At 51.1% G+C, this 116,363-nt stretch overlaps 7 protein-coding genes, 2 long non-coding RNA genes and 1 other non-coding gene across 18 annotated transcripts in view; 7 read left to right on the top strand and 3 right to left on the bottom strand.

Moving 5' to 3' along the window:
* The first annotated feature begins 4,956 nt into the window (after positions 1 to 4,956).
* Positions 4,957 to 8,095, top strand: MRPL11 (mitochondrial ribosomal protein L11). The gene is made up of 6 exons (XM_008533293.2): positions 4,957 to 4,998; positions 5,120 to 5,395; positions 5,760 to 5,855; positions 6,291 to 6,384; positions 6,470 to 6,629; positions 7,800 to 8,095. The coding sequence occupies exons 2-6, from the start codon at positions 5,273 to 5,275 to the stop codon at positions 7,903 to 7,905; spliced, it is 579 nt and encodes a 192-aa protein (XP_008531515.2). The 5' UTR covers positions 4,957 to 4,998; positions 5,120 to 5,272; the 3' UTR covers positions 7,906 to 8,095.
* Positions 8,096 to 17,872: 9,777 nt separating this feature from the next.
* On the bottom strand, positions 17,873 to 24,283 carry NPAS4 (neuronal PAS domain protein 4). Its single transcript, XM_008533283.2, has 8 exons — positions 23,195 to 24,283; positions 22,334 to 22,485; positions 22,059 to 22,161; positions 21,680 to 21,947; positions 21,390 to 21,499; positions 20,910 to 21,045; positions 19,353 to 20,788; positions 17,873 to 18,627 (listed from the first exon to the last, which is right to left on the bottom strand). The coding sequence occupies exons 1-8, from the start codon at positions 23,367 to 23,369 to the stop codon at positions 18,599 to 18,601; spliced, it is 2,409 nt and encodes an 802-aa protein (XP_008531505.1). The 5' UTR covers positions 23,370 to 24,283; the 3' UTR covers positions 17,873 to 18,598.
* Positions 24,284 to 24,989: 706 nt separating this feature from the next.
* LOC139074519 (uncharacterized) lies at positions 24,990 to 34,587 on the bottom strand. Its single transcript, XR_011524185.1, has 2 exons — positions 33,037 to 34,587; positions 24,990 to 25,804 (listed from the first exon to the last, which is right to left on the bottom strand). It is a non-coding gene; the product is annotated as an uncharacterized lncRNA (long non-coding RNA).
* LOC139074518 (uncharacterized) lies at positions 34,140 to 57,885 on the top strand. 2 transcript variants are annotated; one of them, XR_011524183.1, is made up of 3 exons: positions 34,140 to 34,237; positions 55,683 to 55,816; positions 57,289 to 57,736. It is a non-coding gene; the product is annotated as an uncharacterized lncRNA (long non-coding RNA). The 2 variants fall into 2 exon arrangements; XR_011524184.1 differs by having other exon boundaries at positions 34,150 to 34,237; positions 57,076 to 57,885.
* A 13,487-nt stretch (positions 57,886 to 71,372) lies between these two features.
* Positions 71,373 to 80,329, top strand: SLC29A2 (solute carrier family 29 member 2). 2 transcript variants are annotated; one of them, XM_070564282.1, is made up of 12 exons: positions 71,373 to 72,303; positions 72,555 to 72,636; positions 74,061 to 74,221; positions 74,449 to 74,588; positions 74,950 to 75,084; positions 75,741 to 75,838; positions 76,060 to 76,144; positions 76,891 to 77,015; positions 77,268 to 77,373; positions 77,472 to 77,557; positions 78,336 to 78,535; positions 79,230 to 80,329. In XM_070564282.1, exons 1-12 carry the CDS (start codon positions 72,275 to 72,277, stop codon positions 79,339 to 79,341), a joined length of 1,359 nt encoding a protein of 452 aa, XP_070420383.1. In that variant the 5' UTR covers positions 71,373 to 72,274; the 3' UTR covers positions 79,342 to 80,329. The 2 variants fall into 2 exon arrangements, with proteins under 2 accessions (XP_070420383.1, XP_008531489.2); XM_008533267.2 differs by lacking the exons at positions 71,373 to 72,303; positions 72,555 to 72,636; positions 74,061 to 74,221 and having other exon boundaries at positions 74,449 to 74,717; positions 74,802 to 75,084.
* Positions 80,330 to 86,555: 6,226 nt separating this feature from the next.
* B4GAT1 (beta-1,4-glucuronyltransferase 1) lies at positions 86,556 to 89,582 on the top strand. The gene is made up of 2 exons (XM_008533248.2): positions 86,556 to 88,438; positions 88,687 to 89,582. Exons 1-2 carry the CDS (start codon positions 87,383 to 87,385, stop codon positions 88,876 to 88,878), a joined length of 1,248 nt encoding a protein of 415 aa, XP_008531470.1. The 5' UTR covers positions 86,556 to 87,382; the 3' UTR covers positions 88,879 to 89,582.
* On the bottom strand, positions 86,723 to 86,804 carry TRNAS-GCU (transfer RNA serine (anticodon GCU)). Its single transcript has one exon. It is a non-coding gene; the product is annotated as a tRNA-Ser (tRNA).
* A 238-nt stretch (positions 89,583 to 89,820) lies between the features above and the next one.
* BRMS1 (BRMS1 transcriptional repressor and anoikis regulator) lies at positions 89,821 to 96,975 on the top strand. 4 transcript variants are annotated; one of them, XM_070564281.1, is made up of 12 exons: positions 89,879 to 89,984; positions 90,372 to 90,431; positions 91,157 to 91,575; positions 92,575 to 92,720; positions 92,792 to 92,882; positions 93,044 to 93,171; positions 93,347 to 93,426; positions 93,513 to 93,609; positions 94,196 to 94,288; positions 95,472 to 95,536; positions 96,029 to 96,068; positions 96,412 to 96,975. In XM_070564281.1, the coding sequence occupies exons 4-12, from the start codon at positions 92,582 to 92,584 to the stop codon at positions 96,417 to 96,419; spliced, it is 741 nt and encodes a 246-aa protein (XP_070420382.1). In that variant the 5' UTR covers positions 89,879 to 89,984; positions 90,372 to 90,431; positions 91,157 to 91,575; positions 92,575 to 92,581; the 3' UTR covers positions 96,420 to 96,975. The 4 variants fall into 4 exon arrangements, with proteins under 4 accessions (XP_008531457.2, XP_070420381.1, XP_070420380.1 ...); XM_070564280.1 differs by lacking the exon at positions 90,372 to 90,431 and having other exon boundaries at positions 89,843 to 89,984; XM_070564279.1 differs by lacking the exon at positions 91,157 to 91,575 and having other exon boundaries at positions 89,843 to 89,984.
* Positions 96,976 to 97,795: 820 nt separating this feature from the next.
* On the top strand, positions 97,796 to 104,414 carry RIN1 (Ras and Rab interactor 1). Of its 4 annotated transcripts, XM_070564278.1 has the most exons (11): positions 97,860 to 98,074; positions 98,204 to 98,384; positions 98,484 to 98,598; positions 98,693 to 98,765; positions 98,910 to 99,001; positions 99,149 to 99,886; positions 100,184 to 100,489; positions 100,812 to 100,943; positions 101,087 to 101,238; positions 102,217 to 102,333; positions 103,439 to 104,414. In XM_070564278.1, exons 1-11 carry the CDS (start codon positions 97,989 to 97,991, stop codon positions 103,445 to 103,447), a joined length of 2,001 nt encoding a protein of 666 aa, XP_070420379.1. In that variant the 5' UTR covers positions 97,860 to 97,988; the 3' UTR covers positions 103,448 to 104,414. The 4 variants fall into 4 exon arrangements, with proteins under 4 accessions (XP_070420377.1, XP_070420379.1, XP_070420378.1 ...); XM_070564277.1 differs by lacking the exon at positions 101,087 to 101,238; XM_008533227.2 differs by having other exon boundaries at positions 97,861 to 98,074; positions 102,217 to 104,414.
* A 9,935-nt stretch (positions 104,415 to 114,349) lies between these two features.
* Positions 114,350 to 116,363, top strand: part of CD248 (CD248 molecule) — a 2,675-nt gene continuing 661 nt past the window's right edge. Inside the window, exon 1 of the mRNA XM_070564275.1 lies at positions 114,350 to 116,363. This exon is cut by the window's right edge and continues 661 nt beyond it. Coding sequence (XP_070420376.1) covers positions 114,429 to 116,363 — 1,935 coding nt within the window. The 5' untranslated portion in view covers positions 114,350 to 114,428.

Here is a 116,363-nt window from a genome sequence, read left to right as displayed (position 1 = left end):
TCAAAGAGTACAAATGAACAGCCAGATGGAAGAGATGCAGAGAGGAAGGTATGGGGAAGGGGCATGGAGTTTCCAAGCCCACTTTGGGAGTATCACCCTCCCAGCACTTCCACAGGTTCACCAACCAGGAAGCTCTCAGAACCTTGCCCTTTTGGGTTTCTAAGAAGGATTCAGGGGCTGGCCCGGTGGTGCAGTGGTTAAGTTCGCACATTCCACTTTGGTGGCCCAGGGTTCGCCAGTTCGGATCCCGGGTGCGGACACTGCACCACTTGGCACGCCATGCTGTGGTAGGCGTCCCACATATAAAGTAGAGGAAGATGGGCACGGATGTTAGCTCAGGGCCAGTCTTCCTCAGCAAAAAGAGGAGGATTGGCAGCAGTTATCTCAGGGCTAATCTTCCTCAAAAGAAAAAGATTCATTAAGGAGGCATGATTGATTAAATTATTGGTCACTGGTGATTAATTCAATCTTCAGCTCCCTCTCCATTCCCTGGAGGTCAGGGAGTGGGGACTAAAAGTTCCAACCCTCTGTTCACATAGTTGGTTCCCGTGGCAACCAGTCCCATCCTTTGGTTATCTAGAGGCTTTCCAAAAACCACCATATTCACATAAACTCAAATGTGATCAAAAAGAGCTCGCTGTGAATAACAAGAGACTCCCCTTTCAGCTTTATGGCTCTTATCATTTAGGAAATTCCAAGGGTTTTAGGAGCTCTGTGCCAGGAACCAGGACAAAGACCAAATATATACTTCTTATTATAAATCACAATACCACACCAACTAAGGAGGTCATTGTGGCTGGAGTGGAATGAGGGAGGGAGGAGAAGGAGTGGTGGGCGGAGGAGGATGGGGAGGGGGCCAGATCATATCAGGCCTTGTCAGGCAGGATAAGCAATTATGAGTTTACTTGGGTTCCAGTGGGAAGTCATTGGAGCAGGTGAGTGACAAATTCTGACTTATGCTTTAGAAAGATCCCTCTTGGCTGCTGGAGAAGGGTCTGTAGAGGAGCCAATGTGGAAGCAAACCTCTGTTAGTGATGAAGTCAAGGCTGCCCCAGGGAGAAAAAGCCCAAGGCGTCCTGCCCTACATATGGATCTACGTCATTCTCCGGGAAGCATAAGACGTCCTGACCCGATCCAATCTGATTCTTATCTAAAGTTATAGGACCACCCAATAACCAGACCCCACCTACACTGATACCATTTTAATGACTTTTTTACGTCATCTTTCCTTTGCCTTGTAAAGAGATAACTCACATACCTATGCCTTATAAATTTAGCCCTACACTCAACCCACGTTTGCAGCTCTTCACCGCCCATGGGTCCTGTCCTCATGCTATTCTCTGAATAAAGGAGCACTACTACCTTGGGAGTCCAAGAAATCTTTCTTTCGACTCCTCGGCTCCCCAAGCTCGCATCATTAGGAAGCTGTTGTCATCCAGGTGAAAGATTTTGGTTCTGAGACTAGGCTCACAGAAGTGGAAGTCGAGGAGATAATATATGCAAGGATCAGATATTTACAAAGACCCACTGCACGCCAGGTCCTAGGTCAGGCACTGAACATGCAGAAATGACAGAGGTGTGACATCATTTCTTAGGGTCACACGGGCCACTGCCATGCCTTTCTATTGTTTTTGGCTATGAGCATTAGTAAGAAACACATTCACTGTGGCCCACAACACGCACACAATGGAAGCACGAGTTTCATAAGACAATACATATCTTTACCCCATGTAATGTATTCTGCTATCTTCTATTTTATTCCGTTCTATTTTCATTAAAAATGCTGGTTAAACTCACAAAATCAATTTCACAATCCACTGACAGGTTACAACTCTAGTTTGAAAAAAGCCATGTCTAAAATCAGGGTGTCGGCATGTCTGGTTTCTCCTGAGGCCTCTCCTTCTCCAGGCGCCACCTTCTCGCTGTGTCCTCACGTGGTCTTTCCTCTGGGCACTCAAACCCCTGCTGTCTCTCTGCATGTCCAAATTTCCTCTTCTTATAAAGAAGATTGAGTGTCAGTCAGATTGGATTAGGGCCCAACCTAACAGCCTCATTTTAACTTAATCACCGCTTTAAAGGCCCTATCTCCAAATACAGTCACACTCAGAGGTACTGGGGGTTAGGGTTTCAAGATATTACTCCTTGAGGGGAGATAATTCAGCCCATAACAGGCACTTTCCTGAGAGATAGGGAGGCAGAGGGAGCTGGGAAGAAAAGGGGGGGAAAGAGTGTCCAGGTCTGCACATGCACAGACAGGAGAGCGCAGGGTGGCAGGGATGTGTAGTGCTCTGGTGTGGCTGGAGGGTACGGTGTGAGGTAGGGAGTAGCAGATTGGAGGGGTTAGCAGGACTAGATCCAGGGCTTTGAATCCCAGACCAGCAAGTGTAGACTTTAGCTTGTAGAGCAATGGGTCTTGGCAGGATCCCCTGGGGCACCCTGAAAAGTACAGATATCCCTGCATTTTAACAAGTGTCTCCAATGGCTCAAGACCCACACGCTGGGAAGAGAAACTGTAGGTGCCATTGACAAGCTTTAGACAGGGGCCTGACTCTGGCCGAGTTGGAGAGGATGGATTGGAGGGGCAAGAATGGAGGCAGAGGGGCCACAAAGGGGGCTGTCCTGCACGTTTAGCCAAGAAAAGATGAAGTATGAATGGACAATAGTAATAGTTAACCTTTATAGAGTGCCTGCCATATGCCACGAGCCCAGCCTGAGCTAAGCACCCTACCTGGGTAGTCACTTTGAATTCTCTCAACAGTCCTGTGTAGTAGGTATCTTTATTATTCTTACTTCACAGTTGAGAAAACTGAGGCCCAGAGAGGTGACGGGACTTGCCCCAAGTCACACAGCTAGGGAGAAGTGTGTATGTTTTGGGAGAGCCAGAACTTGGATGTCAGCCCTGCTCTCTGGGCAGTCACAGAGGGGATGGCAGAATGGGCAGGAGCTGTGGGGACATAAGTGGGTAAGACTTAGGGAAAGGTTGAATGTAGGGGCAGAGGGAGAGGGGTGAGCTATATATGGGTAGTTCTAGGTCCCTAACTCCCCATGACTGCAATCAAAGTTTGAAAGGAGCCCAGTTTGCAAGGCAGACTAGGGACTGGTTAAGTGCATGGATCCTAGAGCCAAATGGTCTGGGTTCAAATCCCGACTCTCCCACTTTCTAGCAGTGTAACTTTGGACAAGTGATTTAACCTCTCTGTGCTTTAGTTTCCTCATCTATAAAGTGGGAATAATAATGGCACCCATACCTCATAGGGTTGTAATGAGGTACTCATAAAGATGGACACAGTTCACACTGCACAAGCATCTGTTGACTAAGATAAATTCTAAGCATCTCTTGAATTGGCCCCAAGCCACCATCATCTCTCCACCATCTTCCTTCCCTGGCCTAATGGGTCTCCCTGCATCCAATCCTTGTCCTCCTCCAATCCCTCTACATACCCAAGCCAGGGTGACTTTTTCAAGGTGAAAATACGATGCAAATGCTTAGCTCTTCAAGGGGATTCCTACTGCATAGCCCACAGGGCTGGCAAGGCCTGCATAACCCGGCTCCCACTCACCTGTCCGGCCTCATCTTCGCCACTGAACATTCTCACCTCATACGTTTCCAAAGGCAGATGAGGGAGTTGTTTCCTTATAATCTGTAAGAGCTAGAATAATAAAAACTGTCCTTTCTTTGCTAGGAAGTGGAGATTGCACCCAATAGAGCCTAGTTTGTCCCAGGCTGCATTCTTGGCTCCCTGAGCACCTGCCATGCCCATCTGCTTCCTGATTCCTTCCTTCAGGAAGGATTTATTTCATTATTTGTAAATAAAGTCTGGGTGGTGTGGGGCACCCCGAGATAAATCATATCCAGCGTGGTTTGCTCTGGGCCAGACCTGCTTCTACGTGCTTTACCCGAATTAACTAATTTCCTATGATGTAGGTACCATTATTAGCCCTATTTTATTAGTGAGGAAATCGAAGCACAGGGAAGTGAATTATCATGCCCAAGGTTTTACAGCTGGTAAATCAAAGAGTCAGCTTGGTTCCAGAGCCTTGATAAGGCTAATGAGGCTGAATGTTATAAAGAACTTGACGGACTGCAGAGGCAGGAACAATCGCGTTTAATTAGTGGGGGTCCAACACCAATTCATAACAAAAAATGTATGTGTCTCATGGTTTAGTGTGGTCTGACATGGATTATCTCATTTCACTAGATGAGGAGGTCTAGAGTCGTGGTAAACAGCACAAGGTCTTGAATCAGATAATCTCGATATTTGCTTCCCAGCCCTGTCACTTACAGAGTAGGTCCCCTATTTATGTCTCGAATTTTTCATTTGTCAGCGAGGTTTAACAAAACAATTTACCTCGTGCCGTTTTGAGGACTAAGCAAGCTAAGAATGCCCTGGAAACACTTATCAGAGTGCCTGGCATATAGCAAGTGCTCAAAAAAAAAAAAAAAAAAGTTAAATGATATAATAAGATGCTGACTTATCTTATTGGACGCAGATGATGTGTCAAACATGTTCCTGGCGTGTTAAGCCTCACAACAACTCTGTGAGGCTTTTGTCTTCGTTGTACAGTCACTAACACATGTTTCCCCGGTGCCAGGCATGGTTCTAAAGCATTTTGCTAACTCAGTCCTCACAACAAGCCCCAGGAGTAGGTGCCGCATATCGTAATCCCCATCGTACGCGGAGGAAACCGAGCGCAAATTAACTCGATCAAGCTCACAGCCAGCAAGTGGAGGAACCGGGCAGTACGCTTCCAGGGTCTGTACTTTTATCCATACTGCCTTTCAACAACAGGGGAGGAAAGAGGCTCAGAGGAGAGACTCCCACGCCTAAGAACAAGCTGTGCGTTCATTTCAAACCGAAGGATTATCATTGTGCCCAGCAGATGGCGCCCCAGCGTATAACGATTTGCGGGATTTTTTCCGTAAGCGGTCAAACTACCATACCCACAATGCTATGCGGGCCTTAAGGACCGCCCCCTCCTCCAGTTTAGCTGTTCGAGGTACTGCCTGTGTGCTCTCCAGGAGGAATATGCAGAGTCGAGCCATTCGGATCCTTCCCCTATCTTCAGATGGCAAGTTAAAAGTTTTCTCTTCTTTTTCTCACACTCCTCGTCTTACTAGTTGGAGGACAGAAGGATTGAAACAACGCTGTTTGCTGGCTTCACCTACCCTAACCTAACGTGAGGACCCTTGACCTCTGACCCAAGATGGCGGCGTCCAGTATTATCGGTTTGCTTTTGCCCTGAGGTGAACTAAGGCCGGGAAGCCAGCATCATGTCGAAGCTAAGCCGGGCTACTCGGGCCCTCAGGAAGCCCGAGGCCGGCGGCGTGATCCGGACCATCGTACGGGCAGGCCAGGCCATGCCCGGGCCCCCACTGGGCCCCATCCTGGGTCAGGTGCAGCCGCGGCTGGAACTCGGCTTGGGAGGCATCGGAGGGTGGGAGCTCGTATGCGGGTGGTGGGCGCGGGCTCTGGAGCCAGGGAGGCCTCGGTTCAAAGCTCAGCTCTGCTCACGCGCTTTATGTCGTTGCGTGAGTTACATAGCCTCTGCGAGCCTCAGCTTCCTCACCGGGCTGTTGTGAGGATGAAGAGGGAGGTGCATACAGATCATCTGGCACATAAAGTGGGAGTGGAATCTGGGTAGAGGAAAGAGGGTGGGAACGTAGAGAAGTGAAGACAGAGGAGAAAACGGACGGAGCCTCCCGGGTGGTAGGAAGCCATCCTTTCCTCGCCACGCTAACCCCCGTGCCTCCCTCGCAGCGAGGCGTTTCCATCAACCAGTTCTGCAAGGAGTTCAACGAGAAGACAAAGGACATCAAAGAAGGCATTCCTCTGCCTACAAAGATTTTTGTGAAGGTGCGGAGTCTCGACTTTGATCCCCAGTTTCCTTCTCATCCCCCCTCTTCTCCCGTAGGTCCTGGGGCTGGTCACCTGGGACTGCTCCGCTGCTCCTAACTTGGGACAAGTCTCTTCCTGTTACTGGGCCCCGGTTTCCCCATTTACACGGTGGACAGTAGCCCGTGTCTTTTCTGAGCCCGCCCTGCCATGGTGCAGTCCCTCCCTTTGCCTCTGCGTCTCACCGGGGTTTCCAGAGCAGAGTTGGGCCCGGAATAGAAGTGACAGGGATGTTTGCTGCAGATTTACTTTCCCGGTGGTTTTGTGGTCGGTTAGAGGGACACTGTCGAAAGGTGAGTCAAGAGAAAGGGGTCAGGAAGTTAGTTCCCAGGGCTGGGGCAGCAGGGGTTGGGGGAGGCAGGAAGAGATAGTCTCATATTTCTTTTTTCCGTTAAGCCTGACAGGACATTTGAAATCAAGATTGGACAACCTACCGTTTCCTACTTCCTGAAGGCAGCTGCTGGGATTGAGAAGGGGGCCCGGCAGACAGGTAAGGGCCAGGGTTAGCACTTGGGATTCTGGTGCTCTGGAAGGAAGCAGTGACACCTGAAGGGTTACTTGTGCCTTCCTCCTAGGGAAGGAGGTGGCAGGCCTGGTGACCTTGAAACATGTATATGAGATCGCCCGCATCAAAGCTCAGGATGATGCCTTCGCCCTGCAGGACGTGCCCCTGTCCTCTGTTGTCCGCTCCATCCTTGGCTCTGCGCGTTCCATGGGCATTCGTGTGGTGAAGGAGTGAGTGTCCTGGGGAGACATGGTGTAAGGGGAGGGCCTGGAAAGTTCTTGACTCTAGCACAAAGCCTAGAGGGCCCATTCTGGTGGGAAAGCCAGCTTCTGAGTCTAAGGACCTTAGATTCTTGGGGGTGGGGAGCCTCATTCATTCATTTGGAATGTATTCATTAAGCACCCATTATGTATTAGACATTGGATGCAGCTAGGAAGGAGGTAGCCGTACTTGGCCCTGCTCCTAACGAGCTCACAGTCCAGACATGGAGGGAGATCCATAAATGGAGCATTAGACTGCCGGCTGGTCACTGTTGGTAAAAGGGACCACAGGTGTCTTGAGGACAGAGAATACGGCTCCTGGTTTTGCCCAGTGTGTCAGTAAGGCTTGTAGGGGAGGTGATATCTAAACAGAGACCTGGAAAAGGAGGTCAAGGACTTGGGGCAAGCGTTCTAAGAGTGGAAAAGTCCCTGTGAAGGATGGGAGGCGAAAGAGTGAGGGAAGGAAGTTCAGGTGATCTGGGTGTACAGGACTAGAGGCAGAGTGGGAAACAGTGTGAGGGAGGCAAGGTAAACAGGGACCAGTCGGGTCTCAAGTTCAGACTTGACCCCAAGACCAACAAGGGCCCCTTCATGGGGCTTTGGATGACCTCAGTTTCCTTGAAATGAGGTGTTGGGTGGGAGAGCATCTGGCCCAGACACCAGCAGGGGCAGCACTCAGCCCTTTACTGGCCTCTTGCTGCTGGTGTCACACCTCATGCCAAGGCTGATGGTTGGTGGTTTCCCAAGAGGGGTGGGGTTAAGCATGGAACAGGGATGGACTTTACTTTTCTCAGGTAAAGAACTGAGGGTACAGAGGGGAGTAAATCTGATCCCTGCTCTGAGGGAGACACACATGCACAGCCCGGTGACTTCCTTGTACAAATGTTTTGGAATACAGAGGAAGGGCTGTTAATCTATATCCCAATACAGCTGAGGCCTCAAAGGACGAGTAGAGCTTTAAGAAGGGACTAAAAGGTGGGGTGGTGGGCTGGCATTCCTGGCAGAGGAAGCAGATGAGCAAAGGAATGGAGGCTGGGAAGTCCAGAAAGGGAGAAAGGGTCTGAGACAGTGACATGGGCACTGTGAGCTCCCTACCACAGGCCAGCCATTCACTTTCTGTCTGTTTTTCTGCACCTGCAGCCTCAGTTCCGAAGAGCTGGCAGCTTTCCAGAAGGAGCGAGCCATCTTCCTGGCTGCTCAGAAAGAGGCAGATTTGGCAGCCCAGGCAGAAGCTGCCAAGAAGTGACCCTTGTGCCCCACACTCCAGGATTTTGAAGGGAGTAGCTGGGAAGGGGGCCAGTTGGGAAGACTGTGCCAAAGGGGAGGAAGGGAGGTCACACTGGTCTGGTCCTTATTTCCCTGACTTTAAAGTATATATTTTTACACGTATGGCTGTATCAAGGGATCAAGCCTGAATAAACATCCTTTGTCACCGATTCTCGACTTCTGCTTTGGGACACCAGGGGGAGGCACCAGTACTGACAGTAGCCACCGTGGACAGACATTAGCTGCCCCAGGAAGTAGGAGCCTTCATGCCGCTTCTCAGATGTGTGATCCAAGGCTCAGCCAAGCAGAACAACTTGCTCAGGTTCTGAATTGGCAGAGGTGGAATAGGATCCTGGCCTTCCGATTTGAAATCCTGTGTTTTTTCCCTCTCTCCAGGGATGAGAGAACAGGCAGGCTGGGTAGGGGCCGTGGATGCTGGGGTTTGGGGGTACAGAAGCAGCAGCTTGCTTTTGCTTCCATCAGAAATATCTTTTATCTCTTGAGGACTTGCCTCCTCAACGGAAACAACCCCCTGTGGCCACGTCAGGTCAGGCGACTTCAGTAGCCCCAAGCAGGGTTAGTACGCAGAGTGCCCTGGACCCTGGGGCTACTTCGGGCCCCTCCATTAAGCTGGCCCTGGCCTTGGGTCAAGTATTAGCTGAATGTGAACTATGGTAGGGCTCATGGCTACAGACCTGGGTAGGTACCTGCCCAAGGCGGGAGAAGTCCTTGGGAAGCCCCTGGCCTGTTGTTTTCCCGTTATTCAGGACATCAGGGACCCTTGTCCTCTCAGAGAGGAGAGGAGGGGTTGGGGGGAATGGGATTCATATTTACCGAGCACCTTTTATGTACCAGGCACTTCGCTTTACACTGAGAAGATTTGAAAAGCATAGAAAATCACAAGAAAATTAAAACCTCACATAATCCCATCAACCAGATGAGACTCCTGCCAATATTTTGGTGCATATCTTTGCTGCTCTTTTTTTTTCCTCCAACAATTTTTAGTGACTACTTTGTATTCTGTCTTATGGGTGGACCATGATTTGTTTAACCAAGTCTTCAGCTGTTGGGTACTTTGTTGTTTGCATTAAAAAAAAAAAATACACACAACCCTGTGATGATCCTTTAGTTCTCTGCTTCAGGGCCTCCAAAGCTTCAATCAAGGTGTCAGCGGGGACCGTGGTCTCATCAGATCACTGACTGGGGAAGGATCCACCTCCAAACTCAAGCGGTTGTTGGCAACATTTAGTTCTTTCTGGGTAGTCAGAGGGCCTCAGTTTCTTGTCGGTTGTTGGCCAGAGACCCCCCTTCAGTTGTATGCTCCCTAGCTTTGTGGTCTTGGGCAAGTTACTTAACTACTCTGTGCTAAAACTTCTCATCTATGAGATAGAGAAAATAGTGCTTATCTCAAAAGGTTGTTATAGCCCAGAAATAAACCCACACGTATATAGTCAATTAATTTACAACAAAGGAGCCAAGAATATACAGTGGGAAAAGGGCAGTCTCTTTAATAAATGGTGTTGGGAAAACAACAACCACGTGCAAAAGAGCAAAACAGGGCAACTATTTTACACCAGACACAAAAGTTAACTCAAGGTGGATTAAAGACTTGAACGTAAGACCTGAAACCATAAAACTCCTAGAACAACTAGAAGAAAACATGGTCTCCTTGACATCAGTCTTGGCAATGATTTTTTGGATTTGACACCAACATCAAAGGCAACAAAAGCAAAAATAAACAAATGGGACTACAAGAAACTAAAAAGCTGCTGCATAGTGATGGAAAGCATCAAAAAAAAAAAAAAAAGGCAACCTACCAAATGGGAGAAAATACTTGCAAATCATGTATCTAATAAGGGGTTAATAGCCAAAATATACAAAGAACTCCTACAACTCAATAGAAAAAAAATAGTTAAAAAATGGGCAGAGGATCAGAATGGACGTTTATCCAAAGAAGACACACTCATGGCCAACAGGTGCTCAACATCACTAGTGATCAGGGAAATGCAAATCCAATCCACAATGAGAGAGCACCTCACATCTGTTAGAATGGCTATTGTCAAAAAGACAAGAAATAACAAATGTTGGAGAGGATGTGGAGAAAAGGAAACCCTTATGCACTGTTGGTGGGAATGTAAATTGGTGCAGCCACCATGGAAAACAGTGTGGAGGTTCCTCAAAATAGAACTGCTGTACGATCCAGCTGTCTCACTTCTGGATATTTATCCACAGAAAATGAAAACACTAAGTCAAAAAGATATATGCACCCCCATGTTCAGTGCAGCATTTTTTACAATAGCCAAGATATAGAAACTACCTAAGTGTCCACTGATGAATGAATGGATAAAGAAAATGTGCTGTATATATTGCGATAGAATATTCAGCCATAAAAAAAAGGAAATCTTGCCATTCATGACAACATGGCTGGAACTTGAGGGCATTATGCTAAGTGAAATAAGTCAGACAAAGAAAGACAAATACCATATGATCTCACTAATATGTGGAGCCTAAAAACAAACAAGCAAAAAACCCAAAAAACCAAAAACCTGAACTCATAGATACAGAGAACAGATGGGTGGTTACCAGAGGTGGGGGTGGGGGGTGGGTGAGATGGGTGGAGGGGGTCAAAAGGTACAAATTTCCAGTTATAAAATGGATAAGTCATAGGGATATGATGTAAGAAAAAGGGGAGGGGGTTGTGGTAAAGATTAAATGAATTAATGCATAGAAAGTATTCGAACAATGACTGGCATATTGCGAGGCCTCGATAAACGGCAGCTATTATTGTTTCCGGGTTATTTTCTTGAGCACACATGCATACTCTAGTATCATTTTTTAAAAAGCAGCTTCTTTGACAGCTCATCTCCCTTTAGCCACTGCTCCATTTCTCTGTTTTCTTTTGCTGTGAAACCTAAAAGAATTGTCTAAACATACTGTCTATACCTCTTCATCTCCCACTCACTCTTTGCCTTGTAACGCTTTAGTCTTAAAGTCTCTTGTGTTTGTTACTATAAATACCTATACCAATCTCTCTTTTGTTTAGATTTAGTATGATATATCTTTTTTACATCCTCTCAACTTTTCTCTCTCCTTATGTTTCAGATGTTCTTGTAAGAGCGTCAGTTGGTGTGGTAGCCACCCTCCAAAATGGTCCTAAAGATCCCCACCTCCTAGTAATGAACACCCTCCCACGTTGTTCCAGGGTCGGTCTATGTCATCAATAGACTATGCAGAAGTGATGTTATGTCATTTCTGAGATTAGGTTATAAAAGACCCCCACAGCTCCATTTGATTGCTTTTTCTCCTTTATAGTCATACCCATCCCCTCGCCCCCACTGTCTCTAATCCCAGGCATCCACTAATCTGCTCTCCACCTCTATAAGAGGGAAGTCTTTGTTCTCATTTCTAGAATGTCATATGGACTCATGCAATATGTGTCCCTTTCAGATTGTCTTTATCTCAGCAAAATGCCTTTGAGATCCATCCAAGTTGCTTGTGTCAAGAGTTCATTCCTTTCCATTGCTGTAGCATCCCAAGTGTGGATGGACCACAAGTCTGTTTAACCATTCATCTGTTGAAGGACATTTTGTTGTTTCCACTTTTTGGCTGTTACAGATAAAGCTGGTGGGAAGATTCTTGAAAGACTTTTCATTCCTCTGGGATGGATGCCCAGGAGTGTAATTGCTGGGTTGTATGGTAAGTGTACGTTTAGTTTTTTAAGGGATTGCAGAAATCTTTTCCAGAGTAACTGCACCAGTTTATGTTCTCACCAGCAATTATGAGCGATCCAGTTTCCCTGCATCCTCACTAGCCTTGAAATTGTCATTATTATTGTGCTTATTTAATTGTTCTAATAGGTGGGTGGTCATATCTCATTCTGGTCTTAATTTGAGTTTCCCTAATGGCTAGTGCTGTTGAGCACCTTACCATGTGCTTATTTGCTATGCATATGTGTTCTTTGGTGAAATATTTCTTCATGTCTTTTGTCCATTTTCTAATGGATTGTTTGGGGTTTTTTACTGCTGTCTTTTGAGAGTTTTAGATAGGAGTCCTTTGTCAGATAGGTAGTTTCCAAATATTTTCTCCCACCATGTAGCTTGTCTACTCACCCTCTTAAGAAGGTCTTTCACAGAGCAAAAGTTTTCAATTTCAATGAAGTCCAATTTATCAATCTTTCTTTTATAGATCCTTCTTTTGGTGTCATGCTTAAGAACTCTTTACCAAGCCCTTGGTACCTAAGATTTTCTCCTATTTTTTCGTCTAAAAGTTTTATATTTATAGGGTTTTTTTCTAGCTCTCTGTCCACACCATCAAAACTTTTATTTACTATAGCCATGTCCTCTTAAACCATATCCAGAGTACATTACATTTTACATTTGAATCTGTGACCCATTTTGAGTTAATTTTTTTTTTTTGAGGAAGATTAGCCCTGAGCTAACATCTGCTGCCAATCCTCCTCTTTTTGCTGAGGAAGACTGGCCCTGAGCTAACATCTATGCCCATCTTCCTCTGCTTTATATATGGTATGGGATACCTACCACAGCATGGCCTGCCAAGCAGTGCCATGTCTGCACCCGGGATCCGGACCAGCGAACCCTGGGCCACCAAAGTGGAACGTGCGCACTTAACTGCTGCGCCACTGGGCCGGCCCCTTGAGTTAATTTTTGTATAAGACATGAGGTTCTTTTTTTTCCCCCTAAGGATATCTAGTTACTACCCCAGTACCATTTGTTGAAAAGATTATCCTTCCTCCATTGAATTGCTTTTGCAATGTGAAAGGCCTATTTTCTTGCTCTGAAAAACTGGGGGAATTCAGTTCTGCCCCTCAGACATTTTGAGTTTAGCATTCCTCGGCATACGGGTTTGAAATGTGCAAATGTCTTGATGGGGAGACGGGTCAGGAGTTTGCCGCAGGTTCTCTTCTTCTTAAGGGTCCCTTCCCTTTAGCACCATGAGACTATGGGAGGTTCTATTTCGCCTTTCAGCTTTTATCTCAGCCTCCCAGTCTCCCCCATCATTTCAGAATTAGCAAATATCCCACGGGGAAAACAGGCCATGCATCAGCCCCTCATGACCACCCAAAAGCTCACTCCCGGTGGATTCCCTCTGTGTGGACTAAACCCAATCAGCCTGAACCTAGAATAATGAAACGTCTCCAGGGAAGAAGATGACTAATGATCATCAGCTCACACATGAAGGGCTCTTTCCTCTCTGGAATTTTAGTTCATCTGGTTCTCGTTGTTTCTACAGTTCTGTGATGTCTTTGGCAACATGAATTTTACAACTTATTAATGTTTTTATAGCTGTCACAATGAAACATTGTATAATAAACCATCGTACATAAGTATCTGCCACTGCGTATGACACAATTATACTCCATATGCAGTGTAGGTCAACAATTTTGTCTTCAAATACTGATTTTTAATTACGTGTTTTCATTGAATCAATAGAGTGATTTTCTCTCCTTCAAGGTGCTCAAATAACTGAAATAGAAAATAATATTTTAGATTATGTACTTCCCCTAAAACTTGGCCTAGTATAGATTATAGTAGCCTATAATACATTAAATTACCCAGATCACAGGCAGTTGGTTTTCAGACAGTGTACACATGGGCCACTCAGCACATTGTTTTATCATCTTTGGTCAAAAAAACCCGATGCATGACATGGTTCTAAGACTTGCTGGCTCTTCCAATTTTCCATTTCCAGTTGTTCTCCAATTGAGTTTTAAATTTTACTTTTCACATTTTTCACTTCTGGAAGTTCTATTGGTTCTTTTTCAAGTCTGGTTTATTACCTTTATTGTTTCATGTTCCCTGCAAATGTTCTTGACTTTGTAATTTTTTCTTTAAACATGAAAAGTATAGTTGTTTTAAATCAATGACTGATTATTTCAATATATGACGTCTGGGCAAGTCTGTGGTTGCTGATTCTTGCTCATATTGTCTTGCTTCCTTGTGTGTCTGGTTGTCTATGATTGTGTCCTGCTCAATGCCTGTGACAAATTATTTATAAAAGCTCCTTGAGGCCTAAGATGGATGTGCCCTCATCCAGGGAGGTTTTGAATTGTCCTGCCAGGCACCAGAGGACACTACAAAATTCCTGATATCCATCTCATTTCAATCTAAATGAACCACAACTCCTCACCCAGGACAAAAGTCAGAGACACAAGACTCCTCTCTTTTCCTCATCCCTACTTTAAACCCATTAACAAATCATTCTAGTTCTGTCTCCATAATATTCCAGACCCAGCCACCTACCTCCATGTGTGTCTGGTGAAAACTCTCACCCCATTTTGCCTGGATCTCTGCAGAAGCCTGACTGGTCTCTCTGCTTCCACTCCTGCCTCCTCTGATCCATTCTCCACACAAGTGTCAGAGGGCTGGCTTAGACACGCAAATCCCAGCATGTCATTCCCCTGCTTAAATCTCCCCAATGGATTCCTATTACACATGAAATAAAATCTAAGTTTCTTATCATGGTCAAAAGGCCCTAAAATAATCTTTTTCCTTCTCTCCAACCACTCTTCTTCTTGCTGGCCTTGATCCAGCCATACTGATTTTCTCGCTATTCCTTAAACAGGTTAAATCCTCCCCCCATCTAAATAGGTCCACTCTCGCCTTCCTTTGGCCCAGAACATTCTTATTCCTGTCTCTCATCTTTTAGGTCTGAGCGCAATGTCACCTCCTTAGAAAGGACTTTCTCTCTTCCCACTCTAAAGCAGACCTGTGGTTCTCTATCACAGCGCCTGGCTCTTTTCCTTATTGTACACACTGTATGCTCCTTATTTTTTTTTTTTAAAGATTTTATTTTTTTCCTTTTTCTCCCCAAAGCCCCCCAGTACATAGCTGTATACTCTCCGTTGTGGGTCCCCCCAGTTGTGACATGTGGGACGCTGCCCCAGTGCGGTTCGATGAGCAGTGCCATGTCCGCGCCCAGGATCCGAACCAATGAAACACTGGGCCGCCTGCAGCAGAGCGCGCGAACTTAACCACTCGGCCACGGGGCCAGCCCCACTGTATGCTCCTTTTTGACTGTTTGTTTCCTCTTTGTTATGTCTCCCCACAACTACAATGTGAGCTCTGTGTGCCCAGGGACCTTGTCTGTCTTGTTCACTGCTGCAGCCCCAGCACCCAGAACGGTTTCTGACACGGTAGATATTGTGAATATTCATCACATGAACAATGAGGCTGCGGGGCCAGCACTTGAGCTCAGTCTTTATGACCCCAAAACTTGAGCCCTTTCTCCTACATTCTGCTCCAAGGGCAGAGTCTGGTATTGGTGGACAGGGAACTGGCTGTGAGTCAGACCTGGCTTTGCAGCGACTCTGGCAGTGCCATTGGGCAAGTCCTTCCCTTCCGCCAATCTCAGTTTAACCATCTGTTCTAAGCCCCCTCTGAGCTACAGGGACCTTGCCCGAGAGGAACAGAAGCAAATACTTCTCTGTCCAGCAGGTGGAGCCATTGGCCCTTCTCATTTTTTCTCTCTGCTGGACTTGGCTGCCGGCATCTCTGGTTCTGACTGTCAGGGTCTCTTCTCATCAAAACGCACACGCTCTGCTATCACCTACCACCACCACCAAACACAAGTGAGGTGTTTATTTTTTCTCACATATTTTTTATTTTAATTTTTGGTGAGGAAGATTGACCCTGAGCTAACACCTGTTGCCAATCTTCCTTTTTTTACTCTAGGAAGAGTGGCCTGAGCTAACATCCATCCCAGTCTTCCTCTATTTTGTTTGCGGGTCACCACCACAACATGGCTTGACGAGTGGTGTATGTCCTCGCCCGGGATCCAAACCTGCAAACCCAGGCCGCCGAAGTGGAGCGTGCCACTTTAACCACTACGCCACCAGGCTAGCCCTGCATGTTTTTTATTTTTTTAATTTTAATTTATTTAGTTTTGCTTTTTACAGGAACTTTCTATTTCAGAATAGATTTAGATTTACAGAAACTTTATGAAAATAGTACAGAGAGTTCCCATATACTCCGTACCTATTATTTCCTCTATTATTTGCATCTTATACTTATATGGTACATTTGTCACAGTTAATCAGCCAATGTTGATACACTAGTATTAACTAAAACCCATACTTTGTTCAGATTTCCTTAGTTTTTAATCTACGTCCTTATTCTGTTCCAGGATCCTATCTAGAATACCGTATTTCATTATCATGTTTCCTGGGGCTCCTCCTGGCTGTTACAGCTTCCCAGAGTTCCCCTGTTTTTGATGACCACCAGTGATGTTTTTGGATGGGACTCTAATATCTGTCTTGAGCTTTTGGTCACTTAAGAGTCAAAGCTGAGAGTTACAACCCTTTGCTCTCTGGGGAACTCAGGAACAAATTTTTGCGCTAGAAATTGGTGACTTTCTGCTCAAATCCTTGGGCTGATCTTTAGAAATGGTCCTCTCAACAAAATATTTCTAGTGTGCCTGCTATGTGCCTGACCCTGTGCTCGGTGCCAGTGAGGGAGTGGAGCTAAGACAGGGTCCTCGTGGGGCTTACAATCCAGTTCTTTTGTCCAGGTTGGAGAGTGGATGCCCAGGAAGGTGGAGCACAAGACTTCACCTTTCTGTTTCACCCAAGGATCCGTCCAAGGTGGAAAAGGGGTGACAGTTCCCTGGAATGTCTTCCTTCCCGTGGGACCTTCTGAAGGGCATGGCCCCAGAGCTAGAGGGTTTGGAATGTGAGGAGCTTTAGGGGAGTCCTCGGCATTGTGCTCTCAGCTCCTGGAACCCAGCCTCCATATTTCATTGTGGGAAAGATCTGGCTTGGTGTTTCTTTCCTCTCCTTGAGAAAGAAACTTCCTCTAAGCCTCTGCAATCGCCATTGCCTTCTAATTCACCATAATAACTTAAGTCTGCTCTGTTCTCCTCAGCTTATAAAGAGACCCTGTCAAGTCCTAGCAGCATCTTTTGGAGGTAAGTGTCATTTTTTTTTCAACTTCATTTTACCTGTGAGGAAACTGAGGCTCAGGGACCACTCAGCAAACAGTTGATGGAGGTGGCATTTGAATCCAGGTCTTTCTGTCTCCTAATTTTCAATATTTCCCCAACCATACCCTGCAGCTGTTGGGTCCAAAGCTTGGAGGAAAACAGTATTTTTGGAACTTTTTGTCTGGACCAACTAGGTTATATTCTGCTCAGAAGTTGGGAGTCTGCTCTAGCAATTTGGACCTGGAGGGGAAGTGGCCCCTCCTCCAGCCCAAATCTACCCCTCTCAGGTAATCTGAGATGAGACCATTTGAGATGGTGGTCTGCTGGCTTTGGGGGCAGAGGAGACAGCCCAGGGCTTGGATGGAGATGATGTGGGCATGTTGCCCACCTGTGCCTCTCACCAACTGTGGGGCAAATCGCTCTTTACCTGTGATCCTGTTTCTTCATCAGTGAAATGGTACTAATATGACTGTCCAGAGGCTTTACTGCAGTGAATAAAGGATACGAAACTGTTTGTCATCTGAAAGCCCCATGCAAGGATAACAGGGGTGGTTATCATTTCCAATGAGAAGATCCAAGACCCCAAAGGGAAGCTGCTTTCCTGCAGAACCAGGCTGAAGAGAGAAACTCATGTCCTGAAACTTCAAACCCCTGTCCAGGAAAATGCCAAGCAGAATCCCCAGCTCACTCCCAGCCCCTTCTTCTCCCTCCCACATTGTGAGCACCGCAAGCTTGGAGCAGGGAGCCGACTCCGATACCCTCCAGTATGGGACACCAAAGCCTCTTGAAGGCGAGATGTAGTATCTGTTTCAGCTCCACACTCTCTGTCTTCTAGCACAGCGTGGGCTGCACACTGTACTCCCAGATGTTGAGTGAACACGTGAATGAGTGCATGAGTGAATGAAGAAATGCCAGGGCTGTCAGCAGGTCCAGACTTTACCTCCTGTCTGGGCCTCCCCCCCTTCTCGTCCCCACCCTTCCCTTTTCACGGTAGTGCATGACACCAGGGGTACCAAAAAGGCAAACTGGACTTTATTATAAAGTTGGCTACAAAGTCACCACAGCACCACGAGGTGGCCGCCTGGGCAGGCCCAGGCAGTCTGGTGGCCGGGTGAGTCCCGCACCAGGTACACGCACTCGTGCAAGCACACGTGTGACGGCGGCAGGTCTGCCTTCCTCCATCGGAAAGGAACGTAGCGTCTCTTCGCGCCCCCCACTCCAGGCGCGGGGCGCAAAAGTCACAAGAAGGGCTGCCAGGGTGGCAGAGTCCATCGGAATTGAAATCCCGTTACTGGTGTGTAGAGAATTCTACGTGGGTGTCAAGAGCCCCTCAGGGCACAGGCTGGCCCAGGTGGGCGCTGCCTTTCCCCCACCAAGGCCCAGGGGTGGCTTGGCCCCCAGGGGTGGAGAACTGGCCCAGGCCCATGGGGCAGCGCGGGGAGGGGGAAGTGAGACTCCCCCATTCTCCGCTTGAAATCCCATTCAAGGAAACTCACTACGAGTGAATACAGATTGAAATGGAAACTGGGATCGCTCGAAGTCTCTAAATTTTAAAAAGAAGTTCCCCTCCCTTGCCCTCCCACCTCCCCCCCCCCCCAATTCCTACAGGGCCTGGGGAATCAGATATATCCCCCTCTGGCCCCCAGAATCCCCCCAACAGTCCCGGGGGGGTGGAGAGCGGCTCCACGTCTTGATGACAATATGCCATACTTGACGACGTTAAGTCACAGACTTATTCAAAACGTTGGTTCCCCTCCACTTCCATCTGCAGAGAGAGAGAGAGAGAGGAAGGGGGGACAGTCAGTAAGGCCTATTAGGAAAGAGGGTCCCCGAGCTGAGGCTGTGGTGCACTGTTGGCACCTAGTATGGGCCTCATACATGTTGGCCCAATGACTGAATAATCACAGAGGCTCAGCAGATAAGGGAGCAATTTGGACGGATGGAGTGAAACTATGGCTGTAGTTTTGGAAATGATGGACCCATAAGCAGAAAGCCTCTGTTGGGGCCAGGGGCTGCGTCCTACTCTCTTTCTTTCCTGGACTCCTATTAAACTCTTGCTCTGTCTTCCCTTTAGGGGACAATAATACTGAGATAGAGCTCTATCTAAGAGATAGATCCCTCTTCCATCAATTTTTTGTGTGACTTTGGGCAAATTTCTTTAATTCTGGGACCTTGATTGTCTTCATCTGTAAAATGAGGTGGTGATCACTGATCTAGGTCCCTCACAGAGTTAAGAAGCACAAACTATGACCTGAGGATTCTCTGGCACTTTATCCCACAGCCCACACCCTTGCCCTCCAGACCTACTTGTCCAGAATTTGCATATTAAGACTTTCATTAGTTCTTATCCCCACTCTACCCCCGGCAGCAGGTGATTTCATCCCATTAATAAAATTGAGGTCCAGAAGGGGAATTTACTCATCTAATTCCACCCAACATCTTATTGGCAGGCCAGGGACTTGAGTTCTTAGACATTTTGGCTGGACTCACCATCATGGAAGCTGTCTTGAACTTGGCTCTGGAGTTGATACAACTCATCAGGAAACCCATCGTAGGGGAATGCTGAGACACCTGTCTCAAAGGCGGTTTCATATGTGGCCAGGTCCTCCAGGAAGCTATGGTCTTCTGGGGACAGGTTGTTGCAAGGCGATGGGGCCCCTCCTGGGACCGCTGCCTCAGGATCCCCTGAACTCCATTCCCCACTGGGGTCTGGAGTAGAGAGATCCATGAAGATGTCTTCCACGGGCGTCTCTTCCAGGAATATAGTATCAGGGTCAGCCAGGAAATCCAGCTCCTGGCATTTCCAGGGTTTCAGGTCCAGGCTGAGCACAGGGGGACCAGCCCCCGACAGGGACAGGTTGGAGTCCAGGGGCTCCAGCCCCCCAAGCGGCTCCAGCCCACCCGTGCTGGCCTCAGCTGAGAAGGGCCTGTCCATGCCCTGAGCCAACTGGCTGATCTGCTGGATGAGACGATCTATCTCATTCTGCTCCTTCTCAGAGTAGTGAAAGAAACTCTGCTTGACTGGAGAGGCCTCAGGTGTAAGTAGGCCTTCGGGCATCAGGGGGACGTCCACAGAGAGGGGGCCCCGGAGCTGGGCTAGGGCCAGGAGTGTGCAGTCCCCATTACCAGGGCTGCTAGGACTTGGGGGCAACTTCTCATAGAGAAAACTGCATCCCTCCTGGGCGAAGTAAGTCTTGGTGTGACTGGGGCTCAGTTGCTCTGGGAAAGTTTGGCTGGGGCTGTTCAGATGTGCTTGGAATGCCGTGCTAGGAGGAGTCAGCTGCTCCTGGGCAGGGCTGCCCAGAGGCTCTGGGAAGGTGGCAGTGCTGGGAAGCAGCTGATCTGGGAAGGTGGAGGTGCAGGGATTCAACTGATCTTCATAGCTTCTGGTTGAAGTTTCAGTCAGCTGGCCTTGTAGTGGACTAGTCAGTGGATCTGGGAAGGTTGCACTGCTGGGTGTCAATTGATCAGAGAAGGTTGCGGTGCTTGGAGTCATCTGTTCTTGGAGAGAGCTGGATGGAGTGGGCAAGTGGGTCTGGAAGGGCTCATGGAGGCTGAAGAGGAAGGCACAGCCTCCCGGCTGGTGGGGCGTGTAGGGTGGGGTGCACACAAGATCCTTGCTCAGGTCTGCTTGAAGAGAAGGCTCAGGGCCAGATGAGAACGTCATGTAACTGAAGCCCAGCTCTTTGGGGGGTCGAGGAAGCTCTTCTGATGTTGAGACAGCACCCAGCTCAGGAGCACTGGGGAAACTGGTGCTTCTGGGAGCCCCCAGGGCAGGGTTGAAGAGTGGGTTAGAGCTGGAGCACTGCTCCTGGGAGAGGATGTTCTCAGGGAATGAGGGCAGCACGGCTGGGGTGCCGAGGATATATGCTGCCTGGGTGTCTTCAGAGTTCAGCTGCTGGCGGAGGCTCCAGGCTTCCGTGTCACTGGAGAGGAGAGAAGAGGCAGCCGGTAAGGGTTTGGTGTCCATTCTCAGAGCAGTTCCCTGATTTGTGTCTCTTCCATGTCCAGCTCAGCTGCCCCCCAGGCCCCTGCCTTGCAGCTCACCTGATTGGGTAGTTATTGGCAGTAATGGGGCTCTCTGGACCTTCTGAGTATAACAGGCAATAAATCCATGCCCAGCCTCCAGGCTTGGCCTGCAGTCTCACCACCATCTCTGCCTGAATATCTCCACTCTCAGCCACTGAATGGAAAGAAGAGATGCAGAGTTAGTATGCCCATCGGTCAACACCACCTAAACTCCCCCTTTACTGACCTCTCCACTGAATTAGGGTATCAATGACATCCTCTTTTCTGACTACCCTAACCTGCCACACAGTTCCCCACCTTGACCTCACCAGTTGCAGTCCCCAAGTTCTGATTCTATTCTCTCCTTGACTCCTCACCCTAAAGTTCACCCTATAGCATCCAAAACTGTTGGCCTCTGGTAGCTCCCCAGCATCAGCCTTTGCCATAGACCTTCTTGGTTGGGTCTCCCATGCCCTTTCCCAGTTCCCTGTCTTGTCCCCAGCTTCTCTGGACACTCACACAGGCGGTAGTGTTGAGCAGAAGCGTGGCCCAGGTCCTCAGGGTGCAGCAGTCCATACCATGATTTACAGAGCAGTTCACTGCGCTCAAAGCCCAGGTAGATTAGGACACTGGGAAGGTGGAAAGGGTGAGGTCAGCTTTCTGTTTTCCTTGCTTGATACCCAGGCATCTCACTCCCTCCCAGGTCCTCTGCCCCCTTTGAATCCATCCTCCCTTCCCCTGACTCCAGAATCTAGGGTCCCTCATCTCTGGCCTGCTTTCCTCCTGAGGTCTGAACACTCTGGGCTTACCTCTCAGAGATGTCCAGTAGGGCCAAGTCTTTAGCATGACGGCTCTGAAACATGGCCAGGAAAAGTGAGGCAGGGCCAAGGCCAGGGCCAGGGCCAGGGCGTGGTCTTGGCTCCAGTGGGGCACAGAAAGCTGTGAACACAGGGTTTCCTGCCCAGTAGGCCCCAGGTGGGTGAGCGTGGAATCGGCCTCGAATAAGCACCAGTTTGTTGCCTGCGCTCTGGCGCCTGAGGGACTTGGAAGTGTTGAAGCGACAGCGGAAGAGGCGATCTAGGTGAATGAAGAGAAAAACTGGTAAGAGGCTGGATGGCTGAGAGAAATGACAAATGGGGAGGAGCAGTGGAGCAGGAGTGAGATTAGACTGAGGAAGGGAGTTCTTACCGCTGTCCAGGGCAGAGGGAAGAGTGAGTTGCTGGCGCACAGTTAGGTGGTCAGCTGGGTCAATGATGTCATAGATACTGTCACCCTGGGCAACGAGGTCCACCTGGAGAAAGATAAGGAAGAGATGACCATTAGCGAAGACAGCAAGAGGCAACCCTTGGCACATAGCACCTTGCAGAGTGTAACCCCTCCCTCCCCAGGAATTCTAAGAAGTGTAGAGTTCATCATGTCCCATCTGTGCCCCAGCCCAAGCTGAGAAGACCCTCAGCACTCACCATGGAGTGGCCCAGATGCTCGCTCACACTCTCAGACAGATATAGCAGCTTCCCCTCAGCTGTGAACACAAGCAGAAAGCCAGGTAGTGCTGCCACTATGTCTTCAAGCTCTTGAGCTGAGAGAAGCCCTGTAGGGCCCGCCAGAGGAGTGCCTGCAGGGTGAGAAGATATGATAAGTCAGGAGTAAGACTGGGAGGCAAAGTAGAAGTGAGGAAAGCATGGACTGAGTTTCAGAAAATCCAGAGGAATTTCTCATGAACCTGCCTCAGACACCTGTTGACCCGGTGCCCGCAGCTCTTGCCCGGGGAACCTGTTGCTGAATTTCCCCAGCCCTTGAGCCCTTCGACTTCTAAGTGGGGTCAAGGGAGTTCTGCGGCCCTGAATTTCAGGACCACGGACAGCGTTCCAAAGTCTATCGGGCGTTCAGCACCGCGGGCAGCGCTGCGCAGTCGGTGGTGCTGTCAGCACCGCGGACAGCGCCTCAAAGGCTGCAAATGCGCCCTTTCCTTCACCACCGTGAACAGCGGCTACGCTTCCCCGGGCTTCGGCGGCTCCATCCCTGCAACTTCCCGGGCTTCCCTCCCTGGGCTCCCGGAGCGCCTCTGCGCTGGTGGATATGGGGCCATTCTGTCCTGGCTCTCCTCCTCCAGTGAAGTCTGGCACCAGGGACGCTATCCAGGCTCTCTAACCTTCATCCGGAGCTCAAGAGGAAAAGTACTAAATCCTGAGTTCCCCAAGTCCCTTCTCTCCCCAGCTCGCCAACACGCTGCTCTAGACATGCAGTAGTCCCAGTGGGTCCCCTCAGCTCCACTATCCCCAGTGCCGGCCAGCTCGGGTCTCCAGCAGCCCCAGTTTGCTCACCTCCAGCGAAGAAGACGCCCTTGCGAGTGTAGATGCAGGCAAGACTCATAATGTGCAGGTAGGACAGCCGGACCTTGTCCGCTTCGGCCAGCGGCAGCAGCTCCTTGAGGTTCCGGATCTCAGCGTTGATCTGGTCGCGGCGCGCCTTGGAGGCGCCCTTGGTGGAGCGGTACATGACTAGCGGCTTCGGAGCTCCAGCTCGGGCGCTCCGAACACCTGCGTTCCTGTCCCGACGCACCGGTGGCTTCCTCCTCCTTGCTTCCCCGTCTCTTGCTCAGGCTCTCTCTCAATCTCTCTCCTCTCCTGGGCTCCGCTCGGCTGCGCTGCCCCCCTCGCCTGCCTCGTTCCGCCTTATATAGCTCCTGCCAGGCGTGGGGGGCTCGCTTTGGAGAAAGGGGGGGGCGGGAAAGCGGGAGGCTGGGCTAAGCAAGCTGCAACGGGAGCCACTGGCTGGGGAGGGGGGGTGCTCCTCCTCCCTCCCTGGTTTCCGACGTCATCCCATGACGTAGAACGAGAGCGGGAGGGGGGCCGGAGGGAGGGGGGAGCAAGGAGGCTGCGGAGGGGCCCTCCGCTGGCAGCAGCTGAGCGAGAGGCAGGCGCCGCGTTAGGAAGGCCTGAAAGGGGGTTCAGGGACCTAGGCGTCCGAATGTGTTCAGCCGAGGGAAGCGACAGGGCAAGGGTTGAGGCGGTCTGAAGTCCCTGGTGGAAGAGTCTGTAGATGGCAGGGAGGGACTGGTTCCAACATCCATTTTTCTAAGGAGATAAGGGAATGGGGAGGGGCAGGGTCCTCCACAAATTACTCTTCGCTATTTGCCAGACAAAGGTCACCGTTCACATGGTGGGGAAGAGAAGAATGACTTTCCTTGGCCCCCGTGGGATAGGTCACAGCTGGGGTTTCTCCCTAGGGATTACTCAGTCTGGGATTCCCTTAGTCACTTTCAAAGAACAAATCTCTTCCCCCCTTTCCAAACCTGGGCCCTGGCGATTTAGCGGGGGGAGTTAGCTGGGGGTCCAAGTCCCTAGGATGGGGCAGAAAGGAGGTCCTGAGGGAGAGGGACCAGCTGAATTTGGCCTTGGTTCTATTTTCCCACAGGCAGGAATAGGAACACCAACACCTACGCTGTAGCCTGCAGTGACTCTTTGTTTCCCTGTCAGCTAATTAACCTCAGCCACTGACCGGAGAAAGTGAGGCAGGGTCCTAGGGCATGGTGAGGATCTGGGTCTGCACCTCGGTATCCCTCCCCCACCCTAGTTGCCGGTCCCTAAAGCGAGCGGTTCCCCCCTCTTCCCCCGCGCCGCCCCACTGCAAGCCTCGGTCTCCCCGCGGGCCGGGGGCGGGGGCGGGGCCTGGGGAATCCCAGCTCCATATTAGGACAGGAATCCTCCGGCGGCAGCCGCGGTGGCAGCGGGCGGGGCCGGGCTGCCTCCGCAACACTCCGGAGGGCTCCCCCCGCCTCCAGCAGGGAAAATGAGGAAGCGGCAGAGAAGCGAGGGGGCCATGCTGGACCTTCCGAGATCCCTGCACCTGGCAGGGACGCCTTAACTCCATCAAGCTGTCCTCCAGCAACCCCTCTAAACCCCTTCCCATCTCTGGGCTAGGACTCCTCTCCCTGTCTCTCCACATTCAACTCTTCATGCACACACACACACCCAACTAGTTTCTTTATCTTATTGCCTGCTTGATGGTCTGTCTCAGCTTTGTGCTCCTTCTACCCCCCGCCCCCCAAACATTCCCCTTCTGCTCTCTCAAATCTCTCTTCCTTTATTTGTCAGTTTTGTCTCCACATCATGTCGCCTTTGCCCTGGCTCTCTCTCTCTCTCTTTTTTTTTTTTCTTTTCAGCACAAATGATTGCCGTCTACAGGGGCTGAGACGTGCCTTTCTTTCCCCCAGGATCCCATAAAAGGAGAAGGAAATGGGCTAGGGGACATTTTATGTGAAATCTCATTTGGTGGAGTAGGGGTCTGTGTGAAATCACTAGAGGGGTTGGAAATGTGGCCACTTAAAAAATTGGGGGAGAAGGATTGACCTGATTGTAGAAAGTCACATAGGAAGGATGGAGATAAAATTTGACACCAAGAAGCAAAAAGAGGGGGCCTGGCAGCTCGATCCTGGTCTCTTGTGCCATTTTGGGTTATTTTGATTGGGGTCATCCCCATCAACCATCCTGTATTAATGAGGAATGAGGGAGATGGAGGGAACGGGTGTGTGTGTGTGTGCATGCGTGTGCCATTATCTCTAACCATATTTACCTGGATGACAGAAAAATTGTTTCTCCAGGAAGCACGTCCCTGTTCCACTTTCATCTCTATCTGATCCCTGATGTACCCACCCACCCTCCTTCCAGCTTCTATTTGGACAAGCCCTTGATCTTTGCACCCCCTTGTTGTATGAAAATCCAGGACAGTGTTCTTTTTTTATTCACCCACTGGTCCTTTAGCCCTGGCTGGGAGACATTATTAGCGTCCTTCTCCATGAGAAGATGTGTCTATGGGTTGGGTCCAGCTGAACTCCAGCAAGCCGAGCAGATCCACAGTGAAAGAATGTGTCGCTGACTGCTGTCCATGGTTCTGAAATAATCTCCAGGAAAGTTGTGTTGGCCATGGTCTGCCTGGGACATCAAAGCAGAGGTTGAGTCCACACAGACCTCAGAGTGAGGCCTCAGTTGATTCTTCCCTTCTTTTCTGAGTATTAATATGGGCAGAGGTTTCAGGGGGCCAAGATTTCTGAGCTCTAGGAGTGAAGGAAGCCGGGGGAAGAGCCCTTGGATTTTTCCAGGAGAATGGACTGAAGGGAAGGCACTCTGGAAGGGAAGAAAGGTCTAGAAAGGGACAAGGGAGGGGGTAGAGAAGAGCTCATCCCAGTTCGCCCACTTTCATTCAAGTTGAGAAGCTCTGTATGCCCCAATGTCTCCTCTCCCTAGGCCAACTCCCACTCCTCTTGCCTCCCACCTCCGTGAAGCTATTTTTAACTGTGCAGAACCGAAAATAGCTTGGCAACAGCTTCAGGCCGTGGGAGAGGAACTATTTATATCACCAGTGATGGTTCCAAAATAGCAAGCAGGAGGAGGGGGGCGGCTGGCACGCTAGAGAGCTCCAGGCCGCTGCTAAAAATACTGGCAGTATGAGTCATCCTGGCCTGGCTGAGTCACCCCACTCTCCCCCCCTAAGCAGCAAGCAGCAGCAGAACAGGCTAAGAATTGGAAGCCTGAGATGGGGGAGGTATCAGAGCCCATCGACTACAGGAAAGTGGACAAGGGAGTGACTAGAGAGGGGGGCTTTGGGGTGAGTATGTAGAAGGAATAGGGGGAGGAGGAGCCACCCAGTCAAATCCACTGAATGAGCCTGCAGTATTTCCAGCTATGCACTGCTGTTTGAGTATGCTTAGGCAACTGAAGGAAGGGAGCCAGACTGAGGATGTGCCTGTGTGTGTGTCTGTCCATTTGACGATGACTGTACTTGTATGTTTCTGTGTGTCTAGCTACGTGTGTCTTTGTAGCTGTTTGTCTGTATCCCAGTATATCTATGCATTCACCTATGCCTGCATCTATACCTGTCTTTACAAAAAATGTCTATGCTTTCTGCATTGTGTGTAGTTCTATGTTCATGCCTGTCTGTATTTATATGTTTGCAGCTTTCTGGGTGCCTCCCTGTCCATGTGTGTTCATGTCCACATCTGAGCCTGCTCTGTGCCTTTCTCTCTCAGCATATGACAGTGTACGTGGATTTACATGCATCCCCAGCCTCAATGCACCTTCTGTTGCCCTCTCTGATGTCACTTGTTGGGTTCTTGCACCACCCATCCAATATTCACCTCTCTCCACCCAGCATCTTCCCTTCTTTCCAGCCCTTTGCCCCCAACCATTTGTTAAGGCCTCTGTTGCATGCAATCTCTAGTAAAAAGATGGAGGACGGGAGCCCCGTATGACCTCTCTGTTTTCTCTTGAACCATCCTGAATCTTCCCTGGCCTGCAGGAGTAAGTGGTTTCTCATAGCTCCATATTTGGGGAGTTGAGGGAAGAGAAGGGCTTTCTTTAGTTCTAAAAAAAAAATTCCTGGTGTGGGCACAGGCATGCGCAGTGCACACACACATATATACACACACAACTGAGAGAGAGAATGAGAGAGAGAAAAAAATATCAAGGTCCCTTCTTTACTGAGACGAGCTCGCATCTGTTGCCATGGCAACCCGCCCACTCCTTCCCCGAAAAATCACCAAGAAGAGGTGATGGCATCGAGGAGGGATTGGCTGATTTCTTTCTTTATTATTTTTTCCGAAAAAGGGCTTTTTATAGCAAGAACAGGCCGTAAGATCTCTTGCCCCTGTCTGCATAGCTTTATTAGGGACCCGGAGGGACATCACCCATCAACCTCTATCAGAGAAAAAGAGGTGTATCTTTTCCAGAGATTTCGGAGAGGATAACTTCCTGGGAGGGAGCTGGAGTGTGAATGGGGAGTCTGTTTCTTTAGAACAGCATGGAGACTCCCGGTTAGGGCTGTTTTCCGGAGACTTGGGGCAAAGATCTTGACAGAGGACTGTCAAAGTGTATCCTGCCTTGGGCTGGACAAATGTGTCTATGAGAAGGAGAAAGAGGGAGGAAAAGGAGAGAGAGAGAATGCATGTCACTTGATGGGTCTTCAGAGGAGATGATGAGATGCCAAAGGATGCAAGCTCTCAGTGGTGGTCAGACCAGACAGGTGGACAAATGGCTCAAGAAAGATCCATTAATGCAATGGTAGTGCTATGAGTCACCACCAGATCACAGGTGTGGCTACTTGACTTGCACCTCAGGGAAGCTGGGGCCACAGGTAGGTGATCTAGGGGAGCATTGAAGCTCACCTTTCCTAACACTAGCCCCAGCCTGAGTTTCAAAGGCCTCCTCTGAAGCCTGGCCACCAGCCACTGCAACCACACCACTTTCTCAAGTGAACTATAGCCTCCTGCCAAATGACTGGATGGTGGAGAGGAAGGCATTCCTTGTTTACTCCTGGGCTTGGCTTGCTACAGAAACAGCGTCACTTGGGGCTGGAGTTTGGAAAGCCAGACCAAGAATCTGACTCTAGAGAGAAATACCTCCCCCTTCCAGCAGGCTGCCGCCACCCTCAGCTGACAAGGGCATGGCCTGGGGATGGGGGATAGCTCTGCTTGAAGTGATGGAACAGAGGAATGAAGACTTCAGATTTGCTCTGATCTGTTAAACCTATTCTCATGACAAATCTGACTGATACTATTATGCTAATTTGATAGATGGTGAAATTGAGGTTCAGAGACAGACAATAACCTACTCAAAGTCACAGCAAGTCATTGGCCATGCTTGATTTTAAGCCTAGCACCTGCCCCCGACCTCCTTCTCTTGCACCGTGGGGTAAAGCAAGGGTCTGCAAACTCTGGCCTGCTTGCCAAATCTGGCCCACTGAGTGTTTTGTAAATAAAGTTTTATTGGCGCACAGCCACATCCATTTGTTAACATATTGTCTATGGCTGTGTTCACCCTACAATGGCAGAGTTGAGCAGACGCAGCAGAAACCGTAAGGCCTGGAAAGGCTGAAATATTTACTAACTGGCTCTTTAAAGAAAAAGTTTTTCATCTTTTAGAGTATAGGATGAGTTCATACTAGGAATATCTCTGTCAGTCTCTCCCTTCTCATCCAGGAGCTCTCTGGGCCCGGGACATACCAAGCTGTCCTTTCATCTCCCTTTACTCTTCTAAATGCCACAGAACAGTAGTGTCTCTGCATTCCTTAAGGGCAGAGATTGGTAAGCCCTATGGGCTAGGCTCCTTACTAGCTTTTAGCCTCTTTATAACTGTGCAGATGTAGCGCCCCCCCCCCCATGCAGGAGTGATGCTCCACATCCTGTTCCCATGGCAACATGAGTTTGAATTGGCAATGAAGAATCGGGGTACCCCATTCCATCCCTATCCCAACCCCTGCCTCAGGGCTGCATTTTGGGGAGGGAGATGTCTCATAGTTGGTGCTTAAGGTTTTTTCAGGAAGATAAAATGTCCTGGTGGGAGTGAAATGATGGTATTGAGGGGTCTCATGTGCCCTAGAGCCTCCAACCTAACCCAGGGGAAGAATCTCTATACACCTTCTCAGAGAGGTTTAGAAACTTGCCCAGAGTCACACAGCTAGAATGAGATAAATCCAGAATTAGAACCCAGGTTTGCTCATTTCCACTTCTTTCTATTTTTTACTACATTGTTCTTTTGAATTTATGAGTTTGGAACATGTAACAACTTTCTAACATATTCCCATCTCCTCCCCAGTCCTGGGTCTGGGTTTCACCAGTCTGGGCAGTGAAAATATAATCCTCATGTAGATCTGACTTGTGCAATGGCTGTCTTGTCTTCAGCTGCATCCTAGCAGGCTGTTTTCTTTCTCCTGAGGTCTTTTCATTATGTTATCACTCCCCCAATTCTACTTGCACAGGGAAGTATTCAGAACATTTTATCTATTTATGGTTATGAAATCAACAAATCTCATGTGAAGAGGGTACACGCTGGCACCCACGCATCGAGACGGTCAGAGCCAGGTGAGTGGGCTGAGCAGGGAAGGTGAGGGACATGGGACCACGGAAGGGGCGGGAGGGGGAGAGTGTAGCCCAGGTGGGAAAAGATGAAGCTTTTCTGGACCAGGGCTGAGAGAAGAGGGCACAAGTGATGCAGTGAGGAGCGTGTCAGACCAGCCATATTCCAAGGAGGGAAGGAAAATCAATCAACTGAAAACACTCTTTGAATGCAGAGCAGGGACTCCTTACTCCTCTAAGCACCATTGGGGAGAGAGGAGTGCAGGACACTGGCCCTGCCCTCAAGGAGCTAGAGGTCTGGAGGAGGAGACAGACCCTCCACCATTCATTTTTTAGTTCAGCCCAGTTTCAGAATCCTCTCCACCACCACTCTCCAGCTGGTGAACTCCTCCTTGCCCTGCTGGTCCTCCAGTTGGGCCCAGGGCCTCTCCCCAGTGCCTCCCATGGCCCCTTGTGTTTCCTCATCTGTGAACTTCCCATCCTGCATTGTCACTGCATCTTTGTCTGTCTCCCCCACTAGCATCTATATCTGGTCCCCGTATCTTCAGCATCCAGCATAGGGCCTGGCCCAGAGCACGGCCTAAGGTATGTAATTCATTCACATGGACACAGCTGAGGGCTGAGTCTGTCCAGCTCTCTGCTAGGCACTGGCGATGCAATGGTTTGGAAACACAGGCCTGGTCTTAACCTCATGGAGCATCCAGGCTGGTGAGAAAGTGGGAACTCCATCAAGCCACTTAAGTGGGATGGCTGCTGTGAAGAAGCTATACAGGGTGTTTGAGGAGAGCAAAATGAGGGATGACAGAGCCCAGGGAGTCCTGGATGGCCTCTCAGAGGAGGTGTCATTGAGTTGAGCTGCCGGGTGTCAAGTGACTGGTTGACCGGGCTAGGCTGTGCTGGGTGGGTAGGTCGGGTAGGGTGGACAGAAGAGTGATTCATAAATGAGACTCGATACAGGGACAGGTAGCCACCAAAGATGCCGCTACGGCCTGAGGCCATATTGACGACTGATGTCCAGAGAAAAGGTGGAGGGGACAGATACCACTAAGGGTGCCGAGCCCCCACCTCGACCAGGAGGTTTGGCTCCTGTGCTACGGGCAGGGCTGAGATGAAGTGGCTTAGCCTTGAGCAGAGGGTCCATGAGGAGAAGGCGGGTGGGAGGAAGGTTGAGGCTCAGAGAGGCAGTAGAGGGCGGAGGTCAGAAGGGAAGCTCCGGAGTGAGACGCCCAGGGGGAGCTCTGGCTCCTCCACATTGGGCAACTGACTCATCTTTCGTGCCTCAGTTTATCTACCTGTTAAATAGGGATGTGAGGAGAATAAAAGCACCTACATCAAAGGATTGATGAGAAAATGAAATGAGCTAAATCCCTAAGCACTTGGAACAACGCCTGGCACACGAAAGGACCACAATCGATGCTGAGTGACGGAATGTTAGTCATCATTATTTTAACTGTATGAAAAATTTAATTTTGAACAAGTCTCTGAAGACGGCCTGGGCTGGCTCGGGAGGCAGCACACGCCCTGTCACTGTCAGTGTGGAAACACGGCCCGGGCACCCACTGGTTTTTGTAGCCTTGGCTCAGCTTGGTCTGAGAGCACCAGATGGGTGGGCCAGACTGGGGGCGGCAGCAGGTTCAAAGAGAAGGACAAAGTAGACAGCTGGGGGCCTGCAGAGGTTGAGGGATGCACACAAAGTTATTCTGAAGTCTCCGGCCTGGGTCCCAGTGCACTCCATCCCTGGGCATCAGCTGGCTCCCACGCTGCTCAGCAAATCCAGATGGAAGCCCAGTGCGCCCTTCCAGTGCTCAGCGACTAAGCTCCCTTGCCATTTTTCTAGAAGCCAACCCGCCTGTGTCCTTCCCCTGCTTAAGTCCCTCATGGTTCCTGTCACTCCTCATTACTCAAAAGTCTCCTGGCCCTCTTGACCCCTGCTACCCACAGGTGCCTAGGCCACCATAGGCTCCAGGTTCAAGCGTGTCCTTGTGATCACCTGAATACACCTGGTAACATGCGAGTTTACAGAAGCACACTTTCCCTGCCCCTTATACACCAAACATGTGCATTCACTCATTCAAACCCCAGCAACCCCATGATGTCCAGGCTGAGATTATTCCCTCTGGCCCTGGACCCAGCAGAGAGAATGGTCCATGGGATCCCAGGAGAGATTGATGGGGTTCAGGGCTGGGGTGATCACGGGAAAGCAGCAGGCCTGGGAGTGGGCCAGTCACAGGAAGGAAGCCCTAGGAGGAACCAAGAGACCCCCAAGAGCAGAGGGAACAGTGACCCCCACCCGTGGAACACCGGGGCTCAGGGAGTGGGTTCATGGCAAGAAGCGGGTAGCAGCAGTTATGGCCTACTGATGGAGCAGCTTCTGGAACCAGGAAAAGATAAGCCCTGGGTGGATGGGGATGGGACATCAGGGAGCTTTAGGAGAAAGGACAAACCAGTTGAAGGGAAAGCTCCTGAAGCACCCAGTGTAGACGTGGGATGGGCTGCAGGAGCCTTCTGTCAAGGATCTGAAGGTTCGGGAGGAACTGGAGGCGGACTCAGTCTAGATGTCAGTGGGTTATGTTTGATGCAGGGGAAAGAGTCCTGGCCAGGAGGGTCAGGAGACGTGGGTTCTGGTCCTAGCTCTGCCACCAGCCTACTGGGGTGTTATGCAAGCCCCTTCCCCTCTGGGTCTCAGTTTCCCTCTTTGCAAAATGGCAGTGGCAGTGATTTTGGACCGCTTGGCCTGGAAAGGCCCGCCAATCTCTGGCACTCAGAGCATCTCTGGGCCCATGTCCTGCCTGGCCAGTGCCTCTCAGGCTTTGGAAGTTGAATGCTGCCACCCTGAGACCCAGTTTCAGGTGAGGATGAGCCATGTGCCGGCTGCTAAGGTCTGAGTGGGCCTGAAGTCTCCCAGAGGACCAAGTCCTCTGTTCTGGAGAAGCAGAGCCACCTTGGGCCCTGGAGATCTGGTCTGTGCAGACACAGGGGAAGCAAGTACTGGTACTGACTGTGGTTTTCCTTCTTTAAACCCAACCCATCAGGGGCCTTCTCACAGGTCTGTGCTAAGTGCACTGGGAGACTCACCATTGGAGGACTCTGATGGGTTCCCAGGTGTGTAAAACAGACCCCCTCCCCCCCTACCCCCGCCCCGGGCATCCTCAGAGTAGTCTGCACAGCCTGTGGCTGAAGCAACCACTGCCTCCAGTATTCCTTAGCTTCAGTCTGGTGGGAGAAAGAAAACACCCCCAGAAGTGTCCCACATACAGCCACGGAGAGATTCCACAGTCTGGCAAAATACCCCATTTCAGAGAATCCTAGACTCACAGTTGGAACGGGTGGGGGGGCTCTCAGAGATCATCCGCCTGGAGTGACTGTGGCCTGGCGCAGAGAGTAGAGTGGCCCCAGCGACACAGCCAGCGTTTAGTGGAGGTGGACCCTGAATCAGGCCCCTGGACCACAGTGCAGTGACCTTGTGCACTTCTCAAAGGCTGGCCTCTGGGATCAAGGTGCAGAGAGAGTGGGCCAGGAGGCAGGGTTCTGAGTCCTAGTTTCAACAACGCATTGACTTGCTGTGTAACCTTGGCAAATAATGTCTCTTGGGGGGAAGCCTCAGTTTCCCCTCCTGTGCATTGAAGTCTTGGCCCTGGCAATGGATGCCCCTGGGAAAAGCCGTTCACAGCTCTAGGACTAACTGCTCCAGAGCACGAACCTCTCTCCTTTGCCAGACTTGGTGCCCACAGCTGGGCTGGATCGGATCCACCTCTTGTCCCCAGCCCTGATCTAGAGCAGGGGTCCAGAGATGTCTGGAACCTACGCAGCTCCTTGGGCATGGTCAAGTACTTCACGGCTGTCCTCAGTGCACCTTGGTCAAACACCCCTGAAAATGCTGCATGGGGAGTGCTGGCGCCATCAGGATTGGGCAGGGGAGTCCAAAGCGCTGGGTCCACATGGCTCTGGGGAGCCCTGCCAGAGCCTGCAGCCAAACCTCCACCCAGAAGGACTGGCGTTTGTAAGCAGTCTGGAAAAGGTTTGGTTCCAGAAAGTTCCAGAGAGCTGGTGGGCTGCAGGAAGCCTTCGATGGAAGCAGACGTCTGCAAGCAGCAACCTGGTTGGTTGGTTGTGGAGTCTGGGATCCAGAAGGTTGTCCAGAGTGATCGTCAATCCAGGAGAGCCCACCCAGGTCTGGACTCCGCTGGGGACGAAGCAGCAGCTGGTGCCACGGTGGGAAGAGGAGCTGTCTGTTCCCTCTCCCGGGTGCAAGTCAGGGACCACGGCCTGCCACGCTGTGCCAGCTATTCTCAACGTTAAGGAACAAGGGACTGACCTCTGGCTAGGAAGTCAGCATCCTTGGGCTCTGGCCCACGCTCTCCAGGAACATGTCATGTGACCCTGGTCAAGTCACTACTCTTCTCTGGGCCTCAGTTTTCCTTTCAGTTTAGCGAGAGGGTTGGAGAAACTGCTAAGGAGCCTTCCAACTAAGATCCTAACCTGACCTCAGGCTGAGCCCACCCAGAAAAAGGCTAAGGTAGGAGGTTGGAGGCGGTGCGGGTCTCCAGAGACCCAGGGTGGCCCCGCGGGCAGTGAAGTCCTCACCTGCTGTTTTCGCCCTGTGGCCTTGTCCAGAGAGGGTCAAACGTGCTAGGCCTGGCATCTTGTTCCCTTCCAAGGTTCCTATGGCAGAAGAGTCTCCCCTGTCGGGGCGGGGGGTCGGGGGAGGGACAAGGGCAAACCTCCTTTCTCCATGGTTGAAATTTCCCCAAAGTGGGTGGAGGGCGCTAAGATAGGGGGTCCTAGGGTGCGGCGACGGGGCCTCCCGGGTCCAGGCCACGTATGGGGCTCGCGGCCCGGGGGCGGGGGCAGCTCCCGGGCTCTGGCGGAGCCGCCACTCCGCCGGTTGCCTTTAAAAGGCGCCAGCGCGCGCGCATCAGCAGAAGGGCTGCGGCTCTCTTCCAAAATAGGCAAGAACTGGGAGGCCGCGGGAGACGCGCTGCGAGCAGTGCAGACGTCACCCGGGGCCTCCCCACCCCGACCCCCCCTCCCAGCCTGCATCAGATCTCCATGGCAACGGCGTGCCGCGGCCGCTGATGAATGAGCTACAGCAAGAAGAGGAGGAGCGCGCAGAGATGTGCGTTCTCTCTTTCAGGCGTCCGGGCCCCGAGGCCGCCCAGAGGAAGGGAATGCAGACCCAGAGCTCGGAGGAAGGGGGCGCCCTCATATTCAAAAAGCCTCCAAGACCCATTCATTCCCAGCTGATCCTACCGTATCCCAAGAACGCAGAAGCTACGCTCTCCAGGGATCCCCGACCCTTTGGTTTAGGGCTCCTCAGCTCCCAGGGTTCCCCTTACCCCGTCTCCCCTCTCGCTCGGTCAGCTTTCTCCGCTCCCCAAACTCTGCGGAAAATCAGACATCATGTGGCCCAGCGCCGCCGCGTGGCCGATGATGGCGCTGCGTCAGGCGTGCTTGTGGCTGGGATCCCGCCGTCTATGTCGCCCTCTGGCGATTGCGAGAAGGAAGAGCATAAAAAATCTCAGTCTTCACATTAGGACCCTAATTAACAAGGGCATCATTATAACCAGTAGTTAACGTTTAATGAGTGCTCCCGATGTGTCGGACCCTGCTAAGCGCTTTCCTCATATCACTTCATTTCATTCTCACAGCAACCCTGCAATGAAGATTATTATTATTGTTGTTGTTATTATTATTATTGCTACCATTTTGCAGATGAGAAAAACAGGCAGAGAGAAGTTGCAGCTTGCCTGTAACTGTAAGGGGGAGAACTGCCACCTGAACTCGTGACTGCGTGAAAAGCACTTGTCACCCCCTCACTTCCAAAACCCATGGTGTTTTTTGATCCATTTCATAGTCTCTTGAGATAAGTAGGATGGCACCCATTAAAATTATTCCCATTTTACAGATAAGGAAACTGAGACTCAGAGAAGTGAAATGTTTCACCAGAAGTTTCAGCAGCCATGGATAGAGCCCAGGTCTCTAGGCCCCTGGTCTAGGGACTTTTAGCATGAGGTGGCTGGGTAACGAGGAGTCCAGCACACCCTTCTAAGACCTTACCCCCTAGTAAGAGGGACTGCGGAGCCAGCTCATCCAGGGCCAGTCGTCCATTAGCAAATGGAGCAGCCCGAGGTTAAGAGAGGAGCAGGGACTCTCCCCCGTCTTCAGGGTTCACAGGAGCCAGACGCTCTCGTTTCTCTCCATATGTATGGCATATGCTGTGCTTCCCATTTTGGCGGTGTTGCCTTCTACTGTGGTCATCCTGCTTATGCTGGACCCCTCACACTTATATACTATTGGGGTGAGACAACACTTCCTGGTTTCAGCTTGCTGCTCTTACGTTGACCTGCCCTATTTTCCACTGAGTAATTCTTCTCTGGTCTGTTGCTTTCCTGTTTCCCTGCAGAGATGCTGACTCCATGCAAGGCTCTGGGGGGCTGTTGGAAGTTTGTTCTTACTGGCTTGTATTTTGGGGCTCATGGGTGTGCCCTGTCATCTAGTTTTGTTGTAAACTTTGACCATGTGATCTGGTTTTGTTCTCTAGTTGCTCTGTCTTTAAGTGGAGATTCGTGGAGATTCAAACCTGTGCCTCTGCCTCTGCTGCTGTCTTCCACATTATTCTTAGCCAAACACGTTGGGGATGCCAAGAGTTTGAGGGTAAACCATTAAAAGAAATCCAAGGGTGTGGTGGTCACAATTTCTAAACCTCCAGTTAAAGGTACTGCTGCCAGCGTGGTTTAGGTTTTTCAGGAATTTACAATGAACCATCAGCTACAAGGCGTGTTGTCCTCATGTGGGTGACAGTAACTCTACTTACCAGATCCTGGACTTCCAAGCCCTGTTGATTGGCCATCTTGTCCCATTCAAGGGCACCAGCTCATTCAACATCTTTCCTTCATTCTGGATGGCTCTGCTGTTTTTCCATGAGCTCATTAAGAGGATTTGCTGACATTATGGCAATCCTGAAAGGGCTGGAGAAATCCTCCAGAAGTGACCTTTATCTAGACTTCCTTAGATGTGTCCCCAAGCACCTTCTCCTAAATGCTTCTTACAGTTTCCTCCAGTTGCTGACTAATATTGGGGTGTCCCCTCTTTCTGACCCCAAAGTTTCTCTTACAAGATGTGTTTACAGTTGCCCACATAGACGCTCTCTGCCTCCTGACATGAATGTTCTCTGGACCAGCCAACAGCTCCAGGAAGTCTAAAGGTGTGGGACAGTTTGGGATCAGTTGGTAAATTCTCTATCCACTAACCATTCCACCATTGGGTTATAATTGTCCGTATGTAATTTCCCACCCATCCCACATCTTTCCCCGATTGGCTCCCAGGTGTGTGTCCCCTACCCAAGGTTTTAGCGTCACAGCAGTGGGGGATGGGCACAGGGATGTGAACTCTCAGCTGTGGTTTCCGTGGCTGTTCAGTTCTGATTTCCACCAGGCAGGGCCAAGAACTGTCTTATGAGCATCTTCAATTGGAGCGATATCTAGTAAATTCTTATAAACCAAACATACTCCTTGTGGTGCAGGTAGGTCACTCACTAAAGATAAATTTTTCCACAGTAGTCCTGCAGTCAGTGGGGCCAATCTTTGTGGCATTGCACGCATTCAGATTTGTTTAATCCTTGAGGTTACGTACCAGTTAGTTATTGCTTTACAACACACAACCCCAAAACAGAGTAGTTTAAAACACTACACATTTACTATTGTACACAAGTCTATGGATAAGCTGGACAGCTCTTCTGGTTTGGGATGTGTTCAGTTAGTGCTTTGTGGTCAGCTGTGAGTTGGACAGGTAACTCTTCTGATCTTGACTGGGATCTCTCACATGTTTGAGGATCAGCTGGCTGTAGACTGGTCTAGCATAGTCTCAAAAGGGACAGTTGGACTCTCTTCCATGTGGTCTCTCATCCTCCAGCAGCCTAGCCTGGGCTTGTCCATGTGGAGGTGGTAGGGTTCCTAGAGAGAGGTGGCATACAAGGCCTTTTGAGTCCAAGGTATGGGATAGTGCCATGTTCTATTTGGCCAAGGCAGCCACAAGTTCAACCCAGTGTCAGAGTGGGAGGAGACTACAAAGTTACAGGGCAAATGGTATGGATACAGAGAGGCCAATAATTGGGGCCATGAGTGCAATTAGCCTACCAGAGGCCCCATGAGTTTCCGTATGACAGCCGAGTATGTTGACAGTGAATTATGCCTGCTCAAACCTTGATTTATAATAGTATCATTATTCTATATCACATTCCTAGCATTGATGTTTACCAATGTATTTTAAACATGTTCTGAATTTTTATTATTAGGTTTCACAGACATCACCCATAAATAGAAATTTTTGAATCCATAGAACTTTATTCATTAGTAGCTAGAATGCAACTCCAGGCAGCTTGCCATCATCCATGTATCATGCATTCAGCTGCAAGTAAAAGAAAGCCAACTCAAGTAGCTTAAAAATAATTAAATATATTATCTCACAAATGGGGAAATCCAGAAAGGGTTTAGAGTTCCGAGGATCTCAAGGATCCAGGATCATCCCATCTCTCTGTTCTGTTGGGCTCAGTGTGAGATTCATCCTTTGAATGGGAGAAGTTGACTTCAGTGGTTCCAAGCATTGTATCTGGATAGAACAAGATCCAGAGGAGAAAGAGAGAGCAGATCTTTCTATTCCTGGATCTCTTTCTAAGAAGGGAGGGAAGTTTTCCCCAAGAATCTCTGGTACTAAATATTTTCCATTTCCACCTCCAGATGCACTCGACAATTCTCCAGCTTGCTCCATACCCTGGGAGGGTGATCTCTACGATGGCATCAATGGGCTTCTTTGCTCATTTTTTGCCAGGTGATGTGGCCAACAGGAGTCATTGGCAAGAGAATAGAAGGCAGGAGGAGAGTGAGATTGGGGTATTTAAACCTCCCGGCTCTATCTCTGCTGGGTTGCCATGGATTGGTGGTGTTTCTTTACCAAAAATTGGAGCCCTTGTCAGGCACCTCTCTCCACGCAGCCCCCTCTCTAGGTTCAGGCTGAGGGGTGCCGATGGCCCTCTGCTATGGCTAGACTGACCCTTGTTTCTCTAAACCCACATCTTTGTAGATAATCCTGTTTTCCCAGTTTGAGTGTGCCATCTGCTTCTGTCCCAGGGCATGACAGATACCCTCCCCTACAGATCTTTCCCAATGGCTCATTGGCTGGAATTAAGATAGCTATTACTGAACCAAAACATAATAAGAGAGAACAACGTAAAATGATTATAGAGAAGATGATAGAGACGGAAGATTCATAAATTAAATCCAACATAAGATAATTGGTATTCCCAATGAAGAGATCAGGAAAAAAATGCAACAGGAAAAATATTAAAAGATACAGAATCACACTTTTCTGAAATAAGAAATGGCCTTTATTTACATATAAAGAACTCTTACATTGCAGACGTATGCATGTCCCGGGGGAGGGGCGCAATCACGTAAAAGGATAGAGTGAAGCTGCATCCTTAGATTTCATGGCTACAGAAAGATCCCCATTGGCATTCAAGAAAAGAAAAACTTGTCGTATACAAGTAAGAAAATATCATTCATTCATTCAACAAACATTTATGCTAGATCCTGCTCAAGACACTTGAGATGCATCAACGTACACAGGGATAAAGTTCTCTCCCCTCATGAGGCTTACAGTCTGGTGGAGACAGACAGATCAAATGACAGACATAATATATAAGAAAATTAGAAGATGTTAAATTTATAAAAAAAGAAAATTGTAGAGCAGGGTTGTGGGCTTGGTAAATCTGGGGTTGGAATTTTAAATAGAGTAGAGAAGACTTGTTGACAAGTTAGGAGCTGTAATGGTGGGCCACTTTATACGGTGGCAACAAGTAATCTCCAATTCTTTTGTTTTAATTGAAGTACAATTGACATACAAAATTATATCAGCTTCAAGTCTACAACATAATTAATCCCTAATTCTTCATTGCTTTTAACAACAAAGGAGAGATGTCAAGGAGGAAGTTAACTAAATGGAAACTAAACATAAAGTTCAAGAAGGAGGTGTGAACTAGAAATAAAGTTCTTGGGATCCTTTGGTGTATAAATGGTATTTAAAGCCACAAATTTGGAGCAAGTGTGATGGAAAAGAGAGAGGTGCCAAGACCAGAGACCTGAAGAGATCAGGGAGAAGAAAAGACTGAGAAGGAGATGCCACTGAGACAGGAGGAAGAACAAAGGACGGTGTCCTAGAAGGCAAGTGAAGAAAGGACTTCCATGAAGAGAGAGCAATCTACCAGGTCAATTTCAAAATGTGAATAGATGAGGTCAAAAGGTGAGAACTGAGAATTTAGGACTTGGAGGTCATGGATGGCCTATTCCATGGATAGCCAAGATGAAAGCCAGGTTGGTGTGGATTTAAGAGGGAATAGAAAGAAAAGAATTGGAGATAAGGAGTATCAACAATTTTTTTTTCTGCAAAAATGAGCAAAGGCACGGTTGGTAGTTGTCAAGGGAAGTGAGATAGGAGAATGTTTGTATGTTTTTAAGATGATAGGAACTAACCAGGGGTCTACATATTGATAGAAAGGATCCTGTAGGGAACAAACATTGATGGAGGGGAGAGGAGAAACTTGCTAGACCGGAGTCCTCCAGAAGGTGAGAGTGAATTGGATGTGGAGGACAAGAGGAGAATTGGCTTTGGACAGGGCCTTAGATGGTTAGGAGAGCAAGAAGAACGGGTGCTGATGAGTATATGTGGTGGATACCAAGTTGGCAGAAATTTCCACCAAGACGGTGGAAATTCTGATTGCTTCAACTTTTTCAAGGAAGTAGGAAATGGAGTCATCAGCTGAGAATGAGGATGGGGGAGGAGGTGAGAGAGGTTTGAAGAGAGAGTAGAAGATTTTCTAAGAGCTTGGGAGAATGAATGGACCAAGGGAATGGAATATGATTGCCCCATGGCATTAAAGACCTATTTGAGAATCGTAATTGCAAAGCTGAAGTGAGAAATTGGCAAGATGAGTGCATTCTCCAGTCACTTTCAGCTACGCGGTGCAGGCATAAAGTATAAGAAGATACCTATAGAAATGTGCATTTCTGCTAAGGCTGTAGGTCCAAGGCTGTAGTTGATAATTACATCTACCTTTCTTCATGATCTCTCCATATTCTTTTTGCCCTCAGCCTGCACTATGGCTGATTGGGGTTCTTTCCCTGGTGGGGTGACTCAAGTTTTCAATCGTAAAGGATTTGAACCACTAGAGATTCTGCCATATCTTTTTGTCTTGAATCCTCATGCCTATTTCTCCCAAATCCTGACTATCAGTCATCATCATCATCTAATATAGCAGGCAAATTTACATAGTGCTTACTACGTTGCAGGCACTAATCCAAACACTTTACCTCTATTAATTGAATTATCAGCACAATGACTCTATCAGATTGGCACCAGTGTTAACCCATTTTAAAGAAGAGGTAAGAGGGGTGCAAAAAGTTTAGTAAATTGCCTATGGTCACACGAACAGTAAGTAGGAAAGCCAGGATTTGAACTCAGGCATGTGTCTCAAATCCATGCTCTTAACTACTAAGGTGATACTACTTCTCACAACAGCCAAATTGTTATCCACTGCCCTGGTGTAGAGCCACAGTTCAGACCAGCTCTCCTTTGGAACAAAGTGGATGAGAAGTCCTCAAAATTCTGTCCACTTGGAGGATTTCCCTTCCCGCCGTCCTTCAGTGACACCCATGCGTGGGCTGTAATGCTGTAGCAACCCACTTCCAGCTGGTGCCAGAATATCATGCAGAACCACCTGTGGACCCGGCTCAGCACTCCCCACCAGGCTACGGATGTGGGTTGTGGAAGATGAGGCTGTATAGGATGAGGTTGTGTAGGATATAGATGAGGAGAGTATAGGAATGCTGAGGATATGAGTCCCCTGCGCGTTAAACTTACTTCTGCTTTCAGGCTGTGCTTGAGCTTGGTCTCATACACAGCACTTTCACTTGATGGAGAATGGCTTTGCATGCCCAACCTATGGCTTGGTGGATTGGTCAGAACTCAGCATCCTAGCTTGTGTGGTCACTTGACATCATATCATCAGGTGTTGGATCTCACCCAGGGCCAAGAACCAAACCAGAAATGTTTCTCAAAAGAACATGAATTGTTTTCTGAAGACCATGGTACCACAAAGAACCACAACGGGCTGTGTTAAACGACAGAAATTTCTTTCTCATAGTTCTAGGGGTGTAAGTCTGAAATCAAGGTGTCAGAAGAGTTGGTTCCTTCTGAGGACTCTCTTCTTGGTTTATAGATGGTCATCTTCTCCCAGTGGCTTCATCTCATCCTCCTTCTGTGTGTGTCTATGTCCTGATCTTCTCTTCTCGTGAGGATGCCAGTCATACTGACCTCATTATATTCTTACAAGGAGCTCAGTCATGTGGACATGCTCTAATGACCTCATTTTAATTTACTTGCCTCTTTAAAGACCCTGTCTCCAAATACAGTTACATTCTGAGACACTAGGGGTTAAGGCTTCAACACATGAATTTGAGGGGGAGGGAGGAAGGGAACAATTCAGCCCACGACACAGGCTAAAGAAAAAAATAATCACAAGATCACATCAATTGATGCAGGAAAAGCATTTGACAAAGTTCAACACTCATTCATGCTAAAAACTTACCAAAAATATAGGAATAGAGGGAAACTCCCTCAACTTGATAAAGAGAATCTATGAAAACTCTACGGCTAACATCATACTTTGTAGCGAAAGACTGAATGTTTCTAAGATTGGGAACAGACAAGGATGTCAGGTCTCACCACTCGTATTCACAGAGTACTGGAAGTTCTAGCCACTGCAATCAGGCAAGAAGAAGAAATAAAAGACATGCAGATTGGAAAGGAGAAAAGAAAACTATCCCGCCTTGCAGATGACATGATTATTTACACGGAAAATACCAAGGAATCTACTAAAAAAAAACACCACAAAAACTCCTAGAAGTAATATGTGAGTTCAACAAGATTGCAGAATACAAGATCAACGTACAAAAATAAATCCTGTTTATATACTAGCAATGAACATATGGACACAGAAATTAAAAATAGAATGCCATCTAGAATTACTCAAAGCAAAAAGGAAATACAAGGGGGTAAATCTAACAAAAGAGGTACAGAACTCGAGGCTAAAATCTACAAAATGCTTACGAAAAAAATAAAATACCTAAGTAAGTGGAGAGACCTATTGTGTTCGTGGATTGTAAGATAGAATAGTAAAGACATCAATTCTTTCTAAACTGATGTATAGATCAAATGCAATTCTTATCAAAATCCCAGCAAGGTATTTTATAGCTATAGAGTATTCTAAAATTTATATGGAAAGGCAAAGGAAAGAGTATAGTTAAAGATAATTTTGGAAAAAGAATAAAGTGAGAGGAATCACTCTAAAAATTCAAGGCTTATATAGCTATGGTAATCAAGATTGTGTGATATAAGCAGAGAGCTAGACACAGAGATGGATGGAAAAGAATAGAGAACCCATAAATAGACCCACACAAATATGCCCGATGATTTGGGACAAAGGTTCAAAAGTAATCTGATGGAGGAAAGACAGTCCTTTCAACAACGGTGCTGGAGTAACTGGACATCTATAGGCAAAAAATTGAACCTTGACCTAGCTCACATCTTATATACAAACAAATTAACTCAAAATGGATCACAGACCACATCAAATTCCGGCAAGGATGCGTATATCACTCATACATTGCTGGTGCGAACGTAAAATGGTACAGAGACTCTTGATAACAGTTTGGCCATTTTTTTGAAAACTAAATGTGCAATTACAATACAACCCACCAATTGCACTCCTGGGCATTTATGAATACTAATGTTCATGCAATGACCTGTACCTGAATGTTTATAGCAGATTTCTTCATAATAACCCCAAAATGGAAACAACCCAGATGTCCTCCAACGGATGAGTGGCTAATGACTGTCAGATCCATACCATGGAACACTACTCAGCAATGAAAAGAATGAACTGCTGATGCAACAACCTGGATGAATCTCCAGAATTATGCTGAGTACAAAAAGCCAGTCCGACGAGGTTACATAGTATATGGTTCTATTTATATGACATTCTTGGGATGGTAAAATTAAAGAAATGGCGGAGAGATTAGTGGTTGCCAGGGGATGAGGATGTGGGGAAGAAGAGGGGAATAGAAAGGACCTGGGAGTGTCTATAAAACAGCTACATGGATGATCTCGAAGTGACAGAAAGTTCTGTATCTTGACTATGCCAACGTCAATATCCTGAGTGTGAGATTGTACTGAAGTTTTGCAAGATGTTACCACTGGGGGAAACTGGGTAAAGTATACACGGGATCTCTCTGTATTATTTCTTTAAATGCATGTGAAACTACAATTATCTCAAAATTAAAGTTTAATTTAAAAAAAAAACAGGGAATGTGCTGCAATTTTCCAGTATAGCCTTGCCATGACTCCATACGGTTTCTCGGTCTGGCACCACTGCATCTACTCAGTCATAAGGGCCAAGGAGCAGAGTCTTGCATTGCAGGCTGGTTCTGCTGCAGAGTCTTTTCTTGCTTGGGCCACATTGTAAACTCTTAAGGCTGGCTGTAACAAATTACCACAAACTTAGTGGCTTAAAATGACACAAATTTATTATCTTACAATTCTGGAGGTCAGAAGTCTGAAATGAGCCTCACTGGGCTCAGACCAAGGTGTGGGCAGGGCTGCATTCCTTCTGGAGGCTCCATTTCCTTTCCGTTTCCAGCTTTGGGAGGCCACCTGCATTCCTTGGCTTGTGGCCTCTTCCTCCGTCTTCAAAGCCAGCAGGGTAGCATCTTCAAATCTCTCCCAACTCACACGACCACCTCCCTTTGTCACTTATAAGGACTCTTGTGATTACATTGTGTTTGCCCAGATAATCCAGGATAATCTCCTCATGAGAAGATCCTCAAGATCAACATCTTGACCTCAAGATCAAGACTAATTTAATCACAGCTGCAAATGGAAGGTAACATATTCACGGGTTCTAGGGGTTAGGATGTGGATATCTTTGGAGGCGGGGCATGGTTTTACCTACCACACATGGTGAGTGATTCAGAGCATCACACTCATCTTGGTGTACATTGCTTTTAAAATCCAGACAGGCCCGTCAAGTTATGCCTCTGTTTTTCTAGTGAGAGATTCAAGTTCCAGCAACTTGAGTACCAGATGTTGATATGTTTTATTCTTGGTGATTTTAACCCTGATCACTTTGTTAAGGCAGTGTCTGCTGGGTTTCTCCACTGCAAAGTTACCATTTTTCTCTTTGTAATTAATAAATATCCTGTTGGAAGAGGCCAGATGCTTTGGACTGCACCAGAGAGTTTAAAGGAAGTGAAAAGTTCAGGGCATTAAATTCTTGGCTCAAGGCACAAAGCACCAAGTGGTTCCCATCCCTGCACTAGAAGGATTTCTTACTCCAGTAGCCACAGGGCTGGTGTAGCTGAAACTTAGAGTCGTAATGAACAAGCAAATTGAATTCATACTATTTCCAGGTCTTTTGTGTGAAATTTAGGGCACTGAGTGGGGAAGTTTGGGAACCTCAAGAATTCAAATGACAACCTTTGGAAGGCATCAGATGACGCCAAGTATCCTGCACTCCCAAATCCCATGCCAACTGAAGCCTGTACTGCCCTTATGGGGATGCCAATTGTCTTCATGTCCAATGCCCGCCTTTGCTTATTGACTTCAGACCTAAAGCCCCATCCCACCAGGCTTCAGAGGGACTAATACAAAGTCTGATGCAGAAAAAAGCCTAAATGCCAAGGTTTTGGTTACCCAGTGGTACATATTATATAAGCAAGGCAGGATAAATGCTTAATCCTTTTATTTACCAGTTTTCAAGATAAGGAGTTGACATCTTATCATCATGCAAAGATGGCCGTTATTTTTTAAATATTGTTATGATCTCATGGTTTTAAAGATGTTTGATGGGATTCAATCCATTGCCCTTGTTATTCTTATTGAAGCTCAAGTTACCCCATCTTTGCCCTCTTCAAGTCGCCACCTGAGATCTTTTGAGCGTGACTCTACCATCTTCAATAGCTTCTTGCTATCTGGTGTGACAAGATATTCCAGGCTCTAGGGATTTCCGGATGAAAGATTATGCACCTTTTATATTTTGCCCAAATACTTTCTCCCAGAATGTGGTAATTTACTAACCTCTTAATGATGTGCATTATTACCATTTAATCTCAAATGCATTATGCTAAGTGAAAGAAGCCAGACCCCAAAGGCCACATACTGCATGCTTCCACGTGTATGACATTCTGGAAAAGGCAAAGCTGAAGGGGTGGAGAACAGATCAGTGGTTGGGAGGGTTTGTCGGCGGGAGGAAGGGTTGACTGCAAGGTGGCAGCACGAGGGGATGCTTTAGTGGGTATGGAGTTTCACGATTCTATGCATTTGTAAAAAGTCATATAATGTAACTATATGTCAAAAACTGAATTTTACTGGATGCAGATTTTTAAGTTTCCTGTATACACTTAGATCTGTTGTGGGAACCCTTAATTTCTTCAATTAATTTGTTGTCAATTGCTAGGCCATACTCTGTTTTGATTACAATAGTTTTCTACTATAGATTAGGTTTTATATAAGCCTATTGACAGTATTAATTCAAAATGTACACATAAACTGCACAGATTTAAAGTGTGCAATTTGAAGAGAGTTTTAAAAATTATTTTATTGAGGTCATATTAGTTTATAACATTGCATAATTTCAGTTGTATATTGTTATTTATCAGTTTCTGTATAGACTGCATCCTGCTCACCCCCAGTAGTCTAGTTTTTGTCTCCGTCACCATACATACGTGCCCCTTTACCTCTTGCCCCCTCCCTCCATCCCCTTCCCCTCTGGTAGCCACTAATCTGTTCTCTTTGTCCATGTGTTTGTTTATCTTCCACATATGAGTGAAATCATATGATGTTTGTCTTTCTTTGTCTGGCTTATTTTGATTAACATAATAACTTCAAGTTCCATCCATGTTGTTGTAAATGGGATGCTTTTGTCTTGTTTATGGCTGAGTAGTATTCCGTTCTAAATATGTATACCACATCTTCTTTGTCCATTCATCAGTTGACGGGAACTTGGGTTGCTTCCACCTCTTGGCTATTGTGAATAATGCTGCAATGAACATAGGGGTGCATGGGTCTCTTTGTATTGTTGGTTTCATGTTCTTTGAATAAACATCCAGTAGTGGGATAGCTGGATCGTATGGTATTTCTATTTTTAATTTTCTGAGAAATCTCCATACTGTTTTCCATGGTGGCTGCACCAGTTTGGATTCCCAACAGCAATGTTTGAGGGTTCCCTTTTCTCCACATCCTCTCCAACATTTGTTATTTTTCGTCTTGTCAACCATAGTCATTCTGACTAGTGTAAGGTGATATCTCACTGTAGATTTGATTTGCATTTCCCTAATAATTAGTGATGTTGAACATCTTTTCATGTGCCTGTAGGCTGTCTATCTTCTTTGGAAAAATGTCTGTTCACCTCCTCTGCCCATGTTTTGATCGGGTCGTTTTTTTGTTGTTGTTGTTGTTGAGTTGTACGAATTCTTTACAGATTTTGGAAATTAACCCCTTGTTGAATATATGATTTGCAAATATTTTCTCCCAGTTGGTGGGTTGTCTTTTTGTTTTGTTCATGGTTTCTTTTGCCTTGCAGACACTTTTTAGTCTGATGTAATCCCATTTGTTTATTTTTTCTTTTGTTTCCCTTGCCTGAGTGGACATAGCATTTGAAAAGATACTGCTAAGACCGATGTCAAAGAGTGTACTGCCTATATCTTCTTCCAGGAGTTTTATGGTTTCAGGTTTTACATTCAAGTCTTTAATTCACTTTAAGTTAATTTTTGTGTATGGTATAAGATAATGGTCTATTTTCATTCTTTTGCACATGGCTGTCCAGTTTTCCCAATGCTGTTTATTGAAGAGAACTTCCTTTCTCCATTGTATGTTCTTAGCTCTGTTATCAAGGATTAGCTGTCTCTAGATGTGTGGTTTTATTTCTGGGCTTTCGATTCTGTTCTATTGATCTGTGTGTCAGTTTTCCTGCTGGCCCCATGCTCTTTTGATTGCTATAGCTTTGTAGTACATTTGAAGTCAGGGATTGTGAAGCCTCCAGCTTTGTTCTTTTTTCTCAGGATTGCTTTGGCTATTTGGGGTCTTTAGTTGTTCCGTATACATTTTAGAATTCTTTGTTCTATTTCCGTGAAGAATGTCGTTGGGATTCTGATTGGGATTGCATTGAATCTGTAGATGACTTTAGGTAATATGGACATTTTAACTAAGTTTATTCTTCCAATCCATGAGCACGGAATATCTTTCCATTTCTTTATGTCTTCTTCAATTTCTTTCAATAATGTCTTATAGTTTTCAGTGTATAGGTCTTTCACCTCCTTGGTTAAATTTATTCCTAGATATTTTATTCTTTTTGTTGCAATTGTAAATGGAACCGTATTCTTGACTTCTCTTTCTGCTAGTTCATTATTAGCGTATAGAAATGCAACTGATTTTTGTAAGTTGATTTTGTACCCTACAACTTTGCTGTAGTTGTTGATTATTTCTAATAGTTTTCTGTGGATTCTTTAGAGTTTTCTGTATATAGAATCATATCATCTCCAAAAAGAAAGAGTTTTACTTCTTCTTCTCCAATTTGGATTCCTTTTATTTCTTTTTCTTGCCTAATTGCTCTGGACAAAATCCCAGGTACTAAGTTGAATAGGAGTAGTGAGAGTGGGCACCCTTGTCTTGTTCTTGTTCTCAGAGGGATGGCTTTCAGTTTTTCCCCATTGAGTACGATGTTGGCTGTGGGTTTGTCATATATGGGCTTTATTATGTTGAGGTACTTTCCTTCTATACCCATTTTTTTTTAGAGTTTTCATCGTAAATGGATATTGGATCTTGTCAAATGCTTTCTCTGCAAGTATTGAGATGATCGTGTGATTTTTATTTCTCATTTTGTTAATGTGGTATATCACATTGATTGATTTGTGAATACTGAACCATCCCTGCATCCCTGATATAAATCCCACTTGACCATGGTGTATGATCCTTTTAGTGAATTGCTATATTCGATTTGCTAATATTTTGTTGAGGATTTTTGCATCTACGTTCACCAGTGATATTGGCCTGTAGTTTTCCTTTTTTGTGTTGTCCTTGCCTGGTTTTTGTATCAGGGTAGTATTGGCCTTGTAGAATGAGTTACGAAGTGTCCTGTCTTCTTCAAATTTTTGGAATAGTTTGAAAAGGATTAAGTATTAAATCTTATTTGAATGTTTGGTAGAATTCTCCAGAAAAGCCATCTGGTCCTGGACTTTCATTTTTTGGGAATTTTTTGATTACTGTTTCAATTTCTATATCTGTGATTGGTCTGTTCAGATTCTCTATTTCTTCTTGATTTATTTTTAGGAGATTGTACGATTCTAAGAATGTATCCAATTCTTTTAGATTATTCAATTTGTTGGCATATAGTTTTTCATAGTATTCTCTCATAACCTTTTGTATTTCTGTGGTAACCATTGTAATTTCTCCCCTTTCATTTTTGATCTTGTTTGTTTGAGCCTTCTCTCTTTTTTCTTAGTGAGTCTGGCTAAAGGTTTGTCAGTTTTGTGTATCTTCTCAAAGAACTAACTCTTAGTTTCATTGATCCTTTCTATTGTTTTTTTACTCCCTATTTCTGCTCTAATTTTTATTATTTCCCTCTTCTGCTGACTTTGGGCTCTGTTTGTTCTTCTTTTTCTAGTTCTGTCAGGTGTAGTTTACGATTACTTATTTGAGATTTTTCTTGTTTGTTGAGGTAGACCTGTATTGCTATAAATTCCCCTGTTAGTTCTGCTTTTGCTGTATCCCATAAGAGTTGGTATGTTGTGTTTTCATTTTCATTTGTCTCCAGATATTATTTTACTTCTCCTTTGATTTCTTCATTGATCCAATGGTTATTCAGTAGCATATTGTTTAGTCTCCGCATATTTGTGACTTTCCCAGCTTTTTTCTTAAAGTTGATTTCTAGTTTCATAGCATTGTGGTCCAAAAAGATGCTTGATATTATTTCAGTCTTAAATTATTGAGGCTTGCTTTTTTTCTCAACATATGACCTATCTTTGAGAATGTTCCAGATGGACTTGAGAAGAATGTGTATTCTGCTGCTTTTGAATGGAATGTTCTGTATAGCTATTAAGTCCATCTGGTCTAGTGTTCCATTTAAGGCCATGGTTTCATTGTTGACTTTCTGTCTGTCTGATCTATCCACTGATGTAGGTGGGATGTTGAGGTCTCCTGTTATTATTGTGTTGCTGTCAATTTCTCACTTTAGGTCTGTTAATAGTTGCTTTATATACTTTGGTGCTCCTGTGTTAAGTGCATTTATATTTATAAGCGTTATGTCCTCTTGGTGGAATGTCCTTTTTATTATTATATACTGCCCCTCTTTGTCTCTCATTATCTTTTTTGTCTTGAAGCCTGCTTTGTCTGATATAAGTATGGCAACACCTACTTTCTTCGGTTTGCCATTTGCTTGAAGTATCATCTTCCATCCATTCACTCTGAGTCCATGTTTGTCTTTAGAGCTGAGATGAGTTTCCTGGAGGCAGCATATTGTTGGGTTTTGTTTTTTAATCCATCCCGTCACTGTATATCTTTTGATTGGAGAATTCAATGAATTTACATTTAGAATGGCTATTGATATATGAGGGCTTAATACTGTCATTTTATCTTTTGTCTTTTGGTTGTTCTATATTTCCATTGTTTCCTTTCCCTTGCATTTCTGACCACCATTTCATTTTGGTGGTTTTCTGTGATGGTTTTCTCTTTATTTATGATTTGTGTCTCTACTCTGATTTTTCGTTTAGTGGTTACCATGAGGTTTGTATAAAAGATCTCATAGATGAGATAGTCCATTTTCTGATAGCCGCTTATCTCAATTAGCCTAAGTGGGTTCCATGCTCTTCCTCTTCCCCTCCTGAGTTATTGTTATCACAAATTATTTGTTTTTGTGTTGTGACTTTATGACTAAATTGAAGTGTTTATAGTCATTTTTGATGCTTTCCTTCCCTTTATCTTTTATGTTATAATTAAGAGTTTGCTAACTTATTCTAATAGAGAGCAACAATTTTCTGGTTTTATCTATTTATCTCCTTGCTCAAAGCATTCCAAACCTTTGTCTTTTTGTTTCAGGAGGGCTTCCTTCATCATTTCTTTTAAGGCAAGTCTAGTGGTGGTGAACTCCCTCAGCTTTTGTTTATCTGGGAAAGCTTTTATTTCTCCACCATATCTGAAGGATAATTTTGCTTGATAGAGTATTTTTGGCTGAACATTTTTGTCTTCCAGTATTTTGAGTGTATCATTCCATTCTCTCCTAGTCTGTAAGGTTTCTGGTGAGAAATCCTCTGAAAGCCTGATAAGGGTTCCTTTGCAGGTTATTTTCTTCTGCCTTGCTACCCTTAATATTTTTTCTTTGTTAATGACTTTTGATAATTTTAATATTGTCTGCCTTGGAGAAGGTCTTTTTGAATTGATGTATTTAGCTTCACATATTTTTAAGTACAGTTCATTCCCCAGGTTTGGGAAGTTCTCAGCTATTATTTCTTTGACCAAGCTCTCTGCTCCTTTCTCCCTCTCTTCTCCTTCTTGAATACATATAATCCTTATGTTACTTTTCCTAACTGAGTCAGAAGTTTCTCAAGGAATTCCTTCATTTAAAAAAATCTTAGGGGGCCAGCCCCATGGCCAAGTGGTTAAGTTCACATGATCCACGTCAGTGGCCCAGGGTTTCACTGGTTCAAATCCTGGGCGTGGACATGGCACTGCTCATCAAGCCATGCTGACACAGCGTCCCACATGCCACGGCTAGAAGGGCCCACAACTAAAAATACACAACTATGTACCAGGGAGCTTTGGGGAGAAAAAGGCAAAATAAAATCTTTTAAAAAAATCTTAGTTCTCTCTCCTCCACTGAAGCACTTCTCTGTTTCTATCTTCTATTCTGTCCTCCATAACGTCTGCTCTATTTTTAAGGGTTTCTACATTATTTTTTATCTCTTTGATTGTTTTCTTAACATCTAGAACTTCTGTATAGTTTTTTCAAGGGCTTCAATCTCTTTGGTGTAGTATTCCTTCTATTCATTAATTTTTTTCCCTGAGCTCATTGAACTATCTTTCTGTGTTTTATTGTAACTTGCTGAGTTTCTTTGTGACAAGTATTTTGAATTCTCTGTCATTTGGATTGTAATCTTCTGTGACTTCAGGATCAGTTTCTGGAGACTTGTCATTTTCCTTCTGCTCTGCAGTGTTACCATAGTTTTTCATGGTGTTTGATGAATCCACTCTCTGCCGGTGTATTTGTGGTAGTATCAGGTCACAGATTCCACCTGTCACCGCTAGGGAGTAGCAGGAGCTGTTTTCTGATCCCACCCCCATCTGCTGGTAGTTGTGCTGGTCGGGCTGCTCTGTGTTCATGCGGGCTGGTTGCAGCTGCTTGGCAGGTTGTGCTCACAGGGGCAGGGCCTCTGTGCTCAGTGGGCAGGTCTACATCAAATGGTCAGGGCACTGCACTCACCACGCGGGTCCAGCTGAGCCGCTGCCCTAGACGGGAGAGGTGCTTTCACGTGGGCTGCTGCTGTGATTGGGGGCAGATCAGTGGCGCTGCTGTGCTTAGTGGGCAGGGTGCCTTGGCATGAGCTGAGCCCCTGCCACTTAGGCCAGCGTTTGTGCTGGTGGGGCTGCTATGGCATGGTGGGCACTCCAGTGGGCCAGGCTACCATTCTGAAAGTGTTCCTGCGGGCAAGTCTTCTCCTGCCTCCACTCACAGTTGTGCCAGCCACTGTGTGAAGATTCATGACCTGGATTGCTGCTTCTGGGGAAGGGGAGGGGTCTGCTCACCTACTGCCACTGGTTTTGAGGGATCCAGTCCACCCACATTCAGAGGTATGGCTGCATGAATCCCTCAGGCATCTTGTTGTGTTGTGTAGGGAATCTTCAGTCAGTTAATGAATGCCCATTTAGTTGTAATTTAGAGGAGAGAGACAAAGGGAACAGCTCACTCTGCCATGATGCTGACGTTACTCCTATAACGGGTTTTGATATATATGTACACCCGTGAAACCGTCACCACAATCAAGACAACAAACATCCCCATCACCCTCGTTTCCTCATGACCCTTTGTAATCTCTTTCTCTCTCTGCTCCCTGCCCAGTCCTATCTCTAAGCAACCACTTCTCTGCTTTCTGTTACCATAGATTTTTGTTTTCTCCAGAATTTTATATAAATGGGACCATATAATAGGTATTCTTTTGGGGGGAGGTGAGTTTAGCTTCTTTCTCTCAGCATTATTATTATGAGATCCATCCATTGCTGTTATGTGTATCAGTAGTTCTTTCTTTTTAATTCTGGGTAGCATTCCTTTCTACAGATATACCGTAATTTGTTCATCCATTCACTTGTTGATGGACATTTGGGTTTTTTCCAATTTTGTGCTATTACAAATAAACATGCTATGAGTATTTGTGTACAAGTCCTTGTGTGGGCATAGTCCTTGTTCGGACATATGCTTTCATCTCTCTTGGATCTATACCTGTAAGTAGAATGGCTGGGTCACATGGTAGATATGTGTTTAACTTTTTAAGAAACTGCCAATTATTTTTCCAAAATAATGGTAAAATTTTATAGTCTCATCAACACCATATGAGAGTTCCAGCTGCTCCTATCATAGCCGACACTCAGTATGGTCAGTCTTTTTAATTTATTCATCCTAATAGGTGTGTGAGTAGTATCTCATTGTAGTTTCAATCTTCATTCCCCTGATGACTAATGATGCCGAGCATATTTTATTTGCTGATTTATAATCTGCATATCTTCTTTGGTGAGGTGCCTGTCCAAATCATCTGCACTTTTAACACAGGGTTGACGTTATTCCTGAGTTGTAAGAGTTCTTTATATATTCTAGATCAAAGTTTTTTGTTCGATATATGTTTTGCAAATATTTTCTCCCGGGTTGTGATTTGTCTTATCTTCACTTTAGTATATTTTGCAGAGCAAAAATTTTAAATTTTGATGAAGTCCAATTTATTATTTTCTTCTTTTATGGGTCATGCTTTTGGTGCCATATCTAAGTAAAGTGCCCATAACCTAAGATCACAAATACTTCCCCTATGTTTTTTACAATTTTTGTATCTTAAGCACTTATCCTTAGGTGATACACTTTGCTGTTCCATATTCCACTATTTCGATTACAACACATCTGTAGTCTAGATTAGGTTTTGTGTCAGAAGCGTGAACGTAGAGTTTCAATTGGAAATGTAAGAATATTTTTTTCTGATTTTAACAATAGAAAATGTTCTTGATTTGATTTTAGTCATTTATTTTTAATTACACAAATGACGCCTGAGAATAAACTGCACAAAAGCAGGAAAAGCACAAACTGATAGTCTTCTGGCATACGCTGTTGTTCATTCATTCAAGAAATCTGGGGGTCGGCTCCGTGGCTGAGTGGTTAAGTTCGCATGCTCTGCTGCGGCGGCCCAGGGTTCAGATCCTGAGTGCGGACATGGCACCGCTCGTCAGGCCACGTTGAGGCTGCATCCCACATCCCACAACTAGAAAGACCTGCAACTAAGATATACAACTATGTACGGGGGGAGGGGAGGGGGTTGGGGAGATAAAGCAGAAAAAAAAAAAAAGATTGGCAACAGTTGTTAGCCCAGGTGCCAATCTTTAAAAAAAAAAGAGAGAAATCTGGGTTAGCTCACCATTTACGTATTATTTTCACAATTCAAGATTTATTAGTCTACATACAAAAATGCTGTATACGGTATGCTCTTGACATTATTACGGCGATCATTTTACCATCTTCCAATGGCTACTTCCTCTTATTTCAAGGACAATAAAATGAAAATCTTTGTGTCATGAAAAATACTTTGTACACACAAAGTTAAGTTTAAAAAATAATTCAGAGGCTGCAGGTTCTGGAGACAGAAGAAATTGCTATGCGTTGTGAACCATGTCTTCTTCTCCAAGACGCAAGTGAGAAGGCTCCCCTCGTGGTGCTAACGTCTTTCAGATGCGTTAGAAAGAAAACAGGTTGCAGGACAAGTCAGGGGATATTCCTTGTTACGTCTGCCCTCCATGCACTCTTCCTTATAGGAGTTTGTGTCTATTTTTCATCTAAATTTAAACAGCTATCATGATGGTCCAGCTTCTTCTTCACTTTCTCCAATTAACTGAACATGGAAACAGCAAGAAAGACACATATGATGTCTTTGACATAAAACCCAGAACAGAGTTTGTAACATCTCTCAGTGAATCGCCAACCTCGACTTCAGCTGGAGGGCACTGGGATGTTTCTCACCTGCTTCAGCTGGAAAGTCATCTTGGCACGAGGTCCACCTGTAATCAGGTCCAGCTGATTATCCACTATTTTCCTAGTGCAACTCTGGTGTCCTTCACAAATTCCTGCAGTTTTATCTCCATAGGCAAAATAGATCAGTGTCACGACAACAGATTATAAGTCATGAAATACTGAATCATTTTGCATTAAACGACCAGTGCTTGCACTTAAAAGTGTAACTTTATTTCCTCTGCCATCTTTGAAGCCTAGAGCAGTAAATTCAAGGAGCAGCTTACTTGAGAGGGGGCTCAAGTCCACTGAGTGGGTCTTCCCTCTTTGGCTGCAGGATCTGGCTCAGTAACTACACAGTCCAGAGGGCTTCCATCTCCCTTGTTTTATTAGCCATCTTGCTAGAAATCCTGTCCTTATCGATCGAGGGGCCTGAAGAGACGTTGGAGGAGGAAGGGGTTTCCCTGGTTCTGGCGGGTCTCCCTTGCCAGTCTGCAGAGCCCCCTTTCCCTGGTTCTCAGCTCTTAGGCGGATGGTTTTCCCACACTAGGCTCCTCGAGAGCACAGCCTTCTCTAGCATCTGGCTCATGCACAGTGGTTTTTCCAGGGATCAGCTCTACTGACGTCAGCTTTCCCAGCTCCAGTTCCTGAGCAGGTGGTGGCCAGCAGTGCCCAACAGCCAGCAGCTGCCCCTGGCATATCCCTCTGACAGCTCTGCAGTATTGCCAGAAAGGCACTTCGGTGAGTTCTCATTGCCCTCTCCAGCGAGGTCTGGCCCCCAGCCTGGGGTTGGGGGGCAGAGGCTCTTCCTCGGTCATTCTATCTCAGAGTGCCGTTCGGGGTGCCCTGTCTCTGCCAGAGACCCCCATCTGAACCCCTCTGGGTAACTGGAAACATCCAATTCACACGGTTGTCCACGTGTTAAAACACCCAAGGCCTGGATTTGTTTCACGGCGACTTTGGCTTTGGTGAAGGCCTCCTGCTCGGTGGTCCCCCTGTCCCAGATAATACGCTTTTGTACCAACTTATAAAGAGGACAGACAAGCTGTATCTTATCTATAACAGTAGCAGGAACCACTTTTGTCTTACCCGACCAGACGACACCCAACTATTTGATAGACAACCTAGACCCTTGTAAAGTGCCGTGACTCACTGCCCATCCTCGCTCGTGTAGGTGGCTGATGATGGAGTGGGAGGCTTCTCGAAGGTCTTAGAAAGACTCAGAAGTTAACATGACATCATCGGTGTAATGAAACAAGGCAACATCAGGGGGTTTTGACCACCTGGAATTGCTTTACAGGCATTGCCACAGGCTGGGGTGAGAAGTGTGGGAAGCCATTTTGCTCATTTTCACCCCTGACAGCAAAATACCTTCTGCTCCAGTATCCACTATTGTTTTCACATGTGGCCCCCTGTCCCCCAATACTGGAGCCACCTGCATGGCCCTGCAGGGATGGGTCGAGGTCCCTTGGCCCTCCCCCTGTTTGAAGGGGCTAGGGTGTTCCCAGGCTGTCGCTGAACACAGAGCAGCCTGACCTGCACAACTACAGAGGGGTGCTTGTTGCTCCCCGGGGCCGTGGCAGCCGCCTCGCACCCTGTTCTCTCCGTGCCCTGCTCAGCCTCAGTCGCCGCCAGCAGAGAGACCAGCGGGGCAGGGAGTCCTGCTTTGCTCTGCCTCTGCACTGGGTTCCTGGACCACGCACTCACCGCGTTCTCCCTGCCCCAGCAGGCACTTACTGCACATAGCCTGACGCATTCCTGGCCTGACCTTGCGCCTGTGCATGCACTGCAGCCAGAGTGAGGTCAAAGCCAGCGGCTCTTCTTGTGACTGCCTTTCTTTTGCTTTTGCTTCCATCTCAGCTTCTATTGTAAGCTATCCCACGGTAGGGAGAGGCTACCCCACAGCTGGCTGTTGCAACTGCCCAGGCTTTTGATTTCTTTTTTTAGGAAGATTAGCCCTGAGCTAACATCTGCCACCAATCTTCTTTTTGCTGAGGTAGATTGGCCCCGAGCTCCATGCCCATCCATGCCCATCTTCCTCTACTTCATATGTGAGACACCTGCCACAGCATGGTCCAACAAGCGGTGCATATGTCTGCACCTGGGAATCGAACTGGCAAACCCCGGGCTGCCGAAGCAGAACGTGTGAACTTAACGACTGCGCAACTGGTCTGGCCCCTTGATTTGTTTTTCTCATCATTTATTATGTCCAGGATTTCCCCTGCCGCCTGGAGGCCGTCCAGCGTATTCCGAAGGTTCAGGTTTACTCACGTCACCCAGCAGAGAATGGAAAGCCAAATTTCCTGAACTGCTATGTGTCTGGGTTCCATCCACCTGAGATTGAAATTGATTTGCTAAAGAATGAAAAGAAGATGACAGTCGAGCGGTCAGCTGTCTTTCAGCAAGGACTGGTCTTTCTATCTTCTGGTCCGTACTGACTTTACTCCCAATGGTGTGGATGAGGATAGTTGCCATGTACAGCACTCTACTCTCAAAGAGTCCCTGTTTGGGTGCCACTTGCCGGAGTCCAGCTCCAACAGAGTCCAGGTTCCTGAGGAATGAACGGCGTCGGCAAAGAGATTGAGACTGCACACCAAGCTGGTGGAAGCAAGTCTGAAGTCTTTATTGTCAAGCGTGTGTTTATATACGTTTTGAGGATTATATAAGCGTCTGGGGTACATCTGTTTTCTCCCCTGAAGTAGCTTGATTTTTCCCCATGATATCATTTTACTTCCTTAATTTATCTGGGTCATCAGCAGTTTCTAAAGGTTATTTCCCTTATTCAGTCCTGGGAAAGAGCTGTTCTTTTCATTTTCTGGGTAAGTGCAGTTAATATTTATAGATCTCTACAGTATTCTTTGCAGGGGACGAGACTTGGGTTATGCTGGAGGAGGAAACAAGCCTTGGGGCAAAGGTGAGCCAAGGTACGTTTAGACCAGGCACATACAGGTCCCCACATCCTCTTATATAACTCCCACACTGAGACATCTGACCCTTTAACCCTCTTTCCATCTATTTCTTTCCAGCGCCCCCACGTGTCATCATAGTCCCATCTGTATTTCTTATTTACTTCGAACAGCCATTGTTCTACGTTTAGAGTGGATGTAGGTGGCGTAGGTGTGGGAGGTAACCTCTGCATAGCCCTGTTCCCTGGGGGATGGGGCGGGGGGCGGGGTACCACCAGCGTCCTTCTACCTTAATGGCCCAGGGTATTTCTCTGCCTGCAATGACTATAGGGGAAGGCAAGGGGATGGGTCCATATTTGTTTGGGAAGGGTCTTCCCCGATATCCCAGCTGAATGTCCCTCTTTCTTCGGCAGGGCCCTGGGGATGTTGACGGAGTGTTAGAAGAGGGCCTTTCTTGTCTATTACAGTGGGATTCACCTTTCCCAGCAGATTCCCCTGGGCGAGCACAAGCGTCATGAAGAGAGCCAATACAGGATCTAGTAACAGCAGTTTGAGCAAGGGGGACCCTCGGCTGTTCCTGCAGGGGTTGCTTTGCAACCCCCGTGCTTCGTGTGCCCCGACTGTGTCACTGGGCTGCAGCGGTTGCAGGACAGCGTCTGGCACCCGCCTTCATTGCACGCCATCCACAGCTATAGCAATGGCCTGGGCTTCTCGCATGCCCAGGACTTCCCCTAGGCCCTTTGGTGTTTTGGGCTTCCCCCAACTCATGCAGTGGGCCCCGTCCATCAAGGATGGTGGCCACCAGCCCCCATATTCAGGACACTGGCCAACCCAGGTGGATTTCCCCTTCCCATCCCCCATACTCTCGTGCTCTTGGGGGCTTTTCTCAGGTCCCCTGGCTGGCTCACCAAGTGTTTCACTGCACACCCGGCTGTGTAAGCAGTGCGGGATGGGTTGTGGAGAGACCGAGCAAAAGACCCAGAGACGGCAAATGAGACATATGGGTTTACTGGGAGTTACTTACAGGGAACGCCCAGTGGCGGCTGGCTGAACAGAAGTGAGCAGCCGCTACAGGCCCCTGAGAGAAGCTGACTTAAGTAGGAAGAGGAACAAAGGCTGCATGCTTGCCGAGGGGGACTGTCCCTGTATGACCTGCATTCCAAGGACCAGAGCTGCCCCCCAGAGGGCCTCCAGGGCCCTCAGACCATGACAGTCTTTGTGCTACCTATCCCAGAGAAACAGGTGGATTGGCCACGTTATCATCATGAGTTCTGGCGGGTAGCCCGGACAAGGGGCTTCAAGGACTCATGGCTTAAAGGGCATGTAGGCTAGTGCCCCTACAGCGTCCAAGGCATAGAAGCAGCCTGGGATGAATTTTTATGATAATTTCTCAGCTTGAGTTTCCCACCTAATGAGCTAAGTCAGGCTCCATGCCTGCCCGAAGATGAAGAAAATTTTTCCCAGCTGGGGCCGTGGCTAAGACAGCTGCCTGGTTGCCTCCCTGGGCCAGTGGGAAGTTTGTTGGTCCTCCTTACAAAGCGATTACAGCCTTCAAAGGTCCTAGCCCTGTGCACGGGTCCCGTTTCCAACTTATCCCCTCTCAAAGCCTGAGGTTTCATCTTTTGTTCCCAAGTGAAGTTAAAAAACAAGGCTTCACCCTTGGGGAACTTATAAGTAAGTGTTAGACTGCCCCCTTGGGGAAACTCCAGGCAAAGCTGAGATGGCCTTTTCAGGTAGTCTGCAAATGGAACAAATTAGAATGGTTGCCACCTCCTCCCCATTGTTGATTTATTTATAATTATCTGAAAGAGCTCCTTCCTATGTTTAAGGGAAAATACTTCTGTACTGAGTGACAAGAGAGTGACTCAGGTCCCGAGGACCCCTAGTATGTGAAATAATGTCACGTTCCTGGTGCCTATCCTTCTCTGCTTATGTCGCAACTACAGCCTCAGAGGAGGAGACCTGAACAGATTCCTAACAGCAGCTCACCCAGCCGTTCCCCAAATGAAAACAATTTTTTTGACTGGGAAAATATTCGTTTTATTTTTTTCTTAAGCTTGTGATGTAAACATTCCGAGACCTTATTCTTGAATTACTTAGTAAGAAGGGATGATTGTGCAGAAGATAGAGAGATAGAGAAGGAAGAGTGGGAACACACAGAAATGAAGCTTCCATAACGGACATCCTGGTGGAGATGGTAGACACGAGTAGAGTATTTTTCCCCCCAAGATTTAAAATGTGGGAAACACCTATGATGCCAAGTCAGCTGGAAGTCCTAGGGACATCTGATTTCAAATTCACATTTTAAAGGCCTATTTTCAATCAGCCAAGAGCCAGGCATGACAGCCACCAGCCTGCTGGTTAACAGGAGGGCTTCCCGGGATCCAGGGGGCACAGAGGGCTGCAGCGCTGTCTCCTTAGGCAGAGACTTATGTTAAGCAAACTCATGGCACCTTGTTCTTCAGAAGGAAATAGCATAGGGAATAAAAAAGAACTTGACACTCCGCCCCCCAAGACCGTAAGGAGGCTTGTCCGGCAGGGCTGCGGACAGCCTGGAAGGTGGCAGGGACAGCAGTCTCTTTCCTGGCTTGATGCAGCCTTCTTGGGTTCTGTGGGCCGCAGGATGCACGAAGCTCTGAGGGATGCCACGCCAGGACGTCACTCCCAAGGTAAAACTGAGTCCTAAACTAAATTGGTACAGTACTTATTTTTCTCCTTGTCACACTGGCATAGTGTAGTAACACGTGCTGCTTAAGAGCGCAGACTCAGAAGCAAGACAGCCACCAGTCCTGGCTCCGCCTCTTTCCCCCTGTGAGACCACAGACAAGTGACTTAACGTCTCTGTGCTTCAGTTTCCTCATCAGTAAAATGTGAACCTTAACAGTGTCTCCCTCATAAGGTTGTGATGATTAAGTGAGTGGACCCACACAAAGAGCTTAGAATAGTGACTGGCAGTGTGTTCAACAAATGTTATTTCTAAGTCTTTAAAAGAAAAGCAAGCAAAAAACAATGACAGCGCACCATGCCTCCAACCCTTCCCAGCCGGCGGGGGGGCTGCCAGTCACTCAGTTCACAGGCTGCGTCTCCTGCACCCAGGGTCCTCTTTGCTTCTGGTACTTGGAGATTTTGTTTGTTTGTTTGTTTTACTTATTTTATTTATTTGCTTATTCTATTTATGTCACTTATGTTACTATAAGTGATCTTAAGTTGAATATCCTTTGTATGCCTTCACTATGAATCTTCCATGCTTCACTTATCTGATTCTTTCTTTTTTTAAAAAAAATTTTTATTGTTTTCGGATGTACATCATATTTCAAATCCTGTATACATTACATCATGTTCACCACCCGAACACTAATTAGAGTGCATCCCCTCACATGTGACCCTAATCACTCCTTTTGCCCTCTCCCCCCCTCCCCTTCCGCAATGGTAACCACCAGTCCAATCTCCAGTGCTATGCGGTTTTTTTTTTTTGTCATTTTTATCTTCTACTTATGAGTGAGATCATATGGTATCACCTCACTCTGGTTGAGAGAAGGGAACCCTTGTTCACTGCTGGTGGCAGTGCAAACTGGTGCAGCCACTGTGGAAAGCAGTTTGGAGTATCCTCAAAAAATTAAGGATAGATCTACCATACGATCCAGCTATTCCACTGCTGGGTATTTACCCAAAGAACTTGAAATCACAAAGGCGTAAAGATACTTGCACCCCTACGTTCATTGCGGCATTAGACACAATAGCCAAGACTTGGAAGCAACCTAGGTGCCCAGCAAGGGACAAATGGATAAAGAAGATGTGGTATTTATACACGATGGAATACTACTCAGCCATAAGAAATGATGAAATCCGGCCATTTGTGACAACATGGATGGACCTTGAGGGTATTATGCTGAGTGAAATAAGTCAGAGGGAGATTTCTCTTTCCTCCTTGGAAGCTCGGCTTTGCACTACATTTATGAAGTTGGAGATTTTATTCCACATCTGTAAGGGTTGCGGTTGACAATATTCAGTGCTAGCCTGATTTCCATTCAGTCGACAAGCTCTGCCTTTATTTCTCCAGTCTGCCCACCGCATACCACTGAAAACATCTGAACTGAACTGGAAGGTGTTTTTCAATGGGGAAGGCCAAGCTGATGAAACAAACATGCCCAGAAGTGTTGGACTCTCTCTCGTAACAGTTTAGGGTGGCAGGTCCACGTTGGTGGGGAGCTCTGCCCAACACTGGGATTCAAGTGCCGGGCTGACATCTTCTGCACGAAGTTTCCATAAACCCCTGCTTGTGGCCATTCCAGCCGTCAGGATGGGAACGGACAGGGAGGGCTCACATGGAAGTTTCTATGGGCCAGCCCAGAAAGTGGCACACATCACTTCCAGTTAAATTCTACCATGGAGAACTTAGCACATGGCCAAACCCGACTCCAAAGGAAGCTGGGAAGAGAAGTGTAGACGGTGTCATGTGCCCCATTGAAGTCTATTACTACCAAAAAGAGGAAGGATTTTGGTGGATAGCAAGCAGTCTCTGCCACAGAAGAAAAATTACTGGGTCCGGCAACAGGGAGGGCTAATTAGATTTGGGGATTGAGCAGGAGGAGGCCAGTAGATAGAATCTCTCTCAGGAAGGGACATTTCAAGAGGAATCAGTTACTCAGAGGATAAAACACTCACGTTGACCTCAAGAATAGCAAACTTGGAATATGCTAGGACGTGAAAGGGTGGCATGGCTGGGGCGTGGTGAGCTGAGGGAGAGGGGCCAGCTGGGGCTGGGGGTTGCAGGAGCCCACTCAGGCAGGATGTTGCAGGCTGTTCCCAGACTCAGCTCTAACTCGGAGCGCAGTGGGAAGCCATCCAAGAGCGCAAGCAGGAAACTGATATAATCAAAATTTCGTTTTTAAAAGGTCACTTTGCCTCTCAGTGCCCAGATCTTGGTTTCTAAATACCATTTTCCAATAAAAGCAGCAGGGCTCCTTGGGGGATGGCTGATTCAGGGCCAGGGCAAGGAGAACACCAGATGAGCCTGGGGCGTTTTGTAGTACCAGAAATCAGGGCAGTACTCAAAACAACAGGCGGATGGGGGCATTGTCAGAGGGGCACAGGAGCCAACTTGAAAGAGCTCCCAGTGGCCAATGCTGGAACAATCTGGGCAACAAAGTAAATAACATGGTACTGGATTATAATTCAAAGTATAAATATATACCTGAGTCCGTGGGGATATAAAGAAATGAGGGAGAAGAGACAAATCTTCCTTACAGAAGAATTCTGAAGCATCTATGTAGCCCCTCCCCCTTCCAGGAGTGCTTAGCCCCACCCACCTTTGGCTGGGGGCTGGACTTGGCAACTGGCTTCCAAAGGACAAAGTATGGAAAGGGAAACAGGAGCTTTCTAGTGGATAAAGCTGGCAACATTGTCTTAACCAAGTGATCAACGTTATGTCGCCAGTGATGTTATGTCGGTATTGGGTACTCCTGATACGTGAGGAGAGGGCACCTCACCGCTGTGGTATCTTTCCCCATTATACCAGCTAAGTCATAGTGAAAACAGAAAAACACAATTTGGGGAACATTCTACAAAATTCCTGGCCAGTACTCCTCAAAAGTATCAAAGTCATGAAGAACGAGGAAAGGCTGAGAAAACATCACAGGCCAGAGGAGGCTGGGAGTTTAGTTAATAGTAATATACCAATGTCCATTACTTAGTTCTGACAAACGCGCTGTGGTGACGTAAGAAGGTAACATTAGGCTGAGGGTATATATGAGCTGTCTGTACTATCTTAAAATAAAGAGTTTCTTTTTTTAAGTCACTTTGGCAACAAAAAATAAGATACCTGGGCATAAACTTAACAAGAAATGTGCATGGCATTTCTAAAAAAGACTTTAAAACTCCACTAAGAGACATTAAAAACAGACTTGAGAAAACAGAAAGAGCCATAATGCTCTTGGATAGAGAGAGTCAACATTGTAAAGACGTCAACTCCCCAAAAATAATCTACCCTTTTAATGTAATTCCAATAAGAATGCAAACGGGATTTTTTAAAATTAAGCAAACTAATTCTGGAGTTCAGTTGGAATAATAAACAAGTAAAAATATCAAGAATATTTCTGATAAAGAAGAGTAGTCAGGAGGTACTCTTCCTGCCATAAATTAAAACATATGTTAAAGCTGTGATAATTAACGCACAGTGGTGCTGGCACACAAACAGACTGACAGATCAACGGACAGATTGGAAAGCCTAAAAACACACCGGATATGTCTGGGAATTTAATATATGGTAAAAGGGGCATTTCACATCAGTAGGGCAAAGTTGGATGATTGACCAAATAGTGCTAGAACCCAAACGGGAAAAAATTAAGTTGGATCCTGTGATGCTCAGTTTTGTGTGTCCATGAATAGGGGAATTACTTTAAAATGTTGTGGTTTAACTATACAATGAAACACAATGCAGTTATTTTAAAAAAAGTTTAAGGAGTCTGGCAATGTGATTCAGAGAGACTGCTCCTGATATAGCACAACTGAAATGCTGGGAAAAATATAAAAACATCTCTTTGATGAATGGTTCAACGAACAGGAAATGTGAGAGAAATCCTTACTTTTAAAACTTTTTATTACAAAAAGCTTCAAATCTATAGAAACACAGACAGAAAAGTAAAATGAACACTCATACAGCTACAACCTAGGTACAACAATTATTAATATTTTGCCACATTTTTTCACCTATATGAAAAATGACATAATATAAATATATAATAAATACATTTTTATATAAATAAATATAATATATACACAAATAAAAACCAGGTATCATGACATTTCAACCCTAATTACTTCCCATACCTGCTGAATTTTTTCCTTTTAATTACCAGCGTTCAGAGTTACGAGTTGATGTAACGGCCACCTCCAGTGCTGGCCACGATGGTGGGGTTTTGTTTTGTTTCTGTTCACTTTTTATTTTTTATTTTTTGGTTATCATCACGGACTCATGGGTTGTTAGACATTCAATGTGTTTCACTCAGTTACAATCATTTTTGAAAAAGAGCTCCCACAGGAATTCCCAGCCACAAATCTGACCTTGCATGGGTTGGGAGACCAATTGAAGAAAAAGGCAGAAGCTGCCTCAGCAGTTCATTTCATCGCTCCTCAACACTCGGCCGCCAAGAATCTCTATGAAAGGCTCTACAAATGAATGGTTCTCCCATGTTAGTAGATTGAACTATGTGAAACTGACATTTTGGCGGTTAAAAAAGATCAAATATTGGCATTTTAATATAGTGAAACTTAATAGCAAAATAAAGGATGATCCTTCGAGTTATAGATTGTTTCCTAAACTTTTGCGGTGACAATGAAGAGGAGTCCAAACATTTCATCTGACCCCTTGGAAGCAAAATGTCTCCAAAGAAATTCTTTAAAACTTTTCTTTACTCTTTGGTGTTATTGGGGAATTATTTAATTCAATCGAGGAGCTAGTAGACATCGTAATTGAGATGTTGCAGAATAATGTAATATATCTTTAGTTATATTTGAAAAATTTACCTCCTGGGAAACATCAATCCTGCTAAAATGAAGGGAATTATCAAGGGATTTAAAAATAACCCTTCTTGGGGCTGGCTGGGTGGCGCAGCAGTTAGGTGCCCACCTTTAGCTTCGGCAGCCAGGGGTTCGCAGGTTCGGATCCCCGGTGCGGACATGGCGCCGCTTGGCAAGCCATGCTGTGGCAGGTGTCCCACATATAAAGTAGAGGAAGATGGGCATGGATGTTAGCTCAGGGCCAGTCTTCCTCAGCAAAAAAGAGGAGGACTGGCAGATGTTAGCTCAGGGTTAATCTTCCTCCAAAAAAATAAATAACCCTTCTTGCAGGGAATTTCCAGTTTCCATTTTTTGTAGCAATTTGATATAAACAGGTCTTAAGAATGTCTATTTTGGATACAATTTAAAAGGACACGGACATGATGACCAGATTTAAGGATCGGTTTGAAGTTCCAGTACTGCTTGGGGTAGTAAGTCCCTCTGAAGCACATGTGGAATGTTAGCTAACACTGACACGCAAAGCAAACAGAGCTTAGAACTATGCTGGAGCCTCACACATGATTTAATCAATCTACTTCTGAAAGATTTTGGATCCAACCATGACTGTCACCTCCACTCCTTTGGAAAGAACTAAATCATATATGGCATTTCCAACAACATTTTTATTTCAAAGATTCTCATTGCAGCAGTGCAGTTACGGCAAAAGCAACAAGACCAACTGTAACTATGTATCAGAAGAAATCTGAGGGGACTCCTTTGAACAGAGGTAGCACAAAATATTATAAATTAGCAATAAATGAAATGCAGGGATCTCATTGCATTTAATTAATCAAGCTTGCTTTAAAAGTATTTATAACCCAAAATGACAAGAAATCTACAAAATGAAAATTACATATTGTAATTATTTACTTATTTGGCGATTACCTGGATTTGTAAAAAAAATCTTACTTGGAAGCTCTTCCCAGAAATCTACCTAGCCAACTCCATAATGTCTTATCCTATTACTGCTTGCTCCTTCCAAGCCACTCTATATTCCTCTTTGCCTACAAAAGACGCGATAACCTCGGAGTCCTTAAGTACTAGGGACCCACTCCACATCTTAACATGTGGTGAGCTTTCAAAGTTCTTCTGAGATATTTCACTACTATCCCAATCCCATATCATTACATCAGGAATTATTGTGACATCAAACTCGCGAATAAAACTCGGGTCATTTACACTTCTTATCTTCCTATTCCCCTTAAATCTAAACATGTTCATTAGAAGCGAGTGCAAGCAGCAAACTTCGTTTTAGAGTAGTTACGCTCACAGATTTACATATTGAAATACTATTCTATGATAAATTACTTTCGTTTTATTTTTCTTTTGCATTACACTTAGGGCATTATCATTGTTTTTTAGATTGCGTAAATGAGTTATGTTACTTGTGAATCTCTTTTAGGATTATCAAAGTGATGTTGCAAAATATGTTATGGAAAGAAGGCGTTGGGGCTGATAGAGCTGAGAACAAGTGGCCTAAAATAGTGGTTTCCAACCAGGGGCAATTTTGCGCCCAGGGGACACTTGGCAACGTGTGGAGACGTTGATTATCACAGCTGGGGGAAGGTGCTACTGGCATCTAGTGGGTGTGGTCTAGGATGCTGCTAAACCATTGTCCTACAACGCACAAGACAGCCCCCACAACAAAGAATTATCTGGCCAAATATCTGTAGCGCTAAAGTTGAGAAACCCTGATCTATGGAGCCTTCTGCACAAGTGCCCAGGAGATAAATGCAGTGGGTACACCACCACTCAGAGCAGCATTGCTTATGCTAGAATAAAAGGGGAAACAGGGCTGGCCCCGTGGCCGAGTGGTTAAGTTCGCGCGCTCCGCTGCAGACGGCCCAGTGTTTCGTTAGTTCGAATCCTGGGCGCGGACATGGCACTGCTCATCAGACCACGCTGAGGCAGCGTCCCACATGCTACAACTAGAAGAACCCACAACGAAGAATACACAACTATGTACCGGGGGGCTTTGGGGAGAAAAAGGAAAAAATAAAATCTTTAAAAAAAAAAAAAAAAAAAAAAAAAAATAAAAGGGGAAACAAACCAAGTGCCTGAAACATTTATTCAACAAGATAAGTACCGTGTGGCAGTGGAATACTATACATCAGTGAAGAGTGAATGAACAACAGCCACATCCATCATTGTGAATGAACCTCAAAAATGTGCTGAATTTTCAAAAAGCAAGTTGCATGTATGTGAAGTTCAAAACCAAGCAAAACAGAAATCGTTTGGGGACGGATTCATCCAAAATGCTGTGATAAAACTCACAGCAACCACAGTGACCTTTAGTCCGCTTATTTGAACACCTCCGTCCGCTGCCTTCTACGTCAGGGGGAAGTGATGCTTAGAAGGACAGAATTGCCTCCTAGGGCATTTGAGGGTCTTTCAGTGCTCACAGTGATGGGAGGAGAGGGTGGTAATAGCAATTAGTGGGTGAGGCAGGGACAAGAGTTATCCACCAATGCACGGGACGGTCCCACACAGGGAAAACCCGTCTGCATCCCGCACTACTTTTAACGGACTCCCCGGGCATTCACGTAGGTGGAAAAACACCTTTCACAAAAACTAACCCAACACAAATCTTAGACCAAAATATAAACTGCTTCTAGAAGATTACAGAGGAAAAAATCTAGGTGAACTTGGGTTTGTGATAAGGATTTAGATACAACACCAAAAGAATGACCCATGAAAGAAAAAAATGATAAGATGGACTGCGTTAAAATTAAAAACTTCAGCTCTGTGAAAGGAATTGTTGAGAGAATGAAGAAACGAGCCACAGACTAGGAGGAAATGTTTGCAAAACACAAATCTGATAAAGGACTTGTGTCCAAAATATACAAAGAACTCTAATTCAACCAAACGTATCCTAAGGAACCAAACAACACAATTCAAACGTGAGCAAATGATCTGAACAGACACCTCAACAAAGAAGATCGACAGATGGCAAATAAGCATATGAAAAGATGTTCAGCAGAATACATCATTAGGGAATTGCAAATTAAAACACCAACAAGATAGCACTACAAACCTATTGGAATGGCTGAAATCTAAAACATTGACAACACCAAATGCTGGCGAGGATGTGGAGCAACAGGAACGTTCCTTCATTACTGGTGGAAACACAAAATGGGACAGCCACTTGGAAGACAGTTTGAGAGCTTCTTACAAAACTAAACATGGTTTTACCATACGATCCAGCATAAATGCATATTGCTAAGCGAAAGAAGCCAGTCTGAAAAGCCAACATACTCTATGATTCCAACTATATGACATTTCAGAAAAGGGACAACTATATTGACAGTAGAAAGATCAGTGGTCGCCAGGGATTCAGGGGACGGACGGGAGGGATGAATAGATGAGGCACAAGGGACCTGCAGGGTGGTGAAACTATTCTGTATGAAACTGTAATGGTGAATACATGACATGACGCACTTGTCAAAACCCCCAGAGCTCTACCTCACACAGAGTGCACCTTAACGTAAACTATGGACCCCAGTTGGTGTAAGTTAACAATAAGTTAAGAATATTGTATCAATATTGCTTCATCAAGTATAACAAATGTACCACGTTAATGCAAGGTGTTACTAAGAAGGGGAACAGGGGAATGGGGTGGGAGGATGAATATATGAAATTATGTCCTAGTTGCTCAACTCTTCTGTAAATCTAAAACTGCTCTAAAAAGAAAATCTATTATGTTTTAATTTTATTGCCAATTTTCCGAGCCTAGATCTTAACCCCATTTTCCGTATGGACACAATGTAGTCTTTGTAAGGTTTGAAGCTACACAGCGTTTTTCAGTAATGCAGCTACTGTCTGTGTAGAAGGACACAGCTGGACTTCGTCTGGTTTGGAAATCCGCCAAGACTTGGTCACCATTTCAGAAAGTCACATCACCAATAGCAAACTAACGGTCTTTGAGCGGTCAGTTCACCGCACAGCTGTATTGTGTGTGTGTCTGCAGCCCCTGCATTCACTGTGGGTTTATAAAGACGGGCCAGCATCTGACTGCTTCATTGTGCCTCATCATTAACATATTCAGACTTGTTATTTTATTACTAAATGCTTTATTTATCCTAGGTAGCACAATTAGGATATTATATTGACATTAAATTTTGTGTGTATAGATAGGTTTTATTATATGTGAATTTCATTGCAGGAGAGTAACAAAATATTCGTCATTAAAAGGATGGCTGAGTCCGACTGAGAACCCCTGCTTTCAAATGAAATGCACACTACTTATTCAGCCCTCAGGCCTGTCATAACCAGCCCAGCTGTCACAAAGTCTCTGCCCCTTCCTCCCACCATGCCTACCAAAGGGATCTATTTGTATGTCCCAGAATGTGTCGGCATTCTCACGTCCCTGATCTTGGGACGGGCTGTTCTACCCCTGAAATGCCTTTATCCTCCTTGTTCACCGCAGTGAAGTGTTCACCAAACCTCAGTGTGCTCCTCAAGCCTCAGTTCTTCACGACTTTCCTTCGAAAACTGGTGCCACAGCTGTGCCCCACCTGCAATCTCATTTCGTTCATTTTCTCTAAATGACTCAGGTCCTCATAAATAAATTTATTTTTCATTTCTATTAAATTTGTAATCAAATTTATTTTAAAGTGAAATAAAATTATTTAAAAATATTTTATTTCGGGGCTGGCCCCGTGGCCAAGTGGTTAAGTTCGCGCGCTCCGCTGCAGGCGGCCCAGTGTTTCGTTGGTTCGAATCCTGGGCGCGGACATGGCACTGCTCATCAGACCACGCTGAGGCAGCGTCCCACATGCCACAACTAGAAGAACCCACAACGAAGAATACACAACTATGTACCGGGGGGCTTTGGGGAGAAAAAAGGAAAAAATAAAAAATAAAAAAATAAAATCTTTAAAAAAATATATTTTATTTCAACAAATTTATATTTTTAATTTACTTACTTTAATTCTAATAAATGTATCTTTTTAATTTAATTATATTTCATTTTTATTTAATTTTAATCAATTTATAAAAGTTGATTTGTTAAATTATACATAATTGTATTTTTTTTAAAAGCATATATCATTATCATAAATAAGAAACTACCACGAGTAGCCCAGAAAATAAAGCAACTATAAAAACAGAGAGAAGGAACATATAAGTTATTAACCTCTATTTAGATAAAGTCGTCAGCAGAAGCCCTGAAGCCAGCTCTTTGTTGGAGAGAGAGGGAGAGAGGGAAATTAACAGGTGTTAGAAACATGTTGGCTCCTAAATGAGAATTTCCCCCTTGATATATTCCGAAGGCCTGAAAGCAAAATGAAAAGAGAATAACTTTCTCTTTCAGCGTAATTTAATGCCATCTCTGTTCTCCCTGAAACCACTTGTACATCATTAAAATCCATTTATTCACCAAGCTTTTATGACATCAAGCACCTGCTACAGACCGGGCAGTGGCACCGCACGTTTGCGATAATAAAACGCTGAACCAGCCAAGCAGTCTTTGCCCCACAGACTCACAGTCGGCTGGAGAAAAAACCACAAGTACCTGGAAATGGCCATAAAATTTCGTTACTTGTGAGAATAATTTGTGTACTTCTCCAGTATCCCCTATATGCACGGTGACAGCAGAGAACACAAATCCACTCGTAAATGACATGAGTTAGAGCAAATTAATTTCAAAATGCAATGGTTTATAATCTTATCAGTTTTTCACAGAAAAAAAGTGGGAGGTGGGTGTATCGTAATATGTTTGACGTGATATGACCTGGGACCGCCGAAAGTCTCTTTTTTTTTTTTTTTTTCAAGCGCCGGTGGCGGGAAGGCAAGAGGCGAGGCTGGGGAGGGGCCAGCGCTCACCTCCGGGTCATCTTTTCCTCCGGAGCTTTGCTTAACCCCTCACTGCTCCGCACGCAGCTCAGCTTCACCGCCACCGGGAAGCCCGCCTGGACGCTCCAGCGGGGCCCACGCCTCCGCTGTGCGCCCCAAAGACTCGGCCCTTCTCCAGGCACCAGCTGGAGGAAAAGGGTCCGTCTGTCCGTCTGTCTTCCAGACCGGCCCAGAGGCTCCGCCAGCACGGGCATCTGGCCCTCTCCTCGGCCTCCGGAAGCGCCCAGCTCGGCGCAGCTCGCCAGGACCGCAGGCGACGGACGGTCTCTCTGGCTTCCCCGGGCGCCGGCCCCGCTCGGGTTACACCCGGGTTGGGGCTCCGCAGGCGCGCGGCGAGCAGGGCCCTCCGGGGGCTCCAGCCAGCGCGCTCTGGCACCACCTCCGAGCTAGCGGAGGGGACAGAACACCCCGCAGGTTAGTCCAGAGCTCTCGGCTGGACTCCCGCCTCTCAGCCCGCAAGGATCCGGGGCAGGCGCCCGCGGAGAGATGAGGCGGCAGGGGGACCCTCCTGAGTCAGCCACTTCTAAGCCGCACCTGGCGGCGCGAGGAGCCATGGGGTCCTGGGCTGGAGGTCAGCGGGTGTCTGACGCCTAAGTCTGGAGTCCCTGCAGGGGGAAGCGCGGAGGGGTGGTGCCACCTTCTGTCCCCACCCCGGGGGCGGAGCCAATATCTGAGCCTGCGGAGCGTGAGTCCCGCCCAAATCCGCCAGGGGCTGCTTCCCTCGCTGGCGCCAACCCCGCCTCTTCCAGGGAGACCCGACCCGCCTCCCCTTTGCCCACCGCCAGCAAGACCCAGCCTCCGGGGTCCTCCCGCCCTTGAGCCCGGCGCAGGTGCAGGGGCGGCACCGCCCTCCTGCCGCCTGGGCGCATCCCTCCGGGCGGCCATGGCGCGAGGAGATGTACCGCAGGACAGGCGAGTTGGGGACCGGTGGGGTGCGTACGGGGATCCGGGTGGCCGTGGGCTACGCAGACCCGCTCCCTTTGGGCGCTCCAAAGCTCAAAGCAAACCAAATGGAACTACAGTTCCCATCAGCCGCCTCCCTCGGCTGCCTGAGCCGAGGTAATGGGGCTTGTAGTCCGCTCTCCGGAGACGGCGGCCTGGGAAGCGGGAGGGGCGGCCGAGGCGGTGCGTCCTCGGGGTGACCTTCTGACTGATCCCCACAGCTACCACTTAGTCGGGATCAGCTTCTTTATCCTGGGCCTGGGCACTCTGCTTCCCTGGAACTTCTTCATCACGGCCATCCCGGTGAGACACGAGGCTGGACAGACAGCCCCACGGCCACAGCCACCATCTCTCCCTCCAGCCGCCGTGGACTTGAGGCGTCCCAGGCGCTCTCCCCACCACGCCGGCTTTGACTCCTCATTATCCCCGTTTGTACGGCTGAAGTACGGAGCCTCAGAGAGGGGAGGCGCCCCTGGCCCGGCTAGGGGAGGCCAAGCGTTCAGGGATGCTTAGGCCTGGAGGGGCAAGGTCACCAGCTCAGGCAGCCCTGCAGAGCCAGCAAAGAGCTACCCGCCCACTACCTCTGTTTGTCACTATTGCTGGGCTGGTCACTCCAAAAGTGGGTCATCCAAGTCCTTGATTTTCTTCGAAATGGCACAGATTACATTCATTCATCCAACAGATAATGAATGTGTACCTACTGTGGACCAGACCATGTTCAGGGCACTGGAGGGACAGGAGGAAACACGACAGAGAAAGGCTCCATCCTCCGGTGGCTTATATGCTCTCAAGGGAAGGCAGAAACGTGGGGCTGTGTTCTCTTTGGGACTAGGTTATTCACATATATTCAATGCACCAGCTTTCCAGATGCCTCTCCGGTGCCTGGAGACCCAAAGATGAATCAGCGCCTGGTCTTGTGAGCAAGATGGGTGCCCAAGAGCTGTTAATAATGTGACAGGACACATGCCATCCCAAGCTTGGAGCAGAGTCTTGTGGGTTCTCAGGGGAGGGAGCAATTCCTTCTGCTTCACGGGGGGGGGGGGGGGGGGGGGGGCAGGGCCAGAGGGGTAGGAAGGGGGAGAGCGTTTCAGGTGGAGATGACAGCCTTGTGAAGACACTGAGGCAGGGGAGTGCCAGCCTGTTCAGAGAAAGAGCCACAGCCTGGGCTGCCTGGAGCTTAGTGGGCCGGAGCAGGAGAAGGGGCGCAAAGGGAGGCGGGGGTCTGGTTCTGAAAGGCCCCAAATGCTGTTCCAAAACCTTCGGGCTTTGCCCTGCAGGCAATAGGGAGCCATGGGCAGAGGGGAGGGGGAGGTTAAGCAGAGCCTTATGCATTTCAGAGAGAATGCAGTTAGTCTGCACCTAGGCCAGAACCTGGCTTACAGTAGGCGCTCAATAAATACTTAGGAATCTAAAAGCTGCTGCAGGAGTCAGGGTGGGAGCTGGGACCAGGGCACTGAAGGGGAGGTGTGATTTAAAGATGGAGCAAGGCCCGAGTTAGGGGAGCTTAGGGCCTGGCCTCTGTCCTAGACTTCAGCTGTTCAACTCAAAGCACATTCGTGGAGAGCCGACTGTGTGCCATGTGCTGGGAGCAGTACACGGACACACAGACAGCCCCCGCAGACATTAACCAAGCAGTCCCAAGTATGAGGGAAGCCGGGGGGAAAGCTGAGGCTTCCTGAGGGGAGGTTGTAGGGTGACCTGTACCCCCTGCCCTGGCATCCTGGCAGTACTTCCAGGGGAGGCTGGCAGGGGCCAACAGCACCGCCGAGACCCTGGGCACCAACCACACGGGCCCTGCAGACGCCTTCAACTTCAACAACTGGGTGACGCTGCTGTCCCAGCTGCCACTGCTGCTCTTCACTCTCCTCAACTCCTTCCTGTACCAGTGGTGAGAGGCCCCACCCTTGAGCTCCCTCCAGGCCATCCCTCTGTTGTCCCTCACCAGCCCCTGCTGAGGCAGCTCCCTCCCAGCCCAGGGAAGTCCTCCTGTCTTTCCTCTGCTCCCCCTGCACCTCCCCCCAGCCCCCACTGTCCTGCCCTGGGCTGACCCTCTGGCCCACATCCCCCTGCCCGGCCTGGGCCCAGCCGATACCCACTCTGCCCCGCTGTGAGCAGCATCCCTGAGACGGTCCGGATTCTGGGCAGCCTGCTGGTCATCCTGCTGCTCTTTACCCTGACGGCGGCGTTGGTCAAGGTGGACGTGAGCCCTGGGCCCTTCTTCTCCATCACCATGGCCTCCGTCTGGTTCATCAACTGTGAGCTCCACCGCCCCTCCCCATTCCCCACCCCACCCACCCAGGCCTTCAGCCCAGCCTCTTCTTTGTAACTAAATGGGCCCAACATATCCAAGAAGGAAGACAGCAGCAGCATCACTCATATCCCTGGTGAGAAACAGGCCCATAGGGAGAGGAAAAGTCACTTGTCCCAGGCCCCACAGTGACCTAAGAGCAGGCCTCCTGGCCCCACAGACCTATGGCTGCACCTCAGAAGAAGAGTCAGTGAGGAGTGTTACACCAGAGTGCCCGGACCTAATCCAGAGTCCCCTGTGCACCCCGCCGACACCTCCTCCTGAGGCCTGCCTAGTGGAGCGGCGACCCCACTCTTGTCCCTCTACAGCTTTCTGTGCAGTTCTGCAGGGCAGCCTCTTCGGGCAGCTGGGCACCATGCCTTCCACCTACAGCACCCTCTTTCTCAGCGGCCAGGGCCTGGCTGGGATCTTCGCTGCCCTTGCCATGCTCATGTCCATGGCCAGTGAGTGGATTTGGGTGGCTGGAGGGCAGGGGTGGCCTCAGGGAGTCTGGGGTGCAGAGGGGGTGTGCCAGGAGTGAGCCGCCTTGGGTTCTAGGTGGGGACGGAGGTGACGGGGTGATGGGGAGCTGGGGATTGAGTTTGGGGTAGGGAGCAGGACTCCTGGGTTCTACAGTGAGAGAATGACCGGGTGAGGACTGGGTTAACTTGGGGCCTGGGGCAGGATTTCTGAGGCCAGCACTCGAATGTGGCAGCAAATTGAAGTTGAAGGAAGGGGGGACGGGTTTGGGATTCAGAGGACCTGGGGTCTGAATCCCGGTTCCACTGCTCCCAGCTGGGGGCATTAACAAGACACTTAACGTGTGTCGGTTTCCCCACCTAAATGATTACCGTAGCTCCATCCTCACATTGTAAGAAGCGTGCAGTAATAATGAGCAAGTAGTAGGTGCTCAACAAAAATAACACGTAGGGCAGAGGGAGAGAAGTGAAGGGCTGGGCTGGGACTCTGCACAAGATTCCCGAGTGTGTCAGTGAGAGGAGTGGAAGAGGCCAGAGGGCGAACCTGAGAAGTGCTTCATGGGTGGTGGGACAGGAGTCGTCAGCCCTGTGGGAGCCTGCGGGACCAGCCACTTCCCGCTGCAGCTGAAGTTTCTGCACAGGTGGCGTGGATGCCCAGACCTCCGCCCTGGGGTACTTCATCACGCCCTGCGTGGGCATCCTCATGTCCATCGTGTGTTACCTGAGCCTGCCTCACCTGGTGAGCCTGGTACTGGGCTCAAGGGCCCACTTCAGAGCATCTCAGATACAGCCTGAGTCTGAGGCCCCGAGAGAGGCCAGGGGAGGCGGAGGGCACCTGGGCCCCGTCCTAATCCCCAAAGGAGTCAGCCACTGGGGGACCCCAGCCTCTTAGCCACCAGGATGGGAAGGGATCCAGACACCTCAGCCAAGCCAGGCAGGGCCAACACTTTCTTTCTGCAGGAGTTTGCCCGCTACTACCTGGCCAAGGAACCATCGAAGGCTCAAGGTCAGGAGCTGGAGACCAAAGCTGAGCTCCTCCATTCTGGTGAGCCCGGGACCCTGCTGGGGAGGTGAAACCCAGAAGAGGCTAGAGCCACCTCAGCAGGAAAGCATTGCCCCTCTGTCCCCAGCTAAAGCCCTCACCCCTAGTAGCTTTATATGAGCAGAGGCAGAAGGGAAGGGTGGTCAGTGGGATCAAAGTTGTCCCTGTCGCCTCAGTTTGGGCCTCAGTTTCCACCTCTATAAAATGGAGAGGCAGGGAGCTGGCCTGGTGGTATAGTGGTTAAGTTCGTGACCTACACACTGCTCATCAAGCCATGCTGTGGCAGCATCCCACATACAAAAAATAGAGGAAGATTGGCAACACATGTTAGCTAAGGGCCAATCTTGCTCACCAAAAAACAAAAAAAAAAGGGAGGCAGTAGAGCTTCAGGCATGCAAGTTCTGGATTCAAATGCATCTGAGTTTGAATCCTGGCTTCACAACATCCAAGCTGTGTGACCTTAGGCAAAGTCACTTAACCCCTCTGAGCCTCAGTTTCTTTATTTGTAAAGCAATGGCACTGAGATATTCCATGTAAGGTGCTTAAGTCCGCCTGGCACATGTGTGTGCTTAATAAATAGTAGCGAAGCCGATTTCCGTTATTAATTCTCTTTGCCCCCACCTTGGGCTGTGGCGGTGCGGGGTGCGGGGGTGGTCACTTGTTGTAACTGCCGGGAACCTCCCTCCCTGGGGCCTGGCTGGCACACGCATGAGTCACAGGCATGATCCCGCCCTCCTCTCTTGCTCCAGATGAGAAGGACGGGATTCCCAACAGCCCCCTGACTCTGGATCTTGACTCTGAGAAGGAGCCAGAGTTGGAGCCAGAGGAGCCACAACAGCCAGGAAAACCTTCAGTTTTCGTTGTCTTCCGAAAGGTCTGGCTTGGCTCTAGCCCTCAACCGCCACCCCTGGGGCAGAGGGAGCCACTCTCTCCAGCTCTCCCCAGGGACTCTTAGATGGAAGGGGTCTTCGTTCTCACCTTGTCCACCCCAAGGTGACAGGGTCATAGTGGGTTGGGGACACAGCTGGGCCAGGCTCCCGGGGTCCTGGGAGGTCCCGAGGGCTGGGGCTGAGCATGGGGCCCCAGGTCTGCCCCGCCGGCTCACGTCCCTGCGTCTGGCTCCCAGATCTGGCTGACGGCGCTGTGCCTTGTGTTGGTCTTCACAGTCACCCTGTCTGTCTTCCCGGCCATCACAGCCATGGTGACCAGCTCCACCAGTCCTGGGAAGTGGAGTGAGTGACGGGAAGCGGAAGAGGGCAGGGCGGAGGGTGTGCCGGGGAGAGAGGGAGGAGGGGAGTCCGCCCCAGGACAAGCCCTCCCTCTCTCCCAGGTCAGTTCTTCAACCCCGTCTGCTGCTTCCTTCTCTTCAACGTCATGGACTGGCTGGGACGGAGCCTGACCTCCTACTTCCTGTGGGTGAGGGCACCAAGGCTGCGGTGATCTGACAGTTTTAGGAAGCAGTCAGGGATCAGAGGGGGTGAAAGAGCACAGAAAGGCGATTTCCCAACAGTCCAACTGGTTGGGTCTGGCAATGGAACAGCAGGCCAAGTGGCGGTGAGCACCTGGCCCCTGGAGGGATGCAAGCCAGGGCTTGACTGTGAGCCCCTTGAAAGCAGAAGCCATGTCCAATTGACCTGTGTCCCCAGCATCCAGCCCAGGGCCCAGCCTCGGTGCTCACAGACTCTCACGTGGAGGTTCCTGCACCACATGAGAGGTTGGGCAAGATTCCTAGTGTTTGGGTTGCTTTTAGCCAAGGTGCTGCTTCTTTAAATGAAAGCTTCCAGGGAGACACAACAAATAAAGTAGATCAAAGAGGAGCTGCTCTGATCCAAGCCAGGATGGGCCTGGATCCCCAGCTTCCAATCCCCTTCAGCAACCCCGTCTGTTCCAAAGGGGTCTGTGGAACCCCCAGGGGTGCTCGGAGGAACTGAGTTTGAAAACCAAACTCCTCTCCCAGTTCTGCCATGGGGAGAGCACAGGCTGATGCTCAGGAGAGGCAGAGGCTGGCCCCAGGCCGGTCCTCGATTGCTGGGTGGCCTTGGCCCAGCCCCTCGCTCTCCAGAGGCCCAAGTGCTGGTCCTCGGCGGCTCATGTAGGGTAGGTCAGGGGAAGTGGTGAGTGAATCTATCGGGGCGCCCCTGGAGCACAGAGACCCCGCTGCCAGGGACCACCCTCACCCCAGCTTCTGCTGCAGCCGGACGAGGACAGCCGGCTGCTGCCCCTGCTGGTCTGCCTGCGTGTCCTGTTTGTGCCGCTCTTCATGCTGTGCCACGTGCCCAAGAGGTCCCGGCTGCCCATCCTCTTCCCACAGGACGCCTATTTCATCACTTTCATGCTGCTCTTTGCCGTTTCCAATGGTTACCTGATGTCCCTCACCATGTGCCTGGCACCCAGGTCTGGGGGCTGGTGGGGGAGGGCGGGGGGGAAGGGAAGTGGGCCAGCCTGCAAGGGAGGGCCCACCCTGCTTCTGGCCAGCCCAGCCCTAGCTGCTCCAAGTCTCGCTGGCGCCACCCTGTCAGGTCAGGTCTCAACTGCTGAGCCGACCCCAGGCCAGCAGCTGGGGAGCGGAAGCCTCAACAGGGGAGGTTCCTGCCTACTGTAGTAGCCCACATTCTGGGGGCTCCTCTCTGGGCCTCAGTTTCCCCATCCATGAAATAAGTGGGTTGGACTGTCATTCCTAAGGGCCCAGTTACTCCCCAAATTCTCAGTTGAGGGGAAGTTAAGGTTTTAATCCAAAGCAAAGTTTATGAGCTATCTACTCCAGGGACAATGGAGTTGAAAATCCAGGGAGAGTAAAGGTGACAGGGAGGACCAGGTTGGGGACATTTTGTCAAGAGGGAGGGCAGTGGAATCTAGAGTCAGATGGTACTGGACCCCAGGGGCCTGAGACATGTCCTTGTCCAGTGGCCTCGTTTTACAGATCAGGAAACGGAAGTCCAGAGAGAAGGGCCTAACTATAGTGACCCAGAGGCTGGGCCAGCCCAGACGATAACTCAGGCGTCCTGTTGTAAGGAGGGCAGACGGCGCCGGGGCTGGGGCCAGGTCTGGCTCGGCATTTTCTAAGAGCTCCTACTCCTGTGTGTTCTAGGCAGGTGCTGCCACATGAGAAGGAGGTGGCCGGCACCCTCATGACCTTCTTCCTGGCCCTGGGGCTCTCCTGTGGGGCCGCTCTCTCCTTCCTCTTCAAGGCGCTGCTCTGAAGTGCTCCGTCCACAGCTCTCCCAGCAGCTCTCTTCTCGCTGCCCCCTTTGGAGCTGAGACCCAGCGCAGGGGGCAAGGCGAGCCGGGCTCAAGCCCCTGCTGGGCTGAGGCCCCTTGGTCTGGGGGTGCCAGGAGGAGGCGGGCGCTGCTCTCCTTCCTGGGCTGGCAGTCATTTAGGGTGCTACAAGGAGGAATTCACCACCCGTCATTCCAACCCTCACCCAGGAACGGAGCTGACACAGACAGACTATCTGGATGTGCATAAGACCTCACTGACAGGGTGCTGATCAGGGAAAAGAGGGCCGGGGACCATGGCCCTTCCTCACCGTCAGGAGTGCGTTTGTTAATCACAAGAAACCCACCTGCTAATCGCCAGGGATCAGAGGCCACCAGCGGAGCCTTGCCGAGGGTGTGGCTGGTGTGGCCCCAGCCTCAGGTTCAGAGTGGAGTGAGGGCCAGCCCAGAGAAGGAGCTCCTCTTCTCCCCAGGCCTCAGCAATCTCACAATCGAGTCCCTCGGACCTCAGGACAGAGGCTGCCGGGGCAGTTGAGGGAGCATGGAGAAGGAACAGGTGTTAGGGGTTTGAGGGTGCTCAAAGGACCCTCTGGGCCTCCAACAGTGTTTTCATTGTCAACACTTCCTGTCTCCGCTCCCCAGAGTCCAGCTGGGCCTGGGTCCGGGAACCGCAGTTGGCCTGCATGTGTGCACTGCACTTCACAGTGTGTAAAGCTCTTCCACACCCGCTTTCTCACCAAAGCCACATTGAGGCCCTTGGAGGGAAACAGGCAGGGACTGTGCTCCCCCTTTGTACAGGTGAGGAAACCGAGTCCCAGGGGAAAGTGACTGGTTCGTGGCAGAGCCAGGAGCCAGCCCCCCACTTCCCCGCCCCCCCAGTAGGTGCTGCTGTTCACCTGCTTCTCTTTTCCTTCTTGCTGTTTCTCCCTCTGACCCCGCTCCTGGGTCTAATAACAACCTTCTTCATTTGTATCATGAATTCGCTGAGTCTTTATTTCCAAAGTGCTTTCAGCTCTATTGGCTTTGATGAGCTGGGCGGGGTGGGAAGACGGTACCCATTTGACTGACGGGATGCCTGAAGCCCTGAGAGGGGCAGAGATTCATGGGCATCCCTGTGCTGGGCCCTCTCTACCACGTGATGGCCAAGGGGTACTGGCTGCAAGGAGCCCTGTGCTCCTGGGCAGAGCACCTGGCTACATGGACGAATGTGGCTCTCCCTTCCACCGGCGTCCTCTGCCTCCCCAGACACCCCCTCCCCTCCCTCCATTCTGAGAAACAGAGCCTCAGAGGCAGTGAGCCAGTTCTCCGGAAGGATGGAGGAAAGGCCTGCTTCCCCCACACACCTGTGCATCCTACCCAGCCCAGAGGAGAGCGAGGGTCTTTTGCTATTATAGGCACCGGCCTTTCTGCCCACTTGCCCCCTGCCTTCTGTGAACACTCACTGAGCAGCTGTTTTATACCAGGCACTGGGCCAGCACAGGGCCCCTGCTCAGAAACCAGGGGTTGTTTTGCTGTCAAAGAGGAAAGTGAAGCAAGAGATGACCTTGGTAGCAGAAATAAAGCCACAGGGCAGACCCCAAGTGAGGATTCATTCCTTTGACCACTATTCACTGTGCCAGACCCTAGCTGGTCTGGTGACCCTGAAACAAAGGACATGTGGTCCCTGCTCCCAAGGCCACAGGAAGAAGAATGTAACTTGTGATGGGGCTTGTGAGGGCCCTACAGAAGTGAGTAATATAAGACTCCAGAGGAGGGGGCCGTTGATCCCACTTGGAAGTCAGGGCAGGCATCCTGGAGGAGGTGTCTCCCCAGCTGGGCCTTGAGGGGTGAATATGAGTTTGCTGGGCTGAGGTCGGGGAGGAACATCCCAGTCAGAGGTATTAGAGAGTGTGGAAGGCATGGATATGGATTATTCAGGAAACAGTGGGGACTGCTCGTTGCAGGGGGGCGGTGAATCCCTAGGGTGTGAGAGGAGAGGAGAGGATGAAGCTGGAGCAGTGGGTTGGGGACAAATGATGAAGGGCCTCAGTGATTAGAGAGAGGAGAGGGATACAGGAGAGAAGAGGGCAGCTGCCTCTACAGAGGCCATTTAACATGGTGCTTAAGCGTATGTGCGCTGACCCAGAGTCCTGGGTTCAAGGCCAGGCCGTTTCATTTACAAGCAGTGGGAACTGGGACATGCCCAAGTCTGGGGTCCTGGAGAGAGGTCGGGGCTGGAGCACAGACTGACATTTCCTAATGGGTAGTTGTAGTCCTGGGAGTATCTTGCACAGACCACAAGGCCCAGCTGCACCCTTTGACGGAGACTGGTGGGGCAGGACCCCAACACCTCCTGGGTCTTCTCTTTCTCCACCTTCAGAGACTGTTGTCTCTGGTACCCAAAAGCCCCCTAGACCTGCCAGACCTCCCCTCGCAAACCAGGCAACAGTCCGGGGAACCCATCAGTGCTGGTCCATGGTCATCTGAAGCAGGCCCAGGTTGGGGTGAGCAGTGAAGGATGAGCCCAGAAAGAGGACACTCACTCATCAGATGTCCTTATGATGTCACAAGCTCAATTTCCTTCTTCCCATCCTCCTTTGGAGTAGATCTGCCCACCTTTCCCATCACATCAGAATGTAACTGGCTTTTTATGTTAGAAATAATCCTTGGGCTGATGGGCCACACCTGCCCGTCCCTCACCGGACGCCCAGTTCCCTGGCCACTGCCACCTCTCCAGCCTGACACAGCTCTGCCGGTAGGCCCGGGTTCCCTCAGAAGCAGCCAGTTTCCATCAGCAAACACTTGGAGAGGGCTCTGGGTGGAGGGCACTGAGACAGGCTCGGTGGAGGGACACCAACATTTGAAGGCCAGTCCTTACCTTCAAGTTGCTCACCCTTTTATGAGGAGGCCTCCTGGTTTGTAAATTGATTCAACTCTCCAATTAAAAAGGCAGAGAGTGTCAGAATGGATTAAAAATAAATTCAACCACATGCTCTCTACAAGAAACTCACTTTACAGCCCAAAATACAAATAGGTTGAAAGTGAAAACATGAAAAAAGATATTCCGTGCAAACAGTGACCAAAAGACAGTTGGGGTGGATATACTGATATCGGACAAAATAGACAAAACGTCAAAAATCATTTGAGAGACAAAGAAAGATGTTATATATTCATAAAAGGGTAAATCCATCAAGAAGATATAATAGTTACAAACATATACATGCCTAACAACAAAGTCCTAAAAATTCTGAAGCAAAAATGGACAAAATTGAAGGAGAAATAGACATTTCTATAATAACCGCTGGAGACTTCAATATCCCACTTTCTTCTATGAGATTTTTTTTTTTTTGGAGGAAGATTAGCCCTGAGCTAACTACTGCCAGTCCTCCTCTTTTTTTCTGAGGAAGACTGGCCCTGAGCTAACATCCATGCCTATCTTCCTCTACTTTATATGTGGGATGCCTACCACAGCATGGCGTGCCAAGCAGCGCCATGTCCACACCTGGGATCTGAACCAGCAAACCTCGGGCCGCCGAGAAGCGGAACGTGCGAACTTAACCGCTGCGCCACCAGGCTGGCCCCCTCCAATATCCCACTTTCAATAAAAGATAGAACAACTAGACAGAAAAGATCAATAAGAAAATAGAGAAGTTGAACATTCTAGAAACCAACTAGGCCAAGGGGACATACACAGAATACTCCATCTAAAAACAGCAGAATATACCTTCTCAAGTGCACATGAAACATTCTCCAGGATAGATCATAAACAAAGCTGCAATAAATTTTAAAAGATTGAAATCATACAAAGTATCTTTTCCAATCACAATGGAATAAAACGAGAAATCAAAACAGAAGAAAAACTGGAAACTTCACAAGTATGTGGAAATTAAACACAAACAACTAAAGGGCTAAAAAGAAAATCAAAAGAGGAATTAGAAAATACTTTCAGATAAATGAAAATGACAACACAGCATAATAAAATTCATGAGACACAGCGAAAGAAGCATAGAGAGGAAATGTATAGCTCTAAATGCCTATGTTAAAAAGGAAGAAGAATCTAGAAAAACAAGAGCGGATTAAACCCAAAGCGAGTAGAAGGAAGGAGATGATAAAGACCAGAGTGGAGTGGCTGGCCCTATGGCTCAGTGGTTAAGGTCATGAGCTTTGCTTCGGCGGCCCAGGGTTTCACCGGTTCGTAATCCTGGGCGCGGACGTGGCACCGCTCATCAGGCCATGCTGAGGCAGTGTCCCACAGAGCACAACCATAGGGACCTGCAACTAGAATATACGACGGGAGGGGCTTTGGAAAGAAGAGGAAGAAAAAAAAAAGAAGATTAGCAACAGATGTTAGTTCAGGTGCCAACCTTTAAAATAAAATAAATTTTAAAAAAGACTTCAAAATTACTAAAATCAGAAATGAACGTGGGGCCATTACTATGGATTATACAGAAACAAAAAGGATTGTAAGAGAAAACTATGAATAACTGTACACCAACAAATGAGAAACCCAGATGAAATGGACAAATTCCTAGAAACACACAAACTACCAAAACTGACTCAAAAAGAAATAGGAAATCTGAAGATACCTATGACAAGTAACAAGACTGAATCAGTAACAAAGAAAATTCCAGGACCGGATGACTTCACAGGCTAGTTCTACCAGTCATTTAAAGAAGAATTAACTCCAATCCTTCTCAAACTCTTCCCAAAGAGGCAGGAGCACTTCCTAACTCATTCTATGCAGCCAGCATGACCCTGGTGCCAAAGCCAGATAAAGACATCGCAAGAAAGGAAAACTACGGACCAATATCCCCTATGAATATAGATGCAAAAATTCTCAATAAAATACTAGCAAACTGAACCCAGCAGCATATTAAAAGAATTATACACCATGACCAAGTGGGATTTACTCCAGAATGCAAGGTGGTTCAACATACAAAAATCAATCAAGATAAAACATCACATTAACAGACTGAAAGGGAAAAACCACATGACCATCTCAGTTGATGCAGAAAAAGCATCTGACAAAATCCAACACCGTTTCAAGATAAAACATTCAATAAATAAGGACTAGATGGGAACTTCCTTGACCTTATAAAGGGCATTTAGGAAAAATCCACAATTAACATCACACTCAATGGGGAAAGACTGAAAGCCTTCCCCGTTAAGACCTGGAAAAAGACACGGGTGCCGCTTCCACCATTTCATCTATTCAACTTTGTGCTGGAAGTTCCAGCCAGAGCAATTTGTCATGGAAGAGAAATAAAAGGCATCCAAATTGGAAAGGAAGAAGTAAAACGATCTGATTCATAGATGATATTATATATATATATATATATATATATATATATATACAGACAATCCTAAGGAATACACACACACGCGCAAACTATTAGAGCTAATAAACAAATTCAGCAAAGTTGCAAGATTCAAGATCAACACACAAAATTCAGTTGTATTTCTATACATATGATTCTGACACCAATTCTGATGTGTGGATTTTTTTCCCCACACCAAGCAATTCTCTGACACCGAGTGTCCTACAGTGCACCTCAATTCTGACACTATCTACCTGGAGATAGTGTCAGATTCCACAAGCTAAGGGCTCAGGTCCACAAAACTGCCCCCACTTCAGATGCCAATCACAAGTCCAGGTTGTTACCTATACTTCTGACCGACTGGCTATAAATCAGAGGTTCCAGTGAACCCTTCCTCAGGTTCCATTAATTTGCGAGACAGCTCACAGCACTCAGAGAAAACTTTTATTTACCGGATAACAGGTTTATTATAAAAGGACACAATTCAGGAACAGCCAAACAGAAGAGATGCATAGGGAAAGGTATGTGGGAAGCAGACCCCTTGATAACATTTTTTTTAACTCTGGTCTTTGAATATCTCCTGTCGCGCTCCATCCCAGCCACTCCCTCTCCCCAGCCAGGCCTCTCTGCCCACAAGAGCAGGCTTTTGGCTTTCCTCTGGGCCTTTCACGCGAAAGGCCATCAAGGCTTTCCTTGATCTTGACACCCCCCCACCCCCCAGGTCCAGCCACTACTTTTCAGTCTCCCCTTAGACTAGGGCCCCTGGGGACACTTCAGAAGCTTCATATTTACTCACTCAACAAACATGTCTTGATTCCTGCTACGTGGCTAGCAGTGTAGTGGGCGGGGGCAATGTGGGCAGACACCCGGAGAAATCTTCAGTCCAGGTAGTAAATGGGTATTGTGTGAGCACCGCAGATGCAACGCAAACGTTCAAAGGACCGAGGTGGACAGGGAAGGGGAAGGGCTGAGACTTCAGCAAAGAGGAGGCTGTTTGCAAAGGGAGAGCCACCTTTACACTCTGGCCGATTGTCACACCATGGGAATGCCAGCCTGGCATTGCTAGATCGTCCAGAATTTAAAACAGAAGTTGGAAATGTGAATTTTATGTGAAATCTTCTGATTTACCAAAGTTAACAACTAATGTGATTCAAATTGTTGTTTCTAAACACTGAGCAGGCCAAAGAAAACCCATATGCACTAAACCTGGCTGCTCAGCCTCCCGTGGCAAGGCGTGTGAAGGGGTCCACACTTACCTTTCTCCTTTCTCCTGTCACAGGTCACCAGGGAAAACCTTCAAGGACAGTACCTGTGTCTCCTGCAAGGTCCACCCCAGTGCCTAGCACCCTGGTGCCTAACACAGCCTCTGGGGTGGAGCAGGCGCTCAGCAGGTGGTGGTGTTCAGGGATGCAGAATATGGATGCCCTGGTCACTCTTCAACGCAACAACCCGGGCTCCCTACTGCCCGTGGAATAGCGGGCAAACCCCTTCTCCTGGCATCCGCGGCCCTCCTCCGTCTGTCCCAAAGCACCTTCCCAAGATTCACAGCGCTCCAGTAGTTATCACATATAGTATAAGTATGTGTGTGTGTCGGGGAGGGAGGTGTGTGGATACAAGGTCTCCGCCCTGGAAGAAGTGCTGGGGGGAGGGGAATCAGTGGGCTGAACAGAGTTATGATTTAAACCATCAAACGCCACCACCGCCGCCACCCCCAAGTTCTACCACTTCAGATAGGGAGGGCGGCACCTTCGGGGGCTTCACTAAATCCTGCAGTTAATATATTGGCCCCCAATTAGGCATTGGCCGGAATTCTGGTTCTGGTCTTCTAGGTGCCACCCAATCGTTGACCCTCTTCCTAGGGAGAAAGAAAAGCGCATCCCTGCACTCCGCCCAGGAGGTTCAGACACCTGGATCCCGAAGGGGCCAGCAACGTGCGGTGAACAAAGAGGAGAAAGAGCCCCAGGCTGGGACGAATTGCGTCCTATCCTCAGGGCCGTGCTCTTCAACCTGCAGCTCCGGAGAGGCGGCACGCGGAAAATTAAGACGGATCTCCCGCGTAAAACACGACCGACGAGGATGGGATTCGAACCCACGCGTGCAAAGCACAATGGATTAGCAGTCCATCGCCTTAACCACTCGGCCACCTCGTCCCATGTACAGCACCCCTTTCCACATTCCTTTATCTCTCATCTCCTCCGCACCTTCCCGGACTCTGATACCCACTCTTCAGAGCAGACCTCGTAGGACCTAGAGGAGGGGGAGACCACAGCAAGAAAGGGACTTTTGTGTTCCCTTCCGCCCGCCGCAGCCGGGAACCCGCGCCATCCTTCCCCAAGCCGCAGCCGAGGTCTGGCAAGGTTTCCCCTCCCTGAGCCGGGGGCGAGCTCGCCGGGGTTTCAGGACGCGCTTGGTCCAGGGGGTCGCGCACTGCCTGGGAGAGAGGGGGCTGCGTCCCTGGGAGCCCCGCAGGCGCGGCGGCGCGGCCGCGAGCAGTTTCAGAGTTTGCAAAGCGCGCGGCGCGGGCGACGGGTGCAGTAGCTCCTCCTCGCGCGCAGGGGGCGCGCTGGCGCGCGGAGGCCTGCGCGGGCGGGCGGGGCTGCGCGCGGGGCTCGGCTCGCCTCGGCTCGCCTCGGCCGCGCTCGGCAGGCTGCGGTAAATCCGGGCTTGCGGCTGCTGTCGGAGCCTGCGGTCCGGTGGTCCCTGCTGCGCGCCTCGCGCCCCGAGAGCCATGCAGATGTCCTACGCCATCCGGTGCGCCTTCTACCAGCTGCTGCTGGCCGCGCTAATGCTGGTGGCGATGCTGCAGCTGCTCTACCTTTCGCTGCTATCCGGGCTACACGGGCAGGAGGAGCAGGACCAGTATTTCGAGTTCTTCCCCCCATCCCCGCGGTCCGTGGACCAGGTCAAGGCGCAGCTCCGCACCGCGCTGGCCTCCGGAGGCGTCCTCGACGCCAGCGGCGACTACCGCGTCTACAGGGGCCTACTGAAGACCACCATGGACCCCAACGATGTGATCCTGGCCACGCACGCCAGCGTGGACAACCTGCTGCACCTGTCCGGCCTATTGGAGCGCTGGGAGGGCCCGCTATCCGTGTCGGTGTTCGCGGCCACCAAGGAGGAGGCGCAGCTGGCCACGGTGCTGACCTACGCGCTGAGCAGCCACTGCCCCGATATGCGCGCCAGGGTTGCCATGCACCTCGTGTGCCCCTCGCGCTATGAGGCCGCCGTGCCCGACCCCAGGGAGCCGGGAGAGTTTGCCCTGTTGCGGTCCTGCCAGGAAGTCTTTGACAAGCTAGCCAGGGTGGCCCAGCCCGGGATCAATTACGCGTTGGGCACCAATGTCTCGTATCCCAATAACCTGCTGAGGAATCTGGCTCGTGAGGGGGCCAACTATGCCCTGGTTATCGATGTGGACATGGTGCCCAGCGAGGGGCTGTGGAGAGGCCTGCGGGAAATGCTGGATCAGAGCAAGCAGTGGGCGGGCACCGCGCTGGTGGTGCCTGCCTTCGAGATCCGCCGAGCCCGGCGCATGCCCACGGACAAGAATGAGCTGCTGCAGCTGTACCAGGTGGGCGAGGTGCGGCCCTTCTATTATGGGCTGTGCACGCCCTGCCAGGCGCCCACCAACTACTCCCGCTGGGTCAACCTGCCAGAAGAGACCTTGCTGAGGCCTGCCTACGTAGTCCCCTGGCAGGACCCCTGGGAGCCATTCTACGTGGCCGGAGGCAAGGTGCCCACGTTCGACGAGCGCTTTCGGCAGTACGGCTTCAATCGCATCAGCCAGGTGCTCGGAGGGAAAAGGACAGGGGAAATGGGGCAGGAGGGGTGGTGGTGGCATCGGGGAGCTATGAGCGGCCCTGAATGGAAAGGAGGCAATGAGGCAGGAGGGATCATAGTTCAGGAGGTGGTTGGATGGTGTGGAAGATCCCTGATGCCTCCAGAGGAGTGGGGATGCTGGCGTGCGGCTTTAGGGATGTTAGCCTCGGCCCAGGAATGTCAACAAACTCTGCTGACCTGTCTCTCCCCCTACAGGCCTGTGAGCTGCACGTGGCAGGATTTGATTTCGAGGTGCTGAACGAAGGTTTCCTGGTTCATAAGGGCTTCAAAGAAGCCTTGAAGTTCCATCCCCAAAAGGAAGCCGAAAATCAGCACAATAAGATCCTTTACCGCCAGTTCAAACAGGAGTTGAAGGCCAAGTACCCCGACTCCCCCCGTCACTGCTGAGCCCTTCTCTCCCCAAGTCTGAGAAGTCAGCTTCCTCCCTTCTCAGGCCACCCCGCAGGCCTGACAGGGGTAAGAACTGTCACTCCACTTTACAGCGGTAGCTGTGGTGTTGGAACACTGGACTTGAATGGACTTGAATATGGGGCGCTGGGATCAAGTCCTAGCTTTACCACTAACTAGCTGTGTGGCCTTGAGCAAATCCCGTTCCCTCTCTGAGCCTCAGTTACCCCGTCTGTAAAAAGGGAGGTGAGAATATCTACCTCACAGAACTGTTGGGAGGCTCAGATGAGATGCTATATGTGAAAACATTCTGTAAGCTTCGTACAAATGTGAAGTATTATTAATATTCTTACAGTATTATTATTGTTGTTATTATTGTTATTACAATATTATTAACAGTCTTGGGTGGGTGGGCAGTAGGAGAGCAAAGAGTATGAATGGGGCAGAGCTAGAAGTCTGAGTGCTTAACAAAATGGACTTTTTGGAAAGAAATCAGATGAAGGCATTGAATTTAGTTCTTAGCTTTTGGGCAGGAGCCTAAACTAGCTGGTCCTCCCAGGCTTCCGTCCCCTGGGGCTCTGGAAAAGGGAAGGGTCTGCAGGCTGTGTGTGTGTGATTGTCACAGATCTCTAACCCTCGAATAGGCTGGGCTGGGTTATTTGCCTGCCAATGACAATATGTAAATAAATGAGTGTTCACACCTACAGCTGGCTCCATTACTCTCCTGGACCTGGAGGGTGGGGAGGTTCCAGGTTCTCTCCTTTCACGCCGCGGGGCAGGCGGCCGCGGACCCAGGACCGCCGGCAACAAAGCGAGGAAACCACAAGGGCCTTTCCCGCCGGCTGAAGGCCTACGTGAATTTCGGCCGGTTGCTATGGAGACCGGCCCGCAGTATCCCAGCATGCCTCGCCCCCAGCTGTCCAATTATGAGCTCCCCCAACTGGCGCCTACTGATGACGTATGCGGAAGCGCGGGCAGGCCCCGCCCCCAGGAGAAGAGGGACCGGCGCAGCGCTTCCGGGAGCCCGGGGGCTGTGGCCAATACCGGTAGCCCGAGGGACCTCTCTGGGAGTCTCGGACGTGAAGCCGGAGGCCCCACTCTCCGCGGTGCGTAACGCCACCCCTGGCGCCTGGTTTGGCATCTTCAGTCAGTCTGTCGTAGCCGGCCCGATCTTTAGGGCCGAAGGGGAGACTTAACCGGCAGGATGCGTGCGGGGCCGCGGGGCCGCAGCTGACCGCGAAAAAGCCAGTGGCGGGAGGCTTCGGGCGCGCCGCGGAGGGGCTGTGTTGGCCTCTTCGAGGGTGGGGAAGAATCTGTCTTCTATGGAGGCCTGCTCTTTCTGAAAAGATATATGTGCACGACGCCTTACAATTTACTTTTCCATCCCTTACCCTTTGCAATCTTTACAGCACTCAGTGGCAGTGATTGTCCTCTTTTTGCACCCTGGGTAAGGAGGGGGGCGGGGTTGTGATTTAATTTAGCTTATTCTGCAGAATCCGCGACTGCTGGAGAGACCCCCCGCCTCCCCCCGCCGCCCTTTCTGGTCCCGAAAGGTAGGGCTTAAGTTGCGTCTTTCAAAGTAAATATACTTAACGGTGAAGAGGAATTGCAAAATTTGGGGACGGCAAGCACTGAGGCTTGAGAATGGGAAAGATAAGGCTGGTTTGGAGAACAGGGTTTTCAGGTCAGGTTCAAATCATTTGTGAAATCACTGAGGCATGTGACTAAGTTGTTCTCTAGGCCAGATATTTACACAGTTCGAATGGTGTCAGGGAAAGTTAACAGAACACTTTGGGTTTGCTACCACTACAGGGGCCTGGGGTTACCAAGAAGTAAAAGCCAATCCCTGCACCACAAAAGTTTATTTTGTTTAATTTGTATTTGTAAATCCTCCAGTCACCAAGGGAGTCAGTACTGTGTTAGGTGAATAAGGCGCATGCGCAGCCCTGCCCTGGGGAGGCTTAGAGAATAGTTGGGGAGACAGACATGCGAACAGACAAATAGGAGATGTAAGCAAATAAGGCTTCCTGGAGGGAGTGGTGTCTACACTGATCTGAAGGACGACAAAGGAGTGCCCAGAGAGGTTGGAAAAACGTCACTGTGGAATAGAAGACCCCAATAAGCAGAGAGATGATCTGTTAAGAGGACTGTTTCGTCTGCCTCTTCGGTGATCTCTTGGCAGCATTTGGCACTGTCACTGCTGCATCCTGAAATTCTCTCTCCCATGACTTTGGGTTTTTCCTTCTCCACCTCTTGCTAATTCCCTTCTTCTTTGCAGAGGTCTCATCATCTGTCCCTTTGGTGACCCTGGGAGTTCCATCTTGGACCTCTTCTCACTCCACACATTCTGCCTTGCTGGTTTCACCCTCTCTCGAGACCTGAAGAACTCGCTAGCGGCTGATGACCAGATTTCTGAGCCCGGATTTCTCTCTGAGGCTTAGATCCGTGTGGCCCCAACTCTGCCCCTTCTCTCATTTTGGGGTCTTTGTACCTGCTGCTTATTCTGCCTGGAATGTTCCTTCCCTCAACTAGCTCATCTGTCTGGCCCACCTTCCCCTGCAAGCCCTCTCTGCTGCGGCCAGCTCCAGGTTTCAGTTAGACGCCTCTCCCATCTGCCTCCAGTCTCAACTCTTCTCACACCACAGGAGTGCTCTGTTTCTTTGCCTCTCTCGCCCAGGAACTTGTAAACTCCCTGAGGTCAGAGACTGTGTCTGTCTGTCACAGTCGTGCCCTGTGGTAGTGTCTGATGGTACCTAGCATCTACTAGATTTTCAATAAATAGTAGATAAGAGAATAAAAGAAAGAATGCTTAGCAGTGTTCAGTGTTGCTGAGAAGTCAACTAAGATGAGCACTGAAAACGCATTAGGTACAAGGAGGTCATTGGTTGACTCTCCACCAGTAGTTTCAGCCGAGTGAGGATACAGACATGGACTGGAACAAGCCGGGGGGGGGGGGGGGGGGGCGGGGGGAAGAGCAAGAGCAGCAAGTGTGCACAGGGCCTTGAAAGTGTGGCTGGGAGGTGGACAGCTGGGAGCTGCCCAGTGGAATGGGGTGAGGTCTCATGTTTCTGCTTTTTCTGAGTGGTAGACGATACCTGAGCATGTCTACGGTGTCATAGGAAGGAGCCGGCAAGAGGGAGAGTTGAAGAGATGGAAGAGATGACATGAGATCCCCAGGAAGCCGAAGGAGATAGGATTTGACCCAGAGCCCAGGGAGAAGACAGGAGGATTGTAGAGTGTTTTCAGGAAGGGAAGTGAAGGGTTGGAGCACGAGCAGGGGGAAGAAGTGCATAGTGTATGTGAGAATTGGCCGTGAGATGGTGGGGTGAGGGAGCCGGACCACTAGCCCAAGTCCAGTCTGCAGGGCCTTGAAAGCCCCAGTCTGAAGTTTGGGCTCACTCCCATAGGCAGTGGCGAGCCTGTCCTTGACTTCCCGTATTATGGGTCATCACCTTGGCTAGTCTTCCCAAGTTTGGGACTACCAACAATGTCCAAGGGCCTGGGCATTTCTGTGGCTCCCAGACTTCTGGCAGTTGTGCAGACAGGGCTACTTGCACTGTCCCCACCCTGTGTGTGCTCAGGGTGTGGCGAGTCCAGTCACTTCCCCAGCTGTCCCCGTCTGTGGTCAGGCTCAGTTTGACTTCGTGCGTGGCCACTTTCCCGCTCAGAGCCGTAGAGTTCCACTCCTTCTCCCAGAGCCCAGATGCCCGTCCAGCCTCCAAGCAAAGACACAGAAGAGATGGAAGCAGAGGGCGACTCAGCCGCCGAGATGAATGGGGAGGAGGAAGAGAGTGAGGAGGAACGGAGCGGCAGCCAGACCGAGTCAGAGGAGGAGAGCTCAGGTGAGCCCCACACGCACACCCGCGTGCCCGCTGCTCCTCCTCAGCCAGCCCTGACCGGCTTCTTGTCCCAGAGATGGACGACGAGGACTATGAGCGGCGCCGCAGCGAGTGCGTCAACGAGATGCTGGACTTAGAGAAGCAGTTCTCGGAGCTGAAGGAGAAGTGAGCATGGGACACCCAGGGCTGGGTCTTCAGGCACCCGGGGTGAGGAGGCAGTGGGCCTGGTGCTGGGCAGGGGTGGCTGAGGCCCCAAGTGAGTGAGGACGCTCAGCACATGTCTGATGGATGAGCACATGGCTGCGTGGCTGCCTTTTACCTCCTAGGTTGTTCAGAGAACGACTGAGTCAGCTGCGGCTGCGGCTGGAGGAAGTGGGGGCTGAGAGAGCGCCCGAGTACACAGAGCCTCTGGGGGGGCTGCAGCAGAGCCTCAAGATTCGCATTCAGGTGGCAGGTCTGTGGGCTGTCCCATGCCTTGGGGCAGTCCTCAGTCCCCCTCCTTGTTCCCTTACCAACACCCATGGCTCTGTCCCCTTCCTCTCTCTGCCTCTCCCGGCCTCACCCCTGCTCCCGGCCCCCCTTTTTTGGGCGCCTGGGTCCCTAGCCAAGCCCACTCCCTCCCTCTGCAGGGATCTACAAGGGCTTCTGTCTGGACGTGATCAGGAATAAGTACCAGTGTGAGCTGCAGGGAGCCAAGCAACACCTAGAGGTGGATGTGGCAGCGGGCGGAGGGTGTGGGGGGACTCCGAAGTGGCCGCTGTGTCCCGCCTGGCTGAACCGCCCCACCTCTTCCAGAGTGAGAAGCTCCTGCTGTATGACACCCTGCAGGGCGAGCTGCAGGAGCGGATCCAGAGGCTGGAGGAGGACCGCCAGAGCCTGGACATCAGCTCTGGTGAGGCGAGGGACGGCCCCAGGCACCCCGCGCCGGTCCCAGCTCTGTCACTGCCCACCCCTGTGTAGACCTCAGCTTCCCCTGCCTGCACAAGGGGATAGAAAAGGAGCTGCTTCGGGGGGGTCACTGTGGGGACTGAATGAAACCAGGCATGGAAAGGCCCAACCCAGTGCCTGGCACACGGTGGGGGCTCAGGAAGAGCGGGTCCCCCACCCTCCTCTGGCCTGCTCTCTTCCAGAACAGGAGGTGTCGTTCTGACACGCCCACACGTGCAGTAGCCACAGGCCCCTCCGTGTCCACAGTGCCTACATTCATACAGGGCCCTGGGGAAGCAGAAATTGTCCTCCTCCCACTGAACAGCTGAAGAAACTGAGGCTCGCAAAGGCCCAGTGCCCTCCTTCCCAGGGTCACACGGCTGTGCAGTCGGGACCTGAGCTCAGCTGCCAGCCCCCAAACCCAGCATTCTCCCACGGCCCTGGGAGGTGGTTGATGGGGAGGCCTGGCTTGTGTGAGGGACACAGGCTGCAGGGTTGGGGCGGCCTGGGGGGACCAGCATCCTGATCCTGACTCTGGGTCTGGGGGCCAGAGTGGTGGGATGACAAACTGCATGCCAGAGGCAGCTCGAAGACGTGGGACTCTCTGCCACCCAGCAAGAGGAAGAAGGCTCCCCTCGTTTCTGGTATCCTTCCACCCACGGTGGCCTGAGCCAGGCAGGATGTCAGCGTCTGCTCCAGCCCCGGGGGAGGGGGTGGAGGGACATGGAGGGCAGGGTCTGATTGGACACATGTATGGTCATTTGGCATCCTGTGGCTGTGTGCTGGCAAATCCAGCTGTCAGAAATTTTGGGTGGGGTCCTGGGTCTCTCGTGGGCTGTATGGACCATAGAAAAATAGAAACATCCGTTCAGTGACTCCCCTTAACTTCCTGAGTGAGGTCTCCTTTGAGGCCCTTCTGGCTTTCCCACGATGTCCCTGGGCACGTCCCAGGCCTTCCACCCCCATGCCTTTGCTCACTTTCTACCCTCCTCTTAGAATGCCTTTCTGCCAGTCTCTGCCTGCTCAGTGCTTGTCTCAGCTGTTACCTCCTCCAGGAAGCCTCTCCTGGCCTTCCCCCAATGGCTATGGCTTCTCTCTTCTCTGCACCCCTGTGCCCTCAACTGGGTCACCTGCATCCCATATGGGAGCAGTTGTGTCTGCCCCACCTCAGGCATGAGCCCCCTCAGTCCAGGGCCTGCCATGCCTTCATCCCTCGTGGCATAGCCCAGCGCAGAGTTGAGTTGAATTCTCATGCCCCCCACTCCCACCCTGCCCCGCCCCCATATCCCTGCAGCAACCGGCTGCTCAGGGCATTGACTGCCTGGTGGTGGGAGTCAGGTTCAGGCAGGGAGGGAGGAATCCGCACTGCAGGGCTTGAGGGGAATGGGAGGTGAGGGTGTGGAGGCATGAGGTACAGAGCACAGAGGGCAGAGTGGATGGTCCCCAGAGGATGGAGGGTTGTTTTCAAAATAGAAGAGAGCAGAGTCTGCAGATGGGGAAAGGGGCCCGATGAAGGGACATTTAAGGGCATGGGAATAGAAGGAGCAGGTCCTTGAGCTGGTGGGATGGACCTTAGCCTACTGACCTTGAGACTGGAGAGAGGAGGTGAGAGGGAGCCGAGGGAAAGTAAAGCTGGGGCCCGGTGACCCCACGGGTTCCCCCTCTCCTTGAGAACGGGGGGCCCAGAAGTAGGAGGTGGAGCCTGAGTTCGCACCCAGGCCCTCAGCCCCACCCCACCATCCACCAGCTCCCGAGGGTTAGAGCTCCCGGGCCAAGGCCCGTCCCCTGTCCCCTCCACGGCCTCCTGCTTCCTTGACCCCGTCACAGGCCCTTACATCGTGTACATGCTGCAGGAGATCGACATCCTGGAGGACTGGACGGCTATCAAAAAGGTGGGTCCAGTGCTGCCGCTTCTCCTGCCCCGTCTCCAGGTAGGGGCTGCCAGCGCAGGTCCCTGCTGCAGACCCCAGCCTTGGTCTCTGCAGGCCGTCCCCGCGTGGGCTGTCTGAGGGCCTGGGGAGCTCTGTGCTCGGCCCTCAGCACCCCTGCCCTCAGCCCGGGTTCCCTGGCATTGCTCTGGGCTCACAAGACCCCTTTGCCTGAGGCCACCCTGGAGGAGGGAACTTCTAATCTGTGTCAGCCCCCTCCTTGTTCCAGGGCAGGTTTGCATGGGGTGGGAGAAAGGGAAGGAGGGAAAGCAGCTGGGCTGGCCAGGCCTCTGACAGGAGACCACATCAGAGCTTTGCCTACAAGGGGTCTATGCTCCCCACCCCTCTCGGTGCAGCACTGACCCAGCAGCCCCCAACCCCAGAGAGGCTGATGGGGGGAGAGGACTTGCCAACTGAAGACAGGCTCTCAGGGGGGTTTTCTTCTCACCTACCCAGGCTAGGGCAGCTGTGTCCCCTCAGAAGAGAAAATCAGATGGTAAGCACCACAGGGGTTGTTCCACCTCCCACTGTCCCCGCACCCAGCCCAGCCTCCTGGAAGGGAGCCCCGAGAGGGGCAGAGGCTAGAGAGATCTGTGGCCTGCGAGTCTGGGGTTGAGGGCATCGTGGGGGTGGGGAAGCTCTCGGTTGATGGGGCCAGGATTGGTCAGGGAGGGCTGGTGGGGTCACGGAGGAGGGTGTGGAGCTGCCCTGTGCCCTCCCAGCCTCGACTGCCATGGGCCAGACCTAGGCCACTCCTCTCAGTCCCCCATATGAAGTGACTGCCTCCCTCTTGACCAGCATCTCACCTGTAGTGATTTCCCTGTCCCCTGTACCCCCAGGACCATGACCCTGCTGTTCACAGCCGAGGGGCCCCTCGGAGCAGCTGGCACCAAACCCAGGATTTGCATTTTCCTGCTGCCACAACACAGACTGACAGGCCCCTAGGGGTCTGCCCCGCCGGCTCTCCAGCACTGCTGCTGGGCCCTCCCATCCAGCCACCACTGGTCTGGACTCCTCCTCTGCCCCTCCTCGGGGGCCTGTACAGCTGTGGCCTGGACCTGCCCTCGCCAGGCAAGACTGTCTCCTCCATCCCCAGCGAGCCCACCACCTCCCCCCCACCACGAAGGCCAGCCTCCTCGGTGCCCTCCCTGACAGAGAAGACGTCCCTCATCTTAAGCCAAAGCAATGTCCTTCTTGCTGACCTTGGACCCGGCCCCCTAGTCACTGAGCCAGTGAGCAGAGCCCTGCTTCGTGGGAACTCGGTCCTGGAAATTATATTTTGGGGGCCTGTCTGTCCTGGCTGTTGCTGGAGGTGAGAAGGCAGGCTCCCCAGGTCTTCTCGAGGCAGTTCTTGGTGTCTTCCTCCCGGATTTCGGGGACTGGAATTAAAACCTTTCCTGAGACTCTGGCGTGACCTGCATGTGTCTGATTTACCTTGCAAGGGAATCAGCTCCCGTGGAGAGTTCCTGAGACAGCAGTCTCTTTGGGGGTCCCTGGTGCCTCCTCTCACTACCCAGCAGGAGCCTATCCACTCTGACTTGGGGTACAGGCTAGGGAAGGGGGAGCTCCTCCCCACAGAGGTGGGGGGCTGGGCCCTGGACTACCCAGTGCTGGTGAGCAAAGTCTGAAGCACCATGTGGCAGAGACAGAACACGTGGCCTTGGGTGGGGAAGGGGGCTGGGTGCTCGGTGCTTGGAGACTGGGTCATGTCTGCACCTGCCCCAGTCGCTTGGCAGATTGGCAAGGCAGGCTGGCAGGGCCTGTGCGCGTGGGAGGCAGCTGGCAGCAGCGCCATGTGCTGACGACCTCCCAGCCAGACTCCCCCCTGTTTAGCGCTGAGTGTTAGAACCACCCCCAGAACCTCACTTAAGCAAAGGGGTTAGTTTCCATGGAGACACGGCATCCTTTCTCCATGGCAACCTGAAATCCCAAAACCCAAGGTAGGCTCAGGAATGAGTCATCTGTGGCCAATAGGGGGCGCTTTCCCACACGGCTGACCCTAAGGCCTGGACAGATGAGCGACTGACACAGACTTAAAGGTGCCCCAGGGGCGAGGCTTGGGCCTCTGGGGACTGAGACAGGCCCTGCTTAACCCCTTCCTGCCCACCCCTGTGGTTCAGGGAAGCTGACAGGGCTGCAGGAAGCACTGAGTGGAGGCGGCAGCCCACAGCTGGGGCCCTCGGAGTGGCGCTTGCAGAGAAGGGATCCCTGCCCCCCGAGGCGGGGCCCAGAAAAGAGAGGCAACGGGCGCTGCCCAAGCTGAGTGGACACACAAGAGTTAACTGGCGGGGTGTGACAGGGCGATCCGCCCTCAGGAAGTGTTACTCACCACCGGGAATGTGAATGCTCTCGCCTTGGGGGCTGGATTCTCTTCCTGAGTCCCTGGAGAAACCAGAAACCGAAGGAGCTCCCAGCCATGGAAACCCCTGGGGAGCCAGGAGCAGGCCCTTTCGGAGCCCCCAGCCTGACCAGCTTTGCACCTGGACACCTGGAGAGCGAAAAGTTAGTGAAGTTGGAAGGGTGGCTGGTGGGGCAGGGAGGGGTGGCAGCACAGGGTCCGTCCTGGGGGCAGAGGAGGGGGAAAGGGTCCCAGCTCCTGGCCTCCTGCTCAGGTCTGGTGCCTGCCTCCAGGCCAGCCCAGGACCCGCTGTATGATGTGCCTGATGCCGGCGGGGGTCAGGCAGGTGGGCCCCAGCGGCCCGGGCGCACCGTGAGCCTGCGGGAGCGCCTGCTGCTCACGCGGCCCGTGTGGCTGCAGCTGCGCGCCAACGCCGCGGCTGCCCTGCACGCACTGAGGACCGAGCCCCCGGGGGTGAGTTGTGCCCCCTCCTTTCAGGGACTGGCCAGCCGAGGATGGGAGGGAGAGGGGCTGGACACGAGGTCTGAGTCTCCGAACCCTGTCCACTCGCAGACGTTCCTGGTACGGAAATCCAACACTCGCCAGTGCCAAGTCCTGTGCGTGCGGCTGCCTGAGGCCAGCGGCCCCTCCTTCGTCTCCAGCCACTACATCCAGGAGAGCCCTGGGGGTGAGAGGAACTGGCCTGGCGGGAAGGGGCTGGAAACAGTTAGGGTGGGTCCAGGGGGGTTCCCCAGAGGACACCTTCACTTCCCATCTCTCAGGCGTCTCCTTGGAGAGCTCAGAGCTCGTGTTCCGGGACCTGGTCCAGCTCATCTGTGCCTACTGCCACGCACGGTGAGCCTGGCCACAGGGCACCTGGTGTCTATGGGCCCTGCTCCCCTGGGACACCTTGTCCTCCCCGCCCCCACAGGCCCTCTCAGCCCCCGCAGCCCCAAACATGCCTCACTCCTGATTTTCTGCTCCCCTTTCTGGCCTCAGGGACATCCTTCTCCTCCCGCTCCAGCTCCCCAGAGCCATCCGCCTGGCAGCCACGCACAAGGAACTGGAAGCCATCTCCCATCTGGGCATTGGTAAGGGGTCCCCTGCTACCCACTGCACAGATGGGCAAGCTGAGGCCAAGAGGGAAAGGGAAGGCACGCAGGCGCACACCCTGAAGCTTGTGCCTCTCCCTTGGTTGGACACCCTCCCTGAGGCCCCAGGTGGTTTCTCTTCCCTAGAGTTCTGGAGCTCCTCCCTCAACACCAAGGCTCAGCCTGGCCCATCTGATGGCCCGCTGTTGCCCAGGCTGAAGTCTCGGTCCCCGCAAGAGCTGGACCAGGGCACTGGAGCCGCCCTCTGCTTCTTCAACCCACTGTTCCCAGGGGACCTGGGTCCCACCAAGCGGGAGAAATTCAAGACGAGTTTCAAAGTGCGAGTGTCCACAGAGACCTCCAGCCCCCTGTCTCCACCTGCTGTGCCACCTCCTCCAGTCCCTGTGCTGCCACGGGCAGCCCCCAACCAGACAGAAAGATTGCCCCCTCGCCAGCTGCTGCGGAGGGAGAGCTCAGTGGGGTACCGTGTGCCAGGGGGTGCCGGCCCCAGCCTCCCGCCCCTGCCCTCCCTCCAGGAGGTGGACTGCTGCTCCCCCAGCAGCTCAGAGGAGGAGGGGGCACCTGGGTCCCAGGGAAGCCCAGTGACCTCCCCCCGCCTAGGGCGCCGGCCGCCCCTGCTTCGGTCCATGAGCGCTGCCTTCTGCTCCCTGCTGGCACCTGAGCGGCAGGTGGGCCGCGCAGCCGCAGCACTGATGCATGACCGCCACACAGCTGTGGGCCAGCTGGTGCAGGATCTGCTGACCCAGGTGCGGGCCGGCCCTGAGCCCCGGGAGCTGCAGGGCATCCGGGAGGCGCTGAGCCGGGCCCGGGCCATGCTGAGCGCGGAGCTGGGCCCTGAGAAGCTGCTGCCGCCTGAGAGACTGGGTGAGACTCCAGCCCCGGCTTTTGCCTGTTCAGCCTCATCTCTCCGCGATTCCAGTTCGTCCCCTTTCCACTCCCTCCTCCTCTCTACAGTGCCAGCCTGCCTTTCTAGTCTGTTCTGCTGCTTTAAGAACCCACCTCATCTTATCTCCGTTCAAGTGAATTCCATCCTCCACCTCCCCCCCTCCTGTCTCACCAAGACTCCTCATCCTTCTCCCTCCCCGACTGTGCCCCTTCTGCCTGGGACTCTGCCCCCCACCCCTGCCATGGTTCCCCTGACCCCGGACTGCCTCTCCACAGAATGCGTCCTGGAGAAGTCGCTGCATCGCTCTGTGCTCAAGCCTCTCCGGCCCATCCTGGCAGCCCGCCTGCGGCGCCGGCTTTCTGCCAATGGCTCCCTGGGCTGCCTGGCTGAAGGCCTCCGCTTGGCCCGGGCCCAGGGCCCCAGAGCCTTCGGGTCCCACTTGAGCCTGCCCTCCCCAGTAGAGATGGAGCAGGTGCGCCAGAAGCTACTGCAGCTGCTCCGGGCCTACTCACCCAGCGCCCAGGTCAAGTGGCTCCTGCAGGCCTGCAAGCTGCTGTACACAGCACTGAGGACCCATGCGGGTATGCCTCCTCCCACCTCCTCCTACTGACCCCCTGCTGAGTCAGAGGCAACCCCCACCCCCATGAGGCAGGGACTTCCTGAATGGTACAGCGTGGGGGGGGGGGGGCGGGAAATGAGTCCAACTCTCCCATCTCACAGATGGTGAAACTGAGGCCCAGCAAGTACAGCATCCTCTCCCTAGCCCCTGCTCATGGTTGTCATAGATACCACATTGCCCAAGGCCTGGCACGTGGAGGGGAGGGTCCCTATCTAAGACGAGGAGTGGCCTCTGACCCGGGGGCCCCAGAGGAGCCTGAAGCTTCCTCCTCCACCCCCCCACAGGGGAGGGCGCCGGGGCCGATGAGTTCCTCCCGCTGCTGAGCATTGTCCTGGCCCAGTGTAACCTTCCTGAGCTGCTGCTGGAGGCCGAGTACATGTCTGAGCTGCTGGAGCCTGCCCTGCTCACTGGAGAGGGTGAGGGACCGCCCCCACACACGCCACATCAGGGTGGGGCTGGGGTGCCTTAGCCGCTGTGTGGCCCTGAGTAAGCAGGGGAGGAGAGAAGGAGCAGGTCACCCACCCCTAGCCTGAGCTGCATTCTTCCCCTTTTGTCCCAGGCGGCTACTACTTGACCACCCTCTCGGCCAGCCTGGCCCTGCTGAGCAGCCTGGGCCAGGCCCACACCCTCCCCCTGAGCCCCTCCCAGGAGCTGCAGCGCTCCCTCAGCCTCTGGGAGCAGCGCCGGCTGCCCGCCAGCCACAGCTTCCAGGTAACAGGGCCTCCACGCCATCTGCCCCAAACTTTCCAGCGTTGGAGGGCTCCGGCATCCTCCTGTGCAGCCCCCTCTTTTCCCAGTGGGGCCTGGCAGGGGAAGGGCCAGTCCTGCATCACCCCCAATAGAAACAGCGCCCCACGCAGAACACGCGTCAGACCCGGGCTCTCTGTGCCAGAGTGCTAAGTGCTGTGGGTACTCAGCCTGGCATCTTCACAGAAACTCTGAAGTAAGGCCATTACTGTCCCCATTGTATAGATGAGGAAACTGAGACACAATGGTAGAGGGAAAGGGACACAGAGGGCAGCTCAAGCTCCAGTTCCTGGCTTCCAGCCCCCAGCTGGGGCTCTGCCCTCCCCTGGACTCAGGCTTCCAGCCCACACTCCCCTCACCCTCCCTTCTGGACTCAGGCCTGGTACCCACAGAGCCAGACGCCATCTGGCCATTCACTGTCCTCTCTATCCAGTGAGGGGATCCTTCCTAGCCTTGGTTAAGAGTTCAGACTTGGTAGCCAGATCCTGGGTTGAAATCCTGGCTCTGCTACTTTCTGGTTGTGGGAATTTGGGAGAGTTATGTAACCTCTTTGTGCCTCAGTTTTCTCATCTATAAAATGGGGCCATAGTACCTGCGTCCTGGGGTGGATGTGAGGATTCAATGAATTAATGCAGGACAAGCCCTTGGGGCACAGGGCACACTCTGTCCGAGTCAGATGGTTGGGCTGTAGGGCCAGGGGGCCAGCCTTCCAGCCTGCAGCTGGGGCCCACTGGCCCAAGCGCATCTCTCCCTTCCTCAGAAGCCCCCTCGGGGCTCACCTCGTCCAAAAAGCTTTTGCCACTTGGTTGTTCCACCTCTGGATTTACCACTCCTCCCCACCCCCGCCCCACCCCTGCAGAGACCATGCTGGGGCCTCAGCTTGGCAGCCACATAGAGACCAGGCAGGGCTGAGTTCTCGTTTTGGCTTCTCCTCCTGTACAGCACCTCCTCCGAGTAGCCTATCAGGACCCCAGCAGCGGCTGTACCTCCAAGACCCTGGCCGTGCCCCCAGGGGCCTCGATTGCCACCCTAAACCAGCTCTGTGCCACCAAGTTCCGAGTGAGCCAGCCTGACGCTTTCGGCCTCTTCCTGTACAAGGAGCAGGGCTACCGCCGCCTGCCCCCCGGAGCCCTGGCCCATGGGCTCCCCACAACCGGCTACCTCGTCTACCGCCGGGCGGAGCGGCCTGAGACCCCGGGGCCCTCCCCTGGGGCTGCAGCAGGGGAGGGCAATGGGGAGCCAGAGGCAGGGAGCAAGGAGGAGAAGAAAGGGGGCCCAGGAGACGGGGACACTGAGGTCAAAGCCAGTGCCAGGGACAGCAGGGCAGAGTCTGAGAGAACTGCCCAGGGAGCTGAGGGGGGCGAGGGCCAAGCCAGGGGGGGCTCTGCTCAGCCAGGGGGGCCAGAGGCCAAGGGAAGCCAGGCAGCAGAGGAGTAGCAGGGAGAGGCCAGAAGGGTCATCTGGGGCAGAAAACTCTGAGCCTGCTGGGAAGGCCTTTTGGAGGAGTCGTCAGCCCCACCAGCCAAGGCCGCAGCCCCCTTAGCCTTCCCCACCTCAGGCCACTCCTGTGTCTGCCACCACCTCTGTGTGCCATTTATCCCTATGATCACACCTGCTGGAGGAATGCCTGACTGGCCATGTCTGGGCCATTAGAGTAAAGTTGAGGCGGTTTGGGGGACGCCAGATCAAGGCCCCAAGCCCCTTTGCCGCACATCCTTTCCCCCCGCTGGAGGCCAACCAGCCTGCAGTGGTGAGCGTGCCCATCAGGGGACAAACCACCAGGTGCCCAACAGCTGGCAGTGGGGGGGGGGCACACAGCGTGGGCAGGGCAGGACTGCTACCAAGCAGCCCCTGCAGGGGGGGCCTTCAAGGCCCTGAGGCTCCACCCACGCCTGGTGTCAGGAAGATGCAGGGAGGCAGCAAGGGCTCCGGCCCAGTCCTGCCCCGACCACCTGGAGAACAGCTAGCGCCTCCAAACCTCAGCGTTCTCACGTGTCAAGTGGAGTGGCTATTGCTGCCCGGCCTTCTCCCGGAAGTCTTCCAGGGGTCAAAATGGATGGTTTTGCTGCCAAGCAGAGCTCAGACTAGGAGAAAGCGGAGGGAAGAAGGCAGGATGTTAGCAGCCCCCACCCCACCCCTCCAAGGATCTGATCTCTTCTCTCAGGAAGGATGATGTTCTCCAGTGAGCCCAGGGGAGATCCTGGACATCAGGCCTGGCCGAGGGAGCACCGAGTTCCAGTCTTTCCCAAGGTGGGAAGTCCTCCCAGGCCCTCTGGCGTCCCAGGGGAATTGGACAGGGGAGACAGGCTTCTGAACTGGAGCGGGGGCTTAGAAACCGCTTTCTCTGCTCCTAACTCTTTGGGACCTCACAAGAGCTTGACAGGGGCAGGGCATGGCTTATTGCCCACTGAGGTTCAGGAAAGTGACTCCTAAGATATCACACAACAGGCCATCAGGGGTTCCCCCACCCAAACCAGGGTGTCAGGTTCCAACTAGGACCTCTATTCTAAGCCACCAGTAAATTAACCTCAAGGCCCAGGAGGCGCAGAGCAGGCAGCAAATCTGAGGAAAGAAAATGCCAGCAATGACCACAAGGGGGTGCACGTGGCCCAGGAAGCGGCTGAGTGGGTGACCCCAGGGGCGGGGGTGGCTCCAGAGCTGCAGCAGCAGGTGGCCACCGGCTTTGCCAGGCAACCTGGGGACAGTGCAGGGGCCAAGGCTGCAGCCTTCAGCTCCCTTAGAATCAGGGGTCACTCCCTGGGAAGGAACTGTCCCCTGGTGGAAGGAGGAACCCAGCCCGTCTCTGAGGTGCTCCCTCAAGTGCTGAGCACAAAGGGACATCAGCCCATGTGTCAGACACATGACAACTGGAAGGGAGAAATCCTGGACGTCAGGACTTCAGACAATCCAGATACAACCCACATGCCTGGCTCCCAAATTTCTCACTGGGTCGCCGGCAGCTCTTCCCTCCCCTCTTCCAACACCGCCCCCGCCCCACCCCTGGCCCCCCGAAGCGTCTCGCTGGTCGAGTCCCCCCGTCATTCTTTTGTATGTCCTCTCTCCCCACCCCATGCCCCCCAGTGCCTCGCACAGTGCTGGGCACTCCGTAGGCGCTCAATAAATGCTGTCAACTGCTTGGAGTTCGATACCTAAGAGTGAAGGGCAGTGAGGTGGGAAGCTGGGAGGTTAAGGGAGGGCTGGGTTCTGGGAACCAAACTCAGGAAGCCTCAAGTTCAGTCCCAGAGGAAGGACCTGGAGTGGTTTCGAGGGTGTTCGGAGAATCCCAGGGCCGGATGTGGAGCAGGTCTCCCGGCACTAGGACAAGCCAGGGCTTCTGGGCCCCTGCCTTAGACACCTCAGAGACCCCTCCCAGCCCCTTGCCGTGCTCAGTCCTAACTCATCGGGGCCCTGCCAGGCCCTGCCTGCTGCCTGAGCCTTTGGGTTTATCTTCTCAAGAGACTGATTGGTCAGGGGTCCAGGCCGGGTAAATCAGCATGACCAAGGGTCATGCTACGGGCACTGGGGCTCCCAGCAGGGCAGGCAATGATAGGCTGGTCTAAGACTGCTCTCATTATCCCCATTTGACAGATGAGGAAACTGAGGCTTGCTCAGAGAAAGTGGCTTGTTGCAGGGCAAAGGGCTTGGACACCAGGTACTGTGGAGCTTTGGATCCTGCAGTCATCCAAAACACGACACATTTACTCGTCCCCTCAGGAATCTATTGGGTTCATAGGGACCAAGCACCAAGCACCCACAGCCCTAGCCAGAGGTAAACAGGTGTGATCTGGGCAGTGACAGCCTATTGTGCCTGGATTCTGTACTGCCTCCCTACCCCTCCCTCCCACCTTTGGCCTTCTGGAAGGGGAGGTCGAGGCTCTGAGAGGTGATGCTGGGCAGGGCTGGAACCCTGACGGATGTCTTGAGGAGCGGCCAAGTCATTTCCTCACTTGTAAATGTTGCGCTTACCTCTAGAATCACCGTCGTTCTGTGTGTGAATTTGTTTATTGTCTGTCTTCCCCTCTAGAAGGCCAGAGCCAAGTCAGCCTTGCTCCCGCGGCAAATCTCGGGGGCCTAGAACAATGCCTGGCCGGAATTGACACTTAGCAAATATACGCGGAAGGATCCATTCAGAATGACTCGGCTTAAACAGTCGCTCCGAGCTCCCGGGGTGCGAGTGGCGCATTCTCCATCGCTGCCACCAGGGGGCGAGTGTGCCCGTTCCCAGTCGCTTACTACGTTCCCTTTTGGCCTGAGACCACCCAGGGACCCAGGGCACTCTGAGGACCCGCACCAGCCTGGTGCCAGGAGGGAAGCAGGCCCGCAGTGGGGCCCTGGGACCTTCCTGCGAACAGGGATCCTGTGAATGGAGGTTGGGAAGGTGGGTGAGGGAGGCGCCACCTCCCCCCAGGGCCAGGGCCTGTGGGGTAGCCTGAGAGGGGACTCTGTGTGTGTGTGTGTGTGGTGGGGGGAGGCAGCCGCTGAGACCCACAACCACACCCTGACTCACCTTCAACATACAGCATTTAACACCCTGCCATGACCTTGTGACCCATGTTCACACCCACAGTTTAACACAGAAAGACATCCTGACTCATATTTGCACACAGTGTGTGACACCCCGCCTGCGGTGGTCATGTATGGTACATCTGGACACCCCCAGTCTTAGCTGGAACACCCAGGGTGTTAGGAACACCCTGACACTGTTAGCCATTCACGCCCTTCGGGATGGGACAATGACACCCCTGAGCCCCGCCTTCGAGCCACACCCTGACGCACACATCCGTAGATCTACAGACTCAGAAATATTCCCTCAACACCCTCCCTCTCGGGCTTAGAACATGACTCCCTGACACACACACATGGGGACAGGCTGACACAGAGACATGGTGACCTGCTATACAGGGACTCCGCGACACACTTACACCGACCCATGCAGGACTGCCACTGACACACCCAAGTCCCCCACTCAGACAGGGTACATGCTTCCTCCTCACTCTGCACGGGCATAACAAGTGTACACACACACACAAACACACACACACAACACAAAGACGCACACATACCTTTTTACACTTTAGATCATGCAGAGAGGCCCAAGCCCTCTGACTAACCTCACTCCCAGCCCTGGCCTGTCTCTGCCACCACTCAGCCACCACCCCCGTGGTGGACACTGGTGGGGGCTATGAGTTGCTGAGAAGACCCCCACAGGGGGTGTGGCGACCCCACTGGCCAGGCAGGAGGCCGAGGCCGGCAGCACTGGGCGGGGAGGCCTGAGCTCATCAGATTCCAGCCTGAGTGATTCACGGCAAGCGCCTGGGGAGGATGGGGGACTGGGGGGGGGCGGTGTTAATGGCCCAGGGGCGGGGGCTTTGGGGGCCTGGTGGACTTCAGACCAGAAGGTCTTGGGTCTAGAGCAAGCCTCTAGTCTGAGAGGGGGTCTTCCGAGGGGGTGGCCCAGCCTGAAGGGGTGTCTGCTGGGCCTGGCTCCTGGGAGGGGCTTAGGACACAGTGTGAGCAGCCGGATGAGACAATCGGGCCCTCCCGCCCACCCCACCCCGGGCCTGGGCCCCTGACCCCATGCCTTCCTGGCCCTAGCAGCTGGGTGTCTTTAGCAAGGGTTAGGCCAAGGGTGGGGGCAGGGGTGGAGTGACCTTCACCGCCATCTTGGCCCCTCGGGCCCTTGGGCAGGCAGCCCTCAATGGACCCCAGAGGCCCTGGGGGGCTGGACCTGCCCGCCCGCCAGGGCTGAGCGGGTTACAAACCCTGGCTGCCCTACCAGGCGAGGCCTCTGCCAGAGAGTGGAGAAGGCACGGCTGGCCCGGTGCCGTGGAGATTTTCTTGCTGAGATGGAGCCCTCTGCTCCTGCCACCCCCGGAACCCGGCCTCCCAGGCCAGGCTGATGCTCAGAGGACCCAGCTGCTCCTGCAGGGCGACAGGAAGAAAGGATGGGGCTGGGGCTAGGATGGGGGCGCAGGAAGTGCCTTTCTTGGAACTCTGCACCAAAATAGCCCGTTCTGTCCCTACTCTGCGTCTCAGTGTCCCACGGGGGGAGGTGTGTGTCACCAAGGAGACCTTCACCAGGGAGGGGCCTGAGTTGACCTTAGTCTGGCTTTTGCTCGCCACCCTCCCCCCGTCCCTCCCCTGCCAGCCCCCACCACCCCCGCTCCAGGCTCTGCTCCACTTTGAAGTCCTAACATAAATATCATGTCTGCTTGGGTTCCCCTTCCCGGCCCGGTCACAGCCCCCAGACCTGGCTCCCACCCCAGCCAGCCCTGGGGGTGCATGCCGGGGGAGAGGAGAGAGGCCTGGACCACCCAGGGAAGGTGGTGAGCCAGAGACCCTGGGACGGGAACCGGGAGACAGAGGGAGTGTGACACCAGAGATGGAGAGGGGAGACACAGAAGTGGGCAGAGAATGGAGAGACAGACCCCAGAAACCAAAAAGGTAACACTCCTGGGGACCGGAGAGGAGACAGAGAGACCCCAGAGACAGGCAGGAAGAGCTAGAGACCCCCAACACAGAGAGAGAAGAGAGGAACAGGGAGAAAGAGGCCCTGCTGTCAGAGGGAGGGACAGTGAGATGTGAGAGAGCCCTGGGGACAGCGAGGGGGCAGGAAGAAGAGGGCGCTGGACAGGAAGAGAAGGGATAAGTTCCAGGGTGCGGGTGGAGACAGCGGAGGCTGAGACTGAGGTAGCAGTGGGAAGGACGTGGTGGAAAGAGAAATGTCCCTGGCAACAGGGGGACCAACCGTCCTTGTTTGCCTGGGGCTGAGGAAGTTCTCAGGACACAGGACTTGCAGTGCTGAGACCAGGAAAGTCCTCAGCAAACTGGGACAAGTTAGTCACCGTGGGCAGCAGGCCTCTGCCAGCCACCACAGGGACCAGAGTCCACTCCCATAGGTACCCCTCGCACAGAGGAGGAAGCTGCGGCCCAAGAAGGGCCAGCCAGGACCGCCCTGGAGCACACAGCAAGGCTGGGGCAGGGCCAGCCTCCTGGCCTCTCCATGGAGCCTTGCAGCCAAAGGGCACCAGAGGGAGGATACGAATAGTGAGGCCTGGGACAGCACCTGTCCCAGCCTGGGATCCCCAGACTTGGGTACAGTCCCTGCTCTGCCTCCACCACTGTGTGACCTGGGGCAAACCTTGTCCCTCCCTGGGCCGTGTGTACACTGAGGGGAAGGGCTGGGCCCTTCTAGCTCTGATGAGGGCTCCAGGACTCCCTTCCTTGTGGGCAAATGTGGCAGATGTTCAGGTTAGGTGTCTGCCAGGAGAGCGACTGGGTCTCCAGCTGGGCCCAGTTTGGGCAAGCTGGGGACAGCCATACGCGTCTCCTCTCACAGCTGTGGGCACAGGTGTGGGCCCACGGAGACACACACACATCACCCAGCTGCGCACACTCACAGCAATGCTGGGCCTGTGCAAGTGCACACACATGCAGTCTGTGCACATGGACATGCACAGACACCCAGGTACACCCACGAACACACACACAGTCTCTGTCCATGGCAAAGACACTCCTCCCAGCCCCCTCCAGCTGTCAGCATCCTTTACCCCTAGGGGCCAGGCCTGGACAACACCCCTTCTTCCTGGGCCCCACCTTCCCCAAGCCTCTCTCCTACCCTGTCCAGTCGCCAGCGCCACCCCCCTTCCTGCGGGCTCTCCCATCCAGAAGCTCACAGGGTGCGGCACCAGCATGTTGAGGGGGGGCACAATCGCTGCCCTCCCTCCCAGATTCCCCTCCCTCCCCATTCCTGCCCTAGGACTTCTCCCACCTCCCCTCCTGAGGCTCCCACCCAAACCAGGCGCCTCCCGCCCACCCATCGGCCCTTCCTCCCGACAGCCTGAAGGCTCGGGTGGTTTGGGAAGAATTTAGAGATGGAGGGAGGTGGGGGGATGGGGACAAAAGAAAAAGGAGGAAAGGAGGTGATTTGTACACAAAGCAATGTGCTGGCTCAGCGGCCAGGCGTGCCAAGGCTCTCTAGGACGCCTGCCCAGGGGGCGCCCCCCAATCCCACTCGACCCCCCCATCCTGGCTGTTCCTCTTTGGGCCAGCCCCTCTGCAGGCTGCCTTCACTCCCACCCCCACGGGCCCACACGCTGCATCCAAAACCACTGTCTGGCTTGTCCCGGTAGCTGGAAGACAAGGCTCCTTCTGGGGAAGTGGGCTTCTGTCTTCATGCCCCTCTTGAGGTGAGCTCTCCCCATAAGGGCCATGAGCAGAGCGGGGAACCCCATCCTCCTGCCCCCCGACACGAGCTGAGTCTGGTGTCCTGAGCTGTCCCCACCTCAGTCAGGGAGACACATTGACCTCAGGCCCCCACAGAGCTGTGTGGGAACAGGGAAGCATCACATACCATCCCTGCCAGCAGTAGCCCAAGCTGTCCCACCCTCCTGGGCTGCACTCCTCCAGACCCACAGTTACATTCTGAGCATGCCATCCATCATGGTGGTGACCAGTTATGAATTAGCACTTCTGCCTGAATCCTTGTATCACCCACACACCTAAACATCTTCTCATCCACACCCCCATCCATTTAGCCATCTATCCATCCAGGCACTTACTCATTCCTACATCCATCCATCTACCCATTCTCCTACCTAACCACCCTCCCATCCATCCATCCATCTATCCATCCATCTATCCATCCATCCATCCAACCATCCATCCATCCATCTATCCATCTATCCATCCAACCATCCATCCATCCACCTATCCATCCATCCAACCATCCATCTATCCATCTACCCATTCATTCATCCATCTATTAGTCCATCCATCCATCCATCCATCCATCCATCCATCCATCCATCTACCCATCTATCCATCCATCCATTCACCCATCCTCCAAGCATTCACTGCACTGATTTGCATATCCTCTGTGCTATGGGGGAACCAAGGTGAGTGAGACTGAAAGAAACTGGCAGGAAGAGTAAGACCACAACCAGCCCTTCTCTATCCCTTCACCTCCAGATCCCTGATGCTGTGCCCACTGTATCTCCCGTCCTGACTAGGCAGCCTCACTCCCACCTCTTCCCACTTGGATGAGGGCAGGTGAGCGCTAGGCACCCACCCAAACTGGGCACCCAGGCACGTCTCCAAGTCTCATTCTCTCCCTACTAAACCCTTAGCCTTGCTGGGCTCGGAGGTGCCCCACTCCTCCCTAACACTGCCCCCCTCCTGGCTCGGGCTTCCTTCTACTTGCAAGTAAGCCCAGCCAGACCATCTGGAATTTGGCCTTTGACCCTCCTCCTCCTGCTTCCCTTGCCTGCCCCCCAACCCCTCACCCCAACTGAGGCTGGAGTCCTGACCTCTGAGCTGACCCGCCCACTCGCCAGACGGCCTGCAGCCTCCCCTCAGACGCCCCAGCACTGGCCATTGCCCGAATCATGACTGGGCCCGCCACACCCTTGGACCAGGCTCCAGCCCGCCCCTAAGGAGCCTCCAGAGGCTGCCTCCCCCAGCCCGGCCCGCCCTGCTGCCCGGCTCTCCAGCCAGCTCCCTCGCCTCTCCCAGACTATTGCAACAACCTCCTAACTGGTCCCTGGCCTCCGGTCCCCCCTCCACCCACCACCACCAGCCACAGGGATCTCCCGTCATGCCTCTTCCCCATGGCGCCCATGATGGAGGCCAGCCAGCTTCACTGCCTTCCAAGCCTCTACTCCTTTTCTGATATTCTCTCTCTACTCCTCACTGTCCCTCTAGATGTCCCTCACTCCAGGCCCAGTGGAGTTCTTTGTATTCTCCAAAAGCATCTTGAGCTCTCCCACCTCACACCTTTGTCCAGGCTGTGCCTTCTTCTTGTCAGGCCTGCCTCCCATCCTCACTTCTTGACATCAGGCCCAACTCTCAGCCTGCGCTCACAAGACTCCTCAGGGTGCTGCAGCAAAAAGGGAACTGGAATAAGAGTCAGGAGGCTTTGGTTCGAGTCCCGGCCCTGCCACCGACCTGCTCTCAGACTCCCTGGGCCTCAGTGTCCCCACCTGCAAAAAGGCTTGCTGATTTCCAGGGATCGCCCAGTTCTTGGATGGCCCAACTCCTGGCGAAGGCTGGGTGAGTGTGGGGAGCAGGTGGGGTTTGGCTCTAGGCAGAATCCCACCTTCCACCTGCATCACCCTGAGCCAGGTTCTTCACTTACCTGACGCTCATTCATTCCTTGGACAAACCCTGTTGACCAGCATCTATGGGCCAAGAGCTTTCCAGGCTCAGGGGATACAGTAGGGAGCAAGCTCACAGCCTCCTAGAGCAGGAGTTCTCCACTGGGAGTGATGTTGCTCCCAGGGGACATGACACTTAGCAATGTCTGGAGACATTTTTGATTGTCCCAACTGGAGGGCTCCTATTGGCATCTAGGTAGAAGCCAGGGACGCTGCTAACCATCTTACAATGCACAGCCCAGTCCCTACAATAACTAATTACCGGGGCCGGCTCTATGGCCAAGTGGTTAAGTTGGCGCGCTCCGCTGCGGCGGCCCAGGGTCCGGATCCTGGGTGCAGACATGGCACCGCTCATCAGGCCACGTTGAGACGGCGTCCCACATCCCACAACTAGAGGGACCTGCAACTAGGATATACAACTATGTACCGGGGGCGGGGGGGGAGGGGTGGGGGTGGGAATAAAATGGAGAAAAAAAAAAAAAGATTGGCAACAGTTGTTAGCCTAGGGGGCCAATCTTTAAAAAAAAAAAAAAAGAACTAATTACCCAGCCCCAAACATCAGCAATGCCGAAGTTGAGAAACCCTGGCTACTGGGGGATTCAGGCCAACAAGTAAAAATGGTGGTCAGTGCAAAGGAGAAAGTGGAACAAGACCAGGGGGCCAGGGAGCCCAGGGGATGGTGGAGGGGAGAGGTGGGCAGGGACGCTGACCCTTGAGCTGGGACCTGAAGAAAGTAAAGATGCAGAGCGTTCGATTATTGCAGAAAGAGTGTTCCAGGCGGGGGGACAGCCAAGGCAAAGGCCCTGAGGTGGACATGTGCCTGGTGAGTTTAAGGAAGAGCCATAGGACAGGGTGGCTGGAGCAGAGGGAGTCCGGGGGAGAGAGTGGGAGGAGAAGTATGGGGGCAGATCACATAGGCCTGGAGTCCGTGGGGAAGACTTCGGCCTTTCTTCTGAGTGAGGTGAGGGCCTCAAGGGTTCTGAGCAGCGAAATGACTGGATCTGACTTAGGTTTTAATAGGATCCCACTGGCAGGATGAAGAAGGCAAGAGAGAGAACAGAGGAGAGGCTGTTGCAAGAACCTAGATGGAAGATGATAGTGACATGGGCCAGAGGTGGGTGGCAAAGAAGGTGGTGAGAAGCAGTCAGCTTCTGGATCTGTTTTGAAGGTGAAGCCAACAGGATTTGGGGAGAGATTGGATGTGCGGTGTGGGGTGTGGGAGAAAGAAGAGTCAAGGATGATCTCAAGGCTTTGGGTCTGAGCCAATGGAAGGATGGACTGCCCCATGTTGACTTTCGTCTCAGGAGAAAGGGGATAATTCTCTGTGCTTCACAGATGCAGACCTTGAAAGAACCACCTTCTGGGCATACAGCAAGCACCTCAAAAGCCCTGGTTCTCAAGAGGACTGGCTGTGTCTTCATGGCCACCCCTGGCGCTGTAAGGTGGTTAGCAAAGCTGCCCCGGTTCCCACCCCCACCCAGATTTGCTCAGAAGACCAAGGAACGTTTGCCTCATGCTTTGCAGCTGACAAAGCACATTTGCAAACAGTGAGCACTGTGATACACTCGCCCTGCTGAGCTGAAAGGCCCCAACACATCGCCCCCATTTTGTAGATAAGGAAAATGGAAACACAGAGACGGTCAGTGACTTTCCCGCAGTCACGCAGCCGATCTGTGGCAGCATGGGAAGCTGGACCAGGGCAGCGCACTGAGAAGCAGGATCTTTCCTCCACGTCCCCAGCCCGGAGTCAAACTTCTGCTAAGAGTACAGTGGGTGTGCATGGGTTAATCTGACAACCAGCTCCCCAGGGACCATCCTGGATGATGGGCTCAGCACACATGCCTCCAGAGGCTTCCAGGAGGGGCGGGAAGAGGACCCTGGCCAGGCCCACGCAGCAGGCCCTGGGGGCAGGGAGGGCTCCACACATGTGATGCCTGTGTCACACACACGTATGTGTCATTGTGTGCCCCATGCCCATACATGGCCTCTCACCAGGCCCCTCGCAGCCAGCCCTGCCCACCCTGAGTGCTCCCAGCCCCTGCCCCAACCCCTCCCCCACAAACCCTGCCCTCCTGCAGCAGGAGCCCAGAGAAGCATTTCCTGTCTGGGGGCCGCCTCCTCCTCCTCTGAGCCCAGGTTCCCAGGGCCCCAGGCTGAGCAGAGGTGAAGGGAGGGCAGCCCCCTGCCTCTCCTTCTCTGCACACACCCACTCCAGCTGGAGCCGGGAGGCTTGGCAGGGGAGGTTGAGGCAGGAGCTTAGTATACAAATAAGGGGTTAAGGATGCCCATGCCTGCATGATCAAGGTGGTTCCCATTCAGGGCCTGCACACAAATGTGAGGGACTTCCTGTGCCAGGGCATGTAGAACGCCACACTTTTGTATGTGCACATGTGGGAAGGGGGCTGCAGGCCAGCTGGTACAGCGAGGGGGAGGGCTTAGCGCGTCAGAGCATATGCAGATCTGGGACCAATGGACAGTGTCAAGAGAGTGGTCCTGCGTGGGCAGAGGAGCACACACATGTGCGATGTGAAGGGCATGAGTCAGAGCGTGTTTCCACACGGATGACAAGCAGTTGGGCTGTGAGACTGTTCATGGGTCTGATGAGGTTGGTGTGTCCCAATTTGGGTCTCTGTGAGTCTCTGGGAAGCGACCTCACCCTACCGCCCAGAGCCCCGGACTGTGCTGGGGTTTTGAGGGGGGTCCAGCCTCCTCAGGCAGGCGGTCCCCCTCTTTGACTCCGAGCCCAGCCCGTGAGCTGCGCCTCCTCCCCTCCCCCGTCCCCCACCCCCAGCGCCCCCCACCCCTGCCCCCCTGCCCGCCTGCTTCCTGCTCCTGCGGCCCCGGGGGAGCGGGAGCAGGGAGCTGGCAGCAGCCCCAGCCCACTCCTTACAAGGCCCGAGCCGCCCGGACCCGCCCCTGGCCCGCCCGCCGGAGGCCCCAGTCCCTCCCCCTGTCAAGAGCGGCCTCGGGCCGGGCCCGGGCCAGTCGGGGGGCGTCGCGATGCTGCTGCGCCTGCTGCTGGCCTGGGCGGCCGCGGTGCCCTCGCTGGGCCAGGCCCCCTGGGCCACCGAGCCCCGCGCTGCCTGCGGCCAGGGCAGCTGCTACGCGCTCTTCCCGCGGCGCCGCACCTTCCTGGAGGCCTGGCGGGCCTGCCGCGAGTTGGGGGGTGACCTGGCCACTCCGCGGACCCCTGAGGAGGCCCAGCGCGTGGACAGCCTGGTGGGTGCCGGCCCGGCCAGCCGGCTGCTGTGGATTGGGCTGCAGCGGCAGGCCCGGCAATGCCAGCCGCAGCGCCCCCTGCGCGGTTTCACGTGGACCACGGGGGACCAGGACACAGCTTTCACCAACTGGGCCCAGCCGGCCACCGGGGCGCCCTGCCCGGCCCAGCGCTGTGCGGCCCTGGAGGCGGGCGGCGAGCATCGCTGGCTCGAGGGCTCGTGCACGCTGGCTGTTGACGGCTACCTGTGCCAGTTCGGCTTCGAGGGCTCCTGCCCAGCGCTGCTGGATGAGGCAGGCCAGGCCGGGCCAGCCGTCTACACCACACCCTTCCACCTGGTCTCCACCGAGTTTGAGTGGCTGCCCTACGGCTCGGTGGCTGCCGTGCCATGCCAGGCTGGCAGAGAAGCCTCTCTGCTCTGCGTGAAGCGGCCCGATGGTGGCGTGGGCTGGTCGCGGGCTGGGCCCTTGTGCCCGGGGACCGGCTGCGGCCCGGACAATGGGGGCTGCGAACACGAGTGCGTGGAGGAGGTGGATGGTCGTGTGTCCTGTCGCTGCTCTGAAGGCTTCCGGCTGGCAGCAGACGGGCACAGCTGTGAGGATCCCTGTGCCCATGCCCCTTGTGAGCAGCAGTGTGAGCCTGGTGGGCCACAGGGCTACAGCTGCCACTGTCGCCTGGGTTTCCGGCCAGCCGAGGATGAGCCTCATCGCTGCGTGGACACAGATGAGTGCCAGATCGCTGGCGTGTGCCAGCAGATGTGCGTCAACTACATTGGTGGCTTCGAGTGCTACTGCAGTGAGGGCCACGAGCTAGAGGCTGATGGCATCAGCTGCAGTCCTGCTGGGGCCATGGGTGCTCGGGCTTCCCAGGACCTTGGGGACAAGTTGCTGGATATGGAGGAGGATGAAGAGGATGAAGATGAGGCCTGGGAGGCCTTCAATGGTGGCTGGACAGAGATGCCTGAGATCCCATGGATGGAGGCCACGCATCTGCCTGACTTTGGCCTGGCCTACAGACCCAGCTTCCCAGAGGATGGAGAGCCGCCGATGCCCTACCTGGACCCCACCTGGCCACCCCCGCTTAGTGCCCCCAGGGTCCCCTACCACTCTTCAGTGCTCTCTGTCACCCGGCCCGTGGTGGTCTCTGCCACGCGCCCCACACTGCCCTCTGCCCACCAACCCCCTATTATCTCTGTCACACGCCCACCCCTGGCCCCTGCCCCTCAGCCCCCCATGATCCCTGCCGTGCACCCAGCTCTGCCCCGTGACCATCAGTTCTCCATGATCTCAGCCAGCTATCCAGACTTGCCCTCTGCCCACAAACCCCCCATCATCTCTGCCACTCACCCAGCACGGCCCCCTGCCCACCAGCTCCCCATTAGCTCAGCCAGATATCCTGAACTCTCCCCTGCCCACCAGCCCCCCAGGCTTCCAGTCACCCAGGTCCCTGATACCCAGACCACCACTCATTTGCCTCGAATCCCAGCTAAGCACACCCCTCTGGTCACCACCTCCAGTGCCCATCAAGCCCCTGTGACCCAAGATGTCCCAGTCCTCAAAGCCCAGGCCACCCACCTTCCCATTACCTCAGCTGTCCAGCCCCCTCTGACCACTACCTCCAGGTCCCGTGTGCCCCCTGCCCATCAAGTCCCTGTGCCTGCTGCCACCCTGCCCCCAGCCCCCCACATTCCCCTGCCCTCTCAGAGCCCCACTAACCAG

The sequence above is a fragment of the Equus przewalskii genome, chromosome 11, assembly GCF_037783145.1.
Source record: "Equus przewalskii isolate Varuska chromosome 11, EquPr2, whole genome shotgun sequence".
Lineage (NCBI taxonomy): Eukaryota > Metazoa > Chordata > Mammalia > Perissodactyla > Equidae > Equus > Equus przewalskii.
The sequence above is the reverse complement of the archived record's forward strand: the minus strand, read 5'-3'. Positions and strand labels throughout refer to the sequence as shown.

Excerpts from the sequence above, each read along its gene's own strand:
- MRPL11 (XM_008533293.2), top strand. The coding sequence starts at position 5,273 with ATGTCGAAGCTAAGCCGGGCTACTCGGGCCCTCAGGAAGCCCGAGGCC. Across the intron at positions 5,396-5,759 it reads TGGGCCCCATCCTGGGTCAG|CGAGGCGTTTCCATCAACCA; the intron begins GTGCAGCCGCGG and ends CCTCCCTCGCAG. Across the intron at positions 6,630-7,799 it reads GGCATTCGTGTGGTGAAGGA|CCTCAGTTCCGAAGAGCTGG; the intron begins GTGAGTGTCCTG and ends CTGCACCTGCAG.
- NPAS4 (XM_008533283.2), bottom strand. The coding sequence starts at position 23,369 with ATGTACCGCTCCACCAAGGGCGCCTCCAAGGCGCGCCGCGACCAGATC. Across the intron at positions 21,948-22,058 it reads TCCCTCTGCCCTGGACAGCG|ATCGCCTCTTCCGCTGTCGC; the intron begins GTAAGAACTCCC and ends TCATTCACCTAG. Across the intron at positions 18,628-19,352 it reads TCAAGACAGCTTCCATGATG|ATGGAAGTGGAGGGGAACCA; the intron begins GTGAGTCCAGCC and ends CTCTCTCTGCAG.
- SLC29A2 (XM_070564282.1), top strand. The coding sequence starts at position 72,275 with ATGGCGCGAGGAGATGTACCGCAGGACAG. Across the intron at positions 75,085-75,740 it reads CATGCTCATGTCCATGGCCA|GTGGCGTGGATGCCCAGACC; the intron begins GTGAGTGGATTT and ends GTTTCTGCACAG. Across the intron at positions 77,558-78,335 it reads TGACCTCCTACTTCCTGTGG|CCGGACGAGGACAGCCGGCT; the intron begins GTGAGGGCACCA and ends CTTCTGCTGCAG.
- B4GAT1 (XM_008533248.2), top strand. The coding sequence starts at position 87,383 with ATGCAGATGTCCTACGCCATCCGGTGCGCCTTCTACCAGCTGCTGCTG. Across the intron at positions 88,439-88,686 it reads GCTTCAATCGCATCAGCCAG|GCCTGTGAGCTGCACGTGGC; the intron begins GTGCTCGGAGGG and ends CTCCCCCTACAG.
- BRMS1 (XM_008533235.2), top strand. The coding sequence starts at position 92,582 with ATGCCCGTCCAGCCTCCAAGCAAAGACACAGAAGAGATGGAAGCAGAG. Across the intron at positions 93,610-94,195 it reads GAGCCTGGACATCAGCTCTG|AGTGGTGGGATGACAAACTG; the intron begins GTGAGGCGAGGG and ends TCTGGGGGCCAG. Across the intron at positions 95,537-96,028 it reads ACTGGACGGCTATCAAAAAG|GCTAGGGCAGCTGTGTCCCC; the intron begins GTGGGTCCAGTG and ends TCACCTACCCAG.
- RIN1 (XM_008533227.2), top strand. The coding sequence starts at position 97,989 with ATGGAAACCCCTGGGGAGCCAGGAGCAGGCCCTTTCGGAGCCCCCAGC. Across the intron at positions 98,766-98,909 it reads TGTGCCTACTGCCACGCACG|GGACATCCTTCTCCTCCCGC; the intron begins GTGAGCCTGGCC and ends TTCTGGCCTCAG. Across the intron at positions 100,490-100,811 it reads AGCACTGAGGACCCATGCGG|GGGAGGGCGCCGGGGCCGAT; the intron begins GTATGCCTCCTC and ends ACCCCCCCACAG.